General features: G+C 42.5%; 3 protein-coding genes across 3 annotated transcripts; 2 read left to right on the top strand and 1 right to left on the bottom strand.

Annotated features, from left to right (window-relative positions):
- The first annotated feature begins 18687 nt into the window (after nt 1–18687).
- RARRES1 (retinoic acid receptor responder 1) lies at nt 18688–62271 on the top strand. The gene is made up of 6 exons (XM_052644061.1): nt 18688–18960; nt 46267–46329; nt 48674–48857; nt 51815–51951; nt 61834–61896; nt 61976–62271. The coding sequence occupies exons 1-6, from the start codon at nt 18688–18690 to the stop codon at nt 62123–62125; spliced, it is 870 nt and encodes a 289-aa protein (XP_052500021.1). The 3' UTR covers nt 62126–62271.
- A 3213-nt stretch (nt 62272–65484) lies between these two features.
- GFM1 (G elongation factor mitochondrial 1) lies at nt 65485–117686 on the bottom strand. The gene is made up of 18 exons (XM_052656277.1): nt 117519–117686; nt 115111–115263; nt 113516–113648; nt 112864–113068; nt 110578–110694; nt 107521–107671; nt 97726–97880; nt 97082–97166; nt 94354–94491; nt 92735–92836; nt 91385–91441; nt 88741–88878; nt 87579–87661; nt 75582–75744; nt 73862–74006; nt 67718–67878; nt 66855–66908; nt 65485–66696 (listed from the first exon to the last, which is right to left on the bottom strand). The coding sequence occupies exons 1-18, from the start codon at nt 117606–117608 to the stop codon at nt 66565–66567; spliced, it is 2262 nt and encodes a 753-aa protein (XP_052512237.1). The 5' UTR covers nt 117609–117686; the 3' UTR covers nt 65485–66564.
- LXN (latexin) lies at nt 80115–87500 on the top strand. The gene is made up of 6 exons (XM_052656386.1): nt 80115–80298; nt 81567–81629; nt 82930–83107; nt 83404–83540; nt 86874–86936; nt 87208–87500. The coding sequence occupies exons 1-6, from the start codon at nt 80170–80172 to the stop codon at nt 87304–87306; spliced, it is 669 nt and encodes a 222-aa protein (XP_052512346.1). The 5' UTR covers nt 80115–80169; the 3' UTR covers nt 87307–87500.
- Nucleotides 117687–125443: the final 7757 nt, after the last annotated feature.

Below are 125443 nucleotides of genomic sequence, written 5' to 3' on the forward strand. Positions count from 1 at the left end.
TTGCTGCCCGGTGATCTGAATAGCACTTAACCACAGAAGGGCAAAAACACCAAAGCTGAACCTGAGCTAGGATTCCTAAAACATAATTTGCATCAGACTTAAAGAATGTTCCAGAGTTTTCCTGAAGTCACCACCATAATAAATGTGAACACTCCTTACAAGGCAGAATTTCAGAGAGTTTTCTTCTGTCCACTTAGGGTGAATGGGCCAGTTCATCTCTGGCAATAAATGAAAGCTTCATTATTTGCAAAGTCAGGCCCCACCAATCACTCACATTTCCCAGACACACGCAGGTGTGTCGGTTGCAGCAGTCAGCAATGCTCTTCAAATGTGGATCTCCTTAAACAGCAGCCAACGCAAACCAGTGGTGGAGGCCAGCCAGTACCCCCTCCCCTGTGTGCACCTCTACTGGCTGCAGGTCTCAAGGGTTAATTCAGCCAACCAGTGACCATGACGTTGGTCCTTCCATACCCAATGACACTCATGTCCAGGCAGATTGTGCCCATTTAGATTCAGTTTTATGCACGTGTTTGTTACATACCACAAGTTACAACACAGAATAATGGCTTTGATTGTTATGGTGTATGTAACTGCTTGTTTTATACAGTGGGAATTATGGAGACAAGATGTAGTAAACGCTTGGTACCTTGCCGCCGGTAGAGGGAGGGACATTCTAAACTGTAGGGACAGTTGAATGTAGTTGAATGTAGGAGGGACATTCAGATCATGTTTTCTGTAGGATATTTGCTGCTGCTGCTGCTGCTAAGTCGCTTCAGTCATGTCCGACTCTGTGCGACCCCATAGATGGCAGCCCATCAGGCTCCCCCATCCCTGAGATTCTCCAGGCAAGAGCACTGGAGTGGGTTGCCATTTCCTTCTCCAATGCATGAAAGTGAAAAGTGAAAGTGAAGTCGCTCAGTCGTGTCCGACTCTTAGCGATCCCATGGACTGCAGCCTACCAGGCTCCTCCATCCATGGGATTTTCCAGGCAGGAGTACTGAAGTGGGTGCCATTGCCTTCTCCGGTAAGATATTTATTCTACCCTAATTAGGTTAGAATGGTGTCTAAGATATGTTGCAGTGGTAGAGCCTTAGACTGTGTGAAGGGTGAGGGAGGGGACCTGCCTGTGGTGATGGACAAGCTCTGTAACTTGATTGGGATGCTGGTAGTGCGGATCCATATATTTGTCAAAACTCATGGAACTGCACATTTAAGACCTGGGCATTTATCTGTAGGCCTTAACTCAGTTGTAATAAAGGTCACAGAAACAGGTAGAGGAACAGAAAAGTTAAAACACAAGTTCTAAAAGGATACCTGTGAAAGTGTATCCTACTGTACCAATGTCTTCATGTGACAGAATAAAATCTTGGAGTAGTTAGCAAATCAATCTGAACTCCCCAGGAGTTTGATAATAATTGTTGGTGAGAGTAGTTGACACAGAGACCTGTGAGTGGCCAAAGGGAGTCAGTCAACCACTAGGGATTCGGGGTCAGCGAATTATAGGGTCAGCGCTTCAACTGTCTGTGCTCATTAGAGTGGGGTTGACGGGTGACACCCTATCCTTTCTGGGAAAGGCTTCATCCCCTCACGGATCTTTATTTTTCAGGAGTTTGTGCTCTAAATCGCTGTGATTACCCCCACAGGCTACAAAACAATGAGACGGATTCCTAGGTGGCTCAACAAGAAAACTGCAGATTACTGACTGACAGCATATCCATCTGAAAGGGTGTCTCAATGGTGTGCTTTGTCCAGAGCCCTGGATGAGAGTGTTGAGAAGCACTTACCAAATGTTTAGAAGGCACATACAGGGCTGAGACCACCAGTAAGACAGGCTGCAGGCTCACAAGTCACATCACCTGAACAAGAATGAGGCCTGGGCCCAAGCCAAAATGTTAAACTAGAATAAATGAGAAAACAAACTGCCATTAGATCAGAAAGGCCAACTGCCAAATCCAGGGTGTGACTGGGAAACTGGACTTGAGAGACATAAGCCCTATGGTTTTCCTTAATCACACTTGCAGTTAGGAGCCAATGGTGGTTCGGTTCAGTTCAGTTCAGTTCAGTCACTCAGTCGTGTCCGACTCTTTGCGACCCCATGAATCACAGCACGCCAGGCCTCCCTCTCCATCACCAACTCGTGGTGGTACAGTTGGTTACAAACTGACGGCATTGACAGACAAGTCCGCCAAGCTCAACACTGACTGTTGTCTTTGGTTCCAGGTGCTGATTTTATAAGCAACATTGACAAGCTGGAGAGTGTGCCCAAGGGCAGAGTCAGGATGCAAGGAGATGTAAACACCTCATTCTACTGCAAACATTTTAGGAAACATGTTGCTTAGCCTGAAGAAGTATAGACAGTTACAGGTTAAGGGATTAAACATACTGATTTACCCAGGTCTGAGAAGGTTTCCAGACAGAGCTTTCAGTTTTAACACTGGGATAATCCCAAGCAAACCAAGACAAACTGTCAGTCTAGATCAAGGTGACAATGAGGGAAGAGGTGCGAAGACATATGACTGCCGACCTCCAAATATTCGGAAGGGTTTATTCTCAGCTGCCCTCAAGTGGACCAGATCACTGGTAAGAGCTACCCAGAGTCAGAGCTGAACTCAAGGTAAGGAAGGCCCTGAGGTTCCCAGGGGGCTTTCTCAGAGAAGGAGAAGCACAGGGCGGGTCTGCATGAGGAGGGGTTCATAACGCCTGGGGTATGAAAACCCTCGAAACACACACACACACTCCCCCCAGAAAATTCTTCACGGCCACAACCTCTGCATTTAGCAATGCTTTTATTATATCAATATATATTGTATGTTAACATGTATATTATACACATACGTATATGTATATGTTATACATAATATATGACATGTTAATATATATTATTTTACATATTAATATATGTTATTCTGTTGTCTATGTTGTTTCTTCTTATCTGTCTATTGGCTGTGCTGGGTCCTCGCTGCTGTGCACAGGCTTTTCTCTAGTTGCAGCAAGCAGGGGCCACTCTTCGTTGCGGTGCTTCGAAGGTCAAGGTCATTGCTGCAGCAAGGTCATTGCTGTGGCTTCTCGTTGTGGAGCATGGGCTCTAGGGCATACAGACTTCAGTAGTTGTGGCACACAGGCTTTGTTGCTCCACAGCACATGGGATCTTCCTGGCCCAGGGCTCAAACCCATGTCCCCTCATTGGCAGGCAAATTCTCAACCACTAGACCACCAGGGAAGTCCCTATACTATTATATTAATCACAACAGTGTCTTGATACATTTGGAAAGTGGGAGACATGATTTTTCTTTATATACAGAATGCTCAGCTCCCGGCTCCCATGTAAGCTGTCCAACCCCACCCTCCTTCCAAGTCTGGCATCCTCAGGGGAAAGTGTGAGGCTGGATAATGCTCGAGATTCCTTTCAACTCCACGGTTCTCTGTGTCCAGGGCTTGGCATCATGCTTGAGCTATAGTTAGTGCTCAGGAAATGGTGGTCACCACTTCTCATTACTGTGACAGCAGCAGGGAGCACAGTCCTGTCCTCCTTCAACCACTTCTTTTCCTTCCCAGATACCACACTGCCCGAAGCAGAGCCCTTGTGGGTAACTGAGTAACCAGAAACCTGATGGAGGCCCTGCTGAGCAAGGGGTTTGTTTTCTCACAGAAGAGGAAGTCTGGAGATCAGCAGCTGCAGGGAAGTCATTAAAGAGGCAGGTTCCTTCTTTCTTCCTGCTCCAGCCTCCTCAGTGTGCAGCTCTTGTAGCAAAGTGGCTGCTACAACTCCAAGTCTTGCGTCTGCATTCTAGGAAGGAAAAAAAGGAAGAAGAAAGGGATAAGAGCACCCCAACTGAGCCAGACCCATTTAAAAAACCATTCCCTGGAAGTCCCACACAGAAGCTCCTTGGATGCCATTGGTCAGTACTGGATCACACAGCCACTGTTGGCTGCAAGGGCATTGCCATGGTATTTAGGGGGAACATTGCCACCCCGAACAATACCGGGCTCCAGTTAGTAAGGAAGAAAAGGATAACGGATATTGGGTAGGCAGAGAACAGGCCTGCCTCAGCCACCCGCTCTGGGCGTGTACACTTGTCACATTCCTGGCCATCACCAGTCCTTGGGGAACTAAAACATCACCATTCCTAATGGCAGGGCTGGAGTCTGCAGCCCAACAGGAGCGCAAGGATGTCAAGAAGAGAGTGAGTGTCATGTCTTAGCAGGAAGTTCCATGATCCCCCAAAGCAGAACTGGTCACAGTTAACCCTGGGCCCAGGGAGTTTTGTTTATGAAAACAGCACCCATTGGAAATGGAAAAAGGATTGGGTAAGTCTTTTTTTTTCTTTCTCAAAACTGGTGGAATTGACATAACTGTTACAAAGAATGTTCTACTAGAACCCTGTGTTCTAAAAACAAACATAAAGTGACTGAAAAGTGAGCCAAGAGGAGGCAGGCCTGGTGCAGAGTGAGTAATAATAGTACATGGTTTACATGTACAGAGACTAAGAATAAAAAAGAGCTCGTCCTGGTCAGATGATTCACAGTTCTGACTCGCTTGCCTGCTTGTGCCTGGAAGGTGCCAGCGTGTGTCCCTGCATGAACCATACAGGCACCCAGATGAGGAAGCATGTGAAGATGGTGTTTACCATCCCAGCTGCAGATTTCTACACCAGCCTTCCTTGATGTCTAGTCCCCAGACCTGGAACAGCACCACCTGGGAACTTGTTAGAAATGCAAACCCTCAGGTACATCCCAGACCTCCTGGGATTCTGCTATATGGGCAAGTTTCAGAATCACTAGCCTGGATCAATGGCTAATAGCAGGGAAATAGTCAAAAACAGTTAACTGGTCTGTGATTTCCTACCGTATAGATATCACAAGAGAATTACAGTAAAAAATTAAATCAGGACTTCCTGGTGGTCCCGTGGTAAAGAATCCGCCTGCCAATGCAGAGGACACAGGTTCAATCCCTAGTCCAGGAAGATCCCACATGCTGTGAAGCAACTAAACCCGAGCACCACGACTACTGAAGCCTGCATGCCTAGAGCCCCTGCTCTGCAACAAGAGAAGCCACCACAAGAAGAAGCCTGCATACCACAACCAGAGAGTAACCCACGTGCAGCAACAAAGATCCAGCACAGTCCAAAAAAAATAATAAAGGTACTTAAAAAAAAAAGGTATCGAACACTTTAAAACAATTAAATCAGTTTTATGCACTCTGTGCAATCTAAGTTCAGAAAGAATATAGGATATGAGATGAATTAGGAAAGCTTTCTCTATAGGCCTGATTGAATTAAAGTTTCTTTAAACTTTTAAATCCTAATCACAGCATCTGTCTTAAAGGTCATAGCAAGTAATGACTTGTTTGCAGAAATTTATTTCATTAGGGTTTCGGCACCAAGTATAGGAATAAGATGTATCAAAAAGTTTTGCTTCCCTGGTGGCTCAGTGGTGAAGAATCTGCCTGCCAATTCAGGAGACAGGGGCTCGATCCCTGTTTCAGGAAGATCCCACATGCCACAAAGCCACTAAGCCTGTGCACCTTGGCTGCTGAGTCTGTGCTCTAAAGCCTGAGAACCGAAAGTTCTGAGCCCCTGTGCCACATGACTGCAGTCCATGTGCTCTAGAGCTCGAGCTCTGCAATGAGAGAAGCCCCTGCAGTGAGAAGCCCTTGCACTGCAACAGAGAGCAGCCTCTGCTCACAGCAGTGAAGACCCAGCACAACCAAAAATAGAAAAAGTTTTGCATGCTCCTTGTGTTGTCATAGCCACAATGCAGGAGATAGGCCCCAGTTTTTACGTGTCTGTTATGGGGTGAACTGTGCTTCCCCCAATAAATTTGTATGTTTAAGTCCTAACTCCCAGACTTTAGAGAGGTAATAAGGTAAAGTGAAGTCATTGAAATGGGCCCTTGTCCTTTATGACTGGTGTCCTTATAAGAAGAGATCAGGACACAGACGTGCACAGAGGGAAGACCACGTGAGGACGCCAGGAGAAGACAGCCGTCCACAAACCGAGAAAAGAGGAATCAGAAGGAGCCAATGCTGCCAAACCTTCATCTCAGACGTCTAGCCTTCAGAAGTGGGAGAAAATTTTTTTTGCTGTTTCATCCACCCAGCCTGTGGCACTTTGTTAGGGCAACATAGCAGACCAATAACGTTACCAAAAGACTTGTGATAAAGCTGGGCCACGCCTGGCACTTCTGTTGTGGCAGGCATTCGTGCTGTTTCAAATACTTCAGGCTTCCCTGGTGGCTCAGATGGTAAAGAATCCACCTGCAATGCAGGATTCCTGAGTTTGATCCCTGGGTTGGGAAGATCCCCTGGAGGAGGTGGACATGGCCACCCACTCCAGTATTCTTGCTTGGAGAATCCCATGGACAGAGAAGCCTGGAGGGCTACAATCCATGGGGTTGCAAAGAGTCGGACACGACTGAATGACTAAGCACGCATGCTTCCCATCTCCTGGGGAACTTAATGGTATTGTACCTTCCCACCCTCTGAAGAAGCTAGGCCCAGCCATGGGATGTGCTTTGACCCATACAAGGTGAGCAGAAGTGAATGTCACTTCCAGCAGGAACTTCAAGAGCCTGAGGACAGTTGTCCTTGCTCTCTTGCCCCCTCAGCCCCATCCAGGAGCCGGCCCCTGCAGAAGCAGATATGGCAGCCCACTCCTGGAACCAGTGATATGGGTCGGGCTCTCAGCTAACCAGTAATGGACTTATATAGTAGGAACAACAAATGAACCTTTGCTATTTTAAGCCCTGAGATTACAGCATATTCATTATTGCAGAGGACCCTAGCCTCTCCTGAGTGCTACATCCGCTTACAGACCATTTCAAATCTGAGTCATCTCACCAAATTCCAAACATTCAGTTGTTTTCTTTAATTCAGATGATAGGAATAGCCATTAAATCATTGATTTGGGGGACATTTGGATTTTTTTCATACCTAAAATATGCATGCTAGTAAGAGGGCACTGAGCTTCTTGTAGAAGGTGGGGAGATGTCACTGAGATTAGTCCCAGGAAAAGACAATTAGCAAGTCTCCCTGCACCGAGCGGGCACAGCTAGAGTACCACCTTCTGTGTTCCAAACTGGCAATTCCCTCTGATTATCATCTCCTTCGTCCCACACCAGCCGTTCTACACAGAAAAGACTGAAGTCAGTCTGGGTGGTGGAGCTGAGACTAGACCTCATCCCTCCTCCCTCTCAGACCATAGCCCTGTGCACTAGACCGTACTTACTAGTCCTGTAAGAATCAAAAGATAAGAATCTCATGCTAGCCAGCAACAGGACCTCCTGATCCTAAAACCTGGTCATAATTCTGTTACCAATGAAAACCGTTTCCAAAGAACAGCTGTTTCCAAAACAAATATTCATATGATCCAACTTGTATGCTTTTTTCAGCCTAGGTGTACAGAAGTTCTGAGGAACCTCCAAGAACAAATCCCATTTCCAGGCCACCCGGTCTTCCAGCTGTTTGCTTTACCCCAGGTGGCCCTACTGCGGCCCCTTGTTTGCTGGCTCAGGTCTCCCCTTCTGCCTAGACAGCCTGTCCCTTGATGTTCTCCCAACCTGCGACTCTTCTAAACCCACCACAGATCCAGCCTGTCTTGAATGGTTTCCTACCTTGAAGATTCACAAACTGCTTCATCACATTCCAAAGAACACCAACCTCTGTATGTATACAGATGATCTAGGAGACTGTCCTGTACATATTACTGAGGTGATTTACGTCTCAGCACTTTGTTCTATTAGACTCATCATGCCCTGTAATGAACCCATGGAAAGAATGGTAAGGAGGGAAAGAAAAGCAGAACGTGAGATTTCTAACACACTGTCCTGTTATCTAGACTGCCATGGGAGGGCAGAGGCCTTTCTCCGTGGTACGCAGAGTTGATTTCCCTGATAACATATTCTGTGCAAGTTTGATTGGTGAACATTAGTGCCATATACAAAGTTTCATGGGTCATTTGCTCCAGGAAGATTATGGTATACAAATAGTAACAACTACTGGGGATTTTTCTTGGAAGAACATAAAATTCCAAGTATTGCTACCAGGAAAAAAAAAACAAACAAACAACTTCCAAATCCTTTATTTCACTCTGTAACGAATACAGCATCATGTAAACTTTATAATTTCAAGATTTATATATTTTTTGCTTGGAACATCAAAGCAGTCACAATTCATAATTTATTTCACATCACAGTTTACAGATCACCAAATAGAATTTTAGTTCATTCTCAGAATGGCAAACATCCTGTTTTAAGTGAGTGATGGAAAAACAAAATGCCATGCCAAGTTCACCAGAATACGTATAATTGGTCTACGATGATGCTGTGTTCTTAACTCGAGTGACATGACAAAAATGATGGCTTACTTTGGAAAACTGCAACATCCAATACATGCAGTACGGACCATGTTCATTTCATTAAAAAAAAAATCATTTGTTGTCAATTACATGTACAACTCTCTTGTCAAATCTGTGCAAGAGAAGTTTTTTTCTCAAAGCTATACAATCTAAATTACCTTTAGTTTCATGGTGGATTTTTAAGGAATTGTTTCCTGCCCACAGGTGAGTGGAGCAGAGAGTTTCCTCACAATTGTATTCATCTGCGGAAGCTTGGCAATAACTCCATATCAAGAGTGATTGAGCAGAGAGGTTGTCCACGCTCCATGCTTTTGTTAACATCAGTTTTGAGATCTACAGATAATCTGAATACAGACTTTTGCTTCAGAAGCCACCAGTTCTATTCACAGTGCCCCAAGGCTTGAGTTCCTCCTGGACCAGAGTTGACCCATGGGGACCTGAAGTCCACTCAGGCTCACTGAGATGTGGAAAGAAGTGCCCCCATGACAGAGGTAAGGCTTTAAAACCTTCTCCTTTGTGCTCTTTGTAGCCAGAGTTAAGTGCCACTTTCAGTAGTGGTGAGAGAGGCAGCCTGCCATTCTCCTCCAAATACTAAATCTTTTAATTTAATACTAAAAAGAAGCACAAGCTGGAATCAAGATTCCCAGGAGAAAGAGCAATAACTTCAGATATGCAGATGACACCACCCTCATGGCAGAAAGTGAAGAGAAACTAAAAAGCCTCTTGATGAAAGCAAAAGAGGAGAGTGAAAAAGTTGGCTTAAAGCTCAACATTTAGAAAATAAAGATGATGGCATCTGGTCCCATCACTTCATGGCAAATAGATGGGGAAACAGTGGAAACAGTGTCAGACTTTATTTTTTTGGGCTCCAAAATCACTGCAGATGGTGATTGCAGCCATGAAATTAAAAGATGCTTACTCCTGGGAAGGAAAGTTATGACCAACCTAGATAACATATTGAAAAGAAGAGACATTACTTTGCTAACAAAGGTCCGACTAGTCAAGGCTATGGTTTTTTCAGTAGTCATGTATGGATATGAAAGTTGGACTGTGAAGAAGGCTGAGCGCCGAAGAATTGATGCTTTTGAACTGTGGTGTTGGAGAAGACTCTTGAGAGTCCCTTGGACTGCAAGGAGATCCAACCAGTCCATTCTAAAAGAGATCAGTCCTGGGTGTTTTGGAAAGAATGATACTAAAGCTGAAACTCCAGTACTTTGGCCACCTCATACGAAGAGTTGACTCATTGAAAAGACTCTGATGCTGGGAGGGATTGGGGAAGGAGGAGAAGGGGACAACAGAGGATGAGATGGCTGGATGGCATCACTGACTCAATGGACGTGAGTCTGAGTGAACTCCGGGAGTTGGTGATGGACAGGGAGGCCTGGTGTGCTGCAATTCATGGGGTCACAAAGAGTCGGACACGACTGAGCGACTGAACTGAACTGAACTGAACGATTGATTGGTTCCTTCAGTATTCTTCTCTTAAAATAATCCCAACTTCCCTAACCACAAAGTTGTGTTTTCTGGCCTTAATTAGCTTTGTTGCTGTAAGATAACCCCCTCCAGTCCATCTTGAGTCTCTTTGGTTATAGAGAATACAGGATGGTGCTTGGAGAAAGAATGGGTCAGATCCAGGGCTGAACCCTTTCTTTGACCCCTCTGAGGATGCCACCTTGGGCCACTCCCCTCTCTCTGACCCCCAGTTCATCCCTCTGGATTGTGGGGATTAAATGAGATAATTCTGTTACAGAAATCATCCAACATTCTGTTTGAAATACAGCTCTCAAAAATGCTACTTTCTTTCCCCAAATCATTACTGTAGTGAAAGTCAGTTGTCTATAACTGCGTGTCTAAAGTGATCATCACCAGCCACTAGTGGCTATGCACATTTAAATCAATCAAAATTAAATATGCTTTAAAATTCAGTTCTTCAACTACACTAACCCCATTTCAAGCATTAAAGAGTCATCTGTAGCTTGTGGCTACCATACTGGATTGTGTAAACATACAAGATTTTCATCAGAAAATTCTACTGGATAGTGTTGGTTTTATTCATTTGGATTTCAAGGCTTCCAAACATCCACATCAGTCTTTACCTAAACTATGTCATGGGAAAACTTTCCTTTGGTAACAGGAATAAATGCAAGCCCTTTGTTTCCTATCATATCTCTTTTAAAAGAAAACTAGTCTCCAGTTGTGTATCTCAAAGAACTCAGCCTCACTGGATTCAGGCTAGAAATGCTTTCTCCTTATCCTCAGAGATTCAGAAAACAACTATTAGCTGTCCCACCACAGCCTAGACCTATGTCTAGGGTCATGGGCACTGAAGCCTCTACCTTGTCCTTGAGAGTCTGGTGGGGTGTGGGCACAACATGGAAAGCTCCAACCCTGCTCTTGTTCCCAAAGCAAAATGCCCTCTCTGGGGACTCACTGCGGCCAGTATGAACCTCAGGTAGCTTATGAGCCCCTGTGTAGGACATGGTGAGTCCCCCACGAGTCCCTGGCACCCTCGAGGGAGAAAGGAGGAAGCCGCAAGTCTAGGAGAGCAGATGGAGTGACCCAGGCCTCCGTTCTTTCCACCACCAGCCAAGCGTCTCCCTCCAGGGGTCTCAGGAGAGACACTGTGGACCACCGACCCAGCATGGAAAATGTGGGGGTTTGCAGGGTGAACCCAAACAGAAGCGAAGAGGTCACTTGGAGAACACAAGATGCGAACCCAAACAACCAGGTGAGCTGAATTTTCTCCACAAGCGTTCCTAGTTCCAGGGCTGCAGATAGAAGCATCTCGGTCACCCCTGAACTGAACTGAACTACGATGAAGCAGCTTTCAGTAGCTAAGGGTTGATTATCCATATTCTTCTTCCTATTCCACCAGCATTCACTGATACCAGGGGGAAGAATAAAAAAGGAATATAGACTCAATGCCAGTAGCTCCAACAAAAGATGAGAATAAGAAGGCTAAAAGTAATAGCTAAGATTTTATTTAATGACCGGCAGTTTTTAGACCCTGCTATCTCTCTACATCATTTGTGAAATTTTCACAGCTGATTGCATTAGTTTCAAGACTACACCTCAATTTTTAAATAATAATCACAATCATGGCCATTACTGTGAAGTGCCTTATGTGCGTGTAGATATTAGTGCCCAGGAGCCTCACTGATAATCCTTTGACGGAGGTAGTACCCCCAAGGCCTGGGGCGGGGGTGAAACAACTGGCCTCAGCTCACACTGGTGCAGCTGCTCCTCACACCGGGCAGCCTAGCTCCAAGTCTGAGCTCTGAGCCTCTGTGCAGTCTGCAAATGGAATAGAAACGAACCAAAGACGTACAGTTTGAATAAGCCCCTCTTTCCCCAAGCTCCCTTCCACTGTTAGCAGCTTCTGACTGTCCTTCTAGAGACGGTCTGGGAGAATGTCAGGATCCAGAAAGGAGCAGTTGGGGTTTTACATCGTGTGTGTGTGATAAGTCGCTTCAGTCATGTGCAATTCTTTGCGACCCCATAGCTCCCCATAACCTGCCAGGCTCCTCTGTCCATGGGATTTCCTAGGCAAGAATACGGGAGTGGGTTGCCATTTCCTACCCCAGGGGATCTTCCAAACTCAGGGATCCAACCCATATATTTACATCTCCTGCACTGGCAGGCGGGTCATTTGTGTGTAAATTGGGGGTTTTCATCTTTACTAGTCCCTGAAGTCAACTTTGCTCCCCAAGCCTCCACGGGTAAGAAAACATTGTCATTAAGGATACTCAAGATACCCCATCTGCCCCAGCAGTGCTCTCATGGATCCTACTCTGAGCCACAGCCTGGATTCCAGTCTCTATCTTAGGGGTTCCTTCTCTTGCCCAGGGTCTTTCCTCCTTCCCATTCCTCCTGAGCCTGCTCTTCTTAGAGGAGCGCCTGAGGCAGTGCAGCTGACTGCTGTCCAGCCTGGGAACAGTCACTTCTCCCGGCTCACAGCCTGGCCCGGCCTCTATGGCTGGAGAAGTAGGGAGTTGTTGGGGGAGGGCGTCTCCCTTCACCACCTGGTTTAGCCCAGTGTTGTGGAATCTGCCAATACTGTCTTCTCAGGTTGGAGGGAGCTGGGGTGTTCCCTGGCCCAGCATGAGCAGACCTCCCACGGGGCAGTCTTAGAGCTCTTTAGTTCCTGCCAGTAGTACCTGCCTCAGAAATCCATTAGGAATTTTTCAACTGGGACAGCAAAATCATGCTTCAGTTGGCTTAAACAATAAAGTTGACTCACTGGTTCCTGTAACTGAAAGGTCTGGATAGGGTAGGCTTCAGGAAGATCATGAGCCAGCAGGTCAGTAATGTCTCAAGGACCTGGCTTCTTTTATGCCTCCTCTCTGCCTTCATCTGGAGAAGGCGATGGCACCCCACTCCAGTACTCTTGCCTGGAAAATCCCATGGATGGAGGAGACTGGTGGGCTGCAGCCCATGGGGTCGCTGAGAGTTGGACACGACTCAGTGACTTCACTTTCACTTTTTACTTTCATGCATTGGAGAAGGAAATGGCAACCGACTCCAGTGTTCTTGCCTGGAGAATCCCAGGGATGGAGGAGCCTGGTGAGCTGCCGTCTATGGGATTGCACAGAGTCGGACACGACTGAAGTGACTTAGCAGCTGCCTTCATCCCGACACCCACTCTCCTGAGGATGGCACGATGGCGCCAACAGCTTCCGGGGCCATGGCTTCCTCTCAAAATCACAGCAAGAGAGGGAAGAACATGGTGTCTTAGACGAGCACAGGAGCTCCTCTCCAAGACACCATCAGCAGCTCCTCATGATTCACTCTCTGTGTGGTCAGGCTGTTCAAGATGGCTGCTCTCCTGCTCTCTGTCCACCCCCTGCTCGACCAGTACCTGCTTCTCTCACATCACTATTTAGTCCCCTTAATCATAAGGCCCAATCAATAACTGCCTGCGTGCTTGCCCCTTGTCCCAGCCGCTGGTTTCCCTGGTAACTGATGAGCCAACTTGATGTTAATTCCCCATGTAAGCGTCAACCTCTTTTTTTCCTCTTCCCCATAGCAAAGACTACAGCCGTGTCCTGTCTGCTGTATGGGGTAGGGGGTGTCTCTCCAGGACCTTTGGCTTCAGACTTGTAAGCTCTGCTATCTGATAGCCCCTGATGTCTTGCTCTCTGTATTCAGGCTCTTTCTTCCGTCTCATGGCTGGGCAGCTAGCTCCAAGGCTTGCAGGCCAGCACATGTCCGGATAGGTCCCTGAGTCTATGCCGAAACCCCCACAATGCCCAGAGGTGTGAAGGTGGAGTGAAGCACGTTCAGCAGCACTGGGGAAGGGCAGGGAATGACGAAGATCAGAGCAGCATCACCCAGAGGAAGAGCAGTCCCTGCTGGGAGACCCCAGCCTTTTTTGTCCTTTTGCTTTTCTTAGCTAGAAAAGATGTTTTCCTCCATTTTATTTGATGACATTTTCACAGAAACACGTTAGTATTTACTAATAGGTCAGCAAGAGACTGCTGGTCAAAAGTCAAACTGAAAATTTCATCAACAATTAATTTACAAACCCCCCATTGTATAGAGATCCCTAGGTGGAGAATCTGGACAGTATTCTGGGCTGGATCTGTGGAGAAACAAAGCTCTTCCAGCTTCTGTAACCTCAGATGACAGCTCCTCTGGCTGAATGCCCAGCTGACTCTGTTCTCAGGTGTATTCTTGGGGCTTGGATAAAGAACAGGGGGCCTGTGGCTCATGGAACTGGCTCCTAAGTCCTCATACACACCCTCTACAAGCCAGGAGAGCTGGGGATGGCCATGGCAGTAGGGTCACCTTGCTCTTCTCTGCACATCACGGCCCAGGCCCCTCAGGCTGCTGTAAAGGCACTTCAGCAAGCTTGTGTTTAGCTACCCGCAGGGAAGGCACATCCCAGCTCCTCCTTCCTAGAGGAGGGGAATCAACAGTTAATGCCTCTCAAAGCCCTCCCACTTAGCTCTCTGGCCTCTTACCACTCAAAGGGACAGGAAGGGGCAGGGCAGGTGCCCAGGGCTGCTGAATACCTCGACTTGGACAATGAACAGCTGCCCATCCTGCAGTCTGTTCAATCAGAATTCAGGTCTCCTGGCTCAAGACTCTGCCCCTATTAAAATGGCAAAACCCCTGAAAGAAGAAAGGCAATGAACTGTGGCAGTCATTTACACTACAGTATGAATTAGCTCTTTGGCTCCTGTCCTGGATAGTCTAATGAGGGGAAACATGACTAGGCCAGAGGCAGAAGAGTGTTGAAAGGTGAGGTGCAGAGGGAGGAAGACAAGTGCAAACTGCCTGTATAAGCTGAGGTCATGCTTGCTCTGGCTGTGCTGAGTGATATTAATAGAATTGTAATGTCCCTGTAGGAATGGTGATGAAGAAACTGATAGGAAGGGCACTCATACACAGCATTTCATTTATTTATTTAGAATGGGTAATACATGTTAAAAAACACTGCAAAAGGTTATATAGTAAAGAGTTTCTCACACCCCTGTCCCCCATCCCATTATTGCTATTTTCCTATAAACTTGTTCAGACATCTTTGCCTGTTTGCACATTTCTGTATATACTCATATCATGGCAATCCACTCCAGTATTCTTGCCTGGAGAATCCCCTGGGTAGAGGAGCCTATCAGGCTACAGTCCATGGGGTCACAAAGAGCTGGACGTGACTGAAGCGACTTAGCATACATGCATGCATATGTTTATATAGTTTGTTTCTTTTTGAACAAACAGTAGCATACAATTTGCCCTACCCTGCACCTTGCTGTCTGTTAACATTATACCTTAGAGATGGCTCAGTATCTACACTCCTGGATCTCATTCCTTAATGGTGGTAGAGTATCCCACTAGATGGAGGTACCATAATTATTCAGCCATGGGACTTAGATTTTTCCAGCTTTTACTCTTCACTCTTTCCTAAAATGTGTACTGATGCCTATGGTATGCCAGACACTGTTCTGGGGTGGAGAGCAGAAAATGAGACATTTGTAAAATGAATTTACAACCTACATGAGAGAAACATTCTCATACATCTCTGTGTACAAGTGTGGATGTATCATTTCTATAAGCTATAGAGGTAGAATTGCTGGGTCAGTGGGTACATGAACTGCTAATTTTGATAGACATTACAAATAGCCTAGAAAAATATTATATCAATTTTCCTTCTGAATCTTTTCAATTATGTCTAAGTACACATATAATGATTTATACCATTATATTTCTTAAACATAAGCCAAATCCTCCATTATAAAAATGCTCACAATCACCTGAGCCATGATTAAGGTACTAGAAGAAGGGAATAGCCACCCACTGCAATATTCTTGCCTGGAGAATTCCATGGACAGAGAAGCCTGGAGGGCTACCATCCTTAGGGTTGCAAAGAGTTGGCCACGATTGAGCTAACACACACACAAACATAACATACAGGACACTCTTGGCGGGGGTGGGGGGGTTGGCCAATCCCACTGGCTAAGACTTTCCTCCCTGCCTGCAGGACAGTCCTCCCACAACACCAGGGAGACCAGGGCGGGATCAGCCCTGTGACACAAGTTCAGGCCCTTTGGCACACATAGTGCACCGTTAACAACATCGCCCCGCACACGGCATCTGGCAAGAAGGAACAACACACACACAGTGTAGGAACTTAGGGGAAAAAATATTAGTGATTCTCGTGACACATCTCAGCCTGCAAGTGAAAATCGCTCAGTTAAAAAATCGCTCAATTGTGTCTGACTCTTTGCGACCCTGTGTAGCCCACCAGGCTCCTCTGTCCATGAGATTCTCCAGGCAAGACTACTGGAGTGGGTAGCCATTCCCTTCTCCAGGAGATATTACCAACCCAGGGATCAAACCTGAGTCTCTTGCATTTCAAGCAGATTCTTTACCATCTGAGCCACCAGGGAAGCCCCATTCCTTAGTGTTTAAAGAACTTCGATAAATCAATTAGAATCTCACAGATCTCACAGATAAATGGACAAAGGACAAACACAGTTTTCAATCAAGGGGATCTTCTCCTGTTCTAGAAAATCTGTTAATAAAGTGAATACTGTAATTAACTTTTGAAATATGTGTTCCTGACCAACAATCTGGCCCAAGTGTAGTTACTACCACTATTATAAACAGCTGACCTTGGAAGAATTCTCTGTACTCAGGCAGCTATGCTTGTTCCCTTGTGTGACTATTTCTTCTTAGGCAAGAATACTAGAGTGGGTTGCCATTCCCTTCTCCAGGGAATCTTCCCAATGCAGGGATCAAGCCTGTAGCTGTGTCTGGAGCTGTGACAGCCATTCTATAATCATGGAGGTGAGTCTATGGACAGGTGAGTCTGTGGACAAAAAGCCAAACAGCTGAGGAGAGCTGTGCAGAAGGATGGAGAAAGGCTGAATCCTTCAAACCATCCGGGAGACCTCCCACTCCACACCACTGCAGAGTCCACAACGTTGATGAGTTTTCCTGTTACTGCAGTTGAAAGCTGCCCAGCACCCACTGGGGGTGAAGAACTGAAATAAAATAAGGAAAATTTAGTCTTTATAAAACCTGGAAGTGATAAGTTCTCAAGAAACCTACCATGATAACCCCTTGGAGGAGAAGATGCCTGGATTCTAGGAAGATACTTATTTGTGTTAGGCTGCCTCTGAAGGCAAGAAACAGAACCTTTAGCTTCAATGAACAGAAGAAATGAGCTCCAGGATCAGCTGATTTGGGTGCTCAGCGTCATCAGGATCCCAGGCTCCTCCTTTCTCTTCTGCTCAGCCATTCTACAGATGGGCTTCATCGCGAGACTGTTGGCAAGATAGGGGTGCACTTACACGGGGCACACCCAGACACAATATACATGCTCTGCCGTCTTCCCATTGTCCCTCAGACCTGGCGTTCAGTTGTCTTCTCCTTGTCCTCTCCCTCCAGCGGCACCTGCTCGCGCTTCACACATGCCAGTGGACTCCTGCCTCGGGGCCTCTGCACTTGCGGTCCCCTCTGCCTACAGTGCTCTTCCCATACATGTCCATCTGGCTCCCTCATCTCTCCTTCAGGTCCTTACTTAAATATCACTTTCTCAGTGAGGTATGTTTTGACTACGGTATTTAAAATTATAACCAACTCCCCATCCCCTTCTCCACAGCGTGTAACTGCATCCAACAAAGGGTCCATTCCCTCGCCTCTTGGTCTCCCCTTGCCTAGAAGCTGTGCTCCAGGAGCCTGGAGACTTATCAGATTGCCCCCCTCCTCACTTCCCTCAGGGCCCAGCAGGAAGAGTGTTCCATGAATACCTTGGAGAAAAGACGGGCACGAGACGGACAACACCCAAACGAAGAAATGGGGGAGGAAAGATGTTTTCAAAGATGGCGTCCCCATCTGTCGCCCCCGCCCCCAGCCTTCCCCCACGCGTATCTTATCCAGATTCTTTTTATGTGGGGCGTCAACCAGTAACCAGCAAGAAGGGACTTTCTTTGGTTCCTCGGTGGGGATGGGGTCAGCGAGTGTTGGGGAGGGGTAGACCCCTGAACAAACTAAAGACAGGTGGGAGAAAGGATGCTAGGAGTGCCTCTAATTCCGAGTTCTCCTGGGCTTTCTGTCTGTGACTTAAGAACAATGGCCATCTCGTTCCTTCACTGCCACGTGTCTAAAAAGAGTCGTCAACCCTTGCTACCTCCACAGAACTACAGCCCAATCCATGCCTCACTTCGCCGGACTCTGGATTCCACGCCCACCTGCGCTCCACCACGGTTATCAACGTTTCCAAGTCCAGTGCGGCCTCTAGGTTCTTATCAGCTTACCACCGCAGCCCCCTCTCTAGCCCCAATTCTCTGGGTATCTGGCTCACTTCAAAGTCATTGGGCTATAAGGACCCCCATCAACGCCAGCGTCACGTCCTGTTCTCCACCCGTTCCCAATTTCTTCTTCTGGGGAATAAGCTCCAAGCCTTGAACAACTGAAGCAGGTTTGCTGTGAAACCCTGAGGGCTTCGAAATCACAGCAACCGCAGCCAGAAACCAGGTCCCCGCGCTAGGTTGTGGGCGCGGGGTGGCGCCGACCTGGCCGCGCTCCCTGGAGAGAGGTCTCCACTGCCCCTTGTCCCCCGGCCCGCGCGGCCCCGGCCAGACATCCCCGCCCCGCGCCGCGGAGGCGCCGCCGCGTCCGGGTACCGAGCCGGGGCAGCTGGAGCCCGGGCGGAGTGGGGCGGGGCGGAGGGGCCCTGGGTTGCGGGAAACGCCGAGAGGGACCCGGACGCCCTCCAGCGGGCCGCCCTGGGGGCGGCGGGGAGGGGCCCGCCCGGCCTTATTTCCTCAAGCGCCGGCGCCGCCCACCCGAAGCTCGGACCGGTCGAGCGCCGCGCCAGCCCGCGTCCATGCAGCTCCGCAGGCAACCGCTTTCCGCTCCCCGGCCGGGGCACACGCGCCCCGCGGCCCAGCGGCTCGCGGTACCGCTGCTACTGCTGCTCGCCCTCCAGGGGGCGGCGGCGTCCGGGGAGCCCGAGGACTCCGGGTGGCTCCAGGACGCGGAGCCCTCGAGCCGGCTCCTCTCGCAGGCGGCGCGCGCGGCGCTGCACTTCTTCAACTTCCGCGCCGCCTCGCCCAGCGCCCTGCAGGTGCTGGCGAATGTGCTGGACGGCCGCGCGTGGGTGAGTACCCGAGCAGCGCGGGGCGCGCGCGGGGACCGGCCGCCAGCCGCGTGGGCGGTGACTGCCGAATGCGCGCGCCCGTGCTGGGGCTCCGCCGGCGAGAACGGTGTGCGCCAGGTGCGGAGACAGCCCGGAACAGTTCCCGCGCTTGGAAGGGCCCGTCGGGGCGCAGAGTCCGCGGAAAGCGGTCTTGTTCTTTCTGGCATTTACAAGGCCGTAAAGAATTTTCACAGGGTAGCTCCCATACCTGGGAAACAGGTACATGGGGAAACTGAGGAACAGGCCCTAAAGGCCAGGCTTGATCTTTCCAGAGTTGGTTGCTATGAGGTGGTCACTGAATGCACGACTTGAGCGTCAGTTCTGGACAGGGTTTTTCAAAATCCAAGCCAGTTCCCACGCCGAACCGTGGACGTTCCCTTGTCAAATGCAGGCCGTCTTGCAAGGGTTTAGGATAATATTGCAGTTTACGCGTTGGCCTGGCCAGGAACCTTCGTAATCCTGGCGTCTGCTTTAATCTAATAAGAGTGAATGACCCAGGGCTGTTGTGTTTGTAAACGGAATGAATGAGAATTTGGCAGCTTATTGTTTCGTTGCTAATTTCAAGGCTGTAGGTACTGTGTCCGTGGAGCTATGTTGCTTTTTCAAGTAGAAGATGAGTACGAAAGTTACAGAACTACCCTGTTTGTCCCCAAAGTAAGGATGCTCTTTCTAGCAACCCCCAATATTCCACAAAGCCTGTAGACTCATCATTGAAGAAGCTAGAGTTTAATGAAGAGGATAAAGAGAAAAATTTAAGGAGTGGCAGTAGAAGTTTTAAGATAGTTCTAGACGTGATGTTGGGGGTGTGAGAACGCCATTTGGAAGAGAACGCCTTGGTTCTTCAAAGACTTAACCCTGCACCCAGTTTGGCTAGATTTATTAACTGGTGAAAGCATTTTTTTTTCCCTAGAAAAAGGCAACCTGCGCTTGTCACTTGTAACAGACCTTGCTGTGTCAAGGAGGTTCAGTTTAACTCCCCCCGCCCCCCACTTCCCCGCAGAGAAGTGACGGAATAGAACTTGAGAACTTTCTATCAAAGTGGAGAGTAGCCACGTCCCAGAGCCCAAACAGCAACCCCCCCCCAACCCCACTCCCCACCTGGAGATTTGCTCCCTGCTCATCAGTGGGAAGGATTCTCTACAGAAAGCCAAGCTCAGATTTCTAAAGTGCACCAGGAATTTTTCAGCCCCAGAAATGTTTTTCCTTCTTCTGACCATTAAATAATTAAATAATTTGCATTTTCATGCATTTAGTTATCCCCTTATTTTTTACTTACATAATTTTAATTTTTAAAACGTTTTTATTTTATATTGGAGTGCTGATTAACAAAGCTGTGATAGTTTCAGGTGAACAGCAGAGGGACTCAGCCATGCATGTACATGTATGGCACCCTCCCATCCAGGATGCCATGTAACATTGAGCAGAGGTCCATGCGCTATACAGTAGGACCTTGCTGGATACCCCCTTTTAAAAAAATTGAATTTGTGGCATCTTTCTTAAAATAAACTAGCTCTCAAAATCCAAGTGAGTGAAGAAAATTTTTCCTTTCTTATCCAGAGAGCTCAGTTACTCTTTTCATCTGTAATAATATAATCCTGAATTTTAAAAGGAGGCTCTTTTTTGGCCTAAAAAATCCCAGGGGTGTGGGGGTAATCAGTAAATTAGAGACAGATATGCATGAAAGGGAGGAGGAGTTAGTAGAAGAACCCAGAGCATTGACCCTAAGAAAGGATATATTCCTGTGATCTTCTGGTTTACTTTTACATTTCCTCCAAAAATGATTAAGTGCTTTAACATCAGGGAGCCAAGGAAGAGAACTTGGTGACTTTCAGGGCCAAGACTCTAAGTGGTTTCAGTTTCTATGGAAATTCAATGAAATTGCTTGATTGCAATCACTTGATTGATTGAAGCTACTTGAATGAGGAGAGACCTTTAATGCAAGGAATTTCTGCTTCAATTACATGAGCAGTTGTATCGTTGAGAAGAGGTGGAAGATGATTGACTCTCAGCTACTTTATCCAGTCAGTGCATTAGTAGAGTAAGTGCTGAGTTGCTGCACAATGTCTTTCATTCCTCCAGGACTGACTCTGGGTTTAGCAGGCGGCTGGGTGCGTAAGAGAAGTATAGCTGGTAGCATCCTTCTCCATCCTCTGGGTCATTGTGTCCCTCGGTAGATGAGAGACTGGGACCAAATCAGGGTTTTTCAAGCTAATGGCACACTGGTTGGTTATGACATCTATTTAGTGGTTGCAGTTGTTTTTTGTTTGTTTTTAATGAAACAATTGGAAATACAAATTGTTTAGCGTGCATTGCAGAGTAAAGGTAAGCAGTGCCTCAAAAGATTGCAAACATACATGTATGAAATGGTTCATTATGAAGCATGCAGTTCTTGTGTGTTTCAGTTGAAAAAAATTTGAAAGCCTGTGAGCCAGATGATTTTTAAGACCTCTTCCAGCTCTGAAATTTCTAAATTCTAAGTGATTTTTCGATTCTGGGTGAATCCCTTATTTTAGGAACAATATTGCCCTCTAGTGGTAAAATGCAGTAACAGCTATGGTAGTGAATGTTAGTCACTAGTCTGTCCCACTCTTTGCCTCCACATGGCTGTCTGTGGAATTCTCCAGGTAAGAATAATGGAGTGGGTTGCCATTCCCCTCTCCAGGGGATCTTCCTGACTCAGGGATCAAACCTGGGTCTCCTGCATTGCAGGCAGATTCTTTACCGTCTGGCCACCCACGATGATAGTAAATGCAAAGAAGTATTGAGATTCTCAAGTCAGGACTAGCTGGTGAAACCACTTGTGAGTATTCTGTTTTGTTTACTGATCATAAGGAGAGATTGTAAGGAGAGAGGCATAGTGAGGGACACAGGCACCCCTCACTGCCCCTGTCTGATGACCTCTCTTTCCCAACCGTACACTACCCTTCCATGACCAGAAGGCTCCTGTTTCTCTGATGCCGCAGGCTCCAGAGCATGGAAGGTTGTGGTGTTGAAAACTCGTATGCTACCCAGGGTACGTACCCTGGATAAGCCTGCTTCCGACCACCTGGGGCTGTCCCTTACAGTGAGGCAAGTATGCTCAGGACACTTCTAAGACCTACAACCACTAGTCCTTGCCCCAAGCATCTGGTGAGAAGCCAGCCTTTCCCTGGCATTTAGAAAGCCTGGTGAGATCTTTGTGTGCACAGACTTAAGAACAAAGGCAACCCATTTGAAATCAGCCCTTATTTGGGGATTACTCAGAGGACCAGGCCATGACCTGGTTGGAAACATTAATCAAAACAGTTGACCAAAGGTAAGGCGGGGGGAATTATGCCCAAACCTTAACTGCTTCAATTAAAATGAAAATCAGCAAATATAAAACTATCATCTGTCTTTTGGTGTAGCATGAAGGACATTAATGGGCACTCCTTGCAGTCTTTCAAGCAAGAAGATCCACCCATAATGGGCATCTGTGACTTTCACTTTTGTTTACTTACAATGGCAGAAGCACTTGCAAAGAATACAGTTCACAATCCTCTCCTTTTACTTCTGACTTTTCTTGCCTAACCCTGACTCGCTCACACCCAGTTAACCAGCAAGAGTTATTAGAGACTTCATCAATTCTTTTTACAGTATTTAACTTGGATTTTGTGGACTTATGTTTTTTTCTGCCTACTCTTCACCGGTTTACTTAACAATTTTGCAGCTAGATAATGGGTACACCTAACATAGGCATGGAGAAGGCAGTGGCACCCCACTCCAGTACTCTTGCCTGGAAAATCCCATGGATGGAGGAGCTTGATGCGCTGCAGTCCATGGGGTCGCTAAGAGTCGGACACAACTGAGCGACTTCACTTTCACTTTTCACTTTCATGCACTGGAGAAGGAAATGGCAACCCACTCCAGTGTTCTTGCCTGGAGAACCCCAGGGACGGGGGAGCCTGGTGGGCTGCCGCCTCTGGGATTGCACGGAGTCGGACACAACTGAAGCGACTTAGCAGCAGCAGCAACATAGACAAGTTTCAGAGCAAAACAGCTGACTTCTGTTGATCATCCATCCCCCTCCCCACAGCTGGGCTGGCTGCTGTGTACCCTCCCTCCCCGCCACCCCGCCTCCCCCCCGTGTCTATGGGCAGAACAAAGCCTGTCCACTGAGCCGACAAGGCAGCTGGGAGAGCGCCTAGTATACTAAGAAAAAGCTTCTTCCTTTATCCCTTTTCAATCTATAAAGCACTTTAATACAGCATAATTCATCTAATTACTGCTCTCCTTGAAGTCTTCTCTCCATTAATGTCAATAATTCAGAGGTGATGGTTCACAAGAACAGAAAAGCAATGCATCAAGCAGACCATAGAAAAGAAACCTGGAGAATGAAGAAGGCTGCAATGAATATGGAGGGGAAGGATATGTAATAAAACCCTAAAGTGAAAGAATCCCTACTTTCACACAAGGAAGGCTGCTCAGTGCTTTTACAGCCTCCATGAAAGAACCACAGGGGGATAGCTATGGGCAGGATGAAGGTGGTGCTCCTCAGCGCCCTCTGCTGTGTTAATGAAACATAACAATCCAGAAAGCGCAGAACAGAGACCTTCCAGGGCACTGCACCTGCTAAGATGGCACCGGTGCCCCCCATGTCTCTGCCCTCCTTCTCCAACCCCCGCCCACAGTGCCCACTTAGCCTGCAGGCTCTGACTGCAGAGTTTGGATCCAGCACCGAAGTGAAAAAAGCCCTGAGGTTAAATCTAGCCTTGGCCTTCCCGGCCTCGTCCTTCAGTCACCCGAACCAGCTACAAGTGAGCTGGCAAGTAGGAATGCTTTTAACCAGCTTGTAAGAAGTTGCTTTTGAATCACACACATTTTTTTTTACCAGCCCACATTTCCACTCGTCTTGCCACACAGGGTGTCAGAGCCAAGGATGCGTGTGATCACAGAGGGTTAGTCTTGGCCCCAAAGAAAGACCACTGCTGGTGGGTCATGAATTTAACCACCAGGAGTCTGGCTTCGTGGCATGCTCTTCTTGAACAACCTAGGTGGTTCGGCTGGAGACAGAATGTAAATAGCCCTAAAATGACTGATCTTAAAGAGACACAGAATGTTAAATACACAAACACACAGTCTCCCAAATCCCACCCAACCCTTGATCTCAGAGCATCAGCATGAATCACCTAGAAGTTCGTTCACGCTTCTGCAGGCTTGGCGTTTATTCGCCTTTGTGATGGTCCTCAGTTTAAGAGGTTTGCACAGAGTTAGTCTCATAGTAGCAGTAGCACTTCTCCACCTGGGGTTACTTCTTAGAATCATTCAGGACGTCTCTGGCCAGTAAAGTTGAGTTAGAAAAGAGTCTTGTACCATAGCTGTATAGGAGATGATGTGTCTCAGTACGGATGGCCGCAAGGGAGGTGCCCACACAGAACACGAGGAAGGATCACAAGTAATTTTGTATCTGTATTGATTTCACTGCTGTGACAAATGACCATAATCTTTGTAGGAAAAAACAACTCCCAAAGATGCATTCTCTTGTGATTCTGGAGGTCAGAAGACCGAAATCTAGGTGTTGCAAGGGTGTTTCCTCTGGAAATTCTAGGGGAGAATCCATTTCCTGGGTTTTTCCAGCTTCTAAAGGCTGCCTTCACTCCTTGGCTCGCTCTGCATCCTCCATCTTCCTAGCCAGCAGGCAGCATCTGATGATAACACTTGTAAGGACCCATGTGAGTATACTGGGCCCACCTGGATGAGCCAGGATACCTGTCCAGCTCAGGGTCCTTAACCTGATTGTACTGGCCACGTCCCCTCTGCCTTGTAACATGTTCAGACGCTCAAGAGATTAGGATGTGGACCTCTTTGGGTGCCAATCCTCAGCCCACCACACCCAGCTTCCGGGTGACTGTGAGCTGATGCAAGTACTTGCCACACCGCAAGACACGTGACTCTGCTCAAGAAAGGGCAGCTCTGGCTGATCTCTGCAGCCCCAGTAACCTCCTCACCCCCCAGCACGCCTGCCCTTCATATTCTGTCTTGACTGGCACTTGACTGTAGGCTGCTTTGTGCTCCTGCCCTGCACATGTGTCAGCTTCTACAGGGTGGAGGGCATCCCTTCTCTTTATCTCTTCCACTGTACTGACTAAAGACAATAGGAAGAAATGCCTTAGGAGGTGCTGATTTCCCCATCTTCAACCAAATGCTGAATAATCAAGTGTCGGTCAATTCTATGTTGGCAAGAAGTTGAAAGTCTCCAAGTCTAATATTCTATGAGTCTATATCCTTGAATTTTTCTGACTACAAACCCCAAAAGAAAAATATTTAAATATGTAAAGCATAGTGATTAAGATAATAAAATTAGATGAAAACAAAGGCAGCTGGAAGGGTGTTAGGACCACTGGGCACCTGGAACAGGAGGCCGGTCCAGGTCCCAACCCATTCCCAACCTGCCTACAACACCTCGAATCCCTCTCACAATCAGCCTTTCCTAAGGAGCCCCATCCTGGGCCAGAGGGGAAGCAGAGGGGAACACTGCCTCTGACCCTTCCCACACCAGCTCTTTGGGGAGCATCAAGAACTTATCCCCAGAGTTGGCCGAACAGCTTAACACATAGTAGTCTGCCTGTCTCTCTCCACTACTCCTTAGCCTGATAGTGTCCAAGGCAGAGATCTCCTTCATCCCCATGGGATAGGGCCTGATCTGAAGGTCACTGGCTTTTGCTCCATACCTTGCATTCACCTTATCTGGCATTGCCTGGGAAAAGGAAAATGCAGCGAAATAACTCCAGGGTATGATGTAATACACTCATGTTCTTCCTGTCCAGAACATAAGTGCAGCGCAGCAATTTTTATCCACAAATGAGTTGTTTACTTGTCTCCAACTAAGCCTGACTCATAAAACTAACCTTATAAAATGAAGAAGTTTGCTTTTCCTGGAATGGCATGACATTTATGTTTTCTTACCAAACGTGAAGTCTGGAGGGGACATTTAGAAGCCGAGTCTGTTAGGTCAGTGAAGCTCACTGTGCTCCCGAGGGGGAGATTAGCGTCAGCTTTGAGCTCTCGACAGCTGGCCTGTCCCTGCTGCCCACCCCCTCGGTGTGGGAATATGAAGTTTAAGGCTATCACTGCCGGCTCTAAGGCCACATGAAGGGACTGTGCATAGAAACCAACGGCAGGGAGGAAGAACGTGAGACAGTCTTTCCCTAAAACATAGAGTTTTCTTTTTCTTTCTCTCTTTCTGGCCACACCACATGGCATGTAGGATCTTAGTTCCCCAACCAGGGGTCGAACCCACACCCCCTTCAGTGGAAGTGGGGATTCCTAACCATTGGACCACCAGGCAATTCCCAAGGGTTTTCTTTGTAGAGATGAGTTTTGGGCAGAATCGTGTCTTTAGAGACTCCCAAAGTCACGGCAATTTCGCATCCCCTACAGCAGCTGGCAGCAAGATTTCTCTGGGTACCTGCCCTGCTCTTCCATTTGCCCAGGTTTTTGTTGGATTCGATTGAGTTTAAAGGGGATGTTAGGTTTTTAAAATGTGCTCTTAGAATAATAAATGCCTGTTCTCCATCCCTTATTAGGTTTCTCAGTTTTACATTCAGTACTCGTGCCCCATATTTCAGTGAGTTTTAAACAGGCAAGCAAGCATTGCATAGTATCTAATATAATGATAGTCTGGACATGTGCTGGAGGAAACATCTTTGATCCCACTGACCTGAAAACAAAAGCTTTGTATTTTACAAAAAACAGCTTTTTTACTGAAAAATGAGACACAACTTAGTGGAGTCGCTTTTGGAATGTGTGATTTTTAACTTCTGGGTGTAAATTGTATTACATGGCCAGGTTGCTACCCATGTAACAGGAAGCAAAGGAGTGAATTTTCTTAAAAAACAATTTTAGGGACTTGCCCGGTGGTCTAGGGACTCCCCAGGTGGTGCTAGTGGCAAAGAACCCACCTGCCAATGCAGGGGATGTAAGAGACGTGGGTTTGATCCTGTATTAGAAAGATCCCCTGGAGAAGGAAATGGCAACCCACTCCAGCATTCTTGCCTGGAGAATCCCATGGATAGAGGAGCCTGGCGGGCTACCGTCCTTAGGGTGGCAAAGCGTTGGACACGACTGAAGTGACTTAGCACACACGCATGCACTGGTGGTCCAATGGATAAGACTCTGAGTTTCCAGTGCAGGGGACCCAGATTCAGTCCTTGGTCAGGGGACTAGACTCTACATACCACAGCAAAGATTGCAGATCCTACCTGCTGCAACTGAAACCCAGTGCAGCTAAATAAATACATATATCAGTAATAAAATAAACTTATCTCCTTTAACCCTTAAGACAACCATGATCCATTCATTTCTTTTTAATCCAGACTACCTACTCCAAATATCCCTGCTTGAAAAACAGCACATCGTATGTCATCATGGAGTTTATCAGTTGCATCCCCTGAAAGAGAGGGTATACCTGTCCCCTGAACTTTGTAAGGCATCATGACCTGATTTGCCAGAGACCCCAGGTGGATCAGAATTTACGATAACACTCCTCCATTTCATTCAGTCTCATGGTAGGAGACTCCTCAGGCCTTAGGAGAGCATAAATGGTCATGTGCTTCATCCCCTGCTCATCTGTCTTCTAGTGACCACCTCTAGTGTTTACTTCCTGTCCCTCCCTCTGAACTTCAGTGCCAGAGAGTTCTCAAAGTGTGGTCCCTGGACCAGCAGCCACAGCATCCCCTGGAACTGGTGAAAATGCAGGGGCTTAGGCCCCACCCCTGGTTTACTGAGTCAGAACTGGAGTGGGGCCAGCCCCATAGGACACTGGTGGGGCCAGTGTCTTCATTAGCATGCCCTCCAGGAGATTCTGTTCCAGCTCAAGTTTGAAACCCATTGCTCTAGAATAGAGTTCCTGAAGACACCTTCTCTAATCTGGCCCCATCCATCATGGTAACCTCCACTCCAAGTATCCCCATCACTAACTTGCTGGTCTCCCCAGCCTGGCTGCTCCCCACTCTTCCTGTCCTGAGTCCCCTCACCCTCTCTCTCCCCGGTCGTCTCCACTCCCTCGTCCTCCTGGAGATTCCTGTTCATGGCTGCACTAACTCAAGCGCCCACTTAAGCCTTGCCTGAAAGGGTGCATCCAGGGCCTCCTGCCAGAGTCCTGGATGATCCTCACTTTCATACTTCTGTGGGTTATTGTGCCCACAAAAGAGCTGTGTTGAAGTCCTAACCCCTGTACCTGTGATTATGACCTTACTTGGAAATAACAGAGTCTTTGCAGATGTAATTAAGATAAGGCTATACTGGGTTAGCATGGGCCCTAAACCCAGTGACTGATGACCTTATCAGAAGGTCATGTGAAGATACAGAGAGAAGAACACCATTTAAAGACAGAGGCAGAGACTGGAGTGATAGAGCTGCAAGCCAAGAACACCAAGGTTTGCCTGCCACCACCAGAAACTCAGAGAGGCAAGAGGGGATTCTGTCCAGAGCCTAAGAGGGACTAAACGACACCTTGATTTTGGACTTGTAGCCTTCAGAGCTGTGAAAGAATTCATGTCTGTCCTGTTAAGGCACACAGTTTGTGGTACTTCATTACAGCAGCCTTAGGAAACAGAACACACCCTGCCTGGCATCTCCCTTCCAGAAGGTCTTCACTGTCTTGTCTACAGGAAGCATGATTATAAGCACAGTCCAGCTCTGTCAATTTCTCTGTCCCTCCCTCCCTTTCTCAAACCTCGCGCACACACACTTCCCACGCAAACCCCAGCAGCTTTCTTTCTGCCCTCTCTTAGAGGGAGTGACTGGGTCTGTATGTGTGACCTCTGCACTATGCAAGGGAAGAACAGGGGTCTGGAGCCAGGCTTCACTACTTAGTACCTCTGGGACTTAATTCCTTAACTTTGGGCAAATGCCTCAGTTTCTTCATCCTTAAATGGGGATAAGATCAGTATTTCCCTGAAAGGACTCTTGTGCTGTGTTAAGTACTTCCTGGGCACTGTGTCGAGCCACATGAAGCATGTAGTGAGAGTTCAGTATATTTGACATGTAGCTTTTATCATGATGCTGCCCAGTGGCTAGCAGGATGCTTTATACACAGTCCCTGAATAAATGCTCAACATTGATTTGATAGACATTTGAGGAGCATTTTTTTGTTTATAAAAAAAATATCTAGTGAGATAAGTTGTACTTTGAAGGCATTCTCTGGTACACTTTATTCAACAGGACTTTTAAAGTGGCCTGTTTCCCTCCCAAATGACTCCAAGTGAAGAGAAGTGTTGGTCTCTCAGTCATGTCTCATGTCTGACTCTTTGCCATCCCGTGGACTGCAGCCCCCAGGCTCCTCTGTCCATGGAATTCTCCAGGCCAGAATACTGGAGTGGGTTGCCATCCCCTTCTTCAGGGGATCTTCCCAACCCAGGGATCGAATCTGCATCTCCCACATTGCAGGCAGATACTTTACCATCTGAGCCACCAGGAATGCCCCAAATAAATGTGCTGGTCACTTTTCTAAAGAGCTTGTCCTGAGAGAGGGCGGCTGCGGGGGACTATCCTTGTTCGTGGCCTTTGGGGACAAAAAACAAGAAACCTATAAAATCGACAGAACACACAAAAAACAGATGAGAACATGAACCACATCACTGGTGGTCCATGACTGTAATGCATTTACTCCTAGGCTATAGTACCTAAGTCCTCTTTTATACGTAATTAGAAATCTGTAGCAAAGAGTTGCTAACATTCCTTCAGGTTATACACCCACACGGTCAATTGCTTTGTTTGCTGACTTGTTTATATAAAAAGCCTCATTCTGGAAAAGATTAGAATGAGGTGCTGTGCCCCGAGCCGAGCTTTTAGAGAGGGTTGTGGAGCTTCCTAATCTGTTTGCAGATGGGCAGTTTTGGCAGCGTGAGGATGGGAGGAACAGAGCCCTGTGATCCTCTCTGTGGGAACACGCCTCACATCAGGGAAGCCAGACCTGCCTGTCCCCTTCCCGACAGACCTGGCTCTTAAAAAAGGTTCAGCTTTTAAGAAAACATCTTTTAATGAATGGATTAGCTTTGTACGACATGCTTTGTACCATGTTATCACGTGTAGCAACACATGTTCTAAGTGCAGGGGAGGACCACCTGAACTTGAGACCTCGGCTTCATCCCAGGTGCAGAGCCTCTAGATTCAGAATCACTACAGTAAGCAGTTTACTGCACTCACAGATCTGGTCACACCAATATGCAGGTCAAAGCCAGAAGTTTAAGGTTCAGGGTGGGAGACATCCACACCAAGGTACTTTGGACTTAACTTCTTGCACTTGTTGGTCCCAGGTACAAAGCTGAGGGAGTAATACCCTCATCACCTTTGCTCCCTGAAGACCCCTCTCTGATGATTGTTTATTCTCTTTTATCCCCTTTCCCATTGTCAACTGAAGAAACAAACAAACAAACCAAAGCAGAACCTGGAAGTTGAGAGGTTTGTTTTATTCGGTGGACTTAACTGAAGACTGTAGCCCAGATACAGCTGCTCAGATTGCTCTGAGGGACTGTTCCAAAGAGGTAAGGGGAGAGCTAGGAGATGTAGGAGATTTTGCTGGAAAAGAACAAACAAACATGTAGTTGAACTTCCAAAGATTACTGCTGATTGCTAAAACAGACACCTCAAGTTAATGATTTTAGTGCTTTTCTACGTATGGGAAGATGCAGGAGTCTGGGCTCATTGAAATCATTCCTTTGATACACATCTTAACTATCTGGGAGCAATATCCTGTTTTTCTCCCTCCTGGTTTCCTCTCAGGGTCCACTTTTGGGGTCTTAAGGCTGCAGTATCCTTTGTTTACTGAAATGGCAGGCACCATTCTTTGTCCACAGTGCCTTCTTGGTCATAAATTTGACCAACAGTTGGGAGGCATTTCATGACCAGTTTTGTCCCATGGCTCTAGGAAAGCTCATTCCTAGATCAGGTGAGGATTCTGTTGATAGCTTATTCAGTGTGCTAAATTTTTTGGATGAGGCCCTGTTGATTATCTAAAATCCTCTGAATTGACCGTTTTACTAGTCAGTTATCATCCAGGAAATGTTTTCCCTTGTTGCTTCTTCCCATATCTAGAATTTTACTGTTACAGTTATTTTATATAGACTTATATATGTGGTCGATTGCCTCAAGACGTTTAGCCATCGTTAATTTTTTTCAGTGGCCTGGTTGTGCATTGGGTAATGAAAGAGACAATAGTCTTATAAAATAGAATATAGGTAATACAGCGAGTAACATTAATAAAATACAGCAGAGAAAGACACAAGGCATAAGTAATTTGAAAACAACGAGAAAAAATTAAAACAATGGTTAGTGTAGCTAGTTGTAATCTGGTCGCAATAAGCCATCAAGTTCACAGGGGAGCCAGCTGGATAAGCCAAATTTTGGAAGGATCATGTAGAGAGAAAAAGATGAATGTTTCATCTTTGTTTACAAAGGTATATTTTATCAGCTTGTTGTAGATCAAAAAAGAGTATAAGAGGAAAGATTTTCTGGAAAACAAACATTAAAAATTAGAATATTTCAGAAGTCATAAAATTGTAAATCATATTTATCCATTTGTTCAGTTCTGTGTAATTCCAGTTGATCTGTATGAAGTCATTAGGTTTTCCATTAGAGTTTTGTAATTTCTCACTGAGTTCAGTGGTATGATCTCAAAGTTATCAGAAACAAATTTGTCAAAAAGCTCTTTTTATGAATCTTCTTGAAAAATCCTCCTTTTGTAAAAGCATGAGAGTAAAACAATGATTGTCTATAAATGACAAAAGACTTAAAGTGGCATGGTTAAAGATCTGTTTACAAAATAATTGACAAGAAATTTAGTTATTTTTGTGGCGTACAACCTTTTAAAGATGATGACTAATAACAGTGTATTATGACACATCAGATTTTTAGGAATTCTGTAAAACTTTTGGAATGACTACATTAATGACATTTACCTATAAAAGATGAAAGTTTTGCTACACTTAGTTGATAGTGCTACCCATGTAATTTAACATGCCAGATAAACCTAATTAGTTTAATCTCTCTCTTTGGGACGTTTCAGGGGTCCTTTGAAGCATCCCAAAGTTAGCGGGGGGTCAAAAGAATCTTAATTAGAATTTGATATTTGGGAAGTTTGTTCTTTTTTAAAAAAACATCAAGTTTTTAAAACACTTGGTCAAACAGGATCATAGGTCACTGAAGCAATGCTTATTCACTCAACCAAAGAGACAATAAAAGATATTTAAGGCAAATGACAGATCATGTAGAAGGCAGAGCTACTCACAATGTTACCAAAAATAGTTCATAAGAAAACTGTGTTCTTATAAAAGAGAGAGAAAACCAAACTCCAGTCTTGCACCAGCCCACCCTCAACAACAAAATTTACTTATCTAATTAAAGTCAATCCAAACGGAACCATGCATGGAATAACTTTGTCAGAGCAGCCTTTCTACAAATCTTCTACAGCTTTCTATATCCATTTTCGTTTGTCCCTATAGACTACCTGGGTCAGGAAGCCCCCCTGGAGAAGGGAATGACAACCCCCTCCAGTATTGTCTGGAGAATTCCACAGACAGAGGAGCCTGGTGGGCTACAGTCCATGGATGGCAAAGAGTCAGACACAACCGAATGAGTAACACACTCCCCAAAATAGTCTCAGAAAGCAAAGATCTTGTTGTACAGGTAGATGCAGCAAAGGTTAAGGTGACAGAAGGCCCTAGAGTTGCCTCAGCCGGACGGAGTCTTCTCAGAAGCCCAGTCTGTTCCATGGGCTGCCAGCTGCGCACCATATGTGTACCTTCCAGATGGTAGAGACCAGACTGTCAACACACACCACACCACATACCACACACCGCACGCCACACACACACCACACACACACACCCCCACACACATACCACACATACATCAAACACACACACACCATACACAACACACCACACCCACACCACACACACCACACACCACACACACACCACACACACACACCACACACCACACCCACACCACACACACACACACCACACACCACACACACATCAAACACACACACACCATACACAACACAACACACACACACACCACACACACACCACACACACACCACACACACACCACACACCCCACACACACCCCACACACCACACACACACACACACCACACCACACACACACCACACACCACACACACACACCCCACACACACCACACACACACACCACACACCACACCCACACCACACACACACACCACACACACACCCACCCACACACACACCACACACACACACACCCCATACACACATCAAACACACACACACCATACACAACACAACACACACACACACCACACACACACCACACACCACACACACACCACACACCACACACCACACACACACCACACACACACCACACACCCCACACACACCCCACACACCACACACACACACACACCACACCACACACACACCACACACCACACACACACACCCCACACACACCACACACCACACACCACACACACACACACCACACCACACACACACCACACACCACACACACACACACCACACACCACACACACACCACACACACACACCACACCACACACACACACATCACACCACACACACACCACACACCACACACACCCCACACACACCACACACCACACCACACACACACACACACACCACACACCACACACACACACCCCACACACACCACGCACCACACACACACACCACACCACACACACACCACACACCACACACCACAAACACACCACACACACATACCACACACACACACACCACACACACACACCACACCCCACACACACCACACCACACACACCACAAACACACCACACACACACACACCACACACACACACCACACACACACACACCACACACACACACCACACCACACACACACACCCCATACACACATCAAACACACACACACCATACACAACACAACACACACACACACCACACACACACCACACACCACACACACACCACACACCACACACACACCACACACCACACACCACACACACCACACACACACCACACACCCCACACACACCCCACACACCACACACACACACACACACCACACCACACACACACCACACACCACACACACACACCCCACACACACCACACACCACACACCACACACACACACACCACACCACACACACACCACACACCACACACACACACACCACACACCACACACACACCACACACACACACCACACCACACACACACACATCACACCACACACACACCACACACCACACACACACACCCCACACACACCACACACCACACCACACACACACACACACACCACACACCACACACACACACCCCACACACACCACGCACCACACACACACACCACACCACACACACACCACACACACACACCACACCACACACACACACATCACACACACCACACACCACACAGACACCACACACACAGCACACACACCACACACACACACCACACACACATCACACACACACCCGCCACACACACACACCACACACCACAAACACACCACACACACACCACACACACACACACCACACACACACACACCACACACACACCACACACACCACACACACACACCACACCCCACACACACCACACCACACACACCACAAACACACCACACACACACACACCACACACACACACCACACACACACACCACACACACACACCACACCACACACACACACATCACACACACCACACACCACACAGACACCACACACACAGCACACACACCACACACACACACCACACACACATCACACACACACCCGCCACACACACACACCACACACACCACACACACCACACACACACACACACACCACACACACACACACACACACACTTAAGAAAATCAGGTAGAGCATTTACATCTTAAAGACACAGGGAGAGAAATGCAAGTTTCTCCTAGAAGGGCCTTTGTTTCTGAATTCTGAAAAGATATTTTATCGAGTAGGCTCTTTCTAGCTGCATACACACTTAAAAATGAGTTTCAGAATGTTAAAAGAGCCCCAATTTGACCATTTTAGGTTGAGAGCTCCTAGTATAGTTCTTCCAGTGAAGTGAGTATTTGCAAGTATAAATCTCCGTATGTGTCGTACAGGAACCTGGCTGGGGTGTTAGTTGGAGGCTGGCAATCTACTGCTCTTTTGCTTTGAACGCTTTGTTCCCCATTGAAAGTCAGTTTGTCGAGGTAAAATGCTGGTGACAATCCTGCCGTGGACCTGTGTGCTGTTTGTAAGCTTGACGCCGCTAGATGTCACCCTAGAGTCGATCCAGCTCTCCCGGTGTCTCAGTTTCTCCTTCTGGCAGTGTAAGACCACTCTGAGTGCTCCCATCAGAGTGGCCAGCTCGTAGGCTCATCCCTGGCAGAGCAAGTTTTTAATTAAAATGTGTGGGTTTCCCTATAGGGACAGCTGCGTGGTATGAGGACGTGCTTCCAGCACTCCCACAAGTTTCTCAATTGCCTGAGAAAGCCCACTAGGAGATCTCCTTCCTTGGAGCTGAAAGCTCTCATGAGATATCTTCCATTTTATTCTGAAAAACTCTATTAAAATAGCCAATCCAAGTTAAAACAACAGGCCAGCTTCCCACCTAATTACACAGTCCAGCCCTACTCAGTGTCTTTCAACTGAGGATAACCCAGGTACCTCTTCTTGAAACTAAGTTTTCAGGATAATCTTGGAGGCAAGAGGAGGTTAACACCACCGAGTAAAACTTGGGACCCTCAGCCACTGCTGGGAGAGTTGCAAGCCAGGAGAGATTCACCCACATTTGTCTGTACTCTTGTCACCAGCCAACATCTTAGCTTTCTCTGCCCACTGAAGCCAAACAAAGATACGGAGACAGAGCTTCGAGGAAATAGAAAGGTGGCTTTAATTCTCAGCCGGTGGAGAGGGGAACCCAGTAGGCTTATGCCTCAAGATCTGTGCGCCCCCTCCCCCCCACCCTTCGCTAGGGGCTTATATAAGATGAGGGCTCGCAGTCAGGAGTTGGGGATGAGGAACAGGCGGGTTAGCATCTTGATTGTTTCCTCTTGCATTGTTTCAAAGACAGTCATAGGCTGCGTCAGGCGCCCAGTCACTGAGTCGGGTGGTTGGCTGGCTCTGTGGCCTTCGTACTGATCTGTAAAAAGAACTATAAGGGGAAGAGTGTTGCAAGGGTAAACACCAGGTGCAGGATGCATTTAGCATAGAGCCAAAGGAAAACAGGTGTGAAGTTTAGCTCCTGCAGGGGCTTCCCTGGTAGCTCAACTTGTAAAGAATCCACCTGCAATGAGGGAGACCCTGATTCGATTCCTGGGTCAGGAAGATCCCCTGGAGAAGGGATAGGCTACCCATTCCAGTATTATTGGGCTTCCCTGGTGGTTCAGATGGCAAAGAATCTGCCAGCAATGCAGAAGACCTGAGTTTGATCCCTGGGTTGGGAAGATCCCCTGGAGGAGGCATGGCAGCCCACTCCAGTATTCTTGCCTTGTTCAAAATTCCCATGGACAGAGGAGCCTGGAGGGCTGCAGTCCATGGGGTCACAAAGAGCTGGACACGACTGAGTGACTCAGCACAGCCACAGCACAGTGACTCAGCACAGTTGACACAGCACAGCACAGTTGCAGTTAGAAGGCAGAAAAGCAAACTTCTTTGCAGACCTGCAGAGTTAGGAGCAGTTAAAGTAAAAAGAAAAACAAACTAGGGCATGTTCAGGCCTGCTCACTGTTGTGTTTAATCTTCTTTGTTGTCAAGAAAGGGAAAGAAAAAACCTCACTCCTCTTTTTGTCATTTTCACTGCAACTCTCTCTGAGGAGGCAGGCTGGGCTAAGAGGCCACTGCTGGTGCCTCAGCTCCGGATCCGGGTGAAGCAGAGAAGCCTGCCCTAGGTCCCTTCACTGGCCACCGGATCTGTCAGCTGAAGAAATGCATAACCTAAGAGTTGAGAAGTTTGTTCTCTTTGGTGGACTCACTGAGGACTATAGCCCAGGATACAGCCTTTCAGATTGTGCTGAGGGACTGTTTCAAAGAGGTGAGGGAGGAGCCAGGAGATGTAGGAGTTTTTTCTGGGGGGAAAAATGTCAAATATCCAAAGATGACAAGATTACTGTTAGTCACAAATACAGACATTTCAAGTTAGAGTTTAGAGCTTGTGTATGTATGGGAAGATGCAGGAGTCTGGGCTCATTGAAATCATTCCTATGATAGATACCTCAACTATTTAGGGCCAGTGTCCTGCTTCTCTCCTTCCTGAATCCCCCTCAGGGCGCACTGTAGGGGCTTTATGGCTGCAGTAGTTTTTGTTTGCTGATATGGTAGGCGACATTCTTTGTCTGCACCATTCTTCCCACCTCCCTTGGGGAACTAGAAGGGCTGATGTATCCTCTGTCTGTGTTTTCTTCTGTTTGATTGCGCCAGGTCTTAGTTGCAGCCTGTGGGGTCTAGTTCCCTGACTAGGGATCAAACCGCATGCCCCCTGCATTGGGAACTCTGAGTCTTAGTCACTGGACCACCAGGGAAGTCCCTGTGAATGTTCTTATGAGAGAGATTGTTGCTGTGTGTGTAAATTTTTATTTAAAACATTTTCGTAAGTGGTTTGCTGTGCATTTTCCTGTGTCTGCTGTTTTCACTTCCTGCCTTGAGGGTCTCTCCTAGTTGCTCTAAGGATGGCTGCTTGGCTACCTCTCCCCGCTGTGATCTGTGCTTGTTTTTCAGTTGCTTAGTTATGTCCAGTTTTTTGTGACCCCATGGACTGCAGCACGCCAGGCTTCCCTGTCCTTCATTATCTCCTGGAGTTTGCTCAAACTCACGTCCATCGAGTCGGTGATGCCGCCCCACTAGCTCATCCTCTGTCTCCCCCTTCTCCTCCTGCCCTTCTGCATAGTACCCCCATTCTACCTGCCTACCCCCCAGGGAGGCACAGCAGATTGTCTCCAACTTCCCACCACACACAGAATGCCTCAAGGAACATCCCATAAGTCCCCTGTTACAGTGTCACCGTTTCTCTGGGATACATACCTGGAAGTAGCTATTGGATCCTAAAAGTATGTATAATCTTGATTTGGCTGAGTCATCCAGACTGCCCCGCAGCCAGGCTGCACCGGGCTACCTTCCACCAGCCATGAACCCCCAGCCTTGGCCAACAGGTTGGCCTTATGCACTTTCTCATTTATTGCCAATGTAACAGTTGTGCAGTGGTCCCTCCCTGCTTCTTTAGCTGCATCTCTTGTGTACAGGCCTTCAGAGCTCTGTTAACCCAGGTAAGACATGTGATATGCTTAGAACCTCACCCAGCACAGGCCCTAGAGGGTATATACTATTGTTCTATACATATAAGCTTCCTTTAAATGATGGTAGATTTAATAACGTTGTACTAACACAAAATGTGCATTCTAGTGATTATTTCTGACCTGAGTAATGTATTTAGCTGACCATGTTGACCTGCTAGTTTACATCCGCATCTGTCTACCGTACTCTACCCTGCATTTCTGCCATCCCCACCTTGGTTCATCCCACATCCTTCTGTGTGGAATGTTTGCCAGCCACTCACAGTCATCCTGCTTCCCAGATGGCACAGATGGTAAAGAATCTGCTTTACAATGTGGCAGGTTTGATCCCTGGGTCAGGAAGTTCCCTTGGAGAAGGGAGTGGCTATCCAGTATTCTTGCCTTGGAAATCTCATGGACAGAGGAGCCTGGTGAGCTACAACCCATGGGGTCTCAAAGAGTCAGAGACAATGAACATGTGCACATGTACCATCATCCTGACATCCCCAAAGTTAATTCCTTCTTAACTTCAGAGTTCAGCTCAAATGTCACTTTTCTGGTCCCCAGACTAGATCACTTCTCCAGTTATCCTTTCATAGCTCCTACGTCATCCGTGATCAAATAATCAGCTGTACCATGAACTATTTGAAGTCCTTCTCCTGTGGCCTGACTGCCCCGAGGGTGGCTGTGACAGTCTCTTCCCTGTCCTCCTGCTCCCAGCCCTGTTTCACGTTCAGAACTCCTGGGGTGGATTTGAACTACAGAGACCTCTTCATCACAGGGTAGTTTAATCAGAGACAGCCAAGGGAACACATGGCCCTAAAGTGCCCTGAGGAGCGTGAGACACTCATCCCGGACGGCCCTGACTGGTCTTCCAAGGCTGCCACCTTATCTCTGGAGAACCAGCAACTTGGCCTCAGAGGAACTGATGACTCAGAGGAGGGGAGCCGGGAGAGGCCTTTAGGGGAGATAAAGGGACTGAGTCTTGATAAATGATAAAGTACAACCACAAATATAAAAATCCTATTTGGGACAAAATGTAGATGTTTTTAAGAGTGCCTGATTAATACAAAAGAAGCAGAGCAAATCAGGAAGGAAAATGACTCTTCAGAAGGACAGCTCCATTCTGACTCAGCTCACAGCCTTGGTTACTGCAGGTGTTTCTTTCCCCACAAAGAGTAGGTACTGGTGCTGTAACTGGGAAGGGTTAATTTTGAATTTACTCTGGATCTGCTCCTGCGACTTTAACCTTTATTTTGCAGCTTTTATTGTTATAGTGGTCTGCCTCAGGGAGGTAACCTGAGCCGCCCACCTGTGAAGGAAGTGAAGCAAAAGCATCACCCTGCCTGAGGCTTGCCATTCCAGGGCACATTTATAAGGATTGAATAGCTTTTTACTTTGTTTCCTCACCTCCCCCCTCCCCCCAGCTCTGATCCATAAAAGAATCTGGCAGCCCGGCCCCAACAAGATGGTTATTTTGAGATGCTAGCCTGCCATCTTCTCAGTCAGCCGGTTCCCAAATACAGTCCCTTCCTGATCCCAACACCTTGTCTAGGTTCATTGACTCATCTTAATGGCGAGCAGAGCGAGCTTGAACTTGGTAACAGCTCCTCATTTAGCCTCCATGCGTTTTCAAAAAAAATTACAGAGTCAAATAATGTCTTAAGTACTCTATTTGAAATATGCACAATTATATCAAGGTTAAAGCAGGCTTTTGTGAATTTTTGTGGGTAGCAAATAAGTGTGCCCAGTTTATTAGTTATGGAAAGGTGGGTGGTCCTTAAGATTGTTCTCAGTATTGCCTTCCTGGGGGCATGACAGGAAATGCCACAGCTTCCACCGCCACCTCCACTGAATCTCCTTTTATGACAGCCAGCTGCTTCCTGGCCTTCTTCCATGTCCTGGAGCATGATGGTGGTACCACCAACTCTGCTGACCCCCAGATAGCAGCCTGAGGGGCATCCTGACTCCTGTGAAGGGGGCTGACCCCAGGCCCCTAAGTGGAGGTGAAGGGCAGACTCCCAGGTCATGCGTGGAGCAGGTGGGAGGTCTACAGGGCTGGTGCAGCGAGCAGTTCAAGCTTTAGACCTGCCAGCACACAGAACTACTGCCTCTGTGAATCTCAGCTGTTGGTGTCCCCGTGGCTCGGGGCGGGGGGGGTGGGGGGGGGTGTTCTCTGTGTTCCTCTAACTCGGGTCTGGTGTCGAGGAGACTTGGAGACAGATGTATGGGGCACCTTGTTCAGCTACTTTCATGCAGGTCCCACTTACACCCTTTAACGGTTCTCTGTGAGCTCCAGGCAGGAGAAAACCAAAGTATAAACAAGCTATTGTTTTCAGTCGCTCAGTTGTGTCTGACTCTTTGTGACCCCATGAACTGCAGCACTCCAGGCTTCCCTGTCCTTCACTATCTCCCAGAGTTTACTCAAACTGTTGTCCATTGAGTCGATGATGCCATCCAACCATCTCATCCTCTGTAGTCCCCTTTTCTTCCTGCCCTCGATCTTTCCCAGCATCAGGGTCTTTTCCAGTGAGTCAGCTCTTCACATCAGGTGGTCAAAGTATTGTAGCATCAGCTTCAGCATCAGTCCTTCCAATGAATATTCAGGACTGATTTCCTTTAGGATGGACTGGTTGGATCTCCTTGCAGTCCAAGGGACTCTCAAGAGTCTTCTCCAAGACCACAGTTCAAAAGCACCAATTCTTCGCCACTCAGCCTTCTTTATGGTCCAACTTTTCCATACATGACTTCTGGAAAAACCACAGCTTTGATGTAGACCTTTGTTGGCAAAGTAACATCTCTGCTTTTAATACACTGTCTAGGTTTGTCATAGCTTTTCTTCCAAGGAGCCAGTGTCTTAGTTTCATGGCTGTGGTCACCTGCAGTGATTTTGGAGTCCAAGAAAATAAAGTCTTGTCACTGTTTCCATTTTTTTCCCTACCTATTTGTCACGAAGTGATGGGACTGGATGCCATAATCTTAGTTTTTTGAATGTTGAGTTTTAAGCCATCTTTTTCACTCTCCTCTGACTTTCATCAAGAAGCTCTTTAGATCCTCTTTGCTTTCTGCCGTAAGCATTGTGTCATCTGCATATCTCAGGTTACTGATATATCTCCCGGCAATCTTGATTCCAGCTTGTGCTTCATCCAGCCCAGCATTTCACATGATGTACTCTGCATATAAGTTAAATAAGCAGAGTGACAATATACAGCCTTGCCGGTTCTCTGCAAGCTCCAGACAGGAGAAAACCAAAGTAAAAACAGGCTGTTGTTTTTCAGTTGCTTGGTCATGCTGACTCTGTGACCCCATGAACTGTAGCACACTAGGCTGATGTTTGAAGCAGTCTGTTGTTCCATATCTGGTTCTAACTCTTACTTCTTGACCTGCATACAGCTTTCTCAAGAGGCAGGTAAGGTGGTCTGGTATTCTCATCTCTGTTAAGAATTTTCCACAGTTTGTCGTGATCCACACAGTCAAAGGCTTTACCATAGTCAATAAAGCAGAAGTAGATGTTTCTCTGGAATTCCCTTGCCTTTTTTACAATCCAACGGATGTTTGGTCTCTGGTTCCTCTGCTTTGTCTAAACCAGCTTGTACATCTGGACGTTCTCAGTTCACATATTGTTGAAGACTGGCTTGAAGGATTTGAGCATTACCTAGCTAGCATGTGAAATGAGTGCAGTTTGTGGGGTAGTTTGAACATTCTTTGGGATTGGAATGAAAACTGACCTTTCCCAGTGCTGTGGCCAATGCTGAGTTTTCCAAATTTGCTGGCATACTGAGTGCAGCACAAGCTAGATGGAGTCTGGATCTCAGCCTTCCATAGTCTCATCCTTGGACCAGACCCTGCTTCCCAGCACAGTTCTTTCTCTCCCTCATGTGATTTTTTTCAGTTAATTTTTATTGGAGTATAGTTGATTTACAGTGTTGTGTTAGCTTCTGCCATATAGCACAGTAAATCAGTTATACATATGCATATATACGCTCTTTTTTAATGTAAATTTATTTATTTTAATTGGAGGCTAACTACTTTACAATATTGTAGTGGTTTTGCCAGACATCAACATGTATCCTCAGGTGATGTATAGAGTACTGAGAAGAGCTCCGTGTGCTGTGCAGTAGGCTCTTATTAGCTATATATAGCGGCATGAATATGTCAATCTCAGTCTCCCACATTACCCCTCTCTCCGCATTCCCCCTTTGGTGACCATAAGCTTCTTGTCTACATCTGTGACTCAGTTTCTGTTTTGTAAATAGGTTCATTTTTTATCATTTTTTAGATTCCACATATAAGCAGTATCATATGATATTTGTTCTTCTCTGACTTGCTTCACTCACTATGGCAATCTCTAGGTCCGTCCATGTTGCTGTAAATGATGTTATTTTCTTCTTTTTATGGCTGAGTAGTATTCCATTGTATGTACATACCCCATCTTCTTCATTCCTCTGTTGATGGGCATTGAGGTCGCTTCCGTGTCTTGGCTATCGTAAACAGTGCTGCAGTGAACACTGGGGGCTGGTATCTTTTCAGATTATGGTTTTCTCTGGGTGGATGTCCAGGAGTGGGATTGCTGGGTCATATGGTAGTTCTGTTTTTGGTTTTTAAAGGAATCCTTATACTGTTCTCCATAGTGGCTGCACCAGTTTATATTCCCACCAACATTTATGGGTGGGTTTCCTTTTCTCCACACCCTCTCCAGCATTTATTGTTTGTAGACTTTTTGATGATGGCCATTCTGACCAGTGTGAGGTGAAAACTCATTTGCGTGTCTCTAATAATTAGCAACACTGAGCATCTTTTCCTGTGCTTTTTGGCCATCTGTATGTCTTCTTTGGAGAAATGTCTACTTAGATCCTCTGCCCAGTTTTTGATTGAGCTGCTTGTTGTTTTGATATTGAGCTATATGAGCTGCTTGTGCATTTTGAAGGTGAATTCTTCTCATTCTGTGTGGGCTTTTCGAGTTGTGGGTCAGTAGTTGGGCTCGTGTGGGCTCATGTGGGCTCAGTAGTCGCAGTGCATAGGCTTAGTTGCTGCACAGCATGTGGGATCCCAGTTTCCCAGCCAGCAATCGAACCCTTGTCTCCTGCCCTGGAAGGTGGGTTCCTAACCACTGGACCACCAGGGAAGCTACCTGTAGTGTAGTTTCAGGTCAGGGAGCCTGATTCCTCCAGCTCCATTTTTCTTTCTCAGGATTGCTTTGCTATTCAAGGTCATTTGTGTTTCCCTACAAATGACAAAAATTTTTGTTCTATGAAAAATGCCATTGGTAATTGATAGGGATTGCATTGATGCAGTGGTGATTAGGATAGTTTCCTTATTTTTCCTGACCTTTCGTTGTTAGTGTGTAGAAATGCAACAGATTTCCGTGTATTGTATACTGCAGCTCTGCGGGGAGGGGTGGTGTGCCACCCTGTGACTTGTGGGATCTTAGTTCCCCAACCGGGGATTGAACCTGGGCCCTCTGCAGTGAAGGCACCGAATCCTTACCACTGGACCATCAGAGAATTTCCATGTATCCTGCAACTTTACCAAATTCATTGATGAGCTCTAGTCATTTTCTGGTGGCATCTTTAGGATTTTCTGTGTATAGTATCATGTCATCCACAAACAGTGACAGTGTTACTTCTCTTCCAATTTGGATTCCTCTAATTTTTTTCTTCTCAGATTGCTGAGGCTAGGACTTCCAAAACTAAGTTGAATACAAGTGGTGAGAGTGGACAGCTTTGTCTTGTTCCTGATCTTAGAGGGAATGCTGTTGGCTGTCCGCTGTTGAGTGTGATGTTAGCTGTGGGTTTGAATAGGTTTTAATAATGATACAAATAGTGAGCACTGGACTTTTACCCCGACCAAGGCACCATCTAAACTGTCGCGCTTTGCTCTGCACAGCAGTCTGAGTGCTGCAGCGTTTACTTTACTGGGGTTCCCACAGCCTTTGGGATCAATTTCCAAGTCCTCTACAAAAAAATGCTTTTGTGACCTTGCGCCAGCCTCCCCAGACAGCCTTTTCCCTAGCTTTGCAGCCTTCCCTGAAACGCCAGCCCCTGCCCTCCATTCCCACGTCTTTGCCTGGCTCCCCTTTGCTCTAGGAAGCCTCCCCAGATTAAGTGCCCAGCACACATGTGCTCCGGCCACATAGGAAAGCTGCGCTGTGTGGCTGTTGATTTATCCTGTCCACACAGGGTGCAGGTTTCCGGTCAGGCTGGACAGGATGTTTAATTTCCTTGTATCTCCCTGGTGCCTGGCATACTAGGTGGCAAACAGTGAATGGCTGAGAAGACAGACACATGTGTATGAATTTTGTAATTCGTATGAATATGTAAGTGAAATCAGTGTCTCAGCTTCCACCAGAACTTGTTTTGAGATTGAAAATGAGCCCTAAGCAAACAGCTCTCACACATGGACTCTGGGTGCCCCTTGACCCCCAGCAATATCTATACATCCACACATTTAAATATTCCTTATGTAAACGATTGCCATAGAATCCTCACTCTCCATTCTCCAGTTTCCCAGAATTTATTTTTTTTTTAAGTCTGTGATAGGAATGGATGATATCTGGTCTACTTAAAATAACCATGCTTGGTGGTTGTGTTCCTGGGCTGAAGTTCACAGGAAGCAGAGGAAATTCCCTGGTGGTCCAGTGGTTAAGACTCTGCTTCCACTGCAGGGGTACATGAGTTTGATTCCTGGTTGAGGAACTAAGATCCCGTGCGGCTGTGTTTCCGCCTCACCCCCCCCCCCCCCCCACAAAAGGGAAATGGCTGTTTCCAGAATAACTTAACACTGTGTGGAATAACTTCAGCTCCGGGTGGCAGAAGCTCTCTTTCTTCTCTAGAAAACATCCCTTTTACTGAATGATCATTGTGCTCTTTAAAAAAAAAAAATGATGGCCAATAACAAAGTTCTTCTGAACAGTCTAATGGGCTTCAGTGATATGGATACGTATTCTCTAAAGCTCTGCATTGGAATCAGTTCAAAGGTTTAAAAAGGCTAAACATGCATTTCCAAAGTTTAGAAGCATGCCTACTTGTGAAGCTCCAAAGTGAAGACCATGATTGCTGTGGTAACTCAGCCTGCCTCAGGCTCAGCCCATCACAGAGCTCCCCCACCTCAGGCCTCCCGTGCGGGTCCACTCTGCCCCCACTGTGTCTGGGTGCTGCTTCCGCACTGTCCCTTTGACCTCCACTGAGGGCTCCTCCCCCAGACGCCTTCCTCAACCCCCACTCTTTCTTCGCTTACCACCTGGAAACCCATCATTACTGGCTGCATCTTTGTCGCCGGATCCTGTTTTCAACTGTGAGCGGCAGGAGGGGGAGCTGCTGAGGCCCGGTGCCCAGCACAGGGCATGGAGGGGCACCAGTGGTTGGGGAAGGAGGGAACCCTCTCCTCAACCCTGTGTGCTCATGTCTGTTTCTCCTCCAGCTGCTCCCACAAAGCCAGCTTCTAGCATCAGGACCAGTTTCCCCCTCTCAACCTTCCTGTTTGTGAGCAGCTGTCAAATCAGCAAGCAGAGTGGCATGATCAGACCAAAATTTGAGATCTTTTCTCCTGGTTAAAAAAAAAAAATCGATTTTATTCAGGTGTAAGTGCTACAGCTTCCATTTGCATGTCATGTTATCCCAAAAGAGTAAGCGGTTGTTGTTCACTTACTAAGTCTTGTCTGATTGTTCGTGATTCCAGGGACTGCAGCACGCCAGGCTTCCCTGTCCTTCACCATCTCCCGGAGCTTGCTCAAACTCATGTCCATTGAGTCGGTGATGCCATCCAACTATCTCGTCCTCTGTTGTCCCCTTCTCCTCCTGCCTTCAATCTTTCCCAGCATCAGGGACTTTATCAAGGAGTTGACTCTTTGCATCAGGTGGCCAAAGTATGGAAGCTTCAACTTCATAATCAGTCTTCCCAATGAATATTCACGTTTGATTTCTGTTAACAGAACTTCCACTTGGCTAAAATTCCATTTCTGTGCTTCAGGTTAATCAGAAGAAGGAATATAAATTTGACTTGGTGTTTACCACAGAATTCTACAGAGCAGAGGTAAGCTGCCATGGTTCGTGAAGTGTCCCATTAACAACTTTATGGATTTTTTTTTTTAAGTGAGAATCTTAATATTGGGTTGGCCAAGAAGTTCATTTGGAGTTTTCCATAATACACGAACAGACTTTTTGATCAAACCTGTATATAGAGGCCTGGAGATTTACTTGTGTGTGTGTGTGTTTTTCTGTCCTGCTTCGTTTTCTATTTGTTCTCAAGAATCAAAGACTAGAGCTTGGCAGGACAACTTCATGACCTTAAACAGGGTTGCTCTGAAAACAGTCCACAGAGCCATCTTTGTCACTAGGAGGGTGTTTTGCGCTCTAGCATCCGCAGCCCCTCCTGCACATCTCAGAATCCCTGGAGTGACTCACTTCTAAATGCCAGCCTGCTCTTTTCCTGTCAGCTGGTGACATTTCTCGTTAGTGGGCTGGCATAGCGGGAGACCATCTCTGGGAGCTGCCCTGAGCCAGGGGTATTCTGTAACCCAGAGCAGCCTGTCACCCCGCAGGCACCTTCAACCTCTCCAGCTGTGACCCAGCAGGCCATGATTCTCCAAGTTTCCTTTCCCCTGCTGTCAAGAAGAGAGTTGACAGGAGATCCAGACAGAAATCAGAGCCAGATGAACTTCCCAGTGCTGGGCCGAGCTGGGAGGCATCAACCAGAACCTGGGTGGAGGGAGCAGCCCAAAGCCCTCTATGTGGCACTGAGTCAGGGCTGCAGGGGTGGGCAGGCAGCACCAAGGTGTCTCAGGGAGGCAGAGCTTCAGAGAAGGCAGGGCCCCTCCAGTGGAGGCTTCTGGAAGAAAGCTTACCAGTATTCAGAACTGACCGGACAACAGTACGCCAACTGTGCTTATTAACCTGAGAATTAACATTTTATTAAAGCATAAGGAGGGTGCTTTTGGTTTCTGTGTTGCCAGCGGAGGTGTTCAGTTAAAGCAAAAGGGAAAATGACTCCTAGATTATTTTGACCTGCTGTGCTTCTCTGAAGGGCATGGGGAGCTAATGAGGGCCTGAGGAGAGTTCTTTCATCTTCAGGCAACTGCTTTGATTCTGTGGGGCCAACTGGGGGGGGAAAGAAAAATAAAACAAAAGGGGACAACACCCATTTCCTTTCCGCTGCTTTGGAAATAGCTTTGACCTCAAAGGAGCCCACGTGCCGGCCCTGTCTTTTGCCCTTGATAAGCCTCTTCACCATTTCCCTGCATGGCACTGATGATTAGGAAAGCCTATTGCAGTTTTTGTGGGTTTTTTGGCTTTAGTTCTAGGAGGGGGATCTTATTAGGTAAATCCAATCTTGATTACAATTTGTTTGTGGGCTTTTTTTTTTTTTTGGTTGTTTTAACCAAAAAAACAAAACTGGGACTCCACCCAGTTCAAATAACTGTAAAAGGGAAAAGAACTTAGTTGGTCAACTGACCAAGTTGTTACAGGAGTTTACTCGGGCCATGAACTTCCTCAAATCATAGGCCCCGTGGATGGTTTGAGCGAACATGCATTTTTCTGGGAAGCAGTTCCTTGGCTTTTATTGTTAGATTGAGGAATCAGTGACCTTAAAGGGTAAAGAACTGTCCCAGAAATGAGTCGTGCACTTGATGTCTACTTAAAGCATCCAGCTACCCAGCTCCATGTGTCTCTGGGTTAGAGAGTAAGTGAGGGCGATCCCAGAACACTCAGCGTGTCCAGGTTTCAAGGTGAGTATAAGCCGACAGCCCCCAGTCACGTGGATAGTTGGAGCAGCCCCTCAGGGGTGGTTCGTGCTCCTGCTTATTCCAGATTAGATCTCGGGGCTCTCTAGAGCTAGGGCCCCGGCATCACAGACACAGCTCAGGTCCTGGCTGACCACTTACCTACTAGCTGTGACACGTGGAGGTTCCTCTTTAATCGTCAGTCTTAATCTGTAAAATTGGAGTAAGAGGACCAAATTCATCAGGCAGCGTGATGGTATTGTCACTTGTGTTCATGGAGATCAGTTTCCTCTTGGTCAAAGTTTGCAAGCTTGAGTTCCAACTGAGTATTACATTGGTCCCAGAGAGGAAAGTACCTGTCTTAGAGTTTTGAGCTGAGCAGCACTCACAGCTGTCAGTGAGTATTTCTTTGGAAAATGCCCAGCCTTCTTTCCTAAGGGCACCATCAGAAAGCAGGAATTTAAGAGACAGCAAAGGCTGAAGATTGTTGTGTTTAGTGTGAGCCCCAAAATCACACTCTACAAAGCAGACCACTACATACGCAGGCCAGGGCATACCTGCCATGTATGGGGAGCTCCCCCGTCTTGTGTTTGTACGTTGGGGTGGGTGTGAAGTGATGAGGAACCATCCTTTTTAATTCCAAAATCTTTATTTCAGGAAGGTGAGAAACGTCTGGGAACATGTTCTGCTCAAGTATTTTTCAGGAATGATAAACCCAGACCAGCCATTAATGTGACATGTACTCAGCTCATTAAGAAGGAGAGGAGACAGGAAGAGGATTACCAGCTCTACAAGCTCATGAAGCAGCTTAAAAGCCCCTTGAACGCAGTCAGGATTCCTGGTATATACCCATCTCTGGAATGTCTATGTTCAGGAATGTGTGCCATTACTAAATCTCAAGAAGAATGATCATCTAAAAGTTTATTTCCCAAATGGCACTTTAACGACAGAAGGTGGTTTACCTCATTATTTAAACAAAATTCAGAAGAATCCTTTTCCGGTTCTCCTCCTCCATACAAGATAGTGACTCCATCAGGAACCATCTGTGCCCCTTTCACCTGCCCACTTCCATCCCAGACGCGGGCAGGGCAAGAGCTTGACTGCAAAAGAGGTGGAGGTCTTTGTAACAGGACCCACACACAGAGGTGCAGTTTTCAGGGTTGAGTCCAGGAGCCGAGGAGACGTTTCTAGAGGTTTCTAGTGGTGGTTTTGGGAACTTAAAGTGATGAGACCCTATCCAGGACCTTGGCTATGCCCAGCATCGCGTTCTGCACCAGGGCTGGGCGAGTCGACTGTCTTGGGGCCTTGCTGGGAGGCTGTAGTGGAGTCGAGCTGATCTCATTTTAGGTCTGGAGCTAATGGGCAGTGGTGCCGTCTCTTCTGAGAAATGAACCTTGCCTCTGCAGTGACTCAGCTGAAGTGAAGCAGAGCCCATTTGCTCTGGCACTCAGAGACTGGGCACTTACCGGCAAATCCAATTTCCAAAACCGCAAAGTCATCTCTGCACCTGCACTTAGGCATTAGACTTGACATCTGGCCACCACAGTGCTCCCTGTGTCGCTCTCTCGCTCAGCCTGCTCATTTGCCCAGAGGCTGAGAGAGACCCATCTCAGCGTGGAGGCCCTGCAGTCTCCATTCATTACTGCATCTGTGTCCCTCCATTATAGGGGCCGAGTGTTCTGACAGACCTGGAGGTAGGATCCTGCTCTTTGTGCTTCTCAAATGCAGAGCTTGGATCGTTCTCATTATAGGACTCTGGCAACTTGGATTAAATCCCGTTCCAAAGAATCAGAATCTCATACTGTAGTAGAATTTGCTTGTATTTAACTGCCTGAAATAAGGAGACCACTGACTAATACTTACAATCTAGTTTTTTAGGGATTAATCCCCTGCTTAGCTAAGTGCAAATGGGAAGAAAAGGGGGCTTCCCAAGTGGCGCTAGTGGTAAAGAACCCACCTGCCAATGCAGGAGACATAAGAGATGCAGGTTCGACCCCTGGGTCAGGAAGATCCCCTGGAGAAGGAAATGGCAACCCACTCCAGTCTTCTTGCCTGGAGAATCCCATGGACAGAGGAGCCTGGCGGGCTACAGTCCCTAGGGTCTGTAGTCCCAGGCGAGAGTACTGGAGTGGGTTGCCATTGCCTTCTCCACGTGTTGCTATGAAGATTCAAATGATTTAATAGAGTGCATGTTTTCATCAATGAAGTCTACAAGTTCTCTTGTCACTTTCAATTCAGCAGAGACATTTAATGGTGCTATTTATAGCCTGTATATATAAAATTATCTGCTTATAACTGAAAAGGTTTGGTTTTGGATAAAGTGAATCAAAATCCATGTTGGAGTAGGCAGTTCAACTCTCAGCAGATCCCATTATTTAGTTAACCCAGCGTTTTGACTGTTGAGCAGTTCTCTCTACAATTGGTGAGTGAGAAGATCGAATCCATCTTATGATGTCCTTGCTCTGCACTGTTTTTCCCCTAAAAAGTAATTGTCTAGTTTTCATTATAAGTAAAAAATTTCACCTTTTCTAATTTTATAAACTTCCTATAGATGAGCCCAATATGTTACATCTAAAAGACTGGGGAATAGCCAGCTAAAGTCCAAAGTGACTCTGCATCAGTGCTACCGAATTCATGCTGGACACAAATTCGGTTGCTCTCACTATTCACAGTATTTTGTATAACTGATTTTTCTTCTGTGGTTAATTTGTTTTGATCTCAAGATTTAAACTCAGAGTGGCACTGTAAGATGAAGGGAGTCTTTCACTCTTTCTCACATGCATGTGCACACACACACACACACACACACACGACAAGAATTCAAGGCTTAGCTCAAATCTCATCTCTGTGACATATTCCCCAACTTCTTCAGCCCAAAGAAATCTCCCCATTTCCTGTGCCCTCCTCTCCTCTCTAATCTTCCCTCTCTTAAGAAAGGTGTCAGCTGCCTTTCTACACTGTCAACAAGAAGAGGTAGGGTCACTCTTTGTATTGCCTACAGCACCCAAGCAATCAATGAATGCCTTCTGAACTGATGCTGTTATAAATCAATCAAGTTCTACCAACACAGAGCAGAATTTATGCAAAAGATTATTTTACCAAGAAGGGTTCATTTCCTAAGTAAGCTGTTAGTATTCCTCACATATTAAACTATTATTAGGCTTTAATACAGACCAGGAATATCTCTTTCAAACTACATAAATGATGGTCCATGAACAGCTCATAAATAACTTGCTAAAATTAGAGTTCCTAAAAGTCACAAAAGATAATTAGTCATTGTTTCCCTACCTATCCCAGTATCTGATATTAAGTAATTTTTAAAAAATAAATGCTGAATTTAAAAGATTACAGTCCCAAAATCAATACCACAGGAAAAACCCACTTGATTTTTTTCATTTGGTCAAAAAAAAAAAAAAAAAAGTGACAGATGCTGCCACGGATTGGCTTTAATGCCTGGGATCAGAGAAGGACAAAGACATTTGCTAGATTGGTGAAGACCAGCACATTCACTGTAGAACGAAAGTAGAAAGTGATGTGGAGACTATAACTGATAGATATTCCCATCTAATTAAAAGATTGAAGATTTTTAGATTAATCATTACAGCTCTTACTTTGCATTTATGTAATACAGCAAGTAGCCCTTAAACTGTTTTATAGTAGCTTTACTTACCAGGCAAGCTGAAGCATGTAAACCTCTATACAACATAGACACAGATACGAGTCCTGTTTGACTACTGAAACTTCTAAACTTTTGTCCCATAAATGTCTTAACACGAATGCACTTTGTTTTTCCTTCAGACAGTCATGGATATATTGCTCCATCCCTGAGACCCATCTGGAACCTAGCTTTTCTGGGCAGCTCTTACGTGATGTGGCAAAAGACAACGCCGTTTCTACACTACTTCATGTCACAGATTAGCAGTGTCAAGCAGTGGGTAAGAAAAACGAAAAGTTAACTTGTAACCCAAGGGAGACAACCAGTGCAATGTTCTTAGAAAAAATTAAGATGAATTTCTAGATTTGTGGCAAGAGTTTTAACTGCATTTCATTCACTCAATTAATATGTGAATGTCCGGTACTCTTTTGGGGACTGAGGATATAGCAGTGAACAAAAGACTCGAATGTAGCTGTCTGTATTGGGACTAATTCTAGTGAGAGAAGATGGTGAACCGATAAACAAGAAAATGTATATCAAATGGTAATAAGGGCTATGGAGAAAAATAAAGCAGGGAGAAGGGAATGTGGGGTATTGAGAGAATTATACTTTAGTCTAAAGTACGGCCCCTCTAATTTGAGCAGAGGTCCAAAAGTGAGAGCAAGCCATGCCCCCAGAAGAGAAGGGGTTTCAGGTGGAGGGACCCGAGGCGGCAGTGTGGCTGATGGGCTGGATGAGTCCACACAAGGCCTGGGAGGCCATCAGAAGGACTTTGTCATTTACTTACTACAGGACTTTTTAGCAGAAGAGTGACAATCTGACTTCCAGATTGGATCATTTTGGCTGCTGTGTTGAGAACAGACTAGATAGACAAGGGTGGAAACAGGCAGAACAAGAGAGTATTGCAGTGACCTAGGCAAAGTCTGCTGGTAACTTGCATCAGGGTGGCAGCTGTGGAGGTGGTGAGAAGCATTTGGATTTTGAAGACAGACTAACAGTATTTGTTGATGGGCTGAATGTGGAATGTCTGACAATGAGAAAAGTTGAGGATGATTCTTAGGATTTGGCATGAATAACCAGAAGGCTACTTTTCATTTACAGAGGAACAGATTTGGGTAGAAATTAGCTTGATTTGGGGCATTCTAAATTCCAAGTAGAGAATTTGGATAGTCCTCTGAACGTAAGAGTCTGAAGTTCAGGGGAGAGGTCTGGGTTGGTGTCAACAGCAACGTTGCTGTTTAGCTGCTCAGTTGTGTCTGATTCTGCGACCCCACGGACTGCAGCACACCAGGCTTCCCTGTCTTTCACCGTCTCCCGGAGCCTGCTCAAACTCATGTCCACTGAGTCAGGGATGCCATCCAACCATCTTGTCCTCTGTCGTCCCCTTCTCCTCCTGCCTTCAGTCTTTTGCAGCATCAGGGTCTTTCCTGCTGAGTCATCTCTTTGCATCAGTCCTTCCAATGAATATTCAGGATTGATTTCCTTTAGGACTGACTGGTTTGATCTCCTTGTAGTCAAGGGACTCTAAAGAGTCTCCTCCAACACCACAGTTCAAAAGCATCAATTCTTTGGTGCTCAGCTCTCTTTATAGTCCAACTCTCACATCCATACATGACTCCTGGAAAAACCATAGCTTTGACTAGATGGAACTTTGTTGGCAAAGTAATGTCTCTGCTTTTTAATATGCTGTCTAGGTTTGTCATAGCTTTTCTTCCCAGGAGCCAGTGTCTTTTAGTTTCACGGCTGTAGTCACCATGTGCAGTGATTTTGGAGCCCTAGAAAATAAAGTCTGTCACTGTTTCCATTGTTTCTCCATCTATTTGCCATGAAGTGATGGGACCAAACGCCATGATTTTCATTTTTTGAATGTTGAGTTTTAAGTCAATTTTTCCACTCCCCTCTTTCACCTTCATCAAGAGGCTCTTTAGTTCCTCTTCACTTTCTTCCATAAGAGTGGTGTCATCTGTGTATCTGAGGTTATTGATATTTCTCTCAGCAATCTTGATTCCAGCTTGTGCTTCATTTAGCCCGACATTTCGATGTACTCTGCATACAAGTTACATAAGCAGAGTGACAAGATACAGCCTTGACGTACTCCTTTCGCAATTTGGAACCAGTCCGTTGTTCCATGTCTGGTTCTAACTGTTGCTTCTTGGCCTGCATACAGATTGCTCAGGAGGCAGGTAAGCTGATCTGGTATTTCCATCTTGTTAAGAATTTTCCAGTTTGTTGTTGTGATCCACATAAAGGCTTCAGTGTAGTCAGTGAAGCAGTAGTAGAGGTTTTTCTGAAATCCTCTTGCTTTTTCTATGATGCAATGAATGTTGGCAATTTGATTTCTTGGTCCTCTGCCTTTTCTAAATCCAGCTTGAACATCCGTTCACGTACTATTGAAGCCTGGCTTGGAGAATTTTGAGCATTGCTTTGCTAGCATGTGCAATGAATGCAATTGTGTGGTAGTTTGAACATTCTTTTGCATTGTCCTTCTTTGGGATTGGAATGAAAACTGATCTTTTCCAGTCCTGTGGCCACTGCTGAGTTTTCCAAATTTGCTGGCATATTGAGGGCAGCATTTTAACACCATCATCTTTTAGGATCTGAAATAGCTCAACTGGAATGCCATCACCTCCACTAGCTTTGTCTGTAGTGATGCTTCCTAAGGCCCACTTGACTTTGCACTCCAGGATGTCTGGCTCTAGGTGATTGATCAAACCATCATGTTTATCTGGGTCATTAAGATCTTTTTTTTTGGTATCAGTTCAGTTCAGTCGCTCAGTCATGTCCGACTCTTTGCGACCCCATGAATCACAGCATGCCAGGCCTCCCTGTCCATCAGCAGCTCCCGCAGTTCACTCAGACTCACGTCCATTGAGTCAGTGATGCCATCCCCCATCTCATCCTCTGTCGTCCCCTTCTCCTTCTGCCCTCAATCCCTCCCAGCATCAGAGTCTTTTCCAATGAGTCAACTCTTTGCATGAGGTGGCCAAAGTACTGGAGTTTCAGCTTTAGCATCATTCCTTCCAAAGAAATCCCAGGGCTGATCTCCTTCAGAATGGATTGGTTGTATCTCCTTGCAGTCCAAGGGACTCTCAAGAGTCTTCTCCAGCACCACAGTTCAAAAGCATCAATTCTTCAGTGCTCAACTTTCTTCACAGTCCAACTCTCACATCCATACATGACCACTGGGAAAACCATAGCCTTGACTAGGCGGACCTTAGTCGGCAAAGTAATGTCTCTGCTTTTGAATATGCTATCTAAGTTGGTCATAACTTTTTTTTGGTATAGTTCTGTGTATTTTTGCTACCTCTTCTTAATATCTGCTTCTGTTAGGTCCATACCATTTCATTCCTTTATTGTGCCCATCTTTGCATGAAATAGTCCCTTGGTATCTCTCATTTTCTCAAAGAGATCTCTAGTCTCCTATTCTATTGTTTTCCTCTGTTTCTTTGCATTGTTCACTTAGGATGCCTTTCTTATCTCTCCTTGCTAGTCTTTGGAACTCTGCATTCAGATGGATGTATCTTTCCTTTTCTCCTTTGTCTTTTGCTTCTCTTCCTTTCTCAGCTATTTGTAATGCCTCCTCAGGCAACCCTTTTGCCTTTTTGCATTTCTTTTTCTTGGGGATGGTTTTGATCACTGCCTCCTGTACAGTGTTATGAACCTCCATCCCTAGTCCTTCAGGCACTCTGTCTAGCAGATCTAATCCCTTGAATCTATTTGTCACTTGTACTGTATAATCATAAGGATTTGATGTAGGTCATATCTGAATGGCCTAGTAGTTTTCCCTACTTTCTTCAGTTGAAGTCTGAATTTTGCAATAAGGAGTTTATGATCTGAGCCACAGTCAGCTCCCGGTCTTGTTTTTGCTGACTGTATAGAGTTTCTCCATCTTTGGCTGCAAAGAATATAATCAGTCTGATTTTGGTATTGACCATCTGATGATGTCCATGTGTAGAGTCTTCTCGTGTTGTTGGAAGAGGGTGTTTCCTATGACCAGTGCATTCTCTTGGCAATACTGTTAGCCTTTGCCCTGCTTCATTTTATACTCCAAGGCCAAACACAATACAGAAGGCTTTTAAAGCCACGAGAGTGGATGAGATCGGAAAATGGATGTAGACAAAGGTCATGTAAGGATTGAGTCCTGAAGCACTTTTAACTTTAGAAGTTGGAGATAGTAGAAAAGAAAGTCTTTCAAGGACGAGGGTTGATTGTGTCAAATGTTCCTGGGAAGACAACGAAGATGAGGCCCAAGAATTGGCCATTTGATACAGGCAGTTGGCAGGCTTATCAAGAGTTGTCTCACTGGCACAGTGTGGGTGAACTCTTGACTGGAGCAGGGTTAGGAAAGAATGGGAATGGAAATGGGCACTCCTTGTCTCAAGGAATTTAGCTATAAAGGGGAATTTAAAAAAAAGAGACTAGCACTGGAGGGTGGGTCACGTGGGTTTTCTGTTGTATTTTCAGGTTGGGAGATTCAGCAACATATTTGCATGTTGATGAGAAAAATCCAGTAAAGAGGGGTGAAGTAGAACTTTAGGGAAGAGAAGGAAGACTTGATGGAGTTAGTATCTTTGGAGAGATATAGAGAGGATAAGGTCAATCCAGGAGAAGACCTTGGTCAAGGGCAGAGGGTTCCCCTGGAGGAATGCAGACAGGTGTGGGACAGGTGCTGCTGGGAGGGCTGATGTCATGTGGCAGCTTGTGGAAGTTCTGTTCTGTCTCTTCTCAGTGAAAAATGAGGGAAGGTCACCAGCTGAGAGCAAGGATGAGACAGGAGGTGATGGGGTGTGTGTGTGTGTTGGTGGAGGGCAAGGGGGAGTCTTGGATTTGAGCATCACACAGCCCTGCAGGCCCTAGGTCTGCGGTCATGAACTGAAATTAGGGCCAGTCTTCCTCAGCTGGTTGGGTGTTCTCTGGTGGCTCAGATGGTAAAGAATTTGCCTGTAATGCAAGAGATCTGGGTTTGATCCCTGAGGAGGAAATGGCAACCACTCCAGTATTCTTGCCTGGAGAATCCCATGGACAGAGGAGACTGGTGGGCTACAGTCCTTGGTTCGCAGAGTTGGATACGACTGAACGATGAACACTTTCACGCTGGGTGTGGACATGGAGAAGGCTGAGTGGGGGTTTTCTCAGCCAGTTATGATGTGCAGGGAGGAGAAGGGCATTTCCAGAGTAAACAATATCAACTATTCTGCAAGAGGCAAGCTGAGCCAACTTTAAGTACAGATTTCTAAAAAGCATTTTCTTCTCGGGTAGGTGAAGCAGTGGATTCACTGTGGATTGCTCAGTGCGTATCTTCTGAGGACAAGGGTTTGCCCAGCATCCAGTTAGCATTATTAATGCCAGTAAGAGCTTGGTGTGCCTTTCAAAGGTCACTTGTAAAGTGGACAACTGTTTGAAATGTATTTTCTCTACTTACTGAAATGAACACATTTCTTTCCCCCGTAGCGCACTTTTTGAGAGATGACCGTCTAACTGCAAGTTGTTACGTTAGGGGTCTGGATACAGTACTGCATCTTTTCTTAGGTCACCTCCTCTCAACTCTCAAGACTTTACCTGAGAAGTTAGGGGAAATTTTTTGTTTAGTGTAGAAAATGGTGTCAAAGTAATAGAAATAATTTTAATGAGCGTCAGAGGAAAACTCAGTAGGAAGAGAGAACAGAGACAAAACAGAAAAATTAGTATCTTTTAATGGCAGTGTTTTCCATTTTTTGCATTTGTATATCTCACATCACCAAAGTCACCACCGGTTTTTGCTGTGGGTCAAAAACAGCAGCTCCATTTCTGGCTCATTCTAGCCTGTCTTGATGTCATCTGTCCCATCAGTATCGTTCAACCAGCCTGCAAAGTGGGAAAGTGGGGACAAATGTAACTGTAGGGTTAGGAAAATCAAACGCAGGGGGAGAATGGTCGCTGAGTAGCTTTAGATTTTTACTCTGTGGTATTTGGGTTTTAGATAAATAATAATTGAATGTGCAACTGCTTGCTGGGTCACCGAAGGCAAATCACTTCTCTTAGGACTATGAAATGAAGATTAACAAACTTATTTAGATTTATGTTAGCTTCAGTACTGAAGCAACTTGGAAATTTGGTTTAAGGCTGATAGCGTTTCAGATTGTTGTTGCTTCGTTGAGTTATGTCTGACTCTTTTGTGACTCCTTGGACTGTAGCCTGCCAGGTGCCTCTGTCCATGGAATTCTCCAGGGAAGAATACTGGAGTGAGTTGCCATTAATTTCTCTAGGGGAATCTTCCTAACCCAGGGATTGAACTCATGTCTCTTGCATTGGCAGGTGGATTCTTTACCACTGAGTCACCTGGGAAGCCCACATTTCAGATCAGAGTTATCTTATTTTTACAGGCAGTCTCCCATCCAAGTACTAACTGGGCCTGACCCTTGTTAGCTTAGCTTCCAAGATTAGAGTTGTCTTAAAGAAAAGTATGCACAAACCCTCATAGATTTTCAAATTCCGCTATTTGGTAGCCACTAAAGATTTTTGTGATCTTTCAGAAAAAGAAAAAAAAAAAAAAAAAAACCAGCAAGAAGCAAAACAAGCAACATTTTTTTTTAAGTCACCAAGATCAGAAAGTCTCGGGACTGTCCCTAGACTAGAGCCAGGAAGGCAGGGCTGACAAAGCCAAGACAGAGAAGCAAGGAGTGACTGGAGGGGTCCCATGGCCCAAGGTAGCTCAGGAAACTGTCATCCCCTTCTCCTCCTGCCCCCAATCCCTCCCAGCATCAGGGTCTTTTCCAAAGAGTCAGCTCTTCGCATGAGGTGGGCAAAGTACTGGAGTTTCAGCTTCATCATCAGTTCTTCCAATGAACACCCAGGACTGATTGATCTCCTTGCTAGTTTATTGTAGAAATGCAAATTAAAACTACAGTGAGGTACCACCGCACACTGCTCAGAATGGCCATCACATCGTGAATGTCCACAAATAGAAATTCTGGAGGTTTGGAGAAAAGGAAACCTCCTAAAACTGTTGGTGAGAATGTAAGTTGATTCAGCCACTATGGAAAACAGCAGGGAGGTTCCTTAGAAAACTAAGGAATAGCAAACTAAAAATAGAATTACCATATGATCCAGCAGTTCCACCCCTGGACATATATCCTGAGAAAACCACCATCCGAAAAGATACTCATGCCCACAGCAGCATTATTTACAATACAGCCAAGACATGGAAGCAACCTAAACTGTCCATCAGCAGACGAACAGATAACAAGGATGTAGTATAGATGCACAGTATTACTCAGTCATAAAAGGAAATGAGACTGTGCCATTGGCAGCTTCAAGGGTGGACCTCGAGATTATCATACTAAGTGAAGTCAGTCAAACGCCATACAGTATCACGTGTCGAATCTAAAATAGGATACAAATGAACTTATTTATGAAACAGAAAGACTCACAAGCATAGAAAACAAACTTATGGTTACCAAAGGGGAAAAGGGGGTAGGAGAGGGGTAAATTAGCAGATACAAACCACTGTATATAAAATAACCAACAAGGACCTACTGCAACATAGGAAAAAGAATATGTACATATATGTATAACTGAGTCACCTGGCTGTACACAGAAACTAGCAACCCTGTAAATCAACTACACTTCAATTAAAACAAAACAAAATTTTTCATAGCATATACTCATAACCTAAGCCTACTTATTCTCTATTAAAACCACCCTGGTTCTGCTAGGGATCATTCCTTTTTTAGAGGTGAGTGGGGCAGTAGGGGGTCATGAGTAAGGAAACCAAACACTTCAGGTCTGTCTCTAGGAGGATTACAGCACTGAATTATCAGGAAAATGTGACAGTAGGCCCTCAGTTTGGACTGAGGTTTTGACATGTGATGATTTGAACAAAACTAAGGGATTATTTCTGAATAATATTAAAAATGATGGCTCCCTGGCAGACAGAGCCCTACTTGGTGTGAGCAGTGCACCCTGGATACTTTGCCAGGTTCATGGACGTGCCTTGTCTGGGCTGCAGTTCTTTAATAAGCCTAGTTTCAATAACTTTATTAAGGAAGTGAAGTCGCTCAGTCATGTCTGACTCTTTGCGACCGTGGACTGTAGCCCACCAGGCTCCTCCGTCCATGGGATTCTTCAGGCAAGAATACTGGAGTGGGTTGCCATTTCCTTTTCCAGGGGATCTTCCCGACCCAGGGATCGAACCCAGGTCTCCCACATTGCAGGCAAATGCTTTAACCTCTGCACCACCAGGGAAGCCCAATTATTAAGGAAAGTCTTAATTAAATGTAGAGAGTGTCCAAGCATTACAATAACCCAAATTTTTGTGTGGATTATTAATTGGAATGCCATCATTTATTTCAGGCCTTTTCCCGTTTTGCCATAAATCTGGAGATTGCCACAGTTTCCTTCAGAAATGCTATTTTCAAAAACAAAGAGCCACTGCCCTGAAAACATACATATAAGACCAGGTTTTTTTCTTTAATTTATTTATTTAAATTGGAGGCTAATTACTTTACAATACTGTAGTGGTTTTTACTGACATGAATCAGCCACGTGTGTACATGTGTTCTTTGATTGATCCAGGCCCACTCTTTGCCTTATCCCTCCCTCCCTTTCTCCACCTGATGGAAATTTCATGGCTTGTAAAAAATCTTAATACCAATTTTTTTAGCTGTAGAAATACATGGTAAGCAGATCTTGAGAAATTGTGCAGGCAGCACAGAAGTCTAAGACAAGAATTACACAGCACAGCAGCCAGCTGTGTCAATAGAGCCCAAGGTCAAGACTGCCACCAAATTGAGTCAAACAGGCTAAATCCACCCCCAAAGCCAGCAATGCCCAACTGACAACTGGAGCCTCCAGAAGCTGTTCCTTTATAGAAAAGAGACACTACATGTTCTCTTAGGAATTCTTTGACTATGCAGTCTGTCTTTTGGATATGTGCTTTCATCATTCATGGGTACACTGCTAGGCGAAGGCAAACCTACCCAATGATGAAAAGCATCACAGAAAAGCGGTCAATTTGTGATTGATCCAGGCCCACTCTTTTTACCTTATCCCTCCCTCCCTTTCTCCACTTGATGGAAATTTCATGGCTTGTAAAAAATCTTCAACAGTGTAAGCAAAGGGAAGACAGAATATAGTATCTCCTTTTTGTTTTTGCTTTTTCATATTCTTAAATAGTCTCAACGAAAGCCTGCTGGATTAAAGTCACAATCCAAATTAATTTAAATATTTCTTCCATTTTTTTTTTTTTAAACGAAAGGGATAAGCTGTTTTACAGCCCAAGCAGTTACTGCAAAATACAGGAAATTGATTTAGTCACTCTTAACATTTATAAAAATCAGTTGAATAAAAGAGATGTGGGAGACTGCCTGCTTACCTGGAAAATGTGCTGGTTTTAGAAGCAGTATGGTAAAACATGAAGGATGTGAGTGGTGAAGTCCACAGATTTATCTGGGTTTGAATCCCCATTTATCACCTACTAGCTGTAACCTCAAGTTACCTTCCCTATAAAATTAGGGCTTACCTGGTTGCTCAAATGGTAAAGAATCTGCCTGCAATGCAGGAGACCCAGGTTTGATCCCTGGGTTGGGAAGATCCTCTGGAGAAAGGAAGGGCAACCCACTCCAGTACTCTTACCTGGAAAATCCCATGGACAGAGGAGCCAGGTGGGCTACAGTCCATGGGGTTGCAAAGAGTCGGACACTACTGAACGACTACCACTACCATAATACATATTCTTGCAGGACAGGAGAATTTCATGAGAAAATGTATGAAATGCCTAGCACAGGACTTGGCCTCAGTGGCCTTCTAGAAATCCTGGTTGCCCTGCCTGTCTTTACTGCCTGGCATAGCAGGTCTACATATCAGCTTGAGGTGCATATATGAGTATCAGTAGATTCTCCCTATCCTCATAGACCTTAGTCTCCATCAAAACCTGTAAGTATTAGAGAGAAAAAATGATAGAAAGATCTTACTAGATTTTCCTGACTTGGTGGCAAAACAGTAAGAATCCATGACTTCTTCATCTTGATGTAGGATAGCACCAAAGGAGATGAGGGTAGACTCAAAGAGGCGGCAGGTGATGCAAGGCACCCACTGGAGAAGTTATGTAAGATGAGCCTTCCAAATTCTGAGCTAATATAAACCTATCCTATCTATTGCACTAATTCTTTTTTTCTTCTTCTAGAAAACAAATGATGATGCAATTGATTTTGATTATACTGTTCTACTCCATGAATTCTCAACACAGGTAAAACATAATGGTACATAGAATTGCCTAAACCAGAAGTTTTGGCAGGTCATAATCTTTTAGAACTCTTGTTCCCCAGGAAATTATTCCCTGCCGTATTCACCTGGTCTGGTACCCCGGCAAACCACTGAAAGTGAAGTACCACTGTCAAGAGCGACAGACACCAGAAGAAGGCTCTGGAACTGAAGAAGGATCGGCTGTGGCACTGACGGAGCTTAGTAATTTCTGAAAAGCAAGACAAATCTGTCTATACCACATTCTAAACAAAATGACTGTACTCTGCATTAAATAGCCTAAATCATTATTCTAGTAAAACAGCCAAGTGTAAGGCAATCTAATAATTTAGGAAAGCCTGTGATTACAAATAAATATTCAAACATTAAAAGATATTGGGATTTTTGTTTCTTGATGGGTATGGTTTAGTTTTTAACTCTGGGAATAGGTACATACTGAACTCTGCTCAGTGACCCCACAGGTTCCTCAGGGTTTCAGCCCTGACGTATAAAATCTAGTTAATTAGTATATACCACAGCTGCACTAATAAGTATTTATAACAAAATTGATGGTTGCATCTCTAAATCTGCATTTCTCAGTAGTTTTATCATATTGCAGGCAACTAATTTGTATTGTTAAATTGCTTCTATCTAGTATGTAAAGACATGGACCCTTACAAAAGAAAAGATGAATTATACTATTGTTTTTTAGCAGATACATTTTATGTACTACTCCATTTAAAACCCCAACCCTCTGCAGTCATCTTCTCAACATCCACTGGATTTAAGAATTTTAAGTTTTCCAAAGCATTGGAAACAGCCATTTAAAGAAAATATCAGATCCCCAACATACATGATAATGCAGAGAAGATACTTTAAGAGTTCAAATGCAGAGAAAATACTTTAAGATTTCAAACAATCTAGTGATAGATAAAGCCAACACAAAGTACTAAGCTCCTCTAACTGAAGTTTCCTAAATATTTACCAAAAAGTGCCAAGAGCATTGTGAGCACATTCAGTGTCCTGTGATTTCTAAACTTTCAGTGTCATGTTAAGAACTAGAAAGGGGTTTCATCTTTCTTGTCTCAACTTTCTAAGTCCTCTCATCCTTGTAAAGGCATTTTTAACTAGTGAGATTAGACTCACAAATGTAACCTTTAATCCAACCAGGTAAGGAATCTAAGGTAACCTTTTAACAGATTTCAGGGACTTCAGTGTGGCTCACTGTGATTGCAAAAGGCAGTGGGGCGAGGTCTGTATGTGTACTTCCCTATGGCTCAGAAGGTAAAGAATCTGCCTACAATGCAGGAGATCTGGGTTCGATCCCTGGGTCAGGAAGATCCACTGGAGAAGGAAATGGCAATCCACTCCAGTATTCTTGCCTGGAGAATCCCATGGATAGAGGGGTCTGGCGGGCTACAGTCCATGGGATCACAAAGAGTTGGACACGACTGAGTGACTAACACACACAGACATATAAAATAGATTATAAAGGTGAACTCTACCCTTACAACATACAAAAAAGTTACCTAATTTATAGATTTACACAATCCACAAAAGTTAAGCCTACTAAAAATTTCTCACTATCACCATTGCTGCTGCTGCTGCTGCTGCTAAGTCACTTCAGTCATGTCCGACTCTGTGCGACTCCATAGACGGCAGCCCACCAGGCTTCCCCGTCCCCGGGATTCTCCAGGCAAGAACACTGGAGTGGGTTGCCATTTCCTTCTCCAATGCATGAAAGTGAAAAGTGAAAGTGAAGTCACTCGGTCGTGTTCAGCTCTTCACGACCCCACGGACTGCAGCCTACCAGGCTCCTCCATCCATGGGATTTTCCAGGCAAAAGTACTGGAGTGGGGTGCCATTGCCTTCTCCGAATATCACCATTAGAACATCTTTTCTAGCACAGAGTCTAAAATTGCTGACTTGATTTTGCTAGCTAACAATGGAGAAAAATTACTTCATCTGCCTTGACATAAAATGAAAACCTCTAAATTCCCTAAGCCCTCTTTTCATTAAGAGTCTAAAAAATTCTGAGTCACTCTGACACAATGAGAGTTATAGGCAGTATCACATTCATTTTCCTAATCTCTTTCCAATTTTCAAAAATTTTAAGACATACAAGGTGACACCAGGATTTTGCCTGTATTCCTTTGATTCTACTCATAGTTTTGTTTTGAGCTATGAATAGTTAGAAGTTAATAAGTTCTTCTGAAAGTCATTTGGAAGTTTCTATGTTGGCCCTTGAATGAGAATCTTTCATGACATAATGAGCTTATTACACTAATTTCTTTCAACTTAGGAAATTCTATGACCTCTTCTGTGACCTTTCCTAACTTTCAAAGTGCTACAGCCACATAACATGCTGCCTGGCACTTATGGATAAATGAGTGAATGCTCACAATAAACTGCCTGTGAAAACATTAACTATTTCATTAACTATTTCATTTGAAGACATTTTAAGCAGCAATTAAAGCTCGAATTCAAAAATTCATACTTTTGGAAAGTAGATGTTTTCTACAAAGGGATTTATTCCTATTTGTCACAATTTACTACTTAACCTGGTGGCTGCCTTGGTTAACTGGCATCAATTTTAAGACCCATCCATATTTCAAAAGTATTAAAATATGAAAAACTCTAAAACTTCAGTATTAAATTTTAGCGGGACTTACCTGGTGGTCCAGTGGCTAAGACTCTGTGCTCCCAATGCAAGGGGCCTGGGTTTGACCCCTGGCCAGAGAACTGATCCCATCTGCTGCAACTGAAAGTTTGCAAGCCATGACAAAGATCAAAGATCCTGAGGGCCCTAACTAAGACCCAGCTGTCACAGCGACAATGTAGTGACTTCACAACCTAAATCTCAGTGAGCAAGGAGGAAAGGAATAATAGAAAATCGACTGTATATCTTTACAGATAAAGCTACCAAGCTAAGAACTAACAGCCCAAACTCTAACATCACACAAAAGAATATTAACAATATGACACGTGAACGTTTCATGTTTTGGAGGTACAGGTGATATTGCAGGGGTCTTTAACCATGCCTGTACATTAGAATATGCTGGAAAACCTTTGATCTTGATCCAAAGCAGCAGCAGCACCTAAAGGTTGGCCTGGATATTTTTTTAAAGCTCCGCGAATAATTCTTATATTCCAAACCCTGCTACCAGGGGGAATCAGGGTGATACTACTGTCCAGTGCTGCTACCATTCTCCAGCAAATAATACTGTCTTTCTTTAAATTAGCCAACAATCATCCTGAAAGCAGGATAAAAGAAACCCTTATTTATACACGCTGTCATTAATTTTTTCCTCCTGCAGACTTTGACTGGTAACGTGGTCTACTATATAACCAAACTGAGTCAACAAAAGATGTCGGTTCTGGTCTTGGATGGGTTCTTATGAGATCTTATTCTTGTTTTTTTGGATGAGCCAATTCTGAATAATATAGTAGAACTTCCTGGCGAAGTCCAATATACCCTAGAAACAAAAGCTTAGCATTTGTCTTTCATAATCTCAACACAGTATGTGATACATTCCAACAGACTCAAATTCAACTAACATTTACTGCGTGGATAAACAGACTACCCAACAACCCTGTAAGTTGTATTTTATTATTTCCAAACTGCAGAAACATTAAAATGAACACAGACAAGCATATGCAAGGGTCTGTTTTTACCTCACAGGTCTGCAAAAAAGTAACATTTATACCCCTGAAAACAAGCAGTTACAAATGTGTATAAGCCACAAAGTGAAGCTATCAGCTCTATATAAAACAGCTAGAAGTTCAGCTAGCATTTTAATACCCCAATGAAGAATCTGAAAAACATTCTCCATTAAGATCATATGAATACTTTTTTGTTTAAAAAAATATATATATATCCCCATGACTCATTTTAGACCTGGAAGTCTGTACCTTTTAACCTCAGTCAGCTATTTCACTGCCCCCCTCCCTTTTAACAACCACCTGCTTCTCTATTCTGTGTCTATGAGACTTGGTTTTGTCATGTTCATTTGTTTTGATTTTTAGATCCACATATAAGTAAAATCATATAGTATCTGTCTTTAACTTATTTCACTTCACATAATACCCTCTAGGGCCATCCAGGTTGTCACAAAGGAACCCCACTCTTAAACAAAAAAAAGTGACACTCCAAGAAGTATCATAAAATATGCAATTCACTTTCAAGTATCAGCAAAACAATATTTTTTTAAGGAATGGAAGTATGTGACCAGATGGGCAACAAACAGAAAGCAAATATGACAAATTATTATCTGATAAACACTCTTAACAAAACTGTTCACTATTCAGTCTAGACGGATGGTATATGGCTGTTGTTTTTACTGTGTTTTCAGCTTTTCTGTATACTGAAAATCCTTATGCTGAAAAATCTGCACATTTATATATGTTCTAAGCTTATAAGTAGAACAGAAATAAGTCTCCTCTCTCAAATAAATATTAACTATATTTTGATAATAACCATATTTTATTTGAGGTATAAAACCAATCAACAGAGTTGAGATATACACAGAATTAACCTTTACATAACAGAAACTCCTGAATATATAGGATGGGCTTCTAAAGTTACTTGTTTTCAGCCTGAGTTTATTCCACTGGAATCCATTAAAGTATCCAAACTTGCAGATACAGTTAAAGTTCGTCAACAAAGTGAGAAAAATTAGTTCTTGGCTTTTCCTTTCTTTACAGGAAGTTGACCTGTAGCTTCCAAATACTTATTAATGAGTTCTTCTTGTGTAGCTGGCGAACATGGCTGATATCTGCAGTACTCCATTGTATATTCTCCCTTCCCCTGGGGGTTCAAAACAAAATCAAAAAGATTTTCAAAAACCAGACCTCCAAAAACTATCAAGTAAAGAAAGTCATGCAAAGCCAAGATTTCACAAAAATGATCATTTTGTAGGATGGTCTCTTGAAGAGCACTGAAGTAAAATTTAAACACCTGCTTACCTCTGTGCATGACCTAAGTTCAGTAGAATAACCAAACATATTATTCAGAGGGACCTGAAAACAAACACAATAAATACTTCAGCATTGCTTATTGGAAAATATTTGAGAAAAACACAGAAGCCTTAGCCATTTAACTCCTTTAGACCCAGTAACTAGTAACTCTTGGTTTAAAAGAGTTTCTACTGGTTTCTACTAGTAACTCTTGGCTTAAAAGAATTAGAAGCCAAAGAAAAACTTATTTTTGTTTTATTGCGAATAGAAACCCAATTTGAAGATAATTTCATTTGACAGTCACAACTAGCAAATCGATCTTTCAGTTTGGCGGAGTGGACACCACTGACAGCCTTCCCCCTCATCCCCACTCCACACGGCTGCAGCTCAAGTACTCAGAGTGTTTCTTCTGTGAAAAGGTGAATATTAATAGAACTCTTCTCTGGATTCCTCAATGATATGCCCACAGTAATGTCTTCTAGGAGACCTCAGGTAATATGACTAAGCCCTTTCTCCCATGAACTTTAAGTCAAGTAAGGCAAAGGAGATAAATATTATCCTAATAAATGAGAACATAAGAAAATAGCTATGCAAATAAAGCTATCATGAGGAAGAAAAGGTAATTGTACATCTAAGAAAATGACATACAAAAGGCCTACATGAGATGAATCTCATTTTTACCTTTTACACTTAAAGAGATGCTCTAACAGCAAAGTATAGAAATTGACACACACATATATAAGCACAAATTCAACACTTGAATAGCCAGGGAAATGTGCCAATTTGCTCTACAATTTCCAAACACAAAAGCTAATCCTGATTTTCTCCTGTGGATAATAAAAGCAAGGTTGTCAGTGACTAACAGTACTTACATCTGCATACAGTGTAAAATAGTCCTCAATTCCATCTTGTCCTGTGATTACCCCGTGGCGTCGGTTAATTCCTGCAATCACTGGTCCCTGAAATTCATTTGGGGCTATAACTTCCACCGACATAATAGGCTCGAGAATACATAATGCTGTATTTGCCAGGGCTGGGGTTTAAAGAAATAAATAATACATCAGTTTATTAATCTTTAAACAAACTGGAACTCTTTCCTTATCCAGATGTACAAAAGGGAGATGGAAAGTACTCTCCCAAAGGTACACACACAAATGATAAGATTAAAATATTTGATCTGGACTCATTTTTCTAGCAGCAGTAGCAGCCACTCTTTTAAATGGAACTTCCAGAAGGACAACACTTAATTCTAATATTAGTATGTCCATTACCATTTTTTATCCTTAAAAATCATGAGGTTGCAGAGAATAATATAAAAGGGGTCTTAGAACAACATTCAATAAAGTCCTTTCCCACTTAAATTATGCAGTTAGCGGTCACTAATTCTGAGATCCTTCACTAGCTGTTGAGTCTCTGACCTAGGTAAATCAACCCCTTTTTGTTGGTCCCTGGCAGACATTTATACTTGGAGACAACAATCAAGTCAGGCCTGAGATCTGTCTAGGCTAAACAATTTCAATACCTGATTGAGAGCTAAAAATACAAGTTTCTGCTTTCTGCTCTGCCTCTAATAAGTGACATGCCTTTTGGAAAAACACAATCAATCCAGCTATTGAGTTTCTTCACCTACAAAATAAAGACACTGGCTGAGATGCTAATGGTCATTTAAGCAGTATACCCCAATGTGTATGTCCACACTTATTTTTTTTTTAGTCCCACTTAGTACTTAAACAGAATACTTCTTACTGTAACAGATGCTTTAGGGAGAAATGTAACAATGTGGAGAGAATGTAACTTCCAACACTCAAATTTAATATGGACATTATGACAGTGTGGAATAATACTTCAGCCTCAGACTGGATGGATTATCTTTGAAGACTTGAAGCAGGATGTCCCTGGTGGTACAGTGGGTAAGAATCTGCCTGCCAATGCAAGGGATGCAGGTTTGGTCTGATTCAGGAAGATGCCAAATGCCACGGAACGGCTAGGCCTGAGGGCCACCTAAGAATACACGCTGCACTACTGCAGCTGGTGAGCCTAGAGCCGCACTCCACAAGAGAAGCTCCGCAGTGAGAAGCCTGTGCACACGAACAGCAGCCCCCTCTCACTGCAACTTGAGAAAGCCCTCACGGCAACGAAGAGCCAGCACGGCCCAAAATAAATAAATAACATATAAAAGACTTTCAAGAAAGCACGAAAAGGTGACAAAGAAATATTTAATTTTTCAAAAAGTTAATCTTCCAAGCATCAATTGTTTATAATAAACTAGTCAGCAATTATTCTTGTATATGCCTTAAAGCACTTGTTCTAAAGATACTAACTTAAGTGCAATACTTAGAAGAACAGCCATTTAATATACTTGGATTTCTTTGAAATATTTTCTAGTTCAAATCATATCTTAGTTCAGACCTACCTCTGACTCATTAGTCCTAATTAGTGAGTTTTGATTTCAAAAGAGGGATAAGTGAGCTGTGCAGATTCCTCAGTGTCATTAGCGAGGCCCTGCAGAATTCTATGTAGATATCTAAAGCAGTTTAGACTAAAAATTCTAGACTATGGAAGCAGCTCTATTTCTTGTAACTTCTTGGGTTACCACAATGGCTGGGCTTTCTTGGTTCTGCTGCTGCTGCTGCTGCTAAGTCGCTTCAGTCGTGTCTGACTGTGCGACCCCATAGACGGCAGCCACCAGGCTCCCCCATCCCTGGGATTCTCCAGGCAAGAACACTGGAGTGGGCTGCCATTTCCTTCTCCAATGCATGAAAGTGAAAAGTGAAAGCGAAGTCGCTCAGTGCTCAGTCGTGTCCGACTCTTCGCGACCCCATGGACTGCAGCCTACCAGGCCCCTCCGTTCATGGGATTTTCCAGGCAAGAGTACTGGAGTGGGGTGCCTTCTCCGTCCTTGGCTCTAAATAAATGTAATTAATGCAGAACCCAGGTGGTGCTAGTGGTAAAGAACCTGCCTGTCAATGCAAGAGACATAGGAGATGCAGGTTCAATCCCTGGGCTGAGAACATCCCGTGGAGGGCATGGCAACTCACTCCAGTATTCTTGCCTGGAGAATCCCATAGACAGAGGAGCCTGGTGGGCTATACAGTCCATGGGGTTGCAAAGACTCAGACATGGCTGAGCACACAGGCACAGAGGTACCCAGAAAGAGGGATGTGAACAGACATATTTAGTTACATATTATCTAGTGTTTTCAAAAGGTCAGTAATATAAAAGAGCTAAAGTGTGAAAGAGTCATCATATCCTAAAGGGAAAGAAGGGGCCAGTATACAGTGTCCATCCCTTAACTGTTGAGGGCGACCTGTCCAGTTCTGTTTCATATTTCCCCCCTCCTCCTTTTAATTCCTTCTTTCTTCCTAAATCCACCTTCTGATTCACTTGCCCTTCTTCATGTTTTTCTCTATCCCATTCTGTAATGACAAGACTGCAGAACTAATTCATCCTGCCATTTTTCAATAGTCACATAGCAGCCAAGTCCTAAAAGCAATTTTTCCTCAAGTAGAATAGCAGGAAGTGAAAATATCCACACCATCCATCACAAGACCTTTAAGTCTAAAGTGGTGGGCAGAGGTGGTAATGTTTCTATTTCAGTCCTCTAGGGATAAAGCTGAAAACACCACGCTGGGCGCCAAAGAGTTTTGAGAGGAGGTGGTCAAGGGCTAGGACCCTGGTGAGGGTTTAACTCTCAGTTTCACCACTAACTAACATGTAGCCTTGGGTCATTCGATTAACTACTCTTGAGTCTCAGTTTTTTCAACTATCAGGTCACTGTGGAAGATATGATAATTCATGTACTTAGCATAATATTATTACACAGCACAAAAGTCATCAATAAATGTTACTGTGACTTCTCTGAGACAAAAATCTGGGAATGGGTGGCATGGAACAGGTCAAAGGTAATATGAAGGTAAGAGGGATAAGCTTTCACTATACCCAAACACATATGTGCAAGTGTGTTGTGTGCTAAATCACTTCAGTCGTGTCTGACTGTGACCCCATGGACTATAGCCCAACAGGTTCCTCTGTCCATGAAATTCTCCAGGCAAGAATACTGGAGTGGGTTGTCATGCCATCCCCCAGGGGATCTTCCTGACCCAGGGATCGAACCTGTGTCTCTTGTGTCTCCTGCACTGACAGTCAGGTTCTTTACCACTAGCACCACCTGGGAAGCCTGTGCCATGTTTAAGCACATTCTGATTTAATAGTGTGGAATTACTATCTGCAAGCAGCTGGACATGCCCATTTCCACAGAGTTAAGTATGAAGAAGAGCCAGGATTCAAACTCAGCCCAGGAGATCAAAAAAGGGACAATGATGAGTAAAATGAGCTAATGTAATCCTGGATAGGCCTTTATTTCTCCTGTGGAGTAACTACAAATTAAATGTTTGTGGAGAGACCAAGCACAGTGGTCTAAATATTGGCCAAAGCAAATGATGGTGGGACTTCCCTGGTGGTCCAGTGGCTAAGACTCTGCACTCCCAATGCAGGGGTCTGGCTTCAATCCCTGGTCAGGGAACTAGATCCCACATCCTGCAACTAAGAATTTGAATGCTGCAATTAAAGAGTTCGAATGTCACAACTAAAGATCCCGTAAGCCACAACTAAAAATATCCTGCAGCTACAAAGAAGATCAAAGATCCTGCATGCTGCAAAAAAGACCAGGGCAGAAAATGAAAAATTAAGAAAAGAAAAGAAAATGATGGTAATGGTTAACATCCATGGGGTGAAATCCCTGAAAGAACATTTAATTTCACGTTTCAGTTTTAGTTATATCACTGATTAATTTCAGGGAAAAAGTTTAAATTGTGACTGAATATAGTTCCAGTTTTCACTTTTTAAAATTAAAAACATATGAGAACATGAACTATTTTTCTTCCAATTTTGATAATAGTTCAAAAGTATAAGTTAATCTGATATTAAGCTCCATTATCAACATTTACCACCTTAAAACTCTCATATGATAATCAGTGGAGGTATGTGTATGAAAAGCTGATTTTCGTAAGAGCCCAGCAAAATTTTTTTTATTCTTTTACACTTTTATCTTTTAATCATGGAGAAAAAAGAATCAGATGATGAAACAGCAAAGTAACTCGTTTTTCATGCTAGCACCCTGTTTATTTGCACATATTTTTCTGGCAAAAAACCCCACAATACTCCTCAGTTCTATTATCATCTAGTGCTTTTCCTTTGCTTCCCTATCAGGCAATTAATCACACATAAGAATATCTGCACACTTAAGTATTTAAAAACTAAATGGTACATATCTGTTTAATTAATATTCATAGACATACAGATTTTTTTCATGGATATACATATGTTACATTATGGACATCTAATCTACATTTATTTTTATTTCATATAGGTACAACTGAAAAGCATGATGCTCTTTATTGATTTTACAAATTATCTTGCTTTATGTAACCTCTATCCAGGAAAGCTACCTATTTCCAGGATAGAATAGTTGATGATTTCTAATTTGTCTTAACTATACTAAAAAAAGTATCACAATGCATATGTTTATCAAATCATCACTTAAAATATTTCAGTTTTGTCAACTGCACCTCAATAAAGCTGAGAAAACTATAGAGTGATTACAACTAAATTATCAATTTAATACTTATTAAAGTAGTAAACACCTTGGAAGGCAAAAGGCAGGTGTTATGATCTGCTGCTGCTGCTGCTGCTAAGTTGCTTCAGTCGTGTCCGACTCTGTGTGACCCCACAGACAGCAGGCAGTCCACCAGTCTCCTCTGTCCACAGGATTCTCTAGGCAAAAATACTGGAGTGGGTTGCCATTTCCTTCTCCGTCATGCCTAATGAAATTTTACTTTGTGACTTTATTTCCCTTTTCCTATTAACACAATTGTCAGATTGTGACAAAGTTTCTAGATCACAGATTTCAACTGCATTTTTAATAGACAGCTAGCTGGCATAAAGAAAAGAAAGGATTCTTTTACTCTTTCACAACTAGGAAATGAAATAACAAATAACTAATGGCTCCCATTAAGTAAAATAAGGAATTAGCGGCTTGGTCAATAAATAAGCAACCTTCTCCAGCCATTGCCCCACACCTGATCACAGATGCAAACAGACTAAAAACAACCAAGTCCAAAACTCAAACAAAATCAATAAAATCCTGATTTTCTGAATGCCTGGAAAAGAAGTGTTAGAATTTTCTGCTGTCCATTTTGACCCTCTTTGATAAAAATATTTATGAAATATTTTATGAACTATAATGTAATTTTCTGTGAAAACACACTAATGGACATAACTAATGAATCATCATATAATGGATATGGAAGAGATGACAAACAGAATGAATTCTCTGACTTTCAGTTATAACTTAAAATTCTTTTGTTGAATAACCCTGATATCAAACTGCTGTGTCATTTGCTTTTCTCTCTTAAAAGCAATCAATCAGACACACCTGCAATTGTTTATGGTTCTGGTATTATCAGGGTTTTAATACACATTATTATCCTTGTGAGAAAGGTTGACAATTTTAGCAGTTTAGTAAGAAATCTGCACTGAGAATAAGGTTTACTGAATTCTTTCATAATGCCTACAATGTTATACGTGAAAAAACTGTTTACAAATTTATAGGTTTTCTGACATCTGAATAAATCACTAAAAATAGCATGACTATAGTTAATGTTTCTTTAAAATATTTCTTAAAATTCTAAGCATTTGTCTTCTCTATTAAAAATACAGCTTGCAGATTATCTATGAATTTAAACATATGAAAAATATCAGATAATTGAGGAGAACAAAGTAGGATCTTAGTTTTGTAAAAAAGAAAACACGGTAATCTATCCTCACACTGATTCTATGAATACCTGTCCAGAACCTATCTTGTTCCCTGGTGTGCTGCCTAGTGCCCCAGGGGAAGGGGGTAGAAGGGGTGGGGGGTGCTGGGAGAAGACCTAAGCAACATAGTGCCACCTTCTGTGGCTCTGATGGTCCACTAGGGAAGCAGATCATCGATGGGGCAGGTGCCAGGCACAGCATACCTTGTTTAAGAGCACCTTCTCCCGCGCGGATGAAAGAGATTTCATTGGAATCCACCATGTGATGTGCTCCATCTTGCAGAACAAACCGGAGCCCAGAGAGCTTGTGACCAGACAAAGGGCCCTTCTCGCAGGCATCCAAAAACCCCTGTTAATGAATAAGCTTCTTGAGTGTCTCTTCACTTGCAGATGCATTAAGAAAAACCCTCAAACATTTTAGTATTCAGAAGTTTAACATTTTCATGTATATTTCATTAAAAAAAATTTCTTTAAAGTTGAACAGCCTATTTAAGCTTTATTATTGTGGAATGTAGATGAGCAATCCTTTGGAACAGTCTATTACTTAAAGGTATGAAACGGTTTGAAAACGATGCTGAGTGTTAGCAATCACTTTCTCATAACCTAATATTCAAGAATTACTAAACTCTCATGATACATTATAGAGTCAGCATGATCTTAGTTTTACAAGGCGTAAACAGAGGAAAGGCAAATCTAAAAAATTCCCTAAAGTAAAACTTTAATCAAAACTGACATCTTATCAACAGCTGTGTCTTAAGCTCCTACTCTATACCTATCACTGCTCTGACTCACTGGCAGACCACTACATAATAATTTTTGTGCTACACAATGTAAGAACTAAAATTAAAAACTAATTTCATTTTTCCGAAGCAATTCTTTTAAGACACAGCTTTATTGAGATACAACTGACATACAATAAATTATACATAGAGTGCAATTTAATATGTGTGCAGTTCTTTTTCATTCATTAAATACTTGTAGAGCTGCTACAACTCAAGTTAGTTTACACAGCTGCACATATAGTACAATATATTTCTGCCATTTCAAAATTGTAAACTCTGAATGCTGTAAAACATCTAACCTTTCCTTCACCTATGGGAACCTTAGAGAATAAAAGATAATTTAAATTTGTGTGAATGACACATTCATTTGTGTGAATGACAAAATACTGTTTTGAAATTAAGTATAATGGATGATCACAAAAACTGCTACCACAATTAATGCTAAAACCAAAATCATGATCTGTTAATAAAGACTTCTAAGTTAAAAGTTAAAAGATTTTATAAAATAACCTCAATCTTTACGAGCAGACAGTTGCTAAAGGTTTACAACAGTCTTAAAGCCAGTGATGTAGAAAGCTAGTAAAACACAAATAACCCCTTACATGTGCAAAACACCTCACAATTCCCAAAGAAATGTCAGAGTCTTATCCAATCCTCGATTTTGTGAGGGGTTCAGGATTAAGTATTGTATGCTCAATTTACAAAAGAAAGTGGCTCTGAACACTGTGATTTACCCAAGGACATATTAATCATTAGCAGAGATAACAACACACACAGGTGCTGGAAGTCTTAATGCATGGCCATTCTACTACAAGGGTACTACATGTAAGACTTTCACAAACCCCTAACGACTACTGGAAATTTCAATTGCTAATTATAATCAATCAAGTCGTTTCAATTTATCAAGAGAAATGTAATAACTATGATTCAGAAACAGAATGATTTCCTCTCATTGTCATAGCTTATATTTACAGCTCTTGAACTTAATGATTCTAAACCAGATGGAGAGCTTAATCAGATAAAGAAGCAGGACCGGAACAAAAATGAACCACAGAAGACATGATAGCAATATGATTTGATATCTAATACACTGTTTTTTAATTTTTTTTAATGCAATAAAGGCTTTGTTTGTTTCTTTTTACCTTTTCCACAGCAGGCACAAACTGCTTTGGTACATTTGACCCAAATGTTTCATCTGAAAACTCCAACTTAGTGTAGTTCTCTGGGTCCAGAGGCTCCAGTACACCTATCACTTTTCCAAACTGGCCTGCACCACCTGATTGTTTTTTATGTGTAAAGTCAAACCTGAAAGTAATATGAGAAGAAAAAAAAAATCAACATAGTGTAATTACCAAAATGAAATAAACTCCTACTAACTGAAATGAAAACCACCTCTCATCAATTTTACTTCTTCCTTCAAATAGGATGGCCTTGCTATAAAATTTTATTATAGAATTTATTTTAAAAGGAATTCGCTCCTTTCTGTTCTTACTTAGAGGTGGGGTACTCCATCAAGTAATCCATGGTTTCAATTCTGCTAATTTATCTGAATTTCACAAGTAGAAAGTAAAAGTGTTACAATAGAGAGTCAGTGGAAGGTTCTTATTCTAACCTACATTCCAAAAAGCTTACCCATTTTCTTTTGGAAACAGGGTTCTGTTTCCCTGGGACACAGGGTTCTGTCCTGAATCTCTCTGAGGACAGTTATCTGAAAATAGGAGTTATGCAGTAATTCATTCAGATAGTTATTTGATTTTACAACTTGGACACTATGGACTAAGAAAATACAAAAAGGGGAGTTTCAGGAAGGATAACTAACACCTGAAAATGATTAATGGCAGAATCAGCACAATTAACATAAGTCAAGTCCTCCAAATAGACACATATATAGACACAGGTCAGTGTTTACTTCAAATTATTAAAGACAACATTAATAAGATGGCATAAGCATCTTGCATGCATATTAAATATATGTAAATATAGGCTACTATATCACTTTAAAAAACATTTCATGAGTTTCTACTGTTTGCAAGGCATTTTTCTTTTAAACTGCAACCTTCCTCAAGACCATAAGATGGAAGAAGCTGGCTGCTTTCAAAGTTGTCTACAGATAACTGCAGCTAAGTGGACATTAATGAACATCTGTTCCTGCATAGAGATCTGTGAATGGTTTGGCAGAAGTAAATAGCAATTTCAGTAGGAGACGGCAGCTTGGAATGAGTTTTCATAGAGACCCTAAGTGTGAATGTGCCTGATGAATTGCCTTTACATAATGCTGCAGTTGCCAAGAGTTTCAGGATGGGCTGGCGAAAACAATGCTGAAAGGTAAACAGACATTAGAATCAAAAGGACAGCAGAAGAGAAACAACTGCCAAATCACCACAGAATTACTAAGGGGTTTCAAAACGGGTCCACTGACATATTTTCAGGTATGCTCGAGTTCTCCAAGACAATGTAAATTTCGTTTTCAATTTAATAATAATATCCATACCACATACTCTAGATCTGTGCGGTTTATATGATAATCACTAACCACGGATATTTAATTGAAGCTAATTACAATTAAATAAAATTTAAAATTCAATTCCTTAGTTGCACCAGTCACATTGCAAATGATCAACAGGCAAGCGTAGAGAGTGGCTACTGTCCAGGGCAGCAACTGCCAAAACATTCCCACCACTGCACAAAGCTCCAGTGGACAGCAGTGCCCTGGAGGACCAGCTTACAAATGAGCTACCCATGCAGTTTCAGGGATCCTGGCTGAGTTTATAACCGAGTGGATGCCAGATAAGAGGATACAAGGGCCAGGTTTATGCTAAGTGCTTTCTATGGACTGTAGTACTTATTCTTCACCACAGACCCATGAAGTAGGCACTACTTTTTTGTCATTATTTTACAGGTGAGAAACCTCAGGGTCAGAGAAGCCAAGTAACTTGCCAAATGTGACGCAACTCTTAAGTGGCAGAGCCAGAATTTGCACCAAGACCAACAAACATGTTTCTAGAAGGACAGTAAGAATATAAACGATGCATTCAACTCAAAAGCCTTGTAAGGACGCTGCACAAAGAGATTTTCCTGGAGCTTACAGAAGCGGAAGAACTAAGATACCACTTGGTAGGCAGTGAACAGACACGCTGAAGGTAAAAGAATCCATGCTCTTGTGGTCAGACCACTGGCATTCTGTGAAAGTTTCACTTTGGCGAAACATCATCTCTCACATAAACGTTAATGTTGATTAGAATTGTGTTGGTTTTACTGTATATCTTATTTTGTAGATTTATTTTGACTTTATAGTCTTACCACAGTTGCAAGCCATAGGTGTTTTTACTTATTTTCATACAATTATTTAAAACAATAATTTAATTTGCACGATCCCAGATACTTATAATAATTTTGCTACTTTCAAGGTAACTCATACATTATTCAACTTTGAGGATAATGATCTCTTGATTAACCATTAATGGAATTTTATGAAGAAACTAAGACCTCAAGGACTCTATCGGGTTAAGACTCTATTAACGCAGCTTATTTAACATCTACACAGGCAGCTTAAAGTTGTTACTGTGTACTTCCCTGGTGGCCCAGTCTGCAATGCGGGAGACCCGGGTTCGGTCCCTGAGTCGGGAAGATCCCCTGGAGAAGGAAACAGCTACCCACTCCAGTATTCTTGCCTGGAGAATTCCATAGACAGAGGAGTCTGGCAGTTTACAGTCCATGGGGTTCAGACATGACTGAGCAATAATATAATATTTTTTAAAGAACCTTAATGTGTGTTTTTAGCAAATAAACGCCTGATATTGTCTGTCACCCAGCACCTCTATTACTAGCCTTGATCTACAGAGATGGTAATTACATTCTTAAAGCTTCAAACTGGTGACTTTGGAGGGTTCACATACCGTATTTCTCACAACTGGTAATAACACAGGAGATATTAACTAGCTGCATGTGAAACTTTAAAATTTCATTTTCAGCAAAAAGATCTATGCAATTAGAATGTATTTGACCATTCTTTCTTGGGCACTATCAAAGGAGCACATAATTCACACAACTATTAAGAACACACACAAACAACTATCTAAGAGGTTGGCTGTTAGATGAATGAGTCACTGGCCCTTCCATCAAAAGAAGGAAAATAGCTTTCAATTTTTCAGAAAAAGCCTTAAGAGAAGAAACGAAACCCTTTCTTTCTCTAGTTACTTGACAGCTGCTGGCTAATATAACTAGAAAGGATGGGAATGCCTTACTACCTACTATTCTTAAAAAAAAAACCTATTTACTCCAAAGACTTAATTAATAAACAAATTTAAAAGGGTATTTGAAGAAAAGAACACATTACAAATACATTAAAAAATTTTTTTTGGTTTAAAGCAACACAACATATATATCTACCCAAAGAACCTTCAAAACCCATTTTGGGAAAAATACCTAAGAATCTTTATTTCTAAACCAACAAGCTACAGTGTCAGTTTGGTTACATATCTGAAGAAAACGAATCTTAGCTGCCAGTTCAATAGCACTTCTTAAGAACAGTCTACAGTGCCTTTAAAGGTGACAGAAAAAGATAATTAAGAGACCTGGAGAGTAGAAACGCACTGACTACTAAGTTTGTGCTTCCTTAAGGAGCTTTTAAAAACTGCTTTTGTCAGAAGTACTTAAACGTAGTGCCTTGTATAAACTTGGTTTTAAACTATGTTTTAATCCTCTTTCAAAGTGATCCAGAAAGTTGGAAGCATGGTGTGATCAAAATCTTATCTTTCTAAGATTAGCAAAGGAAGAGAAGGGTCCAAGTATCTTTTAAAATTCCCCTGCCCTAAATTACATAATCCTCCAAATTAATGCGATCGCTTGCTGCTGCTGCTGCTGCTAAGTCGCTTCAGTCGTGTCCGACTCGGTGCGACCCCAGAGACAGCAGCCCACCAGGCTCCCCCGTCCCTGGGATTCTCCAGGCAAGAACACTGGAGTGGGTTGCCATTTCCCTCTCCAATGCATGAAAGTGAAAAGTGAAAGTGAAGTCGCTCAGTCGTGTCCGACTCCCAGCGACCCCACGGACTGCAGCCTACCAGGCTCCTCCGCCCATGGGATTTGCCAGGCAAGAGTACTGGAGTGGGGTGCCATTGCTTGCAGTCTTTCAAACCCTGATTTGTGCAGAACTGAGTAAGCTTGTTCCTGGAAAGGAGAGAGAAAAGAAGGAATCACAATGACTCACTACCAGGAGCTCCTCTGGACTTTGCCCCAAGCCTGACACTGGATGGTGGATAAAGAAGTTGCTCCAGTCTGCAAGTGAAGCAACCAGACTTTTTTCATGGAGAGGCAACTTGAAGCCCCAGAAGCGACGCTGCAGTAAGGCAAAAGCCAAAAAGCCCCGCCCCGCGCTTCTGTTAAGGTTAATGAAAGGAAGGATGTAGTCCCGGACAACCCACCCCACCGCCCCGATTCCCTCCCTACCCCCACTTAAAGGAGGAGGGGGCTCTCAGTGCGGGAACCGGAGAGCAATTGCAGGCGGCAGCTGGGCGGGGCTCCACAAGGGGCCCTGGCAGGAGCCAGCTCCCAGGCAGCTGCTTTCAAAATCTGAAGGAGGGAAGGAAGAAGAGAGAGCGGGAAGGAGCTGGTGACCCCGCCCCAGCCCACGCCCAGGCCCAAGACGGCGGGAGGACTTTTCCGGCTGGGGTACCCAGCAGCAGGCAGGACGGGGACGCGGACGCTCGCAAGCCCAGCCAACACTCAGCAAGAATGGAAATCCCTCCGACCCACTACCCGGCCGCCAGGGCGGCTTCGGTGGTAGAGAGCTGCATCAACTACCAGCAGGGGACTCCCCACAAGGTGTTTCTGGTGCAGACAGTCAAACAAGCCAGCCTGGAGGTGAGTCAGGCAGAGGGCGGTGGGGCACAGGCGAGCGTTCCCTCCATTCCCTCCGCTCCCTGCTTGTCTGCTCCCAACTCCCCCAGACACCATGCCTGTTTCGGGTCTCACTGCTGCCGTCTCTCTAAAGCAGCTGGTGTTTCTGGCATTTCTCTAGTCTCTGGGGGCAGCCCCGGGGCTGTTTATTGTTTTCACAGGGAAACACACACTGATAGTTTTTATGGGCACTATTATAAGGAAATGGATAAATGTTCTCAGTTTGGGGCGACTTCTCCCCTTTCCCCAAGTGAAACCTACAAGAACCATTTTCAAAAGTTTCTTAAAACTGGTACCATGTTTCTCATCTACTGCTCCAATCTGGACCAACAAAAGCTTTGGTCTTGATTCTTCATTGCCTAAATTTTAAGACCAATTGTTCATTTGGCCAAAACGAAGGGTAAACAAACAAACAAACAAACAAACAACAGAAACTGACAAAACGGAGTCAGAGTGAAGGAATTGTGGGCTGAAGCTTCACTTCAACCACCCAAACACTACTGCTATTGACTGCTGTAAGTGATGGGCTCTCTCTGGCTAAGGGGTTAAATTAAGTGCTATGCTTAAGACCTTAGCAAGCACTAAGCTTGTTTCCATTTTACTGAAATCTAATGGATCTGACAGAAGTTTAACTGCTAACAGTCTGTAAGAGCTAACAGGGAGTACATATTTCAAAACCACACCAGGTAACATAATTAGGTATAAACTTTGAATTGTATCTTGATTCAAAAGTGAAGTACCTAAATGTTTGTCTTACTGTTATAAAGTTCATTAAAGTCTCATTCTGCAGGTCCACTAATACACAAGGAAAAGCAGTACTTAACATCTCTAATCACTTTGCAGTAATCTGCCTCAAAATGGAATTCTGTTTGGGGGCTTTATGAAAAATCTTTTCAGGGGGTATCCTATTTGTCATCTTTAGAATTAAAAATGTTAAAATTTCTTATGTGGAACTCAGGGTCACGGATCCAGATGTCAGCATTCTATGATGATTGAAAGTGAATTATAACCGATTATATATGCTTTTATCCCATTCTTGTTCTCATCCAAAATAACCCTGCTTAGACGTCACACACGGTGACATGCCTTGCTCAAGGCTTTAGTCATTTACCTCCAAAAGTCAGCTTACCCCAGCCCCATCAAAAGAGAATGGATTCCTCTAACAATATAAAGACTTTTTGTTGTTGTTGTTATATATTTCTTGTTATAAAAACACATTTTCTTAATTTTAGGATATTCCAGGAAGAGGACATAAATACCGCCTTAAATTTTCTGTGGAAGAAATTATCCAAAAAGTAAGTGAAATATCCTTTATTATGAAATAAAATTTGATGCCTAACATTCCAGGTCACCTCTGCTGATCAAATCATAGGATTGATTTGTTTTGTTTTGTTTTTTTGAGAAAAAGTTGTGAAATTCCTGCCTCAAAAAAAAAAAAAAATAGATCACCATACAAGGGTTTTACTTCTTGTGTATTCTGAGATACACTTAGTATTTCTATTGAGCTATTTAGAAGAGGCTCTAGATACTTCAATACGAATAAATTTCCTTTGAAAATGTTATATATGCATAGGTCAGTGTGAATTTATGCCTAATATGAAGAAGTGAAATAATTAACTCTCTAATCATCATTTAGGTATTTTGTATTTATTTCATTCTGTTTCTTTTATTTAAAGAAAGCAAGTGCTTTTGGTTATTTATGAGCAACAGAAAGGCCAACTGATACCACTGTGTTCAGATTAGAATCCTTCAGTAAAGGGGCAGGGACAATTTTAAAAATTATACACCTATCAAATTATTAACAAGACAAACTTAAAAGGAAGGAACTGCCACTTGTACCATAACCATCTTGAAATTTTAAAAAGCTTGCCCATTTGTTAAGCATAACTAAGAGATACAGGCTAACAGAGAGAGATCCACTAAAAGGCATCTGAGCTGCTAGACGAATATTCATCTTTATAAAGCAGAACCAATGCTACAATTTTCTCATTGTACATCTGGATACAGATTGAAGAATCTGAGTTTGAGAAAATTTTTGTTATTTCAGGAGGAGAGAAGAATAGAATGACTTAATAAAGTCAGACTAAAATCTGCCTTAGAGATGGACTTCCCATTACTACTGAAATACATTCAAAGTTTTCAACGAATTTACAAGATTATGAGGCTTTATAAGTTATAAACTAAGTTACCTATTTTAGCTACCTCTAAGAAAACTGACTTCCCTAGTGGCTCAGATGGTAAAGTGTCTGCCTACAATGCAGGAGACCTGGGTTCGATCCCTGGGTTGGGAAGATCCCCTGGAGAAGGAAATGGCAACCCACTCTAGTACTCTTGCTTGGAAAATCCCATAGACGGAGGAGCCTGGTAGGCTACAGTCCACAGGGTCGCAAAGAGTTGGACACAACTGAGCGAGTTCACTTCAAGAAAATTACTGGGCAACCATAAATTAGATACCTCTGAAATAGGCACATTCAAGTCCAGTCTGAAGTAATACCATAAGGGGGACAATGCTTTAAAGGTTCTATCTCAAAGAATAATAATTAATAATGGATGTCCATCTACATGTAAAGATCTTTTGCAAAATATTTCAAATAGGAAGTTACAGTGAACTGCACAGCTGAAGTACTGTACCCTCCAACGGGACAAGATACTGCACCAGAAGTCAACTTCACATTTGAAGGAGAAATTGGAAAAAACCCAGATGAAGAAGATAATGCATTTTATGAAGGACTCAAGTCCATGAAGGAACCACTAGAAGCACAAAATATTCCAGGTATATAAATATATAGCAGAGGAAAATATTTTTTCAATTTTAAAAACAGTATCAATTTACCTGTGCTCAAAATTGTTAAGATGTTTGCATTATGCTGGAAATAAACTGACTTCCACAAAAATATTCATTACTAATCTAACAACAAAAAAAGGCCTTAGGACTTTATAGACATAGCTTAATTACTTTCTGCACACATTTGAAGAAATGTAAGAAATGACTTAGAATTTACGTTTTAAAAGGTTAATACCCTCTATGTAAAATAATTCCATTTATCATATAAATATTTCCTTCACCAGACAGTTTTGGAAATGTACCTCCAGAAATGAAGCCAGTTCGACATTTAGCCTGGGTTGCCAGTGGTTATATAATATGGCAAAATTCTACTGAAAATACATGGTATAAAATGGCAAAAATTCAAACTGTCAAGCAAGTGGTAAGTAATTTCTATAAAATACACTCTAAATAGGTTCACTTTTTATAAAAGATGTCCTAATTCATGATGGGATAAATAGTGCCCCTTCAGTCATTTTGTATTTAAAGTAGTGAACTCAGTATTTGAAGGAGAGGTCAGTTATCAAGGCTGGAGAAGGTGAAGCTGAAGTTTCAGGAGTGAAGTCTTCAGTTATAATTTGGCAATGGTTTTTGTGTACAGCTTAATACAGATCATTTCCGTAGGCAGCCTAAGTTTTGTGTTCTGATCACTATCATCATAAGATACTGAAACTACTCTGCTTTTTTCCTCTCCTCAGATGTTAGTACCAGAGCTAGATACAGGGTTGACATTTTCCCCACCTGGATCCGCCAAAATAAAATATTAGCATCTCAGTCTCTGTGAAGCTTGCTGCACACAACTGTCTTTGATAACCATTCAGTCATAACTGCCTGCCTCCTATCTTGTTTGTTGCTAGCATGTACTTTAAGTCTGATAGAACTACTCCAAACTGCCTCTTTCTAGACCTTAAAGAGATTAAAACAAATTGAGTTTAGCTTTATTAAGAGGTTTAAAAGAAAAAAAAAATGTCAACTAGTAGTATTTAATGGAATGCAAGAAAAAGATTCTGTAAGAGAAAAGCAGTTTCCATTGGCTTATCTCAGTTTGTTGATAACAAACTGCAAGAAAGCTGGAGCACCTTTACTCCACAAACTTTTGCAACTACTTATCAGAAACTTTTGGGCTAGATCACACATAAGTAACCGTCCTGATCTTTCAGTTCAGTTCAGTTCAGTCGCTCAATCGTGTCCAATTCTTTGCGTCCCCATGAATCGGCAGCACGCCAGGCCTCCTGTCCATCACCAACTCCTGGAGTTTACTCAAACGCACGTCCATTGAGTCAGTGATGCCATCCAGCCATCTCATCCTCTGGCGTCCCCTTCTCCTCCTGCCCCCAATCCCTCCCAGCATCAGGGTCTTTTCCAATGAGTCAACTCTTCGCATGAGGTGGCCAAAGTACTGGAGTTTCAGCTTTAGCACCATTCCTTCCAATGAACAACCAGGACTGATCTCCTTTAGGATGGACTGGTTGGATCTCCTTGGAGTCCAAGGGACTCTAAAGAGTCTTCTCCAACACCACAGTTCAAGAGCATCAATTCTTTGGCGTTCAGCCTTCTTCACAGTCCAACTCTCACATCCATACATGACCACTGGAAAAATCATAGCCTTGACTAGTCGGACCTTTGTAGGCGAAGTAATGTCTTTGGTTTTTAATATACTATCTAGGTTGGTCATAACTTTCCTTCCAAGGAGTAAGGTTCTTTTAATTTCATGGCTGCAATCACCATCTGCAGTGATTTTGGAGCCCCCCAAAATAAAGTCTGACACTGTTTCCACTGTTTCCCCATCTATTTCCCATGAAGTGATGGGACCAGATGCCATGATCTTCCTTTTCTGAATGTTGAGCTTTAAGCCAACATTTTCACTCTCCTCTTTCACTTTCATCAAGAGGCTCTTTAGTTCCTCTTCACTTTCTGCCCTAACGGTGGTGTCATCTGCATATCTGAGGTTATTGATATTTCTCCCGGCAATCTTGATTCCAGCTTGTGTGTCTTCCAGCCCAGCATTTCTCATGATGTACTCTGCATATAAGTTAAATAAGCAGGGTGACAGTATACAGCCTTGATGTACTCCTTTTCCGGTTTGGAACCAGTCACTTGTTCCATGTCCAGTTCTAACTGTTGCTTCCTGACCTGCATATAGGTTTCTCAAGAGGCAAGTCAGGTGGTCTTGTATTCCCATCTCTTTCAGAATTTTCCAGTTTATTTTGATCCACACAGTCAAAGGCTTTGGCATAGTCAATAAAGCAGAAATAGATGTTTTTCTGGAACTCCTTTGCTTTTTCCATGATCCAGCGGATGTTGGCAATTTGATCTCTGGTTCCTCTGCCTTTTCTAAAACCAGCTTGAACATCTGGAAGTTCACGGTTCACGTACTGCTGAAGCCTGGCTTGGAGAATTTTGAGCATTACTTTACTAGCGTGTGAGATGAGTGCAATTGTGGGGTAGTTTGGGCATTCTTTGGCATTGCCTCTTTGGGATTGGAATGAAAACAGACCTTTTCCCATCCTGTAGCCACTGCTGAGTTTTCCAAATTTGCTGGCATATTGAGTGGAGCTCTTTCACAGCATCATCTTTTAGGAGTTGAAATAGCTCAACTGGAATTCCATCACCTCCACTAGCTTTGTTTGTAGTAATGCTTCCTAAGGCCCACTTGACTTCACCATCCAGGATGTCTGGCTCTAGATGAGTGATCACACCATCGTGATTATTTTGGTTGTGAAGGTCTTTTTTGTGCAGTTCTTCTGTGTATTCTTGCCACCTCTTCTTAATATCTTTTGCTTCTGTTAGGTCCATACCATTTCTGTCCTTTATCGAGCCTATCTCACCTTATCCTTAAAGGACCTTCTTTGTTGATATAGTCAGTAGGGATTGTTTCAAGAGACTATATAGTGAGAATACTTTTATTCAATCCTAGGGCAATCTTTATAATTACTGTTAACCAAAGGAGCCACAGGATTTTTCAATGCCTCATTATAAGCGTTTAAGAGCCTTATTTAAGTACAGGAAATTTCTGATGATCAAGGTTTGAAACTATGTAGATAACGATATTTCTGTGTAGTTGATGGTATACTTTAGATGCCCAAAGCAGTAGACAGCATAGATCAAAGCTTTAGTTACAAAATCAAATATTACATGTTATTATTTTCAGTTTTTAAAAGAGAATTTCTATTATAAAATTGGTTTTCTTTAGTGTAAACACTCATTTCAGCTGTTTATCCCTTAAACAGCAATGCAAATATTAAGGAATCTTAAATGACAAATTATAGACTGAAATGTTCTAAAATGTTCAAATTATAGACTATAATGTTATGAGTTCCACGACTCAGAAACTAAAAACAGAAAGGGTAAATGATTTATACAGTAAGGAATGAAAAAAAAAAAACAACGATTTAAAACATAGTTTGAAAGAAATCTTATTTGTAAGAGAATAGTTTTTCTGCCAGGCCAAATAAATTATGACATTCAATTTGTAATTTTTTTTGGCTGTGCTGTGTGGCACGTAGAATCTTAGTTCCCTGACCAGGGATTGAACCCATGCCCCTGCAGTGGATGTCCTAAATACTGTACTGCCAGGGAATTCCACAACATTCAATTTTTAATTTTACTTAATTATCATCATCATCTACTAATGAAAAATGATTTTTAAAATTAAAATATACTTTTTACCAATGATACTAAGTTTAAAATGCCAGGTTTTTATTTTTTATTATAGCAAAGAAATGATGACTTCATCGAGTTAGACTACACTATTCTTCTTCATGACATTGCATCTCAGGTATAGTATCATTTACCATTATTTAATGTCACTTTGGAAATTGAGACTCACTTTGTAGCCTCAGTGTATGCCTTGTTAATTTTGACTCTAAATTAGAATTCATGTAAATTCAAATAGGCACCAGACTGAAGTATATTACCACTTGTAGCAATTTAACTTGTCTTATGCTATCTTTATGAGGACTGTTTTGTCTCCAACAGAACATAAGTCCAACTGTTTTCCTAAATGTTTTTATTAACTTTATCACAGCATTAGTTTCTTTTTCTTGCAGGAGATTATTCCTTGGCAAATGCAAGTTCTCTGGCATCCACAATATGGTACTAAAGTAAAACATAATAGTCGTCTGCCAAAGGAAGCACAATTGGAATAAACGAAGACCATAACATTGGATTAAGTGTAAACATGCTTGTTAACGACGACCTGTATACCAGTCTTCATTGATATCTAGCTTAAGGGGTTAGACAAATCCCAGAAGTGTCATTATCAATAAATGGCCTGATTACAGTACAGAACTATATCGCTTCCATAATAAAGAGCATCACAGTGTAAAAGTGTCTTATCAAGAGTAACAGTGCCATGATACCCCTAATAAAACCTTTTAATTCCAGCCTCATAGCTTGTTTCACCGTGTTGGATACTTACGGAACAGGGGCCGTAATGGTCTCTCTGAAAGCAACTTTTGGCTTTCCTGTGATACAAGGACAGCCATATTCTCTTTCCATTCGCTAAAAAGAACAAGAGAGATCTTTTTTGATATATTTAAATTAAAAAATAATAAACTAAAAGAAGAAAAATCCTAAGAGTCTTAATTACCTTAGAAGGATTCATTTAAAAGTGAAAATGTTAGTCACTCAGTCATGTCCGACTCTTTGTGACCCCACAGACTGTAGCCCATCAGGCTCCTCTGTCCATGGGATTCTCCAGGCAAGAATACTGGAGTGGGCTGCCATTCCCTTCTTCAGGGAATTTTCCCAACCCAGGGATCAAACCCGGGGGTTTCCTGCATTGCAGGCAGATGCTTTACCATCTGAGACACCAGAGAAGGTTATGATGAGCAAATAATAAATCTAAAACCACTTAAGTACCTTATGAGGATAAATACATTACAAACTTTTATAGATTTTATATGAACAAATTCTAATTTAGACTGATTAACTTACACTTACCTCTGGTTAATCTACTAAAACTTTACCTCTGCTCCATTTTATTACATATTCATTGGAATGGTACATGGATCTATTGTCTGAATTTTCTGCTATCTCAACTTCAGAGATACAATCACAACCAGAATTTTTAATCATAAGTCAGATATATTAAATAAGTCATATATATTTTGATCTCATTCATATACACATAAGACCTTTCCTAGGAAAGTAGGGTCTCCCATCTACCCATTTGTTTATCTACATTATATTGATCTTCAAGTACTGACTTGAGAAGAAAACAGGTAAGAAATGGCCTGGAGAGTGAGTACTGGTGGGCTGACTTTCTCAGCAGGTTTCTCCCTGAGGTTGTCCCCCTACGGCTGAGACCTTAGGGATATACTTGACCCAAAGAACCATGACCTAGGTATGGATGGATAGTCTGACTGCAATCTTTTACAAATAAAAAGCTTTAGAAATCAAAAGTAATTAATTAGTAACAGATAGTAGAAGATGCAGTGTACCACATCTGGATAAAAAACCAGAGTGAAGACTGAAGAACCACTATTAGTTTACGACCATTAGACTGAGAATTCTTGACTTTTACACTCTTAAAACACAGACATAAATGAAATGACTTTAACTTCTTTGTTATTCACTACCTGAGCATAGATTTCCAGGTGTAATTCTCCCATTCCAGATACAATTGTCTCTTTGCTCTCAGTGTCAAAGTGGACTTTAAATGTGGGATCTTCTCTTGTAAACCTGCCAATACCTTTTGAAAATTTTTCCAGATCATTCTTCAAAAAAAAAAAAACACATTATACATTGTACTAAGCATGATAAGCAATGAAACTGTTAGAATCTGATTGAATGAAATCAAATACATGGGCAGTTAAATAAAAATGATCTACCGTTTAAGTTCTTCATGCTATTTTAATATATGAACTTGGAAACCACACAAGAGAGCAAGGAACAGCTAACTTACACAATTTTCTTTTCACACCAAGATTCAAGAGTCTAAGACTTAACTATGCCCTTTCCTATTGACAAAATCTCTCCATTTGTGGAAAACTCCCCATAAAACAGAAAGTAGAATCTGTGTTAGAGTTTAGAAATCCTAAACCAAAGGATTGTTTGAGGCTGTAATCTACTGTAACTGTGTTAGAGTTTAGAAATCCTAAATCAAAGAAATCAGCACGGTCACCAAGACTCTAGGTTCAAGAGGACAGTTAAGACCAGCAAATGCACACTGAGACATCTCCATTTCCAAATAATCTACCTGGATGTAGTGGGATGTACCTCTATCCTCCTTAGATGTTAATTCCTTATGTGGTAAGCAGAATGGTGTTCTTCTTTAAAGGCATGCCCCATTCCCCCCACATCTGTAACTGTTACCTGATAAAAGGGACTCTGTGGATGTGATTAAAGGTACAGACTCTTCAGATGGGGAGATTATCATGAATAATCTGGACAGGTCCAATGTAATTGCATGAGACTTTAAAAATGGAAGAGGAATGAAGAAGGGCAGTTGAGAGACAAGCGGGAAATAACAGGAGATATCTGAAGTATGAGAGGGGCTCATTTCACTGTTGCTGGCACTGAAGACAGGACAAAGGGGGCTACGAGCAGCCTCTAGAAGCTAGGAATGGCCCTCAGATGACACCACGGAAATCTCAGGTCCCACAGCAAGCAGCTGAATTCTGCCAACAATCTAAGCAAGCAAGGAACCAAACTGTCCCCCAGAGCCTCCAAGAAAGGAACACAATCTTGCCAATACTTGATTTTATCCCATTAAGAACTGTGAATTGTAACCTATACAACTGTAAAATAATACATTTGTACTGTTTTTAAGCCACTAAGTTTTTGCTAATTTCTTATGGCAGCAATAGAAAATTAACAAGCCCTGAATCACCAGTGTTAACAGCCACATACGTAGCTAAAGAGGTGTTAATGTGTTTTGTTTATGTTATCTGGAATTCTAACCACAAGGCTGCAAGGTAGAATTATCCCCATTTTACAAGTGAGGAAGCTAGGTACAGAGAAGTCAAGTGACTTGCTCAAGGCCACCCAGCTAACTAGGAGTGAATCTTAAGTTAGCCTACCTCCAAAGTCTTTTCCCTTTTCTCCACTACTGAGATTCAGGGTTTTATGCAGGGTTTCATTATTTGATTTGTATTAACTCCAGCAAGCAGACAACCCTGAGACACCAAAAACCTTTTTGAATATTGACCCATTTGATTTCCATCCATTATTGTGAACTATCAACAGTAAAATGTCTACATAAACTCTGAATTCAGGAATAAGGAATAACATTTTTAACTTCTAGTCCTTTGACTTCCAAAGGGAAAAGCAACCAATTTGGCAAAGAACTTTGAACAAACTGGCCTATCACTGTGGTAAGATGTAAGGTTCGACTTGCTTCAAATTTCTGAGATGGAGTGACTGAACGTTTCTTGCCACCTCGACATTCTCTTTTCTGTAATTTGAGAAGGAAAATCTCAAATGAAGATGAAGCAGTAGCCGTTAATATATCCATAAGACAATAAATCAGAACATGTTGTATAATGATAGTACCTAGATGACGAGATCATAAAATGTTCACTCAATGCATAAATGAATTAATTTCAATATAGTACATTAACATGACAGTTATGAATATAACTAACTTAAGAACTAAACAATTATGGTTCAAGATCAGGACTAATTTCAGTGACAAGTTATGCAAACACAGAACCTATTCAAGCAATTTTGGCTGAAAAGCTAAATGACATGAAATACAATCATAAAACTGTTATATCTGAAAGTGAGTCAAAACAGTCTTATTTGCAGGCCTTCCATGTCATAATCAGACATTTACTGCATAACTACCATAGACGTGGAGATGTACTATAATCCATGAGGCAATTACTTGATGCAGTTTTCTGTTGTTCTTTACAGTGAGGTTTTTCTGCAATTTAGGACAAATGCCCCAATTTCCTCTTTTCTATCTCTTATGATCTGCATCTGGGAAGTTACTTACACTTACCATTCTGGAGCCAATGATATACCTTCACTACAGTAAGAGTCATAAAGCACAGTCTCATGAATACATTAAAACCATCGACTTCTTCAAATATGCTGAGGAGTACTTACTAATAATAGACTGGTAAATTTTAAAAGATGATTTGAATACCAGAAAAGGACACAGAATCCATAAGAATCCATGCTTATAGTCATCACAAGACACCATATGCATTGTGGAGACAGGTGAAAATGAGCTCAAGGTTTTACTGTGATTTACTACATGCTAAATCAAACTCCTACCTTGTTAGATGGCTTCATTGCTATTGAAATGACAGGATCGGGAACATGAATTGACTCCTAAAATATTTTTAAAAGAACAGACAAGAATTCAAATACAGTACTGTATATGTCAGAGATGGATTAATTTTAATGTTCTTTACAGCAGAAAAAAACTATAGTCAACATCCTTAAGGCAGACAAAATATATCTTGCTCTACTTTTCATTAAATGATGAATATATTAATATATAAATAAAGGTTATACTGCAATCATTGATAAGAGAAGCAGAGAAAGGGACTAGATTCTTCATACATACAATATCTCATTTAACTAGTCACAACTCTGAGAGGCAGATGGATTTTATTATCCCCATTTTACAAATAAAATAATTAAAGGGTTGGCAAGAAAAATGAATAACTTGGTCAAGGGCCAGCCATAGCACAGGGCAGAAGTAAGGCTCTGACCAAGGTCTATTTGCTTCAAAGCTCGAGCACTTCCCACAACCTCCAGTCCCTTTATACTGCTAATGACAAGTTTAGAGAAAGTCTCATCAATAATACTTATTAAAAAGTCCACTTATTGAAACTGATTTTTGTAGTGTACTAACTCCACATGTAAAACCACAGACATCAGAGAATATTAAACAAAAGAGCTAAATTATAAAATTTAGAATTTATCATATGATATAGGAGCTATTACAGAGATCATCTGTTAGGGCTGGACGAGTTCTTATATATAAACAACCTACTGTAAGCTCCTATCCCCTTTGTACTCATATTCTTCCTTTACTGAATTCAGGAGAGGAAGCACCCTCATGAACACATGGTCATACTGTCGAAGAGCCACCCTCCTGTGGGGGCAAAAAGGGGGCGGGAGTGAAGGGGACTGAAAGGCAGGAAGTGCCCTGAGCATACTCTCCTAGTTGCGTCCTGCCTGCAGAGCACAATTCCCCTGAGTCCAGCCTAAATGTTACAGTCTGCTCTAATGGTTCTCTAGGAGACTGAGGGAGGCATCCTCTCTCCAGCTGTGAGTTACTAAGGAAGGAGCACTTGGCTGGGACCAGCCTGATGATGGTGACAGCAACCAGGGACGCACCCACAATGGGGAGGAATCACAGCCACACAGTCCAGGTTACCTAGTGGAGATTTTCCCTCCATGCTAAACCTTGGAGGATGGTGGAATGTTTTTACTAAGAAAAATCAGGTAAGTTAGCTAACACAGGGCACTTGTTCAGTTGACATTAAAAGAGCCACAGCCAATCTACACTTGATGCCTGTGGCACTCAATGAAAACTTCTGTGTTTTTCTGAAGTACCAAGATATACACTTTTGAAATGCAAGTGATAAACAGCTTTGAAGTTAAATGACTTACCATCGAAAGGCCGCTATTATCTTTGTTTGTGAATGTGTCTCCACTGGCACAGTCAATGCCAAACAATGCACAGATGTCTCCAGCAAACACTTCCTCAACATCCTAAAGAAAGAAATAATACAGAATGATACTTGCAAGTCACTCAAATCTGTACATAATCACTAAAAAGTAACTGCACAATAAACACACTGTGCACAAACAAACATGCCAGAATCTCACCATGAATTCCACAAAGAATTAGATAGAATCAATGCAATACCAACAATCAACCATGGTGAGATACACCTTCAACAGGGCTCTTATTTAAACCACATCTCAACTGGCAAGATTCTACTGTAAATGGAACTCAGAACACAGCATCCTTACTTGCAGGATCTGCAGTACCAACAGAACACAGAGCCTCGTGGTTCTAAAGTTATTCCTATAGAATTAAAAAGTATGAAGTACTACAGGTGCTGCCACTGTCTAACAAGGAAATGTGTATGACAAAGGCATACACGGAAAACTTGCAAAGGAAGTTCTGAAAACAAAGGCAGGAGATGTAAGCAGTTAAGAAAACAGGAAATCTAAGAATAAAGCACTGGGGCCTCTAAACTTCCTAGTCTTTGTCCTTTTAAATTAACAGTTCATTCGTAACAGCTGTGGCTGTGAATGCGCAAGTGTGTGTGTCTTGCTTTAATGGTTACACAGCTATAGGGATAGCTGTGACAATCACTAATCCCTCTAGCCTGCCCCCTGCTGCCTATTTCAAAAACAACGATGTCTAATTTTGAAAGACTGTCTATTCATTTTCCAGGAGATACAACAGTTATGGACGCCAAAAATGTCTACCATAAGATTTTGCTTAGACTAATAAGTTTCTCTAGGAATAACAGAGCTGAACTGGGAAAGGGTGCAAGGAGAAGACAATCTCCTGTACTTGGTATTCCTGCCAACACTTAACCCTGTGGACCACAGAAGGCTAGGACAGGTTCACAGCCAATTCAAAAAGTCAAATCATAAGCCAAAGTTTATCTCCCAGACTAGGCCTTCAGAGGTTTTAAATCTTTAAATCAACTCTAGCACCAATAATGCCCTTCTAGGGGGTTGATTCTATTTCCATATTTCAGGAAGTAAATCCACTAAGCAATATGGGAAGTTAATGTAAATGTATTATTCTCATTTACTTTTGAGAACCACAGTTCCACTAAACTAAAAACCTATTATACTCTTTCCAAGGTTAGCTCTTGAGGAAAGTGCTGTCCCTTCTCCCTAACCCTGGCCACTGAGGCAAGACAGCTAACTCACAAATGGTGGTATAAAATGTGTTCTTGCTGCTAAGTTGCTTCAGTCGTGTCCGACTCTGTGCAACCCCATAGATGGCAGCCCACCAGGCTCTGCCATCCCTGTGGTTCTCCAGGCAAGAGCACTGGAGTGGGTTGCCATTTAATATGTGCTCATTTAGCCTACACCAAAGCGCTACATGAGAAATGTAGCCCACCTAACTAAAAAGGAAGAAGCTAGGGAAACACAGTCAACTAGAGGTGATTTTCTTGTGGAGCTCAGGATACCAAAAAAGCAGACCTATTTCAACTGCATGAGAGAAATTTCTGATCGTACAACGAAGCGCGGATACTCGCCTCCATCATGTCGGCATGCATGCGGACCAGTCGCTGCACACGCACTTTCTTTCTCGTCCTTGTATTATAGATGTTATCACCTTTCTTCAACTCTCCTTGATAATTGCGAACATAAGTTAACTGGCCAAATCGACCCGCCTAGAAGTCAAGATTAGGTAAGGACAGAAAGAGTAAAAAAGAAACATAGGAATCAAAAATAAGAGGAAAATTTCATAATCACCTTCAAATACTTGCTCTCAGTTTTAGTAGTACAACTTACATATATATGTTTCAGCTTATTGTCATAAACTACTTTGATGCTAGTTTTGAATAAAGTTAAATGGTTCTTGTTCTTTCTGATATCAAAATCCAAGACACTACTTTTGTTTCCTCTGAAAAAAGTTATTAGAAAAAGTTTTAAAATTATATAATAAGGCAGTTATTTCATAAGTTCAGTTTAATACAGTAAGATATAAAAATAAGGTAACATTATATTAGAAAGACAACAAAAATATCATTAGAAATGAAAGACTATACATGTTAGAAAAACTGATAATCACCTGGAAAGCTATGCAAATATGAATTCTGTAAAGTAATTGAATATAAAATGAATAATCAGGATCATTTCCTCCTGAATATTAACACTCAATGTTAGGTAAATATTTAAAAGTTGCCAGTTCTTCCATATTAATATTTAGGTTTATACAACAGCAATAAAATTCCAAAGAGGACTTTTAAAATATATTATTAGTGATTTTTAATATTTAGAAGAAAAGCTAAAAACAGAAAATAACTGATATAAGAACATGTTAAATACTTCAAAATATTAAAAGTAATAGCTCTTATAGAATAAATATCTAAAATGTTTAATTCATTAGTCAACAGATAAAAAAGGAGACATGACAATCAATGAAAAAATTTGACACTGTTCAAAAACTGGTAACTGTACAAATGTTCTTCTATTTGGAGACAGAGGAAATACACTTAGATCCTAATACTGCATTCAGCAAAACAAAGTCCAATAGGATTAACAATGAAAACAACAAAAAAACCCACAAGAAAGCAGAAGAGATAAAAGTAAGTATTTATAGAATATAATCAAAGAGGAAGACTGAGAAAACGACAAAAGACAAAGATTGATGTATTTGACTATGTACATTTTAAACTAATTGGTTTCTTAAAATTTTATTAGAGAAAGATTCATACAAGTAAGTAAAACACTTTGACTCTAATTTTTAAAAGGGAAAAACAAAAAAATAAAGAGGGAATTACAAAAGAAGACACAGAATTGCATAATGATTATATGGAAAAATGTTTTCTATTATTAAGAATGAAGGCAAGATATGGGGAAAAAGATTGGGGGGAGGGATGGTTAAGGAAATGGACATATACACACTGCTACATTTAAAATGGATAACCAAGAAAGACCTACTGTTTAGCACAAGGAACTCTGCTCTATGTTATGTGGCAGCGTGGATGGGAGGGGAGTTTGGGGAAGAATGGATACATGAATATGTATGGCTGAGTCTCTTCCCTGTCCACCTGAAACTAAAAATATGAAAGCAATCTGGCAATATATACCATTAAACATTCAAAATATTTTATATCTTTTACTCAAGAAACACATTCTGGGTATTCTAAGAAAAATATTCCTAGGACTTCCCTGGTGGCACAGCGGATGGGAGTTGGCCTGGCAATGCAGGGGACATGGGTTTCATCCCTAGTCCAGGAAGACTCCACACGCCATGGAGCAACTCAGCCCGTGCGCTGCAACCACTGACAGTGTGCCTAGAGCCCGTGCTCTGCAGCGAGAGAAGCCGCTGCAATGAGAAGCCCAAGCACTGCAACAGAGAGTAGCCCCTGCTCACCCTGACTAGAGACAGCTCGCACACAGCCCACAAAGACCCAGCGCAGCCAAAGACGCCTAATAGACAAACACTGTCATTGCAATGTTATTTCTACTTTTAACTTAGAATTACTTTTCCTGGATTTAGAACAAAAATCATACTGTAAAAATTTAAAAATAAAAACTAGGAAAAAGCACACCCCCAGTATAATTCCATCCCAGAAATAACCACCCTCGAACACTTTCGACTTATCTACCTTTTCCTCCTTAAAATACTATACACAGAAGCAACACCACAACAAAAAGCACACCCAGTCCCCAAATCTTGGTTCCTAATACCATTCACAATTAAAAGGAACCAGGACTCTTAGACAAACAGCTGATTCTCGGGCTAGGGCAGGGAATATACAACATAAGCCTGGAAGGTAAGGAAGTGCTCAAAGAAGCAAAATACTGGGGAATGTCTAAGGGACACAAAAGCCGCCTGAAAGAGCACCAACAGCCAAAGTGCTCAATCTGGCAGTAAAATAAATAACATAGTACTGGATTTTAACTCAAAGTATGAAACAAATATACATAAGTCCAGACTGATAAAAACAAACGACTGAATAAATAAATATGGGGGAGAAAGGACAACTCTCCCTTTCAGAAGAATCCCACGTAACTCACAGAGACACTGCCCCCTCATGGAGGAAGAAAGTAATTCCCCACCCCTTAAGTGTGGGCTGTGCATAGAAACCTTCTTCTAGAGTCAGTATGAACAGGATGGGGGACAAAGTAACTTCACAGCGGAGGACTCTGTAACTAAATCTTTCCTAAGAGTCACTTTGTAATAGGAATAAAAGCCTAAAAGAAAAGAAAAATTCTATATACATCAGTTAAATACATTAGGAAGCAACTTACCTCCAGTTTAAAAGCCAGGCCAACAAATGGATGGGAACTGTCTCTTTTGGGGTTCATTAAGATTTTGGTTTTCTCTTGGGAGTCACTTAAAATAAAAGACATATACATTTGTGAGATGCAACATTTGATATTTCTTTTATATCAATTTGTTTCATCAGAATATTACCTGAGAAAAAGCACACTTGCACTGAACATTTCTGAGCTTATTCTTAAGTGAAATTTCACTGAATGGGATCAACAAGAATAACTTCTGGCCAATAATGCACTATGACAGGACCAGAGTAGAATAATAAACACAAAATGAGTCTCAGAAAAAAATAATGAAAGCTTAAAAAATTTTTGTTTCTTAAATAACATAAAAAAAAAAATTGGTTCCAAATGAGAAAATTTTCTAATGATGTAAATCTTGATAATGAAACAAACCATATTCTAACTTACAAACAGAATATGATATGGGAAGGTATAATAAATATTTTTCTTTATGCCAAAATTGTTACCCAACAAAAATAAAGATTGGTTTTTATAAATTATTGGAAAAAACCCACAAATGCAACATAATTTCTAAAACCATTCTTAAATTCCTTTCCAGTGCACAGATGTTAAACTCTCTGTGCATAGACTAGAAATCAATTTCCAAGACTTACTCCTGATTAAGAATAGCATAATTCTGGACTTCAGATGGATTCGGGAGGTATTCTAAAACAGCATCTAAAAGAGGCTGAACTCCTTTGTTTTTCAAGGCACTTCCCAAAAAGACAGGAGTAAATGACCTGTTTAGAGTAGCTCTTCGAATGGCAAGCTACAAAAGAAAAAATAATAATAATAATTAGTTCATCTGAAAGTTACATTTTGTGTTTCAGATCAATTATAAAGCAACCAACGAATGAAATAAATTGATACTCTTTGGAGTACTGGCTTTAGTGGAGACTGGAATGGGGTTCTCTACAACTTAAGGTCAAAATATGCCCCGCCCCAAAATAGAAAGAAAAAGGCTATTTAACTTTCAACACTGTAACTGCTTTCAAGCCTTAGAATGTCACTAACTTTCGATCTGGAGAAAAAACTATACAGGACAGTGTACATGGTATGTTAAAAACTGTGTAAAATAGAGGAAAAGGCAATATATATGCAAATAGAACAAAACAAAAATCTATGGAAAGAAACACCAGAAACTATTAACTGGCAACCTGGTTTAGGAATGGGGCCCAGAGTGGCTCAGACAGAAAAGAATCTGCCTACAATGCGGGAGACCTGGGTTTGATCCCTGGTTGGGAAGATTCCCTGGAGGGCATGGCAATCCACTCCAGTATTCTTGCCTGGAGAATCCCCATGGACAGAGGAGCTTGGCAGGGTTCATGGGGTCATAAAGAGTTGGATACGACTGCGCAGCTAAGCACAGCACAGAGCACCGGGCAGATGAGAGCCAGGTAAGGGACTTCTTACTGTGTACCTTTATATAGTTTTTAAATGTTTAAACCATATGAAAGTATCATCTATTAAAAAAACAATTAACCAATTTGTTTTCTTTTTTTAAAGGATTAAACATACGGGAAGCCAAACCAGTGCAAGTTGCTCATAAATTAAGGGTCCTGATAGTAACAGGCTTCAAATAACGACCTCCTGGTCCTGTACCAACCTCTCGTGCAAGCACCATCCATGTGCCCCAGCCTTGCTCCTCAGGGGCTACTGAGTACAGGCCTCAGAGGGGGCAGTAGAGCTTTAGCTCTGGTGGCTGGAAGAGGCCAACAGCAGTCTGTGCTGTGGCCACAACCCACCACAGTTGTTGGTGCAGCAGAAATACGGAGCAGCATAGTTATTTCTCAGTCCTCAGGAAAAATAGAAACCTAGATATTCCACAAGGCTAAAAGCAACACATTTATAACCACAATTTCTAAACATCACAATGAAAACTAGGATAACAACTGAGCACAATAAAAGGAGTATAAAAAGCAGAAAATAAGAGTGTTAAGAAAGCAATTACTATTTGAAACTCTCTTAAAAACTTGCTTTTTCTAGGAACCAGAAATGGCTTGGTCACTAACCACTGAGGCTACCTTAGGCCACAAAGTCACATTTTTGACTTTCCAACCCTCCCTTATATGCAAAAGTAGGAACGAATGAATCTTACCACACCTTCTTTACTTCCACTGAACAGAGAAACACGAGTGTGGTTGATAAATAGAAAAAAGGAGAAATTAAAGCTAAACCTATACCAGCCTAACAAAAGCTATGTTCTTACCCCAAATTTCCCTTACTTTTTTAAGAATCACATTCACACTTGAAAACTGTTGCCTTCCCACTGTCCCTAATATATCCAACGATAACACAGAAACTACAGTATACTGCACCCTGGAAGAAAGCAGGAAACGCAGCAGGACTGAAAGCACTCTCGCTGAAAGCCCCCTGCAAGGCTGGCCCCTGGCTGGCTTCTGGGAGTCTGGGTATCGGGATTCCCAGCATTCCAGAGCTGGTAAGACTGGTTCACTGTGCCTATACTGCTGCAAAAACAGTGGGATGTATGCTATATACCTGCTTTCCTTCTCAAAGTCTGGAAATTGGTATGTGCTAGGCAGGGTGTGTCTACGTGAGTATGTGCGTCGTTCAGTCACACCTGACTCTGTGACCCCATGGATCATAGCTGGCCAGGCTCCTCTGTCCATGGAATTCTCCAGACAAAAATACTGGAGTGGGTAGCCAATCCCTTCTCCAGGGGGATCTTCCCAACCCAGGGATTGATCCTAGCTCTCCTGCATTGCAGTTTAATAATTTACCATCTAACCTACCAGGGAAGCCTTATGTGACCAGCCTCCAGTGAAACCTTGGGCACTGAGTCTCTAATGACCTTCTCCGGTAGCCATTTCACAGGTACAGTCACAACTTGCCGCTCGAGGACACAGGCATGCACAGCAAAACTCCACCTGAGAGTGCCTGGAAGCTTACACCTGGTTTCTTCTGGACGTTACCTCACACGTCTTTTCCCTTTGCTGATTCTGCTTTGTACTCTTTCACTGTAATGTACCAGAGCCATGAGTGTGACTATGTGCTGAGTCCTGACTCCCAGTGAATCACAGAATCTGGAGTGGTCTTGGGGACTCCTGACACATTGCCTTTAATAGATCAAGACCTCTCTTTGGTGGTTCTTAGGATACCCTGCTTGACCTTATTTAAGGCCCAGACCTATACTTTCCTATACGGAGTTCTTTAGTCATTAGAGAGCTGAGGTGATAAGGCCTTTCTGAATGGTACAGAACTCAAGCTGAGATATGTTAGTAAGCATGTCAGTTTCAACAGGGTTCTTTCCTTGTGCACCTGATCTATAAACTCCCTGAGTGCATTGTATTACATACATTGTTTATTTATCTTATCTCTGCTAAGTGCATGAAGTGGTTTGGCAAAATAAGTGTCAGTCTTTTTTTACTATGATAACGTAAACATCACAAAATTGACTATTTTAACCATTAAGTAAGTGTACAGTTTAGCAGCATTAAGTACATTCACATTGCTGTCACCACTATCTGTCTCCAAAACTTTTCATCACGCCAAACTGAAACTCTGGATCCATTAAACTTCCCATTCTCCCCTCCCCCAGCCCCTGGTAACCACTGTCCTACTAGGAACTTGACTCTTCTGGCTATCCCACAGAAGTGTAATCATATAATATTTGTCCTATTATGTTTGGCTTATTCCACTTAACGTGATATCCTTAAGAGTTACCCATATTGTAGCATGTATTAGAATCTGGTTCCTTTTTAAAGCTGAATAATACCCCACTGTATGAACACGCCAATGTTATTTGTCCTTCATTCACTGATTGGCACTGAGTTGTTTCCAACTCTGAGCTACTGTGACTCATGCTGCTATCAACACTGGTGTGCAAATATCTGATCCCTGCTTTCAATTCTCTTGTGTACATAGAAATGGAATTGCTGGACCGTATGGAAGTTCTTGGATATGAATTTGAGCAAACTCTGGGAGACAATGGAGGACACAGGAGCCTGGCATGCTACAGTCCATGGGATTGCAAAGAATCGGACACAACTTAGCAACTGAATGAAACAACATGGTAGTTCGGGTTTAATTTTTTTTTTTGAGAAATCACCATACTGTTTTCTACAGAAGAAGCATCATTTTACATTCCCACCAGCAATGCACAAGGATTTCAATTTCTTTAAATCCTCATCAACACTTGTTACTAAGCTTTTTAAGCTTTTTAAGTAACAGTCGTCCTAATGAATAAAGTGGTATCTCACTGTGGTTTTGATTTGCTTCCCCAATGACTAGTGATGTTGAGCATCTTATCATGTGCTTATTGAGTCATTTGTTCTCTTTTATGGAGAACTATTTAAAAACTGAATACCAGTCTTAGGCAGGTGATTTTCTCTTCATTTTAAAGAGCTGAACAATCAAGTAAAGAAATCTATATGGCCTTACAAATAGTCAACAGTGTACATTTCTAGTTTATCTTCTCTCTTTTTAATAAGGATATGTCCAAGAGGTTGGCTGTGTAAGTATCCCCTTCATGGCTTACTACCTTTGTGGCGAAGGGGCTTGTATAACTCAACGAAGTTATGAGCCATGCCGTGCAGGGCCACCCAAGATGGACGGGTCACAGAAGAGAGTTCTGACAAAACGTGATCCACTGGAGGAGGGAATGGCAAACCACCCCAGTATACCTGCCGTGAGAATCTCATGAACTGTATAAAAGGCCAGAAAGATAAGACACTGAAGATGAGTACCCCAGGTGTCATATCTTTTTGGCCTTTTATACAGTTCATGAGAGTATTGCATAGGAATGTGGAATGTCAGGTCCATGAATCAAGGAAAACTGGACATGGTCAAACACAAGATGGTAAGCATAAACACTGACATCTTAGGAATCAGCGAACTAAAACAGACAGGAATGGGCGAATTTAATTCAGATGACCATACACCACATTAACAAATTGAAAAATAAAAGCCACATGATTATCTCAACAGATGCAGAGAAAGCCTTTCACAAAATTCAACATCCATTTATGATAAAAACTCTCCAGAAAGCAGGAACAGAAGGAACATACCTCAACATAATAAAAGCTATATATGACAAACCCACAGCAAACATTATCCTCAATGGTGAAAAATTGAAAGCATTTCCCCTACAGTCAGGAACAAGACAAGGGTGCCCACTTTCACCACTACTATTCAACATAGTTTTGAAAGTTTTGGCCACAGCAATCAGAGCAGAAAAAGAAATAAAAGGAATCCAGATTGGAAAAGAAGAAGTAAAACTCTCACTGTTTGCAGATGACATGATCCTCTACATAAAAAACCCCAAAGACTCCACCAGAAGATTACTAGAGCTAATCAATGAATATAATAAAGTTGTAGGATATAAAATCAATACACAGAAATCCCTTGCATTTCTATACAACACTAATAATGAGAAAATAGAAAGAGAAATTAAGGAAACAATTCCATTCACCATTGCAATGAAAAGAATAAAATATTTAGGAATATATCTACCTAAAGAAACTAAAGACCTATACATAGAAAGCTATAAAACACTGGTGAAAGAAAGGACACTAATAGATGGAGAAATATACTGTGTTCATGGATTGGAAGAATCAATATAGTTAAAATGAGTATACTACCCAAAGCAATCTATAGATTCAATGCAATTCCTATCAAACTACCAAAGGTATTTTTCACAGGGCTAGAATAAATAATTTCACAATTTGTATGGAAATACAAAAAACCTCGAATTGCCAAAGCAATCTTGAGAAAGAAGAATGGAACTGGAGGAATCAACCTGCCTGACTTCAGGCTCTACTAAAAAGCCACAGTCATCAAGACAGTATGGTACTGGCACAAAGAAATATAGACCAATGAAACAAAATAGAAAGCCCAGAGATCCATGCACCTATAGACACCTTATCTTTGACAAAGGAGGCAAGAATATACAATGGAGAAAAGACAATCTCTTTAACAAGTGGTGCTGGGAAAACTGGCCAACCACTTGTAAAAGAATGAAACTAGGACACTTTCTAACACCATATGCAAAAATAAAATCAAAATGGATTAAAGATCTAAATATAAGACCAGAAACTGTAAAACTCCTAGAGAAGAACATAGGCAAAACACTCTCCAACATAAATCACAGCAGGATCCTCTATGACCCACCTCCCAGAATATTGGAAATAAAAGCAAAAATAAACAAATGGCACCTAATTAAACTTAGAAGCTTTTACATAACAAAGGAAACTATAAGGTGAAAAGACAGCCTTCAGAATGGGAGAAAATAATAGCAAATGAAGCAACTGACAAACAACGAATCTCAAAAATATACAAGCAACTCCTGCAGCTCAATTCCAGAAAAATAAACAACCCTATCAAAAAATGGGCCAAAGAACTAAACAGACATTTCTCCAAAGAAGACATACAGATGGCTAACAAACACATGAAAAGATGCTCAACATCACTCATTATCAGAGAAATGCAAATCAAAATCACAATGAGGTACTATTTCACACCAGTCAGAATGGCTGCTATCCAAAAGTTTACAAGCAATAAATGCTGGAGAGGGTGTGGAGAAAAGGGAAGCCTCTTACACTGTTGGTGGGAATGCAAACTAGTACAGCCACCATGGAGAACAGTGGGGAGATTCCTTAAAAAACTGGAAATAGAACTGCCATATGACCCAGCAATCCTACTGTTGGGCATACACACCAAGGAAACCGGAATTGAAAGAGACACGTGTACCCCAACATTCATCGCAGCACTGTTTATAATAGCCAGAACATGGAAGCAACCTAGATGTCCATCAGCAGACAAATGGATAAGAAAGCTGTGGTACATATACACAATGGAGTATTACTCAGCCATTAAAAAGAATACATTTGAATCAGTTCTAATGAGGTGGATGCAATTGGAGCCTATTATACAGAGTGAAGAAAGCCAGAAAGAAAAACACCAATACAGTATACTAATGCATATATATGGAATTTAGAAAGATGGTAATGATAATCCTGTATGTGGAACAGCAAAAGAGACACAGATGTATAGAACAGTCTTTTGGACTCTGTGGGAGAGGGCGAGGGTGGGATGATTTGGGAAAATGGCATTGAAACATGTATAATATCATATGTGAAATGAATTGCCAGTCCAGGTTCGATGCATGATACAGGATGCTCGGGGCTGGTGCACTGGGATGACCCAGAGGGATGGTATGGGGAGGGAGGTGGGAGGGGGGTTCAGGATGGGGAACACGTGTGCACCCGTGGCAGATTCATGTTGATGTATGGCAAATCCAATACAACACTGTAAAGTAATTAGCCTCCAATTAAAATAAATAAATTGATATTTAAAAAAAAATTCAGATGACCATTATATCTACTACTGTGGGCAAGAATCCCATAGAAGAAGAGGAGTAGTCTTCATAATCAACAAAAGAGTAGAAATACAGTACTTGGCTACAGCCCCAAAATAGACAGAATGATCTCAATTCGTTTCCAAGGCAAGCCATTCAACATCAGAGTAATCCAAGTCTACGCCCCTACTACCAATGCAGAAGAAGCTGAAGCTGATCAATTCTACAAAGACCTAGAAGACCTTCTAGAACTAACACCTAAGAGATGTTCTATTCACCATCGGGGATTGGAATGCAAAAGCAGGAAGGCAAAATATACCTGGAGTAACAGGCAAGTTTGGCCTTGGAGAACATAATGAAGCAGGGCAAAGGTTAACAGAATTCTGCCAAGAGAATGCACCAGTCATAACAAATACCCTTTTTCAACAACATAAGAGACGACTTTACACATGGACATCACCAAATTAGTCAATACTGAAATCAAACTGACTATATTCTTTATAACTGAAGATGGAGAAGCTGTATACAGTCAGCAAAAACAAGATGTGGAGCTAACTGTAGCTCAGATCATCAGTGTCTCATAGCAAAATTCAGGTGTAAACTAAAGAAAACCAGGAAAAACAACAGGCCAGCCAGGTATGCCTTAAATCAAATGCTGTATGAATTTGCAGTAGAGGTAACAAATAGGTTGGAGCAACTAGATCTAATTAACAGTAAAGAACTACTGACAGAGGTCCATACTGCACAGGAAGTGGCAAACAAATTCATCCCAAAGAAAAAGAAAAGCAAGAAGGCAAAGTGGTTGTCTGAGGAGGCCTTATAAACAGCGGAAGAGCAAAGTGATAAGCAAGGGAATGAGGGAAAGGTATATTCAATTAAATGCAGAGTTCCAAAAAATAGCTAGAAGAGGCAAAAAGGCCTTCTTCAATGAACCATGCTTAATAATAGAAGAAACAAATGGGGAAAGGCTAGAGATCTCTTCAGAAAAACTGGAAACATCAAGGGAGCATTCCGCCCAAAGATGGGCACAATAAAGGATAAAATGGTAGAGACCTAGTAGATGCTGAAGATCAAGAAGAGATGAAAAGAATACACAGAAGAACTATACAAAGAAGATCTTAACGAACCAGATTATTACAACAGTGTGGTTAGTTGCCCAGAACCAGACGTTTTGGAGTGTGAAGTCAAGTGGGCCTTAAGAATCCCTGCTGTTAATAAAGCTAGTGAATGCGATGAAATTCTAGCAGAACTATTCAAATCCCTAAAGGATGACACCATCAAGGTTTTCAGGGCAACAAATCTGGAAGACCCAGTAGTAGCCACAGGACTGGAAAAGGTCAATCCGCATCCCAATTCCCTAGAAGGGTAGTACCAACGAATGTGCTAACCATCAGACAACTACACTCATATCCCATGCTAGTAAGGTCATACTTAAAATCTTGCAAGCCAGGCTTCAGCATTATGCAAATGAAGAACTTCCTGATGTCCAAGGTGGGTTTAGAAAAGGAAGAGGAACTAGAGATCAAATTGCCAACATTCCCTAGATTATAGAGAAAGCAAGGGAGTTTCAGAAAAACATCTATCTCTGTTTCATTGACTACGTTAAAACCTTTGACTGTGTGGATCATGACAAACTGTGGAAAGCTTTTAAAGAGATGGGAACACCAGATCATTTTATCTGTCTTCTGAGAAACCTGTATGTGGGTCAAGAAGCAACAGTTAGACCCCTGTATGGAACAACTGATTCGTTCAAGATGGAGAAACGAGTACAACAGGGCTATCACCCTGTTTGTCTAAGCAACACATTGAGCATATCATGAGAAATGCTGGGCTGGATGAGTTACAAGCCGGAATCAAGATAGGTGGGATAAACATCAACAACCTCAAATATGGGGATGATACCACTCCAGTGGCAGAAATCGAAGAAGAACTAAAGAGCCTCTTGATGAGGGTGAAGGAGGAGAATGAAAGAGCTGGCTTAAGACTAAAAAAAAAACAAAAACTAAGATAATGGCATCTGACCCCATACTGCATGGCAAATAGCAGGGGAAAAGGTGGAAGTAGTGACAGTTTTCCTCTTCTTGGGGTCCAAAATCACTGCACACAGTGACTGCAGCCATGAAATCATAAGACAATTGCTTCTTGGCAGGAAATCGACGACAAACCTAGACAGTGTGTTGAAAGCAGAGACATTACTCTGCCAACAAAGATCTGTATAGTTAAGTCTATGGTCTTCCCAGTGGTTCTGAGAGCTGAATGGTAAAGAACACAGAATGCCAAAAAATTGATGCCTTCGAACTGTGGGGCTGGAGAAGACTTGTGAAAGTCCCCTGGACAGCAAGGAGATCACACCAGTCAATGTTAAGGGATATCAACCCTGAAAATTCACTGGAATGACTGATGCTGAAGCTGAAGCTCCAGTATTTTGGTTACCTGATACAGACAGCTCATTGGAAAAGTCCCTGATGCGGGGAAAGATTGAGGGCAGGAGAAGAGGGCGTCAGAGGATGAGATGGCTGGATGGCATCACCGATGCACTGAACATGAACTTGGGCAAACTCTGGGAGATGGTGAGGGACAAGGGAGGCCTGGTGTGCTGCAGTCCACAGGGTTGCAAAGAGTCGGGCTTCGCAATTTCGCAACATGACTGGGCGACCGAGCAACAACAATGGAGAACTGTCTATTTAAAAACTGAATACCAGTCTTAGGCAGGTGATCACTTCATTTTAAAGAGCTGAACAATCAAGTAAAGGAAACTATGGCCTTCCAAATAGTCAACAGCGTACATGTATAGTTTATCTTTTTTTTCTTTTTGCTACAGATAGGTTCAAGAGGTTCACTGTTTAAATATCTCTTTTCTTAGAACAAACTGATTCCTTTCCCATTTTATGTAACTTACTACTTAAAAAAGGAGTAATATGCCATGTCACACTTTTTTTGAAGGAACCAATTATGTTAAACAACTTTGCTTGGATTTCATTAATAAAGCCCTTACATAAAAGCATCATGTCCCTTCCCTACAAAAAAACAAAAACAAAACCCAAAAAAACCCTCTTTTTCTTGTTAATATAAGACATATTTTGAGAGCACCTGCCTTTAAATCTGAGATTGAGGGAGTTTTTTCTTCCAGAAACATCTCTCCAAGTTGTTCATCTGAATTAGCAACACATTCAATCAGCTCCTGCCGGTGGCCTGCTGCTGCCGCCCTGAATTCTGCTGGAATTTCCCCGTATCGAACAATCTGACTAAGAGAAGAAATGTTTTATTTTGGTGCTTTAAGAATATTCAATTAAGTTGTAATTAACTTTACTCCAATAAAAATTAATCTGGAAAAAGAATATTCAATTAAACATATAAGTTATCAATGAAAAAGATAAACTAACAGCCAAAATGTTTTTTGAGGTAAGAGCTCTGATATTTTTGCATTAAAATCACAAATAAGAAAAATACGTATCTGTAAAATTCAGACGGAACAGTGGACAAAATACTTTAAAACAGGCAAAGCAAATCGTTCAAGGTTGTACTACCAGTATATATATTAGCCACACACAATTCAAAGCCAAACTGACTCCAAAGCCCATGAGTACAGCTGACCCATGAACAATACAAGTTTGAACTGTGCAGGTCCACTTATACAAAGATGTTTTTCAATAAACATGCAAAAATACTTGTATTACATTGTGTGCAAGACTTGTATTGAAGTGGACAGGCTATCATTATGTAGGAATAAGTAAGTGATATTTAATATGAAATTTAAAATGTGTTAAGTTTTATTACTGTTTTTTAACTTTGCTTTCACAGAATTACATCCATACAGTACGCCTCTCTCACAGAATTAGAAAAATTGTATACCATCACAGGTAATTTTTTTAAGTCACAATATTTCCAATACTGTATTAGGAATATGATTATAATATTATATGCCATAAACAATTTTATAATGACTAGGCTAGGCTACTGCTTTACACCAATTACACTAGGCTACCATAAAGCAATACAGTGCTGCTTCTTTCTTATCAATGCATGAACTGTTATACCTGTAAATAAATATGAATTTCTTTTCATGTTATCTTTTCATTTTTGATAGCGTCCAGTCAACAGTAGGTTATTAGTAGGTAAGTTTTAGGGGGAGTCAACAGTTATACTTGAACTTTTGACTGGATGAGGGATCGACACCTCTAATCTCCACACTGTTCAAGGGTCAACTGTACTGGAAAATTCTATTAACCAAATTAATCAGAATATCACAGTGTTTGACAAGCAAGATTAGAGACTTGACTATTCCGGGTCATTAATAACAAATTCAATTACACAATTCTTTTTAATACAGAATACTCCATTTTGTAGTTAAAAAAAAGTTTACTAATTATGATAGACTCTCCAAACTTGACCTCTATTCTCCATTCCTTTAGGGGCCAGATAGCTAAAAGTTACAAATAAATACACACAACAGAGAAATGGACATACTTGATATTTACAAACATCAGTCTGAACACTTTAAAAATATTTCTTTAAAAATGGAATCTAATGTCAAGCAATAACAAGCTTTTCAGAAAAAAAATTCCTGAAAAAAAAAAGGGGATGGGGAAGGGAGAAGCAAATTGCAAATAGTCAGAAAATAATTCTTATTATGCTAAAGAATGGCTCTTCACAGCCTTCAGAATCTAATTTCTTCCTTCCTGGCAAGGTCCCTGCTTAAGTCTTTCATTTTGGAAACTTCCTTTCAAAATATACATACCCAGTGGTCTAGGGCTGAGAAAAGGCGCAGGTATATTAAGACGTTCCACCTGTGGTTCTGATGCACAACAAAGTTTAAAAACCTCTACTTTAGAAGACAGAAATGTGTGCACTGGTAATTCTAGGCAAGCGATGTAATCATTTACTTAAAAATATTTTTTGAGTGCCTATTTTGTACCAGACAGTTCTAGGGCTGGGGACACAGCAGTGAATAAACCTGATAAAAATTCTTGTCCCTTACATTCTAAGGAGTGAGAAGTAAACTTGGTTGTCATTACTTAGTTGTGGAACAAAAAGTGAGAGAAACGCCTTGTCCACTGAATAGGCTTGAACGTCTCCTTACGTAAAAGATGGTCAATAAAGATAAACTCTATAGTTATCTGATCACAATGGCTTTCATCCACCTGCCAGACTAGTAATCTCAGTTCCAAAACAGAGGAAGTAAAGTAAAGTAAATGTCGCTCAGCTGTGTCCGACTCTGCGACCCCATGGACTGCAGTTCCTCCGTCCATGGGATTTTCCAGGCAAGGATACTGGAGTGGGTTGCCATTTCCTTCTCCAAACAAAGGAAGGGACCCCCTTAAAAAGGACCTTTGGAGAAACTGCCAGGCTCCAGAGCGACTCTTCAGAACAAAGGATCACTTACAACTCCCCACACTGTCTATTTAGCGCCACTTGAACTATGGCGTTCAGATCTGAAACATCAGCGCCACTTGGGAGCATTCCAGAAATGCAAATACCAGGCCCCACTCTATAGCTACTGAATTAGAATCCCTGCAAGTGGATCCAGATATGTGCGTTTTTCCAGGTGATTTTTCTGAATGCCACAGTTTGATAAGCACTGGGCTTTGTATGCAAAGGTCTCTCAAAAGTTGGCTGATGGACCAAATACCATGTCAAAAGTTACCAATTTGCTTTTTGTATTGTCCAAACTACATTCTTTTATTTATAAAAGAATATGTAACTTCTTTTACACATTAATCTTTTTATCTTTGTAATCCTATAAAGCAGAGAAGTATTTATAATCCCTTCTTTCTTCCCAGCTTTTATAACAATACTCACGACACAGTAGTTGTTCCAACAAAATCTACAGAACGAATGAACAGATTGATGAATAAAAGTAGAAAAGAGATATTACATCATTAGTTTAAGCTGAAGGCCTCCTTTCACCATACCATGTATATCATAATGTGATACACATATATCATCCAAAGAGTAATATACTCCCCCTTGGAATGAATGCTAAGCAAAATGGGAAGTGACTAGAATTAAATGCATTAAAAGAAAATCATCTTAGATGACATTTTTTTCAGTCTCATTTCAAAAAGGTTTATATTTAAAGCAGTCATCCATTTCCTTCTCTTTGATACTTTTTTAAAATATAAGATTTCAACAGTATATTTTTAACACTTACCCAAAGTCTCCATCAAAATAGATGGCTCGTTCCTCAATAAGATCTATAATACCTTTAAAATCATTCTCTAAACCAATGGGCAATTGCATAAACGCTGCATTATGACTTAGTTTAGACCTGAAAAATAAAAACACATGTTTACCCCTTTTTCTCTTCACCAAATTTCTTTGAACTGACAAAATAAATTAAAAAAAGAAATCAATAGCAGATCTTTAGAATTGATTAGCAGGTCAGAGCCAAAGGTACAAAGCAGCTGGGAACAGATTGACAAACTCATTGTGCTCAGGAAGCACAACCCTATTTAGGCAACAAAAATAACTGTAAGATAAGTGTTTTTCCCACTGGATCCCCAGAATACTCTGAATCAGACACAGAAGGGAGAAGACAGGCCACTGAGTGGTTGGCCAGGAAATTAAAGGATGGTGGGATAATTGTGCCCACATCTCCTTCTTGGATCAGCTAATACAAGTGAAGCCAAGTACAGCTATCCGAAAAGGAAGTTGCTTAGAGGGAAAATCCATACGGTGGTTATTAGACACTCATCATCAGCCTGTGCACGCAATCAGGCACAACCACAGAACGGAAATGACACTCATTGGCAGGAATTCACATTCAAGTAGAAACATGCTGTTCAGTCTGTGACTTTGACCAGAAAACTAAGAACTACCAAATATTTGAAGGAAACGAACAGCTTGAAAGAGATGGGAGTTCAAGAAACAGTACTAACTTCCAAGGAAAGAGTTACTAGAGAAAATAAAATGTAAAGATCCAAGAAGTAATCACCTCCATTAATATGAAACTGAACTACATTATTGCTGGGATTAAAAAGAACAAAAAGCAGGCTAAATAACAGAAGGGAAGCAGATGAATACCAGAGAAGTGAACTGGAAGACTAACCTCAAAAATCTTCTCATCACCCAGGGAAAAATGAGAAGGAAACAGAAAGTATGAGAAAGTGTGGCAGAAAAAGTAAGACAGAGAGGCCAGATTCAGAAGCTTCAAAACCTATTTAATGGGAATTATAGGATGAGGTAACAGATAAAGGGGAGTGGAGCAAAGTAGTATTTGACTGCCAAAATAGTCAAATAAATGCTGAAAGAGCATCTGCCTGGAATTCAGAAAGAGACTTGGTAGAAAGAGCCCGTCTATTGCCAACCACAAGTAAAACATAATTGTAACAAAAAGTGAAAACATTTCATTTTACCAAGAAAGCATTACAAACACCCAATAAAGAAAAGGTTCACTCGCATATTCTCAAACACGTCACCTCCATCAGAGAGCACACAGCAATAGCGTCACTTCAAGGCCCCTAACACTGCATCTCCTGTCATGAGACACATTAGTCTCTCCACTGCCACAGACTTGACTGCTACATCCAAGAGCTGTCACAGGAGACTTGAGTAGGAGCTCTATGGCTCCATCTACAGATCTACAAAAGGTAAAAAGTGAAATCGACTCTTCTCAAAGGCGTGTGAAATACATCGCGCTGTGAAAGATGTAAAATCGTGTGAAGACCACTGGGTTCTGTCTAGGAAGGAAGGACTGCTGCTGTCCCAACACATTAACTATTAGTGTTAAATCAGTCATACAGTAACTGATGAAAACAAGAACACAGCGCCGTATTGACAATTTAAGGCGTTAAATTAAAATTCCTCAAATAAAGGTTAAAACTGAAGACAACCCTTTCAGCGCAGTTCAGTCGCTCAGTTGTGTCCGACTCTTTGCGAGCCCATGAATCGCAGCACGCCAAGCCTCCCTGTCCATCACCATCTCCCGGAGTTCACTCAGACTCACGTCCATTGAGTCAGTGATGCCATCCAGCCATCTCATCCTCGGTCGTCCCCTTCTCCTCCTGCCCCCAATCCCTCCCAGCATCAGAGTCTTTTCCAATGAGTCAACTCTTCACATGAGGTGGCCAAAGTACTGGAGTTTCAATCCTTTACGCTTGTCTAAATAAACATGAAGTACTTTTACAATCTGTCCTAGATTATAACTTCTCTAATTACAACACTACAAATAACCAGATGAGTTCTGAATGCTTCAAATTCTCTAAAAATTTAAGTCATATTTCTCCTATTATACAGAGAAAGTAGTTGATAAAATCATATCACAAACTAAACTATGGCCATCAGGGTTCCATTTACTAAGATAAGTGATTCACATATGTGAATTTTAAAAAGGAAAAAAATATTAAGGATAAAGCTCAAAGACACTGAATTAACTGTGTTTCCAGATGTGCGGTCTGTTAGCTGGATCATAACTCCGCTCTGCTCTAAGGTGCAGTACCTCATCTGCTGCAGGGCCCTGGCTGGGTTGGAGCCCATGCGGTCCAGTTTGTTAATGAAAGTTAGAAACGGAACATTGTAGCGCTTCATCTGACGGTTGACAGTCATGGTCTGGCACTGCACCCCTCCGACCGCACAGAGAACCAGGACTGCGCCATCCAGCACTCTCAGGGCTCTTTCAACTTCTATTGTGAAGTCCACGTGCCCTGAGTGAGACAGAGACGTGTGTGAAGGTCTTAAAAAGCAGTCTGAATTTTTACAGCGTGCACAGGTGAAAGTCTACCTCTGATCATTATGGAAGTCTTCTAATTAGAATGTGGATTCTTTAAACCACCAATATCATTCACCAACCGTAAGGTCCAGGGGCCTAACAAAATCAAACTTCAAAAAGATACTAGGGCATGGGCACCTCTGGAATCAGCAGCAACATGTAAAAGGTAGGAATCTTCCTAGTCACTATTTATTTGCACTGGTTTTCAAAGAAATCACTTAAGGATGAAGTATTTTAGGTCCCATTCAGATTTCTCTAATAGGGAATTCACAGTTACACTTTTGGAGTTTTATTTGATATTAAAAAATGAGCTAGGTCATAGGAGAGGAAAGAAGTGAGTTGCTGCCCAAAAGGCTGCAATAAAACCAAGAACTCAACTCACCAGGAGTATCTATGATGTTGATATTGACATCTTTCCACATGGTATAGGTGGCCGCTGACTGAATAGTGATTCCTCTTTGTCGCTCTAGTTCCATGGAATCCATGACGGCACCAACTCCATCTTTACCTTTCACCTAAACACAAGCAGAGCAATTCAGATTTCTCTGTCCCTGCCTTCCAAGAAGGGAAGACATCTTTACAGAAGGAACCAGAACACAGAGAAACCTAACTGTCAAACCAAATCTCAGGAAACTTCAATCGAAAACTGATTACAGTATTTGGCCTCTATTAACAGTAACCCTTTTTTCACTGCTGTTGTCAGCAGCTGCTACCACTGAGCGTCACCTGGTCTTAAAAGCCACCCTTGCTCTCTCTGCCATGTTTCTCCTACCTGCCTTGTGTTAGTCTGTGAGCAGGTGTGCAGGGAACAGGTATTTCCCTTCTATGCTACTCGTGGACTTTGAGGGCTGGGTGAGAAGGATTCAGCTTCTAAAGTCTGTGATTTAACAAGATGGTCTTCATCTGAAGTAACACTTCTAAGTGGCAAGTTGAGTTACTGGATATGTTATGCCTTCAGGAGAGTTCCAAAATTTTCTAAAACAGTTTTTTCCTGGTAACTATAATTTTTAACTAGTAGGCTAATACTATACGTCAACATTTTAAACACTTTCCCCACTTAACATTATAAACATCTCTCCAAAACATTTAGAAGTATGTAAACATTATATTTATGGCTGCTTAGGGGTATATCATATTGACTTAACATTCTTTTCTTTTAATTTAATATGAGGAAAATTGCTCTACAATGTTGCGTTGGTTTGTCATAGATCAACATGAATCAGTCATAATTGTACATATACGCACTCCCTCTTAAGCCTCCCTCCACTTTCTCATCGCACCCCTTTAGGTCACAGATCACGAGGCTGGGATCCCTGTGTTACACAGCAGCTTTTCACCAGCTATGTATTTTGCACATGGCAGGGCATATACGTCTATGCTACTTTCTCCATTCATCCCACTCTCTTCTTCCCCAACCGTGTCCACAAATCCATTCTCTATGTCTGCGTTTCCATTCCTTCCCTGCAAACAGGTTCGTCAAAACCATTTTTCTAGACTCCATATATATATGTTAATATACAATATTTGCTTTTCTCTTTCTGACTTACTTCACTCTATATAACAGGCTCCATCTCACTAAAACATTCTTTTTTATGCCTAGTTAGTATTCATGTGTGTGTGTGTCTCTCTCTCTACTCATTTGTTGATGGACATATCAAGGTTGCTTCCAAGTCCTAGCTGTTGTAAATAGCACTGTGATGAACTCTAGGGTACACGTGTCTTTTTCAATTATGGTTTTCTCGGATTGACTTAACATTCTTAAAAAAACAATCTACTCAGGATACCCAGAGTGACGATTTCTAAAGAAACTCCTCAGAGCAACATTTCAAGCCAACCTGAGCTATCCACTTTGTGATTCTGATTAAATTTCCAGGGTTACCATCTTTCTAATCTTTCAGGATTGTGAAGTTTATTAAATCCTTACAAAACAATCAAACCAAGGTCAAACTAATCTGAAGTCAACCATGAACCCCATACCTCATGCATTTTTGCGATTCTGCCAGTGTAGTAAAGCACTCGTTCTGTTAATGTAGTTTTCCCAGAATCAATGTGAGCTGAGATTCCAATATTTCGTATCTTTTCATTAGGAATCACCCCTGATGAACACCATCGGCAGATTTTCCAATTAGCCTGAAAAAATAAGAGCTCGATTCAGTGCATTTCATGAGATAACAGTGGACAATTAGAAAGGGGTGAATGAGAAATCTCGATGAACACAATACGGCATAGGAGATAGCCTGAAAAGGCAAAACAGTGAATGTCTCAACTGTCAACTCCTATAACCAAGGAAGAGATTGCAAGGGAGAACAGGAAAAGCATACTCTTAAAAAAAAAACTCAGAAAATACATGCAAATTAATAAATTATTTATTAATAAATTAATAAATATAAATGGACAGATATTTTTACTAAATGGCACAGGTTTGAAACCATACACTGAGGCTGATAAAATCAGAAAGTTCCCAATAGCTGCTTTAATAGGAAATAGTTTTCACTCTAAATTTTACTTTGATTTTCCCCTGTTCCTTCTTATTGTAGATTCACAACTAGCAAGGATTTTTGAGGATTTTTAAGCTGTATGCGGAGGTGCCAATATGTTCAAGGTAGTGTACAAAAGGTTGCCAATTCCTTCTACCCCAAAACAATAACTTTTAAACAACAACGACAACTTTTACTCCAACTTTATTGTACTCCAGTGGTGACAGGGAATTCTGCATTTTATGCAATCAAGACATAATATAAATCTCTCCCTACATGACTACACATCCAAAATGCACTGCAGCCACTTCTAGATAAGGGGAAGTAGAAGAAAGTATGTAATTGATTTCCATTCAGAAAATGGAATCTGGGTGATCAGTGCTTAGTTGATTAAACTCCTGGGATATCAGCAAGCAAAGCAAAGTTCTGCATGACAGGAAAGGATCAACTCCTACCTAATGCAGGTCAGGAAGCAACAATCAGAACTGGATATGGAACAACAGACTGGTTCCAAATAGGAAAAGGAGTCCGTCAAGGCTGTACATTGTCACCCTGTTTATTTAACTTATATGCAGAGTACACCATGAGAAACTCTGGGCTGGATGAAGCACCAGCTGGAATCAAGATTGCCGGGAGAAATATCAATAACCTCAGATATGCAGATGACACCACCCTTCTGGCAGAACGTGAAGAAGAACTAAAGAGCCTCTTGATGAAAGTGAAAGAGGACAGTGAAAAAGTTGGCTTAAAGCTCAACATTCAGAAAACGAAGATCATGGCATCTGGTCCCATCACTTCATGGCAAATAGATGGGGAACCAGTGGAAAACAGCAGCTGACTATTTTTGGGGGCTCCAAAATCACTGCAGATGGTGACTGCAGCCATGAAATTAAAAGACGCTTGCTCCCTGGAAGGAAAGTTATGACCAATCTAGATAGCATATTCAAAAGCAGACATTACTTTGTCAACGAAAGTCATCTATTGTTTTTCCAGTAGTGACGTATGGATGTGAGATTTGGACTATAAAGAAAGCTGAGTGTCAAAGAATTGATGCTTTTGAACTGTGGTGTTGGAGAAGACTCTTGAGGGTCACTTGGACTGCAAGGAGATCCAACCAGTCCATCCTTAAGGAGATCAGTCCTGGGTGTTCTTTGGAAGGACTGATGCTGAAACCGAAACTCCAATACTTTGGCCACCTGATGCGAAGAGCTGACTCATTGGAAAAGACCCTGATGCTGGGCAAGATTGAGGGCAGGAGAAGGGGATGACAGAGGATGAGACGGTTGGATGGCATCACCGACTCAATGGACATGGGTTTGGGTGGGCTCCGAGAGTTGGTGATGGACAGGGAGGCCTGGCGTGCCGCTGTTCATGGGGTCGCGAAGAGTCGGATACGACTGAGCAACTAAACTGAACTGAACGCTAGTCCACTCTGCGACCTCTCCCCGCGTCCCGCAAAAGGCAGACAGAACAAAAGAAAGGTACTGGGAAGGTAAGGCTACAAATCAAATAACCCAGGTCAGCTAAAAGAGATAGCACTCAGCCCAACAACACGCTGTACTGAAAAGAACACTGGATAATGAGCCAGAAGCCCTGGGTTCGAGCCCTGAACACACTAATTTTTCAGTTGTCTTGATCTTCACTCCAGTTACCTCTTCTCTTTAAGGTATACCAAAAATACAAGGCTTAACGGGAGGCCGCCCAACCTCCCAGGGCACAGAGACGCTGCTCATTAATAACCAGCAGCTATGCAGATACCCAGGGGGCTTTTCACACTGAGGTCCATTCGGAGTTGTCAGTAAGGAGATGCCAGGGAGGGAGGGCTGTCGCTTCCCCCCTGGTCCCGGACGCACCGCAAGGTCCCGGGGACAGACCGTAGTGCGGTCTTGCCCAGCCGGACTCCACTACCTGCTTCCCCTGCCAGCTCAGGGCTGCGGGAACCCGCGGGAGCGGCCCGCGGCCCACAGCCGCGGCGGCGGCAGCTCCCAGCAACCTCATGGCGAACTCAGCACAGGAGAGAAGGCCCCTCGACTCCGGCTCTGTCCAGCAACCAGCACTACTACTGGAAGCAGTCAAAGTCACGCCGGCAATCAGTGCCGAAGAGCACTTCCGGGGCGAAGGATACGAGGGAGGAGAGAAAAAAAGAGAGAGGGAGAAGCTTCCGGATCTCAGGATAGAGCGGCGTCCTCCGCTGCCCGGATGCCCTCTACCGACTGGGAAGAGAAAGTGCAGTCGCTTTGCGTAGCTAATCAGGCTTTTTATGCATGTTGCCAGAAAGATGCAGCCCTTATTTGCTTTGCCTATACAGCAACGTGGAGAAATGTTTATAATATTTAAAATTAAAAATTCAAAATAGTTATTTATGCTACTAAAAGGATATGTCTAGTCCATATAGAAGATAGCATCCTTGAAATTCCACTTCGATTTCTTGGAGGCATAGGAGCTAGAGATCTTCCCCTCAAAACCTTCTTCTGCAGTTTTCGTCTCAAAGGAAACTCCATTCTTAGAGTTGCCGGGACCAAAAATGTCACTTTGAACCCCTGACTTTCCTGCTTTAGTCAGTCGGCATGTACTATGGGCACTACGTTAAAAAATGGATCCAGAATCTGCACCTTCTCCCCACCGCTCAAAGCACTGCTGTCTCTAGAAATTACTGTCATAGCCTACCCGACCTTACTGCTTCTGCCCTGCAGCTGCTCGGTCTATCCTGTTCACAGTCACTAAAAGGGATCCTTTTAAGCCCGAGTGTGTCATTTTTCTGCTGAAAACACCCATCCAGTGAATCAGTCACTGTCATCTTTAGCGTAGGCTTGAAACTTTTTATAACTTAATTTTTTAATCTGAAAGCTTTTTATTACCTTAAAAATTTAAATAACTAAATAAAAAAATATATAACCTTCAGAATAAGCACCTACAAAGCCTTGCTTGAGCAGCCAAGGCGAGCGTAGCCCTACTTCACTTGCTCTTTTTCCTCTCTGCCTCCTTGCTGACCCTCACATAACCAGGGCCAGGTGCTCTCCTCCTGATACAGGCATGACTCTCTCCCTTCTCTGTTCAAATATCCGATCAATTAGGTGTTCCCTGACCAAGCTCTTCCCTATGTTGTGCACTGCTTCATTTTTCTTCAGAGCTCTTCTTAGATAGATCCAGACACACTTTACACAACTGTCTGTTGTCTGACTCTCCCAATGAGAACTGCTCCAAAAGGACAGTGATGTGATTTTGGTAATTGCTGTACTCCTTGCTTTGCTCAATAAATACTTGTTAAATGAGTAAGTGCAAACAAATAGAAATCAGAGTATATTACAAGAGACAAGAAAAACCATAGATTCGATCATGAATTTTGGGCTTATTTTATATCAACCATGTGTTAATTTGTAGTAAAGGACTGACTTTGACGAATAAATCCATTAATGTTGAATACACTTTTAAGCAAACTTTATTTGTAGGCTTTCAAAAATTGAGTCTTTACAAACCTTTGTATTTGTTTAAAATATACAAATTAAATAATAGTTATGTAAATGGTAATAAAATTAAGGTTTTACTTTAATTTTAAGGTATAATTTAAGTACAAAGGTGTGTTACTTTTGAAATTGCTTTTTGAAATCATCATTTAACAAACTAAATTTCCTAGAGTAAAAATTCATACTCTTCCTGTGTGTGTATATTTATACTCATATTTTTCTGTAATTATTATACCAAGTATATTCTTAATTTTTTTATTAATCACCACTTTTAACCAAAGTAATAAACTTTTGTTTGCTCCACAGAAAGAACTGGAAGACAAAAACCAAAAACCGTCTAGCCAGGTTTCACACTTTATAAATTACTTAAGTTTTAAAATAGCAAAAAACACACATATATTTAAAGTAGTTGCACATTCTGCTAATTCATAGTCATTTTATAATATATAAGAATAAAGATAAGTTCAATGAAGGTCCTGATTCACTGCAGTGAGGGTCTAGTCAAACCTCAGTAGACTCTCCAAAATATCCTAGCCTGACTAGCCGAATACTACCGTCTTAGCCCATTCAGTCTGCTATAACAAAAGCACCATAGACTGGGTGACTTGTAAACAACTGAAATTTATTTCACACAGTTCTGCAGAGTGGGAAGCCTGAGATCAAGGATCCAGGAGATTCAGTGACAGTGTGTGGAACTTCCTGGTTCGTGGCGGCCACCTTCTCACTGTGTGCACACAAGGCAGAAAGCACAGGTGAGCTGTCAAGGGTCTTGTTTGTTGTTTTTGCTGTTTAGTCGCTCTGTCATGTCTGACTCTTTGCAACCCCATGGACTGCAGCCCACCAGGCTCCTCTGTCCACTGGATTTTCCCAGGTGAGAATACTGGAGTGGGAAATACTCCAGGAAAATACATTTCCTCCTCCAGGGGATCTTCCCAACCCAAGGATCAAACCCACATCTCATGCATTGGTAGGCAGATTCTTTACTCCCAAAACCACCAGGGAAACCCAGGGTCTCTTTTTCGTTGTTGTTCAGTTGCTAAGTCATGTCCCACTCTTTGCAATCCCATGGACTGTAGCCTGCCAGTCCGTCCTCCACTATCTCCCAGAGTTTGATCAAATTCAAGTCCATTGAGTCGGTCTCTTCTACAAAGGCTTTAATTGTATTCGTGAGGGCTCCACCCTCATAACCTTACAAAGGCCCCACATCCAAATACCATCACATTGCCATGAGCAAGTCACCATTTTATACCAGTGTGCTCCTGCCACTGCCCTGTGACAGTAATAGATAATGAAATCATAAAGGTAAGTAATGGAAATCTATCCCTGGGACTGAGTTACCAGGAAAATTGCTAAAGTAGCAAGGAACCTAAGTACTCAACTTGACCTTACTGTCAAAGGCCACATTCACCAAATGGTTAACATCCTTACATTCCCCAAAGATGCAGACTTCCAGGAAGATCAGTGGTTGTCAATAAAGAAAAAAAATATGTGAACTACAAGTTATGATGACCCTTCTTTTTTATACGAGTTGACTTCAGAATGGGCTTCCCTTGTAGTTCAACTGGTAAAGAATCCACCTGCAATGCTGGAGACCTAGGCTCAATCCCGGGGTTGGGAAGATCCCCTGGAGAAGGGAAAGGCTTACCCACTCCAGTATTCTGGCCTGGAGAATTCCATGGACTGTATAGTCCATGGGGTTGCAGAGTCAGACACGACTGAGTGACTTTCACTGACTTCAGAATTAGGATAAAAATAAATACTGGAAAAAGTCAATTTCAGTAGTGTGTGAACGTAAAGAATTGACATTTAATCTCTCAGTTCAGTTCAGTTTAGTCGCTCAGTCGTGTCCGACTCTTTGCAACCCCATGAATTGCAGCACGCCAGGCCTCTCTGTCCATCACCAACTCCCGGAGTTCACTCAGACTCATGTCCATCGAGTCCGTGATGCCATGCAGCCATCTCATCCTCTGTCGTCCCCTTCGCCTCCTGCCCCCAATCCCTCCCAGCATCAGAGTCTTTTCCAATGAGTCAACCCTTCGCATGAGGTGGCCAAAGTACTGGAGTTTCAGCTTTAGCATCATTCCTTCCAAAGAAATCCCAGGGTTGATCTCCTTCAGAATGGACTGGTTGGATCTCCTTGCAGTCCAAGGGACTCTCAAGAGTCTTCTCCAACACCACAGTTCAAGAGCATCAATTCTTCAGTGCTCAGCCTTCTTCACAGTCCAACTCTCATATCCATACAGGACCACTGGAAAAACCATAGCCTTGACTAGACGGACCTTAGTCGGCAAAGTAATGTCTTTGCTTTTGAATATGCTATCTAGGTTGGTCATAACTTTCCTTCCAAGGAGTAAGCGTCTTTTAATTTCATGGCTGCAGTCACCATCTGCAGTGATTTTGGAGCCCCAAAAATAAAAACTGACACTGTTTCCACTGTTTCCCCATCTATTTGCCATGAAGTGATAGGACGAGATGCCATGATCTTCGTTTTCTGAATGTTGAGCTTTAAGCCAACTTTTTCACTCTCCTCTTTCACTTTCATCAAGAGGCTTTTTAGTTCCTCTTCACATTCTGCCATGAGGGTGGTGTCATCTGCATATCTGAGGTTATTGATATTTCTCCCAGCAATCTTGATTCCAGCTTGTGTTTCTTCCAGTCCAGTGTTTCTCATGATGTACTCTGCATATAAGTTAAATAAGCAGGGTGACAATATACAGCCTTGACGTACTCCTTTTCCTATTTGGAACCAGTCATTTGTTCCATGTCTAGTTCTAACTGTTGCTTCCTGACCTGCATACAGATTTCAAAAGAGGCAGGTTAGGTGGTCTGGTACTCCCATCTCTCTCAGAACTTTCCAGAGTTTATTGTGATCCACACAGTCAAAGGCTTTGGCATAGTCAATAAAGCAGAAATAGATGTTTTTCTGGAACTCTTTTGCTTTTTCCATGATCCAGCGGATGTTGGCAATTTGATCTCTGGTTCCTCTGCCTTTTCTAAAACCAGCTTGAACATCTGGAAGTTCACGGTTCACATATTGTTGAAGCCTGGCTTGGAGAATTTTGAGCATTACTTTACTAGCGTGTGAGATGAGCGCAATTGTGTGGTAGTTTGAGCATTCTTTGGCATTGCCTTTCTTTGGGATTGGAATGAAAACTGACCTTTTCCAGTCCTGTGGCCACTGCTGAGTTTTCCAAATTTGCTGGCATATTGAGTGCAGCACTTTCACAGCATCATCTTTCAGGATTTGAAATAGCTCCACTGGAATTCCATCACCTCCACTAGCTTTGTTCATAGTGATGCTTTCTAAGGCCCACTTGACTTCACATTCCAGGATGTCTGGCTCTAGATGAGTGATCACACCATCATGATTATCCGGGTCGTGAAGATCTTTTTTGTACAGTTCTTCTGTGTCTTCTTGCCACCTCTTCTTAATATCTTCTGCTTCTGTCAGGTCCATACAAATTTCTGGCGCACTCAGTGCAAGTGGCTGCAATGGCCGGCGCACTCAGCGCGGTGGAGAGCAGCTACCCCACATCCGAGGTCAGGGGCAGTGGCTGAGAGTGCCAGGCTGCGACGGTGCAGGAACAACCAGAGGAGCCACCCTTGTCCGAGGCCAGGGGCAGTGGCCGGGAGGAGCCACCCCGCGTCCAAGGCCAGGGACGGCGGCCAGGAGGAGCCACCCCGCGCCCGAGGCCAGGGGCAGTGGCCGGGAAGATCAACCCATGTCCAAGGAGTGGTGGCTGCACTGGCACAGGAGGGCCTAGAGGAGCTATCCCACGTTGAAAGTCAGGAAGGGTGGCAGTGAGGAGATACCCTTCGTCCAAGGTAAGGAAGCAGCGGCTGTGCTTTGCTGGAGCAGCCGTGAAGAGATACCCCACGCCCAAGGTAAGAGAAACCCAAGTAAGATGGTAGGTGTTGCAAGAGGGCATCAGAGGGCAGACACCCTGAAACCATACTCACAGAAAACTAGTCAATCTAATCACACTAGGACCACAGCCTTGTCTAACTCAATGAAACCAAGCCATGCCTGCGGGGCAACCCAAGATGGGTGGGTCATGGTAGAGAGATCTGACAGAATGTGGTCCACTGGAGAAGGGAATGGCAAACCACTTCAATATTCTTGCCTTGAGAACCCCATGAACAGTATGAAAAGGCAAAATAATAGGATACTGAAAGAGGAACTCCCCAGGTCAGTAGGTGCCCAATATGCTATTGGAGATCAGTGGAGAAATAAGTCCAGAGAGAATGAAGGGATGGGGACAAAGCAAAAACAATACCCAGCTGTGGATGTGACTGGTGATAGAAACAAAGTCCGATGCTGTAAAGAGCAATATTGCATAGGAACATAGAATGTCAGGTCCATGAATCAAGGCAAATTGGAAGTGGTCAAACAAGAGATGGCAAGAGTGAACGTCAACATTCTAGGAATCAGTGAACTAAAATGGACTGGAATGGGTGAATTTAACTCAGATGACCATTATATCTACTACTGCGGGCAAATCCCTCAGAAGAAATGGAGTAGCCATCATGGTCAACAAAAGAGTCTGAAATGCAGTACTTGGATCCCATCTCAAAAATGACAGAATGATCTCTGTTCGTTTCCAAGGCAAACCATTCAATATCACAGTTATCCAAGTTTATGCCCCAACCAGTAATGCTGAAGAAGCTGAAGTTGAACGGTTCTATAAAGACCTACAAGACCTTGTAGAACTAACACCCAAAAAAGATGTCCTTTTCATTCTAGGGGACTGGAATGCAAAAGTAGGAAGTCAAGAAACACCTGGAGTAACAGGCAAATTTGGCCTTGGAATGCGGAATGAAGCAGGGCAAAGACTAATAGAGTTTTGCCAAGAAAATGCACTGGTCATAGCAAACACCCTCTTCCAACAACACAAGAGAAGACTCTACACATGGACATCACCAGATGATCAACACCAAAATCAGATTGATTATATTCTTTGCAGCCAAAGATGGAGAAGCTCTATACAGTTACCAAAAACAAGACTGGGAGCTGACCGTGGCTCAGATCATGAACTCCTTATTGCCAAATTCAGACTTAAATTGAAGAAAGTAGGGAAAACCACTAGACCATTTAGGTATGACCTAAATCAAATCCCTTATGATTATACAGTGGAAGTGAGAAATAGATTTAAGAGCCTAGATCTGATAGATAGAGTGCCTGATGAACTATGAACTGAGGTCCACGACATTGTACAGGAGACAGGGATGAAGACCATTCCCATGGAAAAGAAATGCAAAAAACCAAAATGGCTGTCTGGGGAGGCCTTACAAATAGCTGTGAAAAGAAGAGAAGTGAAAAGCAAAAGAGAAAAGGAAAGATATAAGCATCTGAATGCAGAGTTCCAAAGAATAGCAAGAAGAGATAAGGAAGCCTTCCTCAGTGATCAATGCAAAGAAATAGAGGAAAAGAACAGAATGGGAAAGACTAGAGATCTCTTCAAGAAAATTAGAGATAGCAAGGGAACATTTCATGCAAAGATGGGCTCCATAAAGGACAGAAATGGTCTGGACCTAACAGAAGCAGAAGATATTAAGAAGAGGTGGCAAGAATACACGGAAGAACTGTACAAAAAAGATCTTCACGACCCGGATAATCATGATGGTGTGATCACTCATCTAGAGCCAGACATCCTGGAATGTGAAGTCAAATGGGCCTTAGAAAGCATCACTATGAACAAAGCTAGTGGAGGTGATGGAATTCCAGTGGAGCTATTTCAAATCCTGAAAGATGATGCTGTGAAAGTGCTGCACTCAATATGCCAGCAAATTTGGAAAACTCAGCAGTGGCCACAGGACTGGAAAAGGTCAGTTTTCATTCCAATTTAATCCCTGGATGTCATATATTTTATAAATAGCCCCCTAGGAAGCACTGTGGCAGAAGAGGAAATACATATTTAATTCAATTTTAATATGATTGCCACAGTGAACAAACTGGGGTGAAAAAAGCATCTATGAATTCTGTTATATGATGCATGAAGGTTATACTCTTGTAAATACAAAATTTATTCAAGTGTGTTTCATATTTGAATACAATGATTTGAGTTAACAATCAGTGTAATAATTTAGGAGAATAACTACAGTGTCTATTGGATTTTGATCTATCCAGTGAATTTACACAAACGTATTATTTAAAACCAATGCCTTATGATAAGTCCCCAACGTGTAATAGTATGTTATTAGTATATTCATTATTCATAGAGGAAAATTTTAACATCTTTAACTGATACGTGCTCAATTACTTTCCATTCTAAAAATGAGATGACACATACGGATTTTATTTTAGTGACTAAAGGCATGAAACACGACTACTAATATTAACAGGATATGATACAGAAAATTAGTAGAAGA

The sequence above is a fragment of the Budorcas taxicolor genome, chromosome 1, assembly GCF_023091745.1.
Source record: "Budorcas taxicolor isolate Tak-1 chromosome 1, Takin1.1, whole genome shotgun sequence".
Lineage (NCBI taxonomy): Eukaryota > Metazoa > Chordata > Mammalia > Artiodactyla > Bovidae > Budorcas > Budorcas taxicolor.

What these genes read in the sequence shown, in the direction of transcription:
- RARRES1 (XM_052644061.1), top strand. Translation starts at nt 18,688, where the DNA reads ATGCAGCTCCGCAGGCAACCGCTTTCCGCTCCCCGGCCGGGGCACACG. An exon ending in TGCTGGACGGCCGCGCGTGG is followed by an intron (nt 18,961 to 46,266) that starts GTGAGTACCCGA and finishes TCTGTGCTTCAG; the next exon opens with GTTAATCAGAAGAAGGAATA. An exon ending in TTAGCAGTGTCAAGCAGTGG is followed by an intron (nt 51,952 to 61,833) that starts GTAAGAAAAACG and finishes TTCTTCTTCTAG; the next exon opens with AAAACAAATGATGATGCAAT.
- LXN (XM_052656386.1), top strand. Translation starts at nt 80,170, where the DNA reads ATGGAAATCCCTCCGACCCACTACCCGGCCGCCAGGGCGGCTTCGGTG. An exon ending in TGGAAGAAATTATCCAAAAA is followed by an intron (nt 81,630 to 82,929) that starts GTAAGTGAAATA and finishes TATTTCAAATAG; the next exon opens with GAAGTTACAGTGAACTGCAC. An exon ending in AGAAGCACAAAATATTCCAG is followed by an intron (nt 83,108 to 83,403) that starts GTATATAAATAT and finishes TTCCTTCACCAG; the next exon opens with ACAGTTTTGGAAATGTACCT.
- GFM1 (XM_052656277.1), bottom strand. Translation starts at nt 117,608, where the DNA reads ATGAGGTTGCTGGGAGCTGCCGCCGCCGCGGCTGTGGGCCGCGGGCCG. An exon ending in CCTCAATCTCAGATTTAAAG is followed by an intron (nt 97,881 to 107,520) that starts GCAGGTGCTCTC and finishes TTTCTTTTGTAG; the next exon opens with CTTGCCATTCGAAGAGCTAC. An exon ending in AGAAGGTGCTCTTAAACAAG is followed by an intron (nt 67,879 to 73,861) that starts GTATGCTGTGCC and finishes TTTAAACCCCAG; the next exon opens with CCCTGGCAAATACAGCATTA.